General features: G+C 34.2%; 8 protein-coding genes, 1 long non-coding RNA gene and 2 other non-coding genes across 17 annotated transcripts; 4 read left to right on the top strand and 7 right to left on the bottom strand.

The window, feature by feature from the left end:
* Window positions 1-21,128: 21,128 nt before the first annotated feature.
* LOC136271299 (galanin receptor type 1-like) lies at window positions 21,129-22,539 on the bottom strand. The gene has a single exon (XM_066071010.1). The coding sequence runs from the start codon at window positions 22,428-22,430 to the stop codon at window positions 21,351-21,353; it is 1,080 nt and encodes a 359-aa protein (XP_065927082.1). The 5' UTR covers window positions 22,431-22,539; the 3' UTR covers window positions 21,129-21,350.
* Window positions 22,540-23,797: 1,258 nt separating this feature from the next.
* On the top strand, window positions 23,798-28,168 carry LOC136271298 (nucleotidyltransferase MB21D2-like). Its single transcript, XM_066071009.1, has 2 exons — window positions 23,798-24,826; window positions 25,464-28,168. The coding sequence occupies exon 2, from the start codon at window positions 25,484-25,486 to the stop codon at window positions 27,581-27,583; it is 2,100 nt and encodes a 699-aa protein (XP_065927081.1). The 5' UTR covers window positions 23,798-24,826; window positions 25,464-25,483; the 3' UTR covers window positions 27,584-28,168.
* Window positions 28,169-37,701: 9,533 nt separating this feature from the next.
* On the bottom strand, window positions 37,702-62,911 carry LOC105332808 (sestrin-1). Of its 4 annotated transcripts, XM_066070457.1 has the most exons (11): window positions 62,763-62,911; window positions 60,535-60,847; window positions 52,147-52,221; window positions 44,296-44,325; window positions 42,206-42,376; window positions 41,817-41,999; window positions 41,503-41,706; window positions 41,200-41,332; window positions 40,844-41,081; window positions 40,481-40,706; window positions 37,702-39,942 (listed from the first exon to the last, which is right to left on the bottom strand). In XM_066070457.1, the coding sequence occupies exons 2-11, from the start codon at window positions 60,832-60,834 to the stop codon at window positions 39,856-39,858; spliced, it is 1,647 nt and encodes a 548-aa protein (XP_065926529.1). In that variant the 5' UTR covers window positions 60,835-60,847; window positions 62,763-62,911; the 3' UTR covers window positions 37,702-39,855. The 4 variants fall into 4 exon arrangements, with proteins under 4 accessions (XP_065926529.1, XP_065926530.1, XP_065926532.1 ...); XM_066070458.1 differs by lacking the exons at window positions 52,147-52,221; window positions 60,535-60,847; window positions 62,763-62,911 and adding an exon at window positions 45,111-45,435; XM_066070460.1 differs by lacking the exons at window positions 52,147-52,221; window positions 60,535-60,847; window positions 62,763-62,911 and adding an exon at window positions 44,687-44,865.
* Window positions 62,912-64,913: 2,002 nt separating this feature from the next.
* On the bottom strand, window positions 64,914-100,494 carry LOC105332809 (epithelial cell-transforming sequence 2 oncogene-like). Of its 4 annotated transcripts, XM_011435528.4 has the most exons (27): window positions 100,429-100,494; window positions 98,182-98,424; window positions 97,953-97,988; window positions 97,563-97,802; window positions 97,129-97,269; window positions 96,814-96,907; window positions 96,358-96,605; window positions 95,941-96,098; window positions 94,802-94,946; window positions 94,427-94,542; window positions 94,049-94,236; window positions 93,510-93,599; window positions 92,979-93,179; window positions 92,499-92,605; window positions 91,984-92,067; window positions 91,575-91,689; window positions 91,135-91,200; window positions 88,673-88,756; window positions 87,705-87,874; window positions 87,305-87,450; window positions 84,036-84,104; window positions 83,527-83,751; window positions 82,865-83,021; window positions 82,500-82,565; window positions 82,264-82,355; window positions 73,206-73,378; window positions 64,914-66,274 (listed from the first exon to the last, which is right to left on the bottom strand). In XM_011435528.4, exons 2-27 carry the CDS (start codon window positions 98,389-98,391, stop codon window positions 66,144-66,146), a joined length of 3,552 nt encoding a protein of 1,183 aa, XP_011433830.3. In that variant the 5' UTR covers window positions 98,392-98,424; window positions 100,429-100,494; the 3' UTR covers window positions 64,914-66,143. The 4 variants fall into 4 exon arrangements, with proteins under 4 accessions (XP_011433830.3, XP_065928213.1, XP_011433831.3 ...); XM_066072141.1 differs by lacking the exon at window positions 88,673-88,756; XM_011435529.4 differs by lacking the exon at window positions 91,135-91,200.
* On the bottom strand, window positions 93,701-93,795 carry LOC117692337 (Z30 small nucleolar RNA). Its single transcript, XR_004603758.1, has one exon. It is a non-coding gene; the product is annotated as a Z30 small nucleolar RNA (small nucleolar RNA).
* A 1,046-nt stretch (window positions 100,495-101,540) lies between the features above and the next one.
* On the bottom strand, window positions 101,541-108,432 carry LOC105332810 (uncharacterized). The gene is made up of 3 exons (XM_011435531.4): window positions 108,272-108,432; window positions 107,313-107,349; window positions 101,541-104,995 (listed from the first exon to the last, which is right to left on the bottom strand). The coding sequence occupies exons 2-3, from the start codon at window positions 107,318-107,320 to the stop codon at window positions 102,004-102,006; spliced, it is 3,000 nt and encodes a 999-aa protein (XP_011433833.3). The 5' UTR covers window positions 107,321-107,349; window positions 108,272-108,432; the 3' UTR covers window positions 101,541-102,003.
* A 471-nt stretch (window positions 108,433-108,903) lies between these two features.
* Window positions 108,904-108,975, top strand: Trnad-guc (transfer RNA aspartic acid (anticodon GUC)). Its single transcript has one exon. It is a non-coding gene; the product is annotated as a tRNA-Asp (tRNA).
* Window positions 108,976-109,760: 785 nt separating this feature from the next.
* On the bottom strand, window positions 109,761-114,627 carry LOC109619314 (uncharacterized). The gene is made up of 5 exons (XR_010709174.1): window positions 114,521-114,627; window positions 111,935-112,095; window positions 111,714-111,844; window positions 111,546-111,608; window positions 109,761-110,070 (listed from the first exon to the last, which is right to left on the bottom strand). It is a non-coding gene; the product is annotated as an uncharacterized lncRNA (long non-coding RNA).
* Window positions 114,614-121,651, top strand: LOC105332811 (organic cation transporter protein). Its single transcript, XM_011435532.4, has 9 exons — window positions 114,614-115,277; window positions 117,096-117,199; window positions 117,493-117,647; window positions 118,880-119,048; window positions 119,267-119,503; window positions 119,673-119,887; window positions 120,551-120,659; window positions 121,154-121,366; window positions 121,500-121,651. The coding sequence occupies exons 1-9, from the start codon at window positions 114,873-114,875 to the stop codon at window positions 121,561-121,563; spliced, it is 1,671 nt and encodes a 556-aa protein (XP_011433834.3). The 5' UTR covers window positions 114,614-114,872; the 3' UTR covers window positions 121,564-121,651.
* A 3,500-nt stretch (window positions 121,652-125,151) lies between these two features.
* LOC105332812 (cytochrome P450 10) lies at window positions 125,152-133,932 on the top strand. The gene is made up of 10 exons (XM_011435534.4): window positions 125,152-125,360; window positions 127,499-127,698; window positions 128,169-128,385; window positions 128,773-128,951; window positions 129,173-129,374; window positions 130,837-131,017; window positions 131,349-131,512; window positions 131,607-131,688; window positions 132,709-132,918; window positions 133,103-133,932. The coding sequence occupies exons 2-10, from the start codon at window positions 127,506-127,508 to the stop codon at window positions 133,214-133,216; spliced, it is 1,542 nt and encodes a 513-aa protein (XP_011433836.3). The 5' UTR covers window positions 125,152-125,360; window positions 127,499-127,505; the 3' UTR covers window positions 133,217-133,932.
* A 507-nt stretch (window positions 133,933-134,439) lies between these two features.
* On the bottom strand, window positions 134,440-140,910 carry LOC105330105 (vascular endothelial growth factor receptor 2). The gene is made up of 4 exons (XM_066070892.1): window positions 140,589-140,910; window positions 136,236-136,749; window positions 134,715-134,780; window positions 134,440-134,559 (listed from the first exon to the last, which is right to left on the bottom strand). Exons 1-4 carry the CDS (start codon window positions 140,716-140,718, stop codon window positions 134,496-134,498), a joined length of 774 nt encoding a protein of 257 aa, XP_065926964.1. The 5' UTR covers window positions 140,719-140,910; the 3' UTR covers window positions 134,440-134,495.
* Window positions 140,911-144,179: the final 3,269 nt, after the last annotated feature.

Raw genomic sequence — 144,179 nt, 5'->3', positions numbered from 1 at the left:
TAAGGCGATGAAAACTCTATTGAAAATGTTGACTTTGCTATTAATATTTTATCTGAAAAGACATACATTGTTTATAACTGGTCCTTTATTTCTCCACCTGACAAACTAAAGGTCACGTATATGTCTGACGCCGATTGAAATCAATTTTGAGTGCTAAACACGGATTGCCTATTCTGCAATTATTACCTTCAACCATGAACCGAGTGACATTTAGTTGAGCTTACTGATCAATTGTAATTCCCCGTATGAATGCCGTATGAATGAAGCGATAAAACTAAATCATTTATGCTAAATTCATTTATGTAAAAACGAAAAAATCAGTGATTTTCTTTTCTATATATACTCTTACCAGAATTATTGAGTTATTAAGTTTGCAGTGATCTTTTTTAGACCATGTTCCGTTTGATTACTTGTTTATTATCCGTGTTTTTGTTTATTTTCAGCAAGGAACACGTATACATGGTCAATAGTTTTATGTTTATTACCAAATGGTTTTCAGTAAATTTTTAACGTTTCTCGAGAAGAACGTTCCTCTTCTTATTACGTTAAATTTTGTTTGCAGAGGATCAATTTGATTATGAAATTTTCTTAATGAGAACGAAAGACAAAATCGACATTTTAACCATCCAGTTGATTTATATTATGTATATTGATTACATTTTTTCCCATAAAAACAAAACAAAATCAGGGTTATTGTTGCTCTGACAGATTTAGGTTATGATAAAAGTTACACAGAGATTATTTCTATAATATGTGAATGAATATCTCCAGAATTGATCGGTTGTCGCCACACATTAACGCACACAGCTGGGAAGGTGCTCTAACATTGTACTTCGTTACTTGTTTAGCTTCGGTACATACTGCCTTAAGCAGTGCGAACTAAGTGACATTTTTATAGTACGAGAAAATATGTCAATGGAGTAGGAAAATCCTATACAGATGAATTAGACCTAAACCAACTTTGTTGAGGTTTTCTGTAATTGCCCTTTTTAACTTTTGCCGTGGACGTGCTTGTATGTGTAGATAAATCATATTTTTCTAAGCCGAGTACTCTTGTGAAAGGAAGTTTATATACTAGAGAGTAATTATTTAATGATGGCTTTATATCATACCACAATTAATCATACAACATGCATAAATCCTTAAAATGTGCATTCTTTCTTCAAAGTTTAGATAACTTGATAATTTTGGTTATAATATGCAACTTAAGAGTTCATGACACAAACCATTTTCCACTGCTCTCTACAGGGTATGAATCATGTAAATGTATTAATAGAACCATTGACTAATGAAAAAGGCCTTTAAAGGATTTTTCCTTGAAATATACATTCGGTTTGTTATGAGTATATCCGCTATTTTGGTACAATATTTTTGCTTTAAATGAATGTTAACGCCATGATTTTGTTATATGTATATCTGTATTAATTGATTTTAAAACTTCCTTAAGAAATGTTTGAACAATCAGGTTGCGATTTTAAAAAAAACTATTCATATCCGCTACAACTAGGTTAAAAGAAAATGTACATCCTATCATCATTGTAACTCTGTATAAGTAAATCTTTATACAATCGTTTGTTAGGTTTATGTTATCATTTTTGTTATAAATATCCACCAGTATTTACTATTTCAAGTACATGTAAATTAAAATCTATTTCTTTCATGTGGACTCAAAAAATAAGATAGAATCTACTTTTATTTTCACTCATAGCTGGTTATACAAACTAAAATAGATCTGAACCATTAACATTTATTTACATTTCACGTACATTTCAGCAAATACACATGCACCTACGGAAAGGCTAAGGATGTTATTTATTTATCAAGATGTGAGACGAGGTAAACGTAAAATGTGACGTCATTAGGGTATAATATTATATCCTGTTTCCCATCTCTTTATCAGATTACATAATAAAAACCTATACTTGTTCGTGAAGTCAGAATACACTTAACTTGGGCAATGGTAAAATGAAAGAAAACAGCTTACAATGTAAAGATTTGTTGTAAACATAACAGTTTAACAGAAGGCAGCTAAACAAGAATCTCAGATACTTCATTCATAAAGCTAGCAGCTGCTTTGCTTTGTTCTGTTTGATGGCAATGTGTGCAACAGAGGTTCTAACAAATAATTAATGCTAATGTGTTGTCTTGAGACGATTGACATTAGGTTCTTTTTATCTTCAAAGGCCTTACTAAATCCCCTCGCCTTGGACAGTTCTTGTACGGGTCGGGATGAAGCTGCGGGCATCTAACGGGATTAAACAAACGTAAAAATTTCTTGATCATCTGCTGAGGTTAGGATTATTGTCACTTTAATGTAAAACCATGTTTAATGAAAATAGGTGTCTTTCAATTAATCTGTAACATCCATGTAGAACCATATCTTCACGAGGATTAGCCGTTGGTTTTAGGGTGAGTGAATGGGTTATCAGCAACACTGATTTGAATTAGTTCAACTAACACCTTGCGCAGCTTACCTGCGTGTTCGAAAATTGTTTTATAAAGATATTATCAGTTTGTTTAAAATCTTAGCCAAGGATGGATTTGTCTACAGGCCTAGGGGAAATATTGTATTCATTGTTCAATGTAATTGTGTTTTAAATTGTTTTCAAACAAATAAAAAAAGTTTTAAAAACCACTCTTAAAAATTACATTACTCAGTCATGTTATACTGTATTGCATGTTTTCCTGTACATTAAAGTTTTAACTTTATTTGTAATAAACAAATGTTTTATTTGTTTTAGCAATGTTTGTTCACAAGAAATTTAAAAATTATTCTGCATTGTTTGCTTCAATCTCTTTGTTGAAGATTTATTTATAATAAATGATTGTAATTTTAAATATTTATTCCCATTTGCCTTATTTATAATTATTCTATTTTAACAATGGGAAATACATGTTACCGAAATATCTTAATGCATATTACATAAATTTACCCCCCAAAAATCGTTTCAAAACTGCTCGCGACGCGTGTGTGTTTATGTGTTATACAATACATTTGATTCATGTTGGCATCAGATATATAACAATAATAACTTGCTACCTGCTATACTTACATATCTTTAACAGGTTATTAACCCAAGTAATTGACCGAAAATCTTCTGTCCTAAAAACATGTGTCAACAAAAATAGCTGTTAGTCAAGGTTTGTTCTTGCAAAAGGTGACAACAAACTAGATTGTACCAAGAATTTCACATGACATCAACCTTGACCAACGAACAGAGAAACAAAATTTTAACATCCAGTTAGTTGCGTCCGGTAACCAGCTTGATTCAATTAATGATGTTCGCCCAGTAGGGGTTATCATTTGGTATTACTCAGAGACAGCACATTGACATTTCACATCAGAAGTCAATGAAAAATTTTAAATTTCTTAACCTCTTGAAATATGTTTATTTTTTATTTACATGTTTTACCCCAAATAGAGTTATTGCAATATATCATACACTTCTTAGTAATATCAAGACGTTTAAAGTTTTGGAATTAAAAAATTTCGCATTCATTTTTTCCTTTTGTGTATAGAAATTTTATCATTATTTTCTCAACTTCTGTGTTTTGTTGCCTAGATTTGATTGACACTAATGTTAATTTCATCTTTCATGGCAAACAGTTGGAAGACGAATAATGATATTGGGAAATTTCATATTCTGTATGATTTATAAAAGGGAAAAAATATCTTCATAAACACATATAATCCTTTAATTCCCAAATAAATTGGACAAACAAATATTTTAATGAGCAGTAAAAAAAATCATGTACTTGTAATTTCTGATGCAATCAAGTTGCTGGTGTTCTTTTTTTCATTCATGTAACTCATAATTAAAGGATTAGTGGATTCTAATCATAGTCATTTTCCCCTGTTAAACAAGCGTTTCATAAATTAGCCTCTTGCAGTCTCCATATGGAAAACATCAAACATTCGTAAAACAGAAAATCACCTATCTAGAAGAAAAAAAACCAATCGACTTGGGAAAAAGTTGTTAATCTTATAATTATTAAGATTGTTGCATAACCAAAAATTAATTAAATGTGAAGTTTTTAAACCAGTCGCGTCAAATTTGAGCAATGTTGTAATTTGAATGACATCCGGCCATTTATTTTTTTTTGGCATCAATCTACAAAAACGAAATCTTCTACTGAATCTGATTTTTTTAACAGTTTATTTTTGAAAATGGTGAGGTACAAATTACCACAGCCTTTTATATTGTTTCTTCTTTTTTATAACTTAAACTTCTTTTTAACACCTTATTTAGTTAAAACATTTAAATGTTCTCATACATTTTGAAGTGAGTTATCAAATTTTTCATCTTAAGATGCCAAGCATTTAGTTGCTAAAATTGACGCCTTATTGATATTGTTTCCTAGAAACATTTCGGTTTCGGCAATATCGATAGTTGTGATGCTTAATAGTAAAATGATCGATTAGATAAAACAAAGCTTCGTACTTACCACCTGTTTCTGACTGATAAACATCTTGGTGTGATTATATTGATCATGTCGATATAAACTGGGTTTTTTCTTAAAAAATGACACATTCATAGATGTATAAAAGTTAATGAACATGTATTTATACATGGTACATTACATTTAATTGAAGTTTAGCTAAACGTCAAATTGAACCACTTCGTATTCCATCCAATGTCATTTGCAATTATCATTCTACAATATTTCATTTTCATTATTATATGATATTTGGAATTAGGCATATGGACAATGATACGACAGTATCGTATTTGCATCAGTAATAGCGAATCCAGATGCTATTTCTGCCCGCGAACATTTTCTAATATCACTGATTGATATCAAATGCTGATTGAGAGATTAATAATCGGACCTCATAGGCGTCGGAACCGGGGGGGCTAGGGGGGGCTTAGCCCCCCCACTTTTTTTGCAAAGTTATACCTAACCATTAGAAACAAAGCATGATAGAGGGTTCAGCCCCCCCACTTTTTCTCGCAAGAAAGATTATTGTTCCTAAATTTACCTTGAAAGATTGAAAAGTTAGATTCAGAAGCACACTAGCCCCCCCCCCCCCCCCCCCCCACGGATTAGGATTTCCATGATTTTGGGAATTACTTTTTTCTCAATATTTCTGAGGATTAGTCTAGCCCCCCCACTTTCAATTTGCTTCCGACGCCTATGGACCTTATCTTTTGAGAGGGATTTTTCTACGTAAAAAAAAGAAATGGTTGGCTGACACACGTATTCCTTTCCGTTTTAGTTTCCCAAAGAACATTTCTCTGTGCTTTGCTATACCCAATGATATTTCTATAAACAGTACAAAGAGGTAAAATGGGGGAAGGTAGAAATATATACAGAAAGTAGAACAAGTAGCAAGTATACTATCTTGTGTATATCTGGAACTAGGTCAAACTAATTCACACAAGCAGGGAATTCATCAACTCACCTGCCTTTGCACCAGTGTACTTCTTTATTGTTTCTGTGATTAAATGAGAGAAAATCGGGGAGTTGCAATTATCTTTCCACCTATGATGTTTTTATTTGCATTTTGATTTTATAATGAAATGAGAGGGGAGGGGAGGGGGAGATGCAATTATATCATCATTCTGTTTACATATTCCCCTTTCTTTTCTCCTTCTTTCACTGTGAAGGGAAGCCAAAATACAGTCCGCGTCTTCTTTTGTTACCTAGCGAGTTTTCTCCCGAACTTTACTATTCAATACTCTCACAGGTGTTACAACTAAATGGCAGCTCGTGAAAAGATACGTTTTATGCATTTTTGGTGGGAGAAAAAGAAACACGCACTGATTTAGAGTATCACTTTCAGGTCTAAGCCCGGCTTGAACACGTGTCAGGTGGTTAAAGGGAGATAAATATTTGTCTCATTAAGAATTAATAAGTATAAGTTTAATGTTATTTTCTTTGTTTGAAGGAAGTTGCATAAATACTGATATGTATTATATGTGATGTCAAGTGGAATGGGTTTGTTGTATTACTAATATTACATTGCTTCTTGTTTATTCTCTTTTGGGAAGTGTACTGGCATAGCCTACATAGACAATGCCTGTCCACTTATCAAAAGAGAATACTTCTTCTTGTTCAAAACTGATATTATGATAGTTGCATGACAAATTGTGAAATTACATGTATTAGAGGTTCGTGATATATATATATATATATATATATATATATATATATATATATATATATATATATATATATATATATATATATATATATATATATATATATATATATATATATATATATATATATATATAAACTCATATTAATATAAACTCAATTTTAGCTAGGTAACAAATAATTTTTTGATTATTTTTCTTTAGTTCTTTTTTCTTTAGTTCTTGTTTTGATAAGTTCAAGATCATAATATTTATTTTTATGGTAAGGTTAACTAAATAAAAAAAAATAGGAATATCATTTGTTGAAGCACACTTTACTGATAAGGTGAAAAGAAATTTGATGGAAAACAAATATATGTCTTCTTGCAATACAACGAACAACCTACCATATAAAACACAGGTAATAAAATGTCTACAGATTAAATAGATGAAACTATAAAATTCATGATTTGACATGAATATATGCTTTTTTAAAGGAGTTTTCTGAAATCATTCAAAGAGAAACAGTTCTAATGAAAGAACCACAATGATTGGCATGTATTGGAGATTAGAATGATTACATTTATAAAATATTAACCAGATCAGAGGTCCAACGGTACAAAAATAGAAAAGAAGAGTTTTATGGAATAATTTAATTGACAGGATAATTGCTCCACATGAAAGAACTTCGCAAAGACACCAGATGGAAAACTTTCACAGAAAGAAATAACAAATTATTCAACCTGTAAATTACTGCGGAGACTTTTGTCCTTTGTAAAAACAAAATCATTCTCGTTTTGCCTTTTTTTACAGAGATTAATACAGACGTTGAAAGCATGGCACCGTTTTCATAAAATATTCACAAAGTAAGATTATGAAGACGGTGTATAGGAGTTTTTTTTGCAGAAAAAAAGTATCATTAGAAAAAAAAGTCGCGTGAAGTTTAATTTATTATTTATAGATGAAAAATCTAACCGCTCAAAAATCTTTTTTTCAAACAACATTAAAGAGCCTCATTTGTCACTGTGATTAAGGTTTCCGTTTTTTTCTGTGTAATAGTGCCTTCTTAATGAAGACAACAGACATGGATATAAATAATAAACGCGAATTCTTTCTCGGGTTTTGTGAATTGACGACGCTTATCGTCAAATCTTTTATTAAGTCTCTCTGTGCTAAAACTAATAGACAAATAAACAAAAATCAAAACAATTTACTTTAATATATCGTAATTAACAAAAAAAACCTAGTCTAGAAAGAATGCTTGATCTAAGTAAATGCACATGAGCCCTGTACGTAAGTAAGAGATACACAAGTAATTCGAATTTTACCCTTGATTTCAAAAGTACTGAATAACTCATTAATTTATTCAGTAATTAATTTTTTTCATTCATTTTGCCATGGTAATACTCTTTTAAGGGTATATCGTTTTGCTATTTAGAACTATACCTGAATATTTAATCAGTTCGCTATGATCCCCTAAATCCATTGTATCTATTTCAGTATAGAAATGAAGCATTTTTTAAAAAAAAAAACTTTCTTTTATCCCCAGATAACAAGTTTTAGAATGTAAGTTAATACAGATTTATTTTGTTTACGTAAATGTACACGACCCCAGCTCAAGTATTCTGTATCCTTCTAACCATTTTGATCTGTAGCCAAAAATTCCCTGTCATTTCACCATAATTAATTGCCCTACCGATGTCTCAAGGAGGTTTGTGCGAATTCTGGCCTGATGAAATAGATAAGTCATTAGTGAGTGCTTAGTCAGCTATTAGAACCATAAAATAAAAGGGAAGCCCAGCTGCTGTTGGTATATATATTTCTTCATCATATCATATTTTTTTCAAGCAATGTGAAAGTAATTACTTTATTTGTTGTTTTTTGCCAGGAGCTTGAGGTAACGAAATGTATTATTAAAATATATTGTTGGGTAAAATTATTGGATGTAATAATCAATCAATTTAAAGCAAATATAAAGACTGTTATTTCAGGGTCATTTTGACTAAACCAAAGGTGTTCTAGGCTATGTTCAGCTGTTTTAATTTTTTCTTTAACAAAATTTAATGTGTTCCATGTTTAACTGATTTTAAAAAAAGAAGTTGGAAATAGCATTTCCTAATAAGTGCTAAAACCAAGTTTATATCTATGGAAAGATTAAATGTCTAAGTTTTATTTTTATTTTTAATAGTTTTTGTTTTGCTGCTTATAATAATGTCTTTATGAATGGAATAAAATGCTTTATTTATACAGTATCAACAATTTCTTAATTCAGCCTTTAAATACTAGTACTAGTACATTAATTGCCTCTCGTCATACTTTCAGTGAGCAGCATTTTTTGGTTTTTTTTAGATTGATATAATTTCAATAGATTTTATGGATAATCTATACACATCTTAAATTTAATATCTAAGTTAGATACCAGGGCAGTTAGATGTCTTGTTCAACTCATTAAAGGTTTATAAACTTTCATTATTGGTGTTTAAAATCAGTTCAAAAACTCGGTTACCAAAGAAATAACATATATCATGAAATAAACACAAATATTAAAATATATTTAAGGGTATATCTGTCTTCAACTTTTATCAATCTTTCATCTGAAAAGTAACTTACATACGATATTCATATCATTTCTACAACAATGAAATCTGATCTTAAAAAAATGAACGAGTTTCGTCAACTTTAGTGCGTATTCATATGGCGTAAAATAATTCGAGCTATATACATTTAAGAATTCTTTTCAACGTAAATAAAAATCATCTGACAAATGTCAGTCACTTGAAAACAGTACAATACTTATTTTGAATATGAATCATATTATAGGTGCCTTACATAATAGTTATTTTTGGTTTATGTTATGTATTTGCTGTAAAAATAATTTCAAACATTTGCATTTCTTGTCATTCAAAGACGACAGATTTAAATAAAAATGTATATTATTGATTTTACTTCAATAGTTGTATTGCACTGCATTTTCGATAATTTCCATGCATTTGTGCAATCCCAGTTTATAAATTAAAAAAAGAACAACAAATTGGTTTTTTTTTTACTCACATGGAATTCTAAAAACGTAATCAAATTAAAATAAACTGAACTAATGCAATAGGGATTTATAAAAAAAAATTAAAAGCAGAATAAAAATAGAAACACGAAAATCATCAGACGGGAAATTAGGCGTCTAGTTATGGCGATGGCGAGCACAGCCAATGTTGATTCATTCATACCCCAGTAATTTGTGGTATGCCTTGGTATGCCATACTATCACCAGTCCAGTTTCTAGTCATTTCAATTGCTTGTCGATTTCACGGAAATGGTCAATTCATGACACGCTCTTATTTGCATATTTTGTGTTGGCAGCAGTCGGGTGATGGCTAAATCTCGATTACAAGTTGTCATCACAAAATTCTGAGAATGTTGACTGTATAGTAATGTGTTATCGATAGAGAAAATGAATTATTGTTATTGTGATGTTATTATAAAGAAGCACATGCAGCATAAGACTACTCTGTGTGTCCTCTCTCTCTCTCTCTCTCTCTCTTTCTCTCTCTCTCTCTCTCTCTCTCTTTCTCTCTCTCTCTCTCTCTCTGTGTGCGAGTTATTTCTGAAGTTTCAATGGGTATAATAAATAGCTGAAAAAATGTCGTTGAATTCGTTTAGATTAGATTAAATTAGAAAATTTAGGAAAACTAAACAGCTGCAGCACAAGGAAGAAAATGTTTTTAATGTTTTTCTGGGTTGTTTTTTTTTTTCAATGTCGAAATATGGTTACCTGGTTTGTAAGTATTGTTATGTAAGTAGTGTCATTTCACATGCCTCAAAGGTAAGGGGTTGGCACTTTGCCAATTACATGTACAGAAAAAATTCTTTTTCTTGAATTTCGCGGAAAATATATCAATGTGAATTAGGTAGGTTTGCAGTTGAAAATGAAATTAAAAGAATTTTATTTTTAGCTAAGGTTCAAAAGATGGTACATTATACTTAGTAAATTACATTACATGTTATGAATATATATGGTTTTTTAGCAACAAATACTTGATATTGTGCATGAAAGAAGAATTAGAAACACAAGGTTTTAGTCATAGATATTGAATTCTAAAATTATTGAAATAAATATATGTCGAAACAATCGAATAAAGGCCTATGTTTTTAGACAAAATATTTTTTAGATGTATTTAGTTAGTAAGTATACAGAAATAATACGGTCAACAGATTGATTAATCATTGAAACTATTATTAGTATACAATACAATAAGGTCTAAGTTACTCTGTTCACTAAGTATACATCAAACGATTTTTTTTATGTATTTCATATCATCTTGATACGCCCATTTGTTAAAAAAAAAAAAAAAAAAAAAAAAAAAAAGTCTTGAAAGTATGTATTTTAAGAAAAATTATTGTTATGTAAAATCAACTGTATTTAAACCTAAACAGCTGCTATGTATTCAGATTGTCATGGAGTTGTCCAGTACACGCACATACACGTACATGTAAGACTCATTTTTCATATGCAGCAGATGCCAATAACCATGTATTCCCATCGCAAATCATTGGTGTATCTTGAATATATAATTTAAAAGAAAATTTAAAATGTATAAGTATACTTTGTATTACGTATTTTTATTTTTATTTTTTATAATTCCTGTTGAATCTGGTACACTGAAACTGAAACTTACATTGCCACCATTCTGCATTTTCTTGTTCACAGCGTGTCAGTTTCACTGACCGCGTGATCGCGTGACATCTGATTGCTTTGCATTGTGTCAGGAGCATCTGACACTGGTTCTTGTCATTCTCACCTTAAGACAATACCGTCCAATTAAAACCACAGTATATTTTATTTAAAATATATAAATATCCTCCCTGTAACACTGACTATAAAACTATTTGTTTGTTGGTTAGTTTTATAATGTCTGGGGGTAGTTTTTTGTGAGTAATTCTAGTTATAGAAAGTTTAGAAATATATGTACCTGTTATAATATGTATACGAATAGATAATATGAAATGCTGGAATTTTCTAAAGATTTTCCAATGAAATTTGGAATGTTTTTTCTTATCTCTAAAAGTCAAGACGTAAAAATTCTTGGCATCAAACGGACAGGATTTCCAATTTTATCGCAGCAAAAAATGAAAGAACACGATGATATGTTAAAAGATATAAATCTCTATCATCTAAATTTAGAATTCATTGTCATTTTTTGAAAATAAGGGGATTTTTCCCCCAAAATTCTTGCTGTCTGCATGTTTGTTATTTTTGTATACCTTTGTTATTTATGTTTATATGTATAAAAGAACGTATTATACGGATATAATGTGTCTTTTTCCAAGTATTCGTATTCTAGAACTTTATATTCTTCCTGTAAAGCCGATCTGAAGAATGTGAAAGATATTACCTACATTTTGCATGTTTTGTGCACATTACATGTATGTACGAAAGAATCAGATTTCTCTATGTTAAAGAAATCTGATGGATGGACAACAGATGACTTTACATGTTGCAATTTATTTTGCATATCACAGAGATAATTCAAGATATATCTGTCTGCCCTGGATCTTCTTATAAACTATCATGTTATCTCAGAAAGCAACTGAACTCGGACATAACGATGAAATTTGAGGCATCTGACATCATTCAGTCTCGTTTTGACTCCACCTCTTCTTTGACCTCGCGGTATCTTTACACAAAAAAAAGCATAGATGGAAGAAAAAGGGGGTGATACTGTATATTTCATCTAATTCTTCGGCCTTTTGAACTCTTGTTTGTCATCTAAACACGTCTACGCCCAGGCGGACCTTTTACCTCGTTTTCGAAGTCCTTTCTGGCGATCTTCTGTGACGTATGCAATTTGTCAAAGGACACGTGCTTACAATAAATACCGACTTGGTACAATATTGCTCGCGCATTTAGGGATAATTTTGATATATCAATGACCCCTTTGTGTCAAGCATTTGTATTATTGATTTAATCAAATGTCTCTTTTAAATTATTTACAAAATTACTTTATAGTTTATCATAAAGTATAACCTGAAAATTTCAATTAATATGAATGATAAATAAAAATTCTATACCTAATGATTTACTTTTTTATTTCGTGAACCAAAATTTAAGATTTATATTTTTACGGCAAACATAAAATTTTCTATAAACTTTTTATTTGAAAAGGAATATTGTGGATGTTGATTAAGTTGTTCGTAAAGTTCAAATACCTGGCGACCTCTCCTTACCTGTCAAAGGATATTTATCTCGTTTCCTAGTGCCTTTTTCCAGTCTTTTTATGAAGTACAAGTCAATATTCTGCGGTAGATTTAATTAAGTTTGACACTAAAAAAGGTAATATCAATGATTTTGTATACTATATCTAATAAGGTAGAAACTATCGTCTGAGTGCTGAATTTATCATGATGCACAATTAACTGGGAAGATAAATTTAACCATACAAAGGGTTAAATTAAACGTTTATTCATTTTTCTTTGCCTTGCTTGTAAATGTTTTTGTTATGTAAATGCAAAATTTGATTATATTTTCCCTCTAAGTAATATATGTAGTGTTAATTCAGTACTGCTGTTGAAGACAGCAATACATGATTAATATTGTAATTATTGCCGTATTTATTCAAAGAGATATAAATCAATTGCATGGATTTCTTATCAAAAAGATGTCAAGTTTACCTATGAATGCAGGTCAAATCTGTCTGTCTTAAATGTACAGTCGATATGGAGTTTTTGCTACCAAAAAGGAAATTAAATAATACCCCAGACTTTTGGCTGCAGCAAAAAAACTTATTTCTCAAAAGGAAAGTCTTATCATTGTAAACAAATCTGCTTTTCTTTGTCACTAGAGTGCGAACAGGTGCCCGTTTCGGGATCCGAGGAAACTCGATAGTTTTTTTGGCAAAATTATTTATTACTAAGCAGTCCGAGTTAAATGAATTTCTCACGACCCTAGTTATTAAAATTAAGAAAATAAATTGATGACCCAGACCTATTTCGTATAAGCGAGGCATTGAAACGGCTTCGTTACAAACCGGCTGTACCTATATTTGCCGCCATTTGCCGCTTCTTGGGTTAAGTTATTTTTTGAAGATATGACATGTGTGAGTTACCGGTGTATTATTTCATTATATACTTCATAAGAACAATATTAAGATCCGTCACACTTCGCTGAGCGTGGTCATTTCCCAGAACAATAACGGGAGTCTGGAACAACAGGCAGACCTAGTGATTATTAAACAGACTTTCTGTAGCCGCGCTGTTTTTACAAACCGTTTCATCTCCCGAGCACGTGTGTTTGTAAGGAAAACAATGTCACAAACATGTAATAAGTTTTAATAACTTTAACACACTCTTTGATGTTTTCTTTACAAAACATCAACGGTACTAATTTTGACTGCTATGAAAAAGAAAATATTTAAACATTAGGTTAATGCATTTCTAACTGTCAATCATAAAGTGCTGTAATTCAGAATGCTTTGAAGAGGCAAAATACGAGGTGTGCTGTTTGCAAAAGCCTGCATTTCCATTGTGGTATGAAAAATAGTTGTATAGAGATTGTAAATTAAACATATATTTGTTAACAGCACGACCTGGACTAGCACCTGGTTGTGTACCCCATGCAGCGCACCCTGTTCATCAGTTCCCATCAGTGTACCCGGTCATAAAAATGCAATGTTCTGTAGATTTATTTGTGTATTTATATCTATCTGACTGTTTATAACTCTTGGCTATAAGAAAAAAGTTGATTTAGTGCTATCATTATAAGTATGAATACCACCCCAGATACCAAATTGCGGATCGTAGCCAAGAAGACTTCAAAGAAAACTTATACAAGAAGGAATTCAATCGTCCACAAATCGCACAACAAATGTGTAGGTATAATATAAAGGGCCTGTGTTATTCAGACATAGTTTTCCCTTTTTTCTATTACCGGAGTTCTTGATGTCTTATTATACTTGTTAAAATCTTTGTCTCCCCAGTGTATCTACGACCTTTCGGCTCCATCAACAAAACGTACGTATTTCTGAATTTCAAAATGGGAATTCCTTCTTCGTCAGTTTGTTTTGGACGTTTACGGGCAATCTGCGTACACTTTGATTATACCCTAATAGACAACCCCGCTACCGATAATAATTAATGCGTACCCAAGTTAACGGCGACAAGATCATTTATCATCATGGGAAATCGAAACCTTCCGTCTTTTGGATACAAGGATGACGACCAGGCTGATAAGAAGATTAATATTTAAGAGTGTACCATTGCTTTGTAAATCCTCAACGAGGCCTGCGATCGCCGACGCGTTTTTCTGTAGATGAGTAGCGAAAAGAGACATACCATTCTCTTGTAAAATTTCGAATTTACATTGGAGGGTAGTTAAAGCAAAATTTCCTTTTATACAATTTGATTCCGCTTTTTGTTGATTTCATATCATATTTTATATTTCGAATTTACTTGGTGGATGCAAATACAAAATGTTCTTTACAATTTTATGAAAGGTGCATATTGTGATATTGTATTAAAAAGTTTGAATTGAGAGTGCGGGCGTAAAAGCATTTAGTTTGCAACACAATATTTGCCGTATTGAAACTTTTTATACTAATGTTGTACAATTTGAATTCATTGGTTGGGTGTGTACGAAATTTTCAAAGCAATATTGTATTGCTCTTTAAAAGTTTAGATTTAATGGATGGGCGTACGATAAAAAAAAATATGATATGAAAATTATGATACGCCTCTGGCATAACGTAAAGTTAAAAAACAATGCTCAATGATGAGTGCACTTGGAGTTATAAATGTTTTATGTCAAATTCCAAAATTGAAGGAAGTTCAAAATATAGCTAGTTAACCTTTGTTAGAGGTTGGGGTTTATCATGCCACAATCAAGCAAACTGTGTACCAAAATATGTACAAGAAATGGAGGGAACATTTACTGGAAAGAAAATATTTGCTGACCAAATTGTATACCGCTATATTCCGTCAAAATGTTGACAGACTGACAATCTCCTAATGAATCATTAATTCATTAGTATCACAAACACTTCCATCACCCAGAGTGGAGGCTAACTGGTCTACGACGATTGATAAGGACCCAGATCGTCTAATGGATTATCTCTAGTAAAGATAATGTCGTCTGGCCATTCGGAATTAAACCGGAAATAAATAAATACTGAAACCGAGTTAACAATGCTATCATTTCTACAACTGATCCTTCTTTCTTTAGGATTATAGTTTACTATTTTCCAAAGCAATTCAATTCAACCACAAATTCAACATCTTATCACCCCGGGTACTACTTGTTTCCGCGGATGTTTTTAATTTGTGTTTGTCGTGATTCGCGTGCTCTATTACGATGTCCGGAAGCTCTTTATTACCGAGTCGTCAGAAAAAAAGATAAAAACCATTGCTCCTGTAATCATTGGAACCATTTCGTGTTATGAGTATTATCTAATGCTTGCAAGATCGAAATAGCTTTTCTGTGCGTGAAGGTTCTAAGCCACTGTCTTGTGTAAGGTTTCCAATGTGTGGAAGAAATTTTGAATGAGAAAACTAAAACTTTTTCTTTTCACTTTTTTAAAGATGCTTCATGTCCTTCGCCTTGCAATCAACAATGAATTGTTTGCACGTCCACCGCGCACAGCGGGTGATGAATGGCTGTTAGATATCACAGATAACGGTTTCCCCCTGTTACTCTATAACTTCAATGTCCTGAGATATGCACACGAAAAATACGATGTTGTGCCAACTTTCTTTTGAAACATGTTCATATTTCAGTCTGTCTTTTATGCCCATCTTTTGGTAAGGAGAAATGTTCTGGTGTGGATACAATGTCGCGTTTATTCTGCAAAACCACATCAAAAAGAACAAACTGCGCTGTTTTAACGCTAAACTCATTAAACTTTGTGAGTTTCTTTTTAAATATATTTAGGAGACGAAACCACTTTATTGTTTAACCGACTTTTATCCAGGAATGCACTTCGTGCATGTGCAAACTACACACCGGACATAATTGAATTGAATATCTTCCTCTGTTTTAATGAAGATAAGAGCATCCCCTTTTACAGACATTGACTTTATACTACAAGTGCTCGACATGTTATAAGCACCCTGAGGTATTGTTAACATCCTATATCTGTCTAAAAATACGTCGCAAAAATATTATGAAAGCTTTTCACATGACACAGACTATTCAAGTTGCAAATTTATATTTTTAAATTGTAAAATTTTTACTTTATTTTCTCGCATATATACATGTATATCATGTGTATCTGAGGGTATTAAACAAGTTTTTTGATGTTCTACATAGTCCGACATTTAATCAGCAGTGTGCAATTTTTTAAATCTGTAATTAATCTAATGTTGCAATTTGATAGCCAAATTGTGTTCTATCAGATAATTCATTAATTGAAAGATGGTCCTGGGAAAAGGTGAAATGTTAAAGACGGGATAAAGGGTCTCATTTTCCAAGCGCCCATTCGTTCCTCGTGGAGCGGTCCCTAATGTATCAGAATTAGGGGGGTTCAAGGATGGCAGATAAAAAGAAAACTCTCTGTCATTATCCCCAATCGCCAAACAGAATTAGTTCCGTTTCGTTTGATTTAACCCGTTATGTAGAGAACAAAGAGAGACTTCACACACATCAAATAATCCGTTCGGGGATAGGATCCCCGGTCATAGCTGGTCGGGATCGGGGTTTACATATGGTTTTCATTAGAGACAGAAAACGGACAGAATGTTTTGCAACTTTGACTTCATGTCAGAACTGACTTTAGAAATGATTTTTTTTTTACCAAACAATATTTTCTATAAGCAGTGCAAAGAGCCGTAGCAGGTGTTGCGATGAGAGACGTCCAAAGCAAATTTGACCCTCGCCCATTGCTGCATAAGCCATAAGTTTGTGTTGTCAAACAATTCCTTCTTTTCTGAGATACCGTAGTACAATATGGTGCTTGTCAGCTGGGTTTCTCTCAGCGCAGTAATAATCAAGTAAATTGTTTCTGCAGAGATCAGTTCGCTCTTATCCATGTGCATCTTGTCAGCTAAACGATAATTTGTTTCAGTCTGCAGTGAAAAACCATATTGCAAACATGGTCTTACTTTACTAAAATGTATATGATGCAAACAGTGGACTTGAAGGGGGTAATTAAGTCCTTCAATTAGACACGCGTAGGTAAATGTATCTAGACTCTGTCTTATCGTGCTAAACATAGTGTCAGAGTCTGCATAATGACCTGTAAATGTCGAAGCATGTCTTCATTAAACGTATTTGCATGCCAAAGTCGTGGCAAAATCTATGCTTTATCAAACAGATTTCAAAGCAAATTAGCTTGGATTAGCTTTATAAATTCTTAACGACCAGTTAACACTGAATGAAGCATTAAACTCTCGGTCGTTAATTCTCTTCGCTTGAGACTCGTGCGTGCCAACCTCGCGTCCATATTGCACAGAACCTTCGTTTTACGTAAACGCGATCGCGATGCTTCATGGCAGCGCCTTATCTCTCATACTTCAACCCGCGCTAACGACTCTTCTAATTAACCAGACAAAATGACATGCATCATGTAGAACCTCCAAATTCCCTTGATCGAACGTCCCAGCGATTTCGCGTAAGTTATTTTAGCAGCTTCTATTTAAAAGGTTAAAAATCGTACCACACCTGAGACTTCTTTGCTGATGGACTGGGGAACTAATTGACCATAAATTCGCATGAAAGGACCCTCTTTATTGATATTGTATTTTATGGAATTATTTTCTAACGATGTTCTAATAGCAGCGATTTTATATTAAAACGAAGCAAAGAACGGCTTCTATTATTGCTAGATGCCGATAAGATTTTTAACATCTTAATTTGAAAACTCAGTAAATTGAATGTCTCGGTCTGCTTTGCTCTTTGAAAGGGAAAGATGGCATATCTTGAAGTTATTCAAATAATTCATGGCAATCTAAATAAAACACTCGCCGGAATCTACCATACCGTGAATAATTCAGTGATTTTATGGGTCTACACTAAGAAAGCTTGATCGAGTTTACTTGTTTTCGTTTTTGATGTATATTTTTATCCCTGTTTCAAAATGTAATTTCCGAGGAGTCCAAGTCTTGTTAGGAAATTGAAAAGTTTATTACATTTCGCAGATGTGTTGGGTAGAGGATAAAAACTCCGGCTCGGATGATCTTGTCTAACTGCGTAGGGTCAGAAAAAAGACAGGGAGTTGATGAGGCAGAAACTAAAACACGTGAAAGCCCCTCTCCAAATGTTTAATTTCGGCTTGTATACACTGGAGGGTTTTTTTTTCTAGTCGCAGATCAATTTCACTCTAGCATCTAGATTTCCAATTAGAAAGGTTTTTTAGGCATTTAATGTGTAAAATGTTTAGCTGATTAGCACTACATGTGGTCTGCACGTGCATTGTACAACACACGTGCACATCTCCACTATCTTCTTTGACACAAGTCATTCTAATTATCCTTGCCTTCATTCACGAACCCTTGAACCTGGGATGCAGAAGTCGAGATTTCTTTCCCACAAGTTGGAGGAAAAAATACACAAACAAAAATCTCCGCAATTTTCCAGAAATCGCTCGTGCCATTTCCCTTCCTTTTGGGTGTTGGCAGAAGGAAGTTCAACAAGTTAATTAGTTTGTTTAATGGATTATGTTAACAAGTTAGATTTCTTTGCTGCATGCATGCATTTTTGGTTAAACATGCACAATGTTTATATCAGGCAATGTTTTATGACATTAGTTACATTAAAATGTGTTACAGTTAGCAAACCTTTACTAAATTGATCCTCAGTATAAGACTTGCATACCTGGTATACATCATGTAGTTCAAATTTAGAAAATTAATTTTAATAATTACTTATGCTATATAATAAAGTTGATTTTTTTTAAATGCTTTACATTTCATCGAATGTATCAAATTATTCATTTATTTATCATTCGTGGGTTTTTTTTTCCGAAATATGCTAAACTCATAAGTATATTTTGTTTATAATTAAATATCATATTTCATTAAATGTATATTTCCATTTATTTATTAAACATACGTAGCTGTACTTATTCTCTGGAAAATGGGGAATGTCCATTCTGACCTGTAAAAGCAAACATGACTGGAGCGTTATATGACATACTCAGATAAATATTTCCATATTTCATTTCTGGATTTTCGGCGTTAGGGTGACCGGCTCACGTCGCCTTATCCCCCTGACACATAGCATTACTGGCCAGACTGTAGGTATTTCTGTGGCGGTGGGGTCAGGCCGAACTTCCTCTTCGTGTCAGTAGCATTCTACCCCCTGACCCCGACACTGTGATAAAACGATATCATCAACCGACCCAGGTGCACCAATAACTCATCGAAAAGTAAGCCTATAACTCATTGAAAAGTAGATACATAAAATGTATATACACTGACTTTAGCAGAAACAAAAAATATTTGCCATTTTCGGGAGGGAGTGGTACGTTGAACTTTTATCTTTCCATAATATTCATTTGTAAATATTTACTGAGTTGGGACATGAATATTTTTCTTCCAATGCTTGAAAAGAGTTTTTAACACTGAATAAAATATAATGATAGATTTTTAAAAACATATTTCAAACAAAGGTACATAACTGCAGTAATACTTGTCGATACCACGGGAAGAGTTGTGTGGCCATGCTATTAAATAATTCATTGAATAATAACTAAGCAAATCTCAGAGTGATGCGCAGCAAACTAATCAATGAAGACAACTGTTAAACAAGTGTCGTATGGTTATTTTTAAATTCCAAATTGCCTAAAACATCCCATCAGCTGTCACAATATGTTTTGACACGTGTTGGAATGCATAAAAAAATGTTCCAGAATTAATAATTCAAAAGCTCTCTTTTTTAAACCACAATTGTTAAAAACAGTTCTGGATTTTTTGAAGTCCCTAAATTCTATATAACAAATACAAATACACTGTAAATTAACTATTCTGTGGCTAAAAAAGTTCTAATTTTTGGGGTGTAGTTTGGAAAAATTCCGAATTGCACTCAGATATGCACGAAAACACGATACCTCTGCATTCTTGAGTTCTCGATAAAAAAATTTAATGTAGATGCTTGATTTAATCAAACTTTAATTCCAAGGAGTAAATCTAGAACAATTTTATCAAGACAGGGGTGTTTTCATTTAGTTGTCCGATATTGCAGTTAATTTTCCCATCAGCAGAAAACAAGACTATCACATTTACTTTCATCTCTGTGAAGTCTGCTGTAGCTGTCGTCTGCATAGGAGGCGCTATCGTTAATATCGGAGTTCGACTTTCTTTGACGATATTATCAGAAATCGATTAGGACCCGTAGCGAGCCTATCAAACGCCGTGCACCCGGTGCGCGGCGTCATTTTCTACTGACACATAGATGGGAGGGGTGATTTACCCCTTAATCGCGACGCCATGCCTTGTTCTTTCGGTCAAAAATCAAAGAATGACTCCATCGAATCTTTGAAAATTTTGCTGATTATCTTGATGAAATATACGTCCGTTTGAACATCAAATACAATACGTTGACCGCTTTGCGGTTATCAACAATGCTCGCTTTTCATCATCTGTATACACGTCCGTAATTAATGTAAAGGAATGTATCGCATTAGATATCAACATGTAATCCATACATGTACAGTATATCTATTTCGACGAAAAAGTAAAAACTCGAGATGAATTACAAAGGCGGCGTGACCGGGGGATCTACGTGTATATATATATATATATATATATATCTATACAACAAGCAGGAATTCAGTTCCCATGACACATATCCGAAGTCAGCGCGAAGCGGCGTCCAAAGGAAATGATGATTTCTCAGAAACGGGGGTATTTTATTACAGAGATCAAAATACACCGCAGATCTATATCAGGGTTATGCAATATATATAATTGACATCGTGGGAAATCAAATCTAATTGTTGATTTTATTTGTTTATCAAGCGGCAAGTACATTTACCCCGTGGATTTTTGGCAGAAATCGTAATTTTTAGAGAGAGTAGAGCTTGGGTAGATAATTAACTTAAAGACTAAATCATATCGTAACTGTAAAACTAAAGCTTTTGAGTTTTTATTTTCGATAGTTTTCAGGCTTACAAGTATTGGAGCAATGATAAGGCTTAATTTTTATCATCGTACTGAAATTTTATTTATTGCATGCTTGTATCTCCCGCACGCAAAGAAGAATGATCGCTTTTGAATGGGTTTGGTCCTCCCTTTTAACCAGTTCTCATTTACAAAGTGTGGCACCAGATATTAGACCAGAATTTACATATTCTATATTACGTTGTTTGAGGACGTTCCATCGGTTGTTTCCTGGTTGTTCACATTGAACTGTTGTCTCTTGAACAACAACAAAAATCTCCTCTTGAACCTTTTGTCCGTGAACCCGTAAATTACGCTGTTCAAAACGGTGTTCAGCAAAAAGAAATACATCGCCGTATTGTAAGCTACTCCTTCAGCGAAGCTCAAACGACAGAAGAAACTCCCCACCGAGTAATCAACCAGGGCTAACAGAGTATGAGGGAATACAGTCAGCACGAATACAACGGTTACCGCCAACAACGTCACCGTCGTTTTGACCAACTTCCGGTTTATTTTTTTCTCCCAATTACTTCCGCTGTGTTGCAGTTTTGGAACGCTGGGATGAAGCGTCCTCTCGTTTTCTTGAAACTGTTTTCTGATCTTTCGAATGACTTGAAAATAAAGCACAGAAATTAGCAGAGTAACCATGGCCCCTACAACGTTGATGACGATGTAGTAAATGAGATGCGCGGGAGAATCCTTGTATTTATCCGCCGTGAAACACCGAGTGGCCTTTAATCCCGGAATCCCTATATCCAGACTACTGTTCCCATACAGAATAACCGCGGGAATGGAAAGAATTAATGAGAAAATCAACATTCCCAAACAACAGCGTGATGTCTGCGACTGCGCAATTTGAAAAGAATGTGGCTTACAAATTTTACGATACCTGTCCACCGCAATAACGACCAGAATAAAATGTGACGTCATCATGATGACGTAGGATAAAAATCTTCCCACTTTACAGACGACCTCGTTGTCCATGGATACTGGGGTCACGATATTGACCAAGAGGTACGGCATTACTAGAAGACACCCGGCGAGATCTAACACTGCGAGCCACAGGACAAACGTTCTATACGCTGACTTCTTGAACTCCCTGTAAAAAATCGCCATCACCAGAGAGTTTCCCAGAATGCCAGGCAAAATGATGACACTGATGAGAACTAGGGCACCCATATTCCAGTCCCTGAATGCCAAATTCACATCCGACATCGTGGAATTCGCGTTCAAGCCGTATTTAGTTTTAATCCACGAAAAGCACTCCGACATAATTCTTTTTAATTTTTTTTAAAATATGAATCAAAGAAAAATTTGATCGTGTGATGTCGCTGAACGGGATCTCTGACGATGAGGATTCACCACCGGAACTTTCTTTATTAAGGAGCAAGCGTGAGCCAGCTTCACGCGTTCAGAAAACCATCTCCGGAAACTGAAGGACTTTAATATTTACTTAACATTACGCAAGTTACATTTTTCCTTAACATATACTGATGCATTGACACGATTTTTGAATGCTTCGCAGTCAAGTGGAGGCGAACAATTATAATGATTATTATACTAAGTGCTATTAGGTCATTCCTGTGCTTTGGACCTTCGTTGCATAGTCCCTATTCTGTGGCTGTGTGCTTTCTTTGCGCATGAACTCTTCCTGTTATTTTTGTGTGTCCAGCTATTTGGGATCGATTTCAATTCAATATTCGTTATTCAAATATAATACATTGACATTATGTGATAATCTATGTACGGTTATCTTGAAGAAAGTAATCATGATCACTCATTGCTAAAAGTACTCTAAACTTTTAAAATCGCACGATAACTATAGTACCGTACATGAAAGTGAACACACTGTTACATCATTATAACGGAACTCGTCTCTCAATGTGTCGGTAACTGAATTTATATCAAGTACACGGCTAATTTAGTGGTACACCAGATGTATAAAGATATATCTGTTGAATATCAAAATCATTTCACGAGTTCATATATACATGTATATCTGCCCACTTGATGACCATTTATTATTGACACTAGGATATGATTCAGTGTTATTGCAAAGCACGAGCGAAATTTTTTTTAAACAGAGAAATCAATACCATACTTTGTTAAAAAAAAAAAAAATACGTTGAATTTTCTGTTATTATCATTTTCTACAAAAGAGGAAGACAATATTCAAAATTTCAAAGGTAGAAGTAAATTTACTCGTGTGCCAAAATTATGTCCCCCTCCCCCCTTTTTTTTTTCAAAGTAAATCAGCAATTTTTATTGAATATTGTCCGAAAGTATTTTCTCGACTGGTTTTTAAAAGATATATATTGATAAATACGGAGTTGTTATATTTATTTTTGGAAATAAATTGAATAAAGAAAATATTTTCCCAACCCTCTATATCTGAAATGTAATGCAAAAAAATCCAAAGCAAGATTTTCTGCCTAGCAAACTGCAAAGGATAATCTATTGCGTGAAATTTTTCAAATGAGTTTACAGAAAATGATCTAAAAATATGATGAAAATGACATCAGAACATCTTTAAAATATCAGATTTGTTTTCATTGAATATATCATAAAAACTATTGGCATGAGAGTGCAGGTATCGTCAAGCAAGGAAAGATAACTCTAATTAATTTTATGTGAATTATTGCACAATGGCTCGAAATTGGTGTACCGCATTTTCCGTTCGTTGTGAAATCAAAGAATAGCCTTTAAAAAGCGAGATTGTAACAGAATAGGTCACAAAACGGCAGAGTAGCCGTAGACAAATCATCACCCAGTTAATTATTAGTATAAACTCATATATTTTATTGAGACAGAATGGAAATTTCGCCGTCTGAACTTCCCCTCGGCACAGCTCTGCGTTTGTGCAAAGAAACTACGGATATAGACGTCATAATTGAACTGACGAAGCACGAAAACGCGCGTGTTCGTAAGACAGCTCTTGTAGAAATGTGCCCGTGTCGTGTGAAGAAAGACTTGAGCGACTTCTGGGCGCGAGTGATAGAAATGGCGGACGATGAAGACGTTTTGGTCAGGAAGCAGGTGCTTCATACCTTGTGTGACGGGTCCCCGGCTCATCTGGAGTTCCAGGTCGTGGAAATGCTTGAGATCTTTAACAGGGATAAGGACGCGCAGATCCGAAGGACGGCCCATAAGGTACTCGGACATTACTGGAAATCTGGAAAGTGGAACATTCTTTGAGAGACAGGGAAACAACCATTTGCGTGTACCCAGTGTAACACTGAGAGAAACATGTCGCGTCGCAAGTTTGGGTGTTACTCGAGCAGGTCTCCAAAAGACCATTTCAGTGGATACCTACATGAACATAGTATACACCTGACCACAAGAAGGGATCATGAAAGAAGACCCGTTGAACCGCGTTGATTCTAATGAAAAACTGAATTTCGGTTGTTTTATTCTTTTATTTTGTACATCAGTCTTCTGAAAGTTGTTAATTTAGTTGTTGTTATTATTTTTTAAATTTATAAATTTAAATAAAAACACTTTTTCAATTTTTGATTTTTTCCCCCAGACATATAGAAGAGTTTAAAAAGAGGGATAACTGTGATTGTGCATTTTTATAATAATCGTTTATCAAGTTTTTTTTCCGGTCTCTCACATCTGGATGTAAAGTAGAATTTTTTCTTTAACCCGGATAGGTTTTCCAAGAATCGGTAAGTAAATTTTATCTCTCATATCAGTTACAAACTGATCAATGTATTTTCTTATACAATACACTGTATAACAAAAAAAACTAAAGTGAAAGTAGAAAAATGATGGTTAATTTACGCAACATTAAAGGTTTTCTTAATTATACATTGGCCATTATATAGGTCTATGTATTGAAAGTACAACGTTCAAGGGTGTATGATTGACGTTTTAGAAATCAAATGTCTATCAACTTTGTAAACATGTATACGAATATACATCGTATTAACCCATGAATTAACTTAAAATCAACTCTTTGTTATATTTGGCCTACACCTCTCTGTGTACCGGTATATTAAATCTTAGTAATTTACATGTTAATTAGTGTAACAGTGTCTGGTGTGTATTGACAAACATGTATCATTAATAATTATCATGGATATCAAGCTGTGTATATTGGCTATGATTCGACATATAAAGTTCAGATTTTGTTACTCAATACAAATAAATAAGATAAGATATGGTAAATATTTAAAAGAGAGAAATATAGAGATTCAAAGAATTCAAAAAACTGAAATGGACAAAGACAAGCAAGAAAAATCTGTTTTGAATTATGCTTAATGGGTATTTACACCAAATGGGACATTCCATTTTATGTTATAGAAATCTTGCGCTGGTAGACAATGGATATCAAATTATGCAGTGCCACAACAACGCATTATTTCCAGAAAATAATTACATCAAGAATAAATAAAGTTCTTTTAGAAGATTTATCAAACCTTGCAGTACCACCTGCAAAATTCGAAAGATTAAAAGGGCACATTAAAACTGTAGTAACACAATCAAAGGGTTGGATGTTCTACGACTTTCCATTTAAAGTACAGGTCCATCCCTGCTTTTCGGAATTACATGTTGAATTCATAGGAAGCACCAGCGAGGGTCTCTCAATAAGTGAAGTTACAGAAGGCAATGAAAACGAAGAATTTGATCTTACAGCCATTTTGCAGACGACAATAGCAACGGAAGCTAAGAATTCTGACGAAAATAGAACTTGGTTAGAAATACAGCACTGCGCCGGAAACCCTGGGTTCGTCTTGTTAAAAGTCCACATGAAAGACAACAGTGAGCATTGGTGTGGATTAAGTAACATCGTTTCCAACCAAGATGGCTCCATTAACGAGTTCTTCCTGTCACCAGTTGCCTTCACTGATGAGTTCTTTCTGATGCTTTGTTTACGATGTAGCGTGGAGAATCTTCATTATACAGCTTACTGCAAAGACGTGGATAAACTCTTTGATAACGAATTGGACGAAGAAGATGATTTCGACAAGGATGATGCCCTCCACGAATTTTTCATCGTTACACAAGAGGGACCCGCTGTGAAGACAACCGTGCTTTTTGCAGACAAAGAGATGTCCATACAGTATGATTGTTCTTTGGCTGTACAGTGCTTTGAATGGCCTTCTATAGCAGACGAGTTTCTACACAGAAATCGTGTGTCCGGTTTCCCGTCGTTAGAGTTTGTGAAACAGTTAACAACAATGGGCTGCCTTCTTGTTCCAAAATATCCACAAGACTCAAAGACCCAACTGGAATGGAGGCTGTCATTTTGTCTTGTCGAACGCGAACTGATGCTTAATTTGACGGAAGCTCAGAGAAAATGTTACCTTTTATTTAAGGCAATCTGGAGACAGTTTTTCTGTCCTCCAATAGGGAAAGCTCTGCAGTCGTATCATCTTAAAAACGTGTTTCTTTGGGAATGCGAGAATGTGCCATTACAGGAATGGACAGACGAGAAAATGGTAGCAAGGGTTACAGGTCTTTTGCAAAGATTACAGTATAACCTTTTCACAAGGAATTGTCCCCATTACATTCTACCTCAGAACAATTTATTCAAAGACATTGACCAATCGTTACTTTTCTACGCTGGCATGAGGGTCCAGACGGCCATTTTCAAATCCGAGGTGGTGTGGATAGAGAACGATGTATTGCTGTTCCTACCACCACATAAAAGTCGGACATCTCTCGGAAGGAAGCTCAGGAAAACTTGTATCATGGCTTTAAAGTACGTGATTGAGGCTATGGTTTCAGGTTGTGTGAAAAAGCAAAACGAGAACGAGGAGTCGACAAAATATGGGCTTAGCACGGAAGCAGTGAATTCTTTGAGGTCGGAGCTCGAACAATCCTTCACCAAAGATATGACAGAAATTATATTGCAGTATATAAATGCTTCATTAAAGCATCGGCCGGATAATATAACAAGGCATTACATCTGCAGCAGGGCAGACCCCAAACAACTTCTGATTGCCTCGAAGACTCAACTTCTGGACGGTCTAGCTTCTTTGGCGAACACTGTGATGAACTGGGGAAACATGGTGGAAATCATAACCAGCCTTGAAGTGCTGGAAACGGAAAACTTGAAGGAGTATGGATATAACGATGAATACAAATTGACGGAAAGACTCAATCTTCTGTTTCGTATGGGGATGGACGATTTCGGCGAGTTCAGGTCTAGCTGTGGTGATGAAAATGCGGATACGGACTTGGGTGATGATTTGTTTGGAGATTTTGTATGCGATGAATGTGAGAGTGGGATTTGGGGACAAAGATATCATTGTAAAACCTGCCCAGATTTTGATCTTTGTAAATCTTGTTATTCAACAACAACCCATCCACACGAGTTTGAGTTTATAGAAGAAGAAAATGATGATGATGATGATGATGATGATGATGATGATATTGATGATGATTCTGAGCATGAAATGGACTGTAAACAAAGTTGAAAGAAGTAATTTTGCGTGTTTCAACTTTGAACGAAACGGAAAAAACATGACGTGCAGTTATACGCAGGGACTGACACGGAATGGGCCCATCAAGAGAAAAAAATTAGTGTAATATTGAAATACATGTATTTGAGCGCATCTGTGTAGATAACTCTGGGAGAGCACGTAACAGGGTGAAAATAAAACATGATAGCCTTTCATGATATTTCCTACATGTTTATATATAGCTCCAATTTTTGTAACGTTGATAAGAGTTATCTCACTTTGATTACTAATTTTCTATCAGTAAGCATGTCAGATAATAGTGCATTAATTGATAAGTTGACCGACAGTTCCACAATCTTGTTTTTCGATCATTTGATGTTAAATTTAAAAAAATCAGTGTTCCAGTAACCTTTGTTTGTTTTTTGGTTTATTTTTGGGTTTTTTTTAATTAATTGGAATTCGAATAAATTTCACAAATCAAAATATATAATCCTGTAAGTTTCTGTTTTAACCAAGCAATGGTTTAAGCTTAAATTATTAGATGTGAAATTCAGATTTGATATTTTAAAAAGGACCTATTAAGAATATTTTGGATGTATATACTAAACATAGACCATTTCACTATTTTATTTGGCTTTTTTTTAAATATCAGTAATAAAGTCACCAATAAAATTTATCAAGTTTTTGCATTTTATTTTGAAAAGCTGGATTTTTTTTATGTAAACAAATGCAGAACATTGCATTTAGACTTATTTACTTTTCTAAATTATGTTCAGGTAATACAGTAGTTTCATTAAAAGAATTGAAGGCAATTATTTTTGTGTTATACAATTTGTCTCTATATTCCTTATTAATTTAGACCTTATACTCTGTTCAAGAAATTGTGAAGTAAATGTTTTACAAATTGAGGTTTCAGTTATAACTTTGTCGCATGCTTTACTATAAGTACTGTACATCAGTAATCTTACATTTGTCAACAACAGTCACTCTGCCTCATTTACATATCGCCTGTTCGGGCCACACACCAAACCAGCCCTAACCTAATACCTGCAACTAAAGTGCGACTCTTTTGCCAAAAAAAGAGATTAATATTCATAATATTTATGTCTCGGTGTTGACAAACACAACAGGTCGGATTACGTGCGATCAGGTGATTAAGGCGGCCAGTCGGATCACTGAATCCGCGGGGCGTCACCGATCAGCTCTACATCCGGGCGTTGGCACCTGAGTGGAGTGACAAGGCGTTATGGCTGTATTGGTTGGTCCTATATACGGGGATTATCCCGTGTCCTGCTGAGAAATACTTTATAAATCAAGTGAGTTTATTCATTCCCAACAGAACTTCCAAAGTTGATCTGACACGCAGCGGAGACGATGAACAGGTAGTTATGACGACCCATGGCGGCTGACTTTCTGACGTCATAAAACCTCAAAGTATCTGCTGTGATTTGCATGTATCATCTTCTTACTTTCCGTTTCAAGGTTGTGAAAATAAAGATATCCTCAAAATGTTACCCTAGTTACGGCTTCAAATATAAAAAGAGAAAGAGAAATTTTCCTTGTTGGCTCTTCGCATTTGTTTGTTTCTTATTTGAAAAACAACGTGTGTCTAAACCCTTTTACATGTCATTACAAATTTCACTGACTACCAAAATGTTTTTACTTCTTCGCTCGTATGAACTCATAAACAGATAAACCTGAAAGGTATTCACATCGCTTTTTCATGGAATGTCCGGTATTTTGATCGAACACTCCCATGTATCAGCAGGTGCCCCCGTGTCCTGTCTGTCCGTTATAACTGATATGTGAAAAATAATATTAATGACTTTCAATATCTACAATAATTATGTATAGAACTTCAAAGAAAAATACATTACACGAGTGTAAACCTAGATAATTGGATCGGCCTGCAGGATTGTTTATCCGTATAAAGGGGTTTGGGATTGTTGTATTTAAAGTTACCAAAGAACAAATAACAACTTTTGGCTTAGTTGAAGACGTCGCTTTGCAGTGTTGGATGGAGACCTGTAATATCATTATACGATAGTGCTCTATGCAATACCATGCAGCTATGTTTTAAAGCTAAGTTGATAGACAATTCATTGCCCAAGTACTATTCCCATTTGGTTGTTATCTTCCCTTAGCCAGTCGATACGTGATGTTGGGCGGAGGAAGGGGGGGGGGGGGGGGTAGGCAGCGTAGAGCGACCTATCCCGTGACCTTGTCCGAATTCCCCAGAGCGATCAAAATATTTACATGTACTTTTCCCTCAACTGACCACTAGATCATCCCGGGACGAATACCAGGCAGGATTATCGTGTGCACTAATGCGGAAAATCCTGTTTCTTCTCTGCCCAGTCAAAGATAAGCGGCCATCCCCTTCTCTGTGTCCACTGAGTTATTTGTGTTGCTTATGAAATTGAGTGTACATATATTAACAAACCCCGGGGTCGGTGTATTGTATTGTCAATATCATTCTGTTTATAGATATTGTCCACTGTGAACCTGAATGAAATTTGTTTAAATACACGTGGATGTAAAAATGAGAAATGCTTGCGACGTTAGGGCAAGATAATTTGATAGAATTCAGATGACATATATATTTATAGACGATCTTCTTATCAATTTTTTTATTTTTTAAAAGCAGTTCAAATACGTAAGCTTCACAAATAATGCACACTGTTTGTTGTTTATTATCATACGCCGAGTAATGCATTGTACAATCTGGTGTTACAGAAAAACAAGACTTACAATCGATCGGTTTGTAAAGTTTTGGACGTAGGTCCTGACCGAATTCTGGATTGACCTAGATCACGTTTTGTGGCCGCTGGTCAGTGCGACCACAGATTGTAAACATCAACAAAGAACGAGTTTAAAATCAGTGAAAAGAACGGGAAAGTCAGGAAAATATATCCTAACAGTGGAAAACAAATGCAAACTAATTAAAGTTAGCAACCAATTTTCATTTCCTTCTTTAATATCCTTCTTGTACATCCTGATTCATTGGAACATAACAGAACACAACATATAGATTTTTCCTTCCAGAGCTGACAAATACGGGCTTACAATATTAAGCCAAATATACAATAAATTATATTATAATGCATATATACAAAACATTGATCACATTACAATTTTATTTCGGGCACATGCAAGCAAACGATCCTTATCGGGATATTGTTAAATCTTTCCACTTCGAAAATCAACATGTAATACTCGGATGATCACAAACCGCTTCATCTTATTTCCTATTTTCTAGTTTAGTGACTATCAAAGTAAGCTTATTGATTATACATGTAAGTTAATTTGATAATTAATTTAGTTTAAGAAGATAATTAAAATAAGGTATATAAAGTTAATGGAATTCTTATACTACATGTCGCGAGACTTGAGGTAATACTTTGGTGGACAGAAGATAGACATGTACTTGATTATAATCGCCTAATTGTCAGATTATTATTGGTCTATATATTGTACTACCACAGTAATGAAATCTCATACATGTATTTCATAATTCGACAAAGTTTTCATTGTCCTTCTGAACTTAAAATACGCAGGTGAATAGTACAATTTCTGAACGATTCTTAAGCAATATTAAGTGAGGTAGCTTCTGAGGGTGCGTGTTTATGGGGATTAGGGGGTAAACAAATACCAGCGTGTTGTAAGGTCATTTTAAGGTGTGGATGTATGACCTTCACCGATTAACACGAAGTCGAGCACGTTGTCCAGTGAGTTTGGGTGTGCATAGGACGGTTGCTTGTTAATGTGCGTCGGTATTTTTCCCCCTCTTTTTCGAAAAGCCTTAAGGGGTAGGGGTGAGGGTGGAGCTGAATGGGAGGATTAAGGTACCTCTCTTTTAATGCTGAGGGAAGAGAGATCGTCGGTCAAGAACAACATCTACATTATACATTCTCTCTCTCTCTCTCTCTCTCTCTCTCTCTCTCTCTCTCTTGGAAAAGAAACCAGACAATGACATCAATGATATATATATTTTATCTTGGGCCCAACTTTAGATAAGTCACTAATTAATGAATGCCTACACCTATACATGTAAACACATTCTTGAACTCCGCCAAATTCACGCAGTTCCCGGCTTAGATAAGTTTAAATGGCTGTTGAATATTTTGCACACGTTTATCTGTTATATATGACCTACTTCGGAGTTGTGAATGTTACACTGTGTTGTTTACATTTGTGAAATTGCGCTGTTTCTTATGAAAACTGCGAAAAAAATAACGTGTTTCCTTACACTATAGGTATAAATGTCATAACAAAGTGTGTTTTTTTTTGTTGAACTGTGATGCTATCTACAAATACAAAAGTCATAGGAAGCAAACTAAACGTTTGTAATACAATAAATGATACATGCTTAATTGTATTCAAACGAATATGTAAAAGACTTTTTTTTAATGTTTTTATTTTCCCAGCTTTTTAAAGAAACATTGTATATAAGTTGTTTGTTTGTCATGTTAATACCTATATCCAGAGAAGTCTTTATAGCCACGCATTCTTCTTCTTCTTTTTTTTTTGAGGGGTGGGGGGGGGGGGGTTACATTTGTTTTATTTGATGTTAACCACATTTCAATTAACGCATCTCTATTAATATTGGGAGGGGGGTGTCAAACGATGTAGCCAGATAAAATACATGAACCGATATCGTCCAAAATTTTTTCTTTCAAAAAAACCCCTGAAAACTGAACAATTAAATTTTCTTCTTTGACCAAGATGCAAATGCAGAGCGACGTGAAAAATACAACGGCTCGATTGCTGAGATTTTGCAAAAATGTTGTTATAATTTGTTTTTATGAAAAAATAGTATGTATACATTCTATAACTTCGGTAACAAAATCGTGATTTTTAAACATCTTGTCTTAATATGCCATAAATAAATCTTGAATAACTTCTCAAAATATTAATAAGGGCCAGTTATAATGCACTGAAGATTGCTCAACACATGTAATGACAATTAATTTCTACTGGTCCGACAATTCATGCCCGTCGGTAGAAAAAATAGCCACCACGAGTATGGCACTATGCAGTTTAATTCGCATTAATATTTAACTTTTTTAGATTCATACCTACAGCTTTCATTCCCTGATGCACTGTTGAAATGAAGTAAGATGACATGTAAATGGATGTTTTTGTTTTGAGGAAGTTTCTATTTTGAGGTTTTACTTTCGCGGCGGACACGACTTTATTTGAAGCGGCTGTTATGGAGGTCGACTTTCACCATACAGATAGACATTGTTATTATAAAATAGAGCCACTTGTTATAGTATTTCTGTCATTTTAAGATATTTCATTTGTGTCTCGTTTTGTATATATTTTAATACTTTCATACCGTTTCTTCGAATATAAATCACTATAGTATGTTTTTTTCGCCCTGATATTATAAAAAAAAACCCACTGATTTTATTTTTATGGTATGGAAAATATTTACAAATAACAATATATTTGTTTTTTTTAAGCACTTGTGCGCATGCCAGTTTTATTTCAACGATCAAACCATGAATTCTTTTTCAGGGTTAAGTGCACCTGAACTACGAGTAAGCCGTTTGGACGTTCAGGTTTAATATGTGAATTGCAAAGTAAATCTAACAGATTGAAGCCTCACAAAACTTGTAAAATACTTTTCTTAATTTTATTTAGTCACGTACAATGGCTTTGTACTATGTGTACGTGAGGAAAATCTCGCTTGGTATTTATCTACTTTTGATTATTCATCATCTTTTATATCAATCGTCCTACATATGCCGAGATCACCGGGCACCTGCTGTTTCACAGGAGTGTTCGATCAAAATACCGGACATTCCATCATAAAGCGGTGAGCACCTTTCAGGTTTATCTTAAGGTTCCCGAAGGCAAAGAGTGGAGGTCATTTGATAAGATGTAATCATAATATCATTTATTGAAATTTTTGTACAATATAACATATATTGAAAGCCAGTGAAATCGCACCAATACATGAATACCGAAAAAAGTAAAAATGTATAACAATGAATACAAACAGCAAGAAAAAACAACTTTTACCCCAAAGATAAAACAACTAGGACAATAACCGAATGTTATCTTCATTTTTATGAGCGTTTAACGCTGAGCTTATAAAGATGCTGTGCACTATGTAAATCACAGTAGATACATCGAGGATTTATGACGTCAGAAGTCAGCGGCCGTCGGTCGCCTTAATAACTACCGGTTCATCTCCTCCCCCGCGTGTCAGATCAACTTTGGAAGTTCTGTCGGTGATGAATAAACCCATTGATGTATTAATTATTTCCTAGCAGGACAACGGATAATCCCCGTATGTAGGACTAACCAATACAGCCATAACGCCTTGTCACTCCACTCAGGTGCCAACGCCCGGATGTAGAGCTGATCGGCGGGCGACCCGGATTCAGTGATCCGACTGGCCGCCTTAATCATATGATTGCTTATAATCCGATCAAGTTCGGTGTTCTGTCAAAATTCTATGTTTCACAACAAACAACTTTACTTTGTAGGTGATTTCAATAAGAACTTTTGTCAAAAGGCGCAGAGGGTAATATATGTATTATGTTGGAATTGGTAGGGTACTTGTGAAAAAGCCTGATTTATTAATTGTATGATATATTACATATGGGTAGTGCATATATTCATACAAAAATTACAACCGAATCACTAAATTAACATTGTTCTATCAAATACAATCCTTCATAAAAAATATGTTATATTATTTGAATTCATTAATGTTTTAACTTAAAACAAATAAATCTCAGTCTTCATTTTTTTCGCAAAATAACGGAGAAATTTTGCAAAAATTGTTAATGACATGTTGCATGCGCTTAAAACAGATTTGGCAGACGACAAAAGAATCTGTGACGTAACCTTCTATATGCAATGTTGAGTGCCAGCCAACATGGAAATGGTTATCTGACACACAAGCACGTGCAGCTTAAAATTTCGTTCATTGCTATACCATTGTATATGTTATCAATAAGGTTAATAATTTTAAAGCCAGGAATAGCTGTGTTTGTGAAAAGCACATAAAATTTACTTTTGTTGTACCTTTTACTCTTGTTAATTTTGAAGAAAGACAACTACTGCATGTGATTACGAAGAATTTAGGAGAACCGCAAATGATGTTGCTAAAAAGTTTGGAATTAAGTTATTATTTAAAAGATATTTTATTAAAGTATATTTACATGAAGTTGCGCGGAGATTTATTATACTGTATATAATAACCTAAAATAATATCAATGGTTTTTATTAAAGGCTTGTCTAGATGCCAGATATTCATACTTGTTTATTTTGATGTTATTTTTCATTTTTCAAAAGAAGCGTTAAACGGAATTAACGTTATCCACTTATTAATTTGTTTTTTCGCATGGACATTTAGAATTCATATAGAAAAAGTCCATTTTTTCCTACATTTTGATTCAAATCGATCATGGGAGCACACGAAATATGACAAAATCCCCGATGTTTACGTGGTATGTATATGCCGTGCTTGTGTGCTGATCATGTAACTGGGTCATACAAAGTGGAACAGCCGAAACCAAAGTGCATACACACCGAAACAGCGGTGAGCACATTTCAGGCCGACACTGGTCTATAAATAGAATTGCTGACGATTTGTGCACAACTCGGTAAGCAGGTCTCGGGACTTGCATTCAACACGCAAGAGCTGCACTTGTTGAATAAACACTATTTATAAAGAACTAGACTTTGACCCGTGCGTGCACGGGTTGACATAGCATATGATATCGGACATTTACGAAATAGATACATCGACACACCGTATATTGTTGACATTTGCATTACCAAGCTTTAAGCTTACAATAATGCTATTAATTTTACTACATTCTGCTGAGTTGGAATAATATAATCTGTGTCTGCCTCCCATATACCCGTAATGTAGCAGAAAATCGCATAATCGCTCCAAAACGATTTTGGAGAAAATTAATGAAGTTGCATTGAAAATAACAGTCAAATTGTTCATAACAAACCATGTTGAAGCTGTAAATACCTTTCTTCGAAAAGTTTAATTTTATAATTGCAGAATTCAACATTTCTTCAACAACGTTTTTTACACACCATGTTGACAATCAAAACTCCCGGGATTCTTTTTATAGTAAATGCACTGTGTTTGAGTTGTCACCCGTATTTTCTTTGATGAACAGAAAAAAAAATTCTAATGAAAATTTATACGCATTTGTTTTATCGTCTCTGAGTTTATCTATGCAAATGTGATATTGTGGAAACATAAAAGAAAGAGCCTTCCGTGATTTACCGTGAATGTAATGCGCATGCGCAAAATTGTAAAATCCAAAAAATTCAGATGATTTCCGGAATTTTTTGAGGAATTTTCGTTGATTATTAATTAGCGAAGCTTGATTGAGAAAAAATAAAAACAAATTGGTAATCTTCAAGTACCAATGATGTTTAGAATATATAAAACAAAAGACAGTACTCTTCCGATTAATTGGTATTAAAGCTAAAAAATTCGAGTCTATTATTTTAATATAGTAGTATAGATTATGCATAATTTGATTAAACATTAAAATTTAAACAGAGATGACATTGTTTCTCAATCAACTGTCTATTGTAGTACGACATATATTGTAGAGCTACACTACTGCCAAGAGTCTTATCTTACTTAGTGCGAACGGTCGATACTCTTTTTTGAAATAAAAAAAGAAAAACATTAAAAAGTGCCAAAGCTATATATACTTCGTTTGGTCGCTTACACGGTTTGCAAAATGATGCCATGCCAACCAAGCAAGAAGGGATGGTAGCAATCAAGGACTGACCACGAAATGGCGATTTCTGGTGTCAGGTCTGTATCAAGAATGCCCAGGTCCAGTGTGTTTTGTGTTAACCCAGACCGAGCTATGGACAGGTCATCGACGAGACTTGCTTGTCCCAGATTTGACATCAGTAGCACTGTTAGAAAGGGAATCATTAGTAGATGAAGTGCAGGCAGTGCATAACTAATTAACGTTGATTGAACATATCTTTCTGCCATTTACTCTGTAGAATAAAGATAGGACTGATATTCCTTGAAAATAGCCACAAGTATGCGTGCATCATTGAACTTGTAGCAATGAGTCCTATTCACAAATCACCCTTCCATGACGTTATTAATTTCAAATGTTATAATTAACATGTTTTATTATGTGGAATTAAAATGTCATAATGACACCAGTTTTTTCATATTATGGCATGCACTCTATCCAGCAAATTACCTTTTTACCTGGTGCTCAGCAAAAAACAATTTCACCTGATTATATACAATTATACATAGCTTTACCTATATGGCTAAAGGCGAAAAATTCTTAAAGTATGACCCAAAGTTGTACATGGAAACTTTACAGCCTTTACGGGTGAAGCTCTTGTCGCCATGCCAAAAAACCCTGCCTTGCCAAAGTCACGGCTAAACCTGGTTCCCAAATCTCTCGTCAATAATGATTTATTTCATTAAGTGTCGATACAGGCTAGATTTTTTTCTCCCAACTCTATAAATGAAACGAAATAAAAAACGGTCCTGACGTCGATACGCGTTGTTTATACTTGGACCAATGACTCAAACACCATGGTGCTTTACTTTGCGACGCCCTGCTTTTATGCTAATCTGTATATTTCACATGAAAAGAACTGTGCGGCAAAATAGGACCCTGGGTCTTTATTACTGTAGATTTTCTATAGGCTTTTGATCAAAGGTCCTATTCCAAACCCTCCTTTATTCCTACTGCTGACGTCATGGTAAATAATTTATCTATTCACACATAGAGGTGCTCGCGATTCGGGACAAATTTGGTTCCATTTAAATTTTTAACGTTTTCAACACATTATAAAGTGAAGAAAATTTCTGCCCTTCTTATTGTTGCAAATTAAACTTGTTTTGTCATCCTTGCAAATCACACTCAATACAACATTTAGAACTTTACAAAATACATGTAAACGGGGCAGCGATGTGGTTCAATGGGAGATAAAAGACGCACCGCATATAAATTGCATTTAATTTTTTTTATTGACAAGTTCCATGGTAGTTTTTTTTGCAGTATTTTGTTGGTTTTTTTTAAGCGGATAAGTGAACGTCTTAATTTCCACAACTGGAAAAAAAATTCCACGGATAAACAAGAAAAAAGATGAGATTGAGTTTCATTGAATTTATTTTGCAACATTTTTATCACAATGTAAGAAATGAGTCAATAAATAAAACACTTCTGCTATGAACTTCTCCAATGACAGAACAAAACATGGTACAATTGTAATACTTCTTCTTCATTCTACACAAATCAACGGTGGCCATTTCATTTGGTTAATTACAAAACAAAAGCATTAGTAGTAGCATTGATCTATTAGATTCAATGTTTTCTCTCTGTACAAAATGTTTGAGATCTTCGCATTTCTTTCAAACTTTATTTTGTGCACAGGTCATAGAGATAGTGGAAAAAAAATCAACAACACCGGATTTCTCAATACCCAGGGATGGAAATGGGCAAAAATGTGAAAAAATGTCTACAAATCACATCACATACAATTCTGGAATTGCACATAGCCAGTGACATATAAAAAAACATTTTGAAGAGTCAACAATTTTTTTTCAGATCTAACAAAAACACAACATAAAAACAATACACTTTCCCCATTAATTTAAAAGAAAAATCCCCCCCCTCTTTCCTTCCCCATAAACAAGCAATGCTTGGAATTGATTTCTAAATCTCAATCGCCTCTTTAACCAAAGAGTAAATGGCGATGAGAATCTACCTAATGCTGGACAACAACATGTAAGTATTATCTAAGCACAGTACTGCTTATAGAGACTGAATTGACTATATAACTTTGACTGAACAATAATAACAGGGTTTGTGATTGTAACAGTAAACAGTGCCATTCATCAATTCAACAATAATACAGGGACTGTCACTCACCACACAGGCTTGTTTTTATCTTGTTCCTTACAGCACTTAATCATTTTTCATAAGAACAATCTGAAAGATGACACATCTGGATTTGTTGTTTTTATAATAACTTTTGATTTGGTTGACCTAGAAAGTAATCTTAGCACTAAAATCAATGGAATTTTTTTTTTATGCTGAAACATGGTAAACATATTGTTCAAGTAAAATAAAAAATGGCCAACAGTTCTAATAAAATTGGTAGCTTTTGAGCATTTCTACCAAAATGGTTAAAGATACTGGCACAAGCATTTGAACTTCATTCAAATTTCATTCAACAGCAAATTTGAAATAAAAATAATGGATTTGATCATATGTTGGATGATAAAGATGAGGGTGGGGTTTGAACAGAATAATTTGTTCACGTCCTAGAGATAAGTTCACAATGCCCATCTATTTGTGTAGGTACTTTTGACTAGTTTGTTCTCTGTGACAAGGTTTACATGTAGATCTTCCGTTCATCAACAGGTTACATACAATCGAAATATATGCATGTACAGAAATAGTTTTCAAATACTTAATACATAAACTTTTCAATAAATAAATCTATTTCTTAATTTTTATATCTTTATACAGTCAAAAAATATAGGAATAGAAGATACGCTTTACACTATTCACCAAAAAAATGTTCTCTTAAATAAAAAATATCAACAGAAAGAAGAAATAATGTCAAACATTCTTTCTCGGAAAAAAATCCACATGCAAGTCACCAGAGTGGAATGCAGGAAAAGAAGAAGTTAGTCAACATATCTATCTATATCTACACAACATACTTTGGTTTTTGAACGAAAAAAAAAAAAAAAAAAAACTCACAAAAATCAAACCATCATGACAAGTGGAGAAACAGAAGCGTACATATCATAAGATAAGTTCCAGCACCACAGAATGCTGTACAAATGAAAGACTTTGATAGTGCCCCATAAAACTGAGGCTCATACGGGGTTCAGGCAGGCCGCCCCCAGGGGTCAGCCTGTCCGCTTTGTGTTCGCTACAACAAGGCTGCAAGTGGACAACATGCAAGTTGCCTTGGCTAACTAATCTCATGGCAATTCTCTTTGTACATAGCTTGATTTTTCTCTCCAACACTTCTCTCTCTCTTTCTCATCGCGTCAGCTCATGGGGTAACAGGGGATAAAATATCACAGTCAAGAGTTCACAAAGGGTTAAAATTTGTTCTGTTTTGACGTATTATTTCTTTGCTTGCACCGCCCTGCCTTCTAGTCGTGCACCACTTTGTGCGGCTCTCAGAGAACCACGGAGAACTATAGGTATAAAGACTCCAATTTAACGTCATGGAAGACCGGAGAGTAGGATTCGTACACACAGGAAGTGCTTTGCGTGGCGACGCTATGTCATGTAATGCATGACGCCACGCAAAGCATAGAGAAGCTCCCCCTGCAGCCGGGCCTCCAGTAGCATGAGGTTAACATGCACCTATAAAATCAAATACATACAGATATAAATAGACAACTACATGTGCAGAAGAAAAGCATATTAAACTAATACCTTTTTAATAGATTTAAGTTGTACTGAGTTAATAACATGAATGATATTACAGCATAAGTCATCATTTAATATCTATAGAGAAACTGCCATGTCGACAGAATTACACAACATCTTGATCACATCTCTTTAAACCATGATGTTTTCATAATCCAACACTCCCCAGTACACTAACATAGCCTAGTTTTTTCTTTGAGAAGTGAAAAAGAAGTTTTGTAGGTCTCTTCAGTAGATCATTCATCCATGACAACTTGCCCTTTTGATCAAAATGTTAAAATAGGCAACCTACAGGGCAAAACATAAACAAGTAGAATCTGGGCCAAGTCTTCACTAATCCTACACTAATGCCCTAGTACACTCCTTGTAATGAAGTATTAAAAAGATCTTTAACTAGTGCACTAATGCCCCAGTACACTACTTCGATGACGTATCAAGAAACACCTTAAAGATCTAGCTAACTCTAGCGTACCTTTTCTGAATGCTTGAACTCTTTCATCACATTGTCATAGTCCTTTTTGGTTAAGCGCTCTGGATAACAGGTGACGGTTTTGATGTACTGTTTCAGGTTCCTCTCCAACAGCTGGTTGACCTGACCATAGTCGTAGTCGTCATGCATGATTCCGTACAGACAATGGATGTAGTACCAGATCGCCCTCCTGAAGGCCGAGGTATCCACATCTATAACCTCTCCCATCCTGTCAAAACAAACAAGTTTGAAAAATTAGTACATGTATTGGTCAATACCACACACCTTAGCATTGTAAGAATCACAAATGATACCATTGCAAGCAATTCAAAAACACCTCATTTGGTTTTTAAGGTAATAACTTACGTGTAATAGGTAAGGTTATAGGCCATGGAGAACTTCTCATCCAACAGGTTGCCAATTTCAGAATAAAGCCTATTGGCTATTGAAAAGCCATGGTCATCCCAGGAATATTCATTTGCTCGAAATGTAGGTGCTTCCTCCGTGCAGCCACGTTTCGTAAAGTCTATGTAACAGAATTCTTCATCCTGCACGTATTTAATAATCTCAGCTTTCGGGGATGGTTTCTTCCCTGGCTTTGTCACTGAAATTTAAGGCGAACAATGTTACATTTTCTGACACTTGCTAATTCTTACACCAATCCTACAGGAAATTTAAGGTGGGTGGGTTGTTAATTATTTTGTTTTGAAGCTCAAACCTACATTCAGCACTTTGGAACTCCACTTTCTCGAATCGTTTCCTCCTCTCCTCTTCAGTTGGCTCCTCCTCTTGGCTTTCTTTTAATTTTTTCATTCGCTCCATCAAAATTTCAATTCCGACCTCTGGTTCAGAATTCTGTAAATACAGGAAAAGAATGTTCATAAAATGTCACTTCAAAATTGCACAAAAGAAATTTCACTCTCAATTTATCGTTATGTATTTTTAAAACTCTAAACAATTATATCTCATGAGATTTTCTCCCTTCGGCTTTATTTTACTGAAATTGTAGCGAGTAGATTACATACGCTATCGGAAGAGCTGTCACTGGTATAGTCCGAGTCGTTGGAGTTTTCGGTCGGGGAGTGAGGTCTGTACGTGAATCCCCCGTGATGGTCTGGCTCATTCTTAATGCCACAGCCAAAGACGAAGGAAGAGAGAGCATGGAAGTGGGCCATGATAACGATGGCTTGTACGAGCTCAGACACTGACCAGGCCTCTTTACGCAATCCCTGAAATATCAAAATCACACAATAAACGCATCTGTCTTAAAAAGTTTAGGTTTGTAGGGTTTACACATAAATTTTTAACATGAAATGAAAACATGGAGCATTGATTCTACCTCAATGTGTGATTTATTAAACAGCCACGGTCGATGTGCCAGGATTTTGTTGACTTCGTGGAGCTTTCTGAGTTTTGTAGGGATGAAGGCTGGTCCTTTGAGCCAGTCTTGGTCCCCTCCTTGAAGGATAAACTCCTGCTCGTGAAGGTGGATGAGATACGCACACTGATGCCGACTGGCAGCCTGCAAGAACCAATCATAAAACACTGCAATCAACTTGTCAAGGCTCCCAGAGAAAGAAAAAATCAATGTTTACACTGCTATTCGTATATAAAACATCATTTTTCATGAATGGAAAATTTTCTGAGTCATCCTTTTTTCCTCCATTGTTACTAACAAACATAATGTGTGATTTTCAGAAGAAAAATCAGAATTCATGTGTGGCTTACCATAATGGCAATGTAGTGTCTGTAGTGGAAGGGGAGGGGCCCGTCCCCCCTCAGAAGGTACTGCTGGGTCCTCAGGAACATTTCCAAGTAGTTGGGGTGGTACCCCATGAGCTGGGTGACATGGTCTAGCCGGTTATTCTGGAGGAATGCGTCCACAAACAACATCTGCGTCTGTAAGACAATGAAATGTTCCTTGAATATTATATATTCCATTCCAAGTGAAATAAATCAGAATGGCCAGTGAAGTGTCAAATTAATTTAAGCCTATGGTACACATGCATGATAATTATGCAAATTAATTCCAGCTCCCATTGTCTTCAAGTATTTACAGACAACCTGTCTAATAATGATTTTGTTTATAAGATAAAAAAAAAATGATCTAAGTTTCAGACAAAAAGCAAACCACACTACAGGTGAAAATAAACCTTATGTAATCCAAGCAAGTTTTTACATGTTTAAAAACATACTCAAATTGCCTAATTACTAGTAGTACAGTTTTCGCTGGTTATTTCTGGTCAAATTTGAAAAGATAATCCTTTCACTGCCTGATTATCATTAAAATGCACCATTGAGTAATCCAGTAAGGATTAAGTGCCAGCTTTAATCCTCTATATGTCATTTCAAATGTTACCTGTCCAGATTCTGGGGGAATTTACAGGTAAAACTCAGGTAAAACAGGTACAATAGGTCAACAAAATACATGTGAGATGAAGTGCTCTGAATATCATTTTGTGGTTAATTTAAAGAAAATGAATTCTTGATGATCCCATCTCAGTATCATTAATCTCAAAAAAACATTGACACCTTGTAAAGTTTTCTGGTGAGTTACAGCTAGGTTTTTATTTTGCTATTTTATATTTGGCTTTTATTTGTTCAACTCCAGACAGGGCTAGGGCAGAAGTGGTCAGTTACCCAACCCTGACAATAACCACTGGTCAGACTTTATGGTCTTCCAGGCAGAGATTGTAAAAATATTTTATCTTTGTGATGTAATACCTAGCTGCCTTCCAGCAAAATAATAGAGCACGAAAGCTTAGTAAGCTTTTGCAAGAACAGCAGTTTGCATTAGATCAAGTTTCAAAGGCAAAAAATTACATTCAAAAATTCTCTTGGTTATGTTAAAAAAAAGGTCCCCCCCCCCAATAAAGTATTCAATCCCAGTACAGTTTATGGGTTTAGTAATATTTGTATATTAAAAAAAAAAAATTAAGTATCAATTTTGAAAATTTTCAGAAAACTGAAAACCCCCAGATTTTCTGAAATAAAATACTCATATTAAAATTCATGTATTTCAGAGAGATAATATATTTATCTCTTGCATTTAGTAATAGTCTAGCTTGACCACTGAGGATTTAGTCATCAAAAATACCTGGGACAAACTAAGGTAGCCAACAGGTGTTATCGGTCATTTTTGTCGGTCAAATTTATCATACCTCTGAAAGCATGTCCCTCAGACATTCCAACAGTGATAAACCGTCGCTACTGGGATCATCGAGTTCACTCTCCATTTTCACTTGGATTTTTTTATCAAATGATATTCCTACACCTATCCTCATCTCTAGATTATCTGGCAAGAAATGCCTCCCCAAAGCTCAGTAAAGCTTCATATAGCAGAACAGAGGGTTGCATCATCACACTATAGCTGGGAGTGGGATTGCATCAGCACGTTTCTTTACACTACAGTGAGCCTGTATAAGCTATGGGTATTTTAAATTGAATGGGGCATATCCTGAATGGAGTAATATGAATAACTTGATTATTTGCTGACCTGAGTATTTAAGGCTTATTTAGTAGGTTAATCTTGAGGATTTATCCTTTTAGAATATTAGCATGTAACTGTAGAATAATGTTTTTATATTATGTTACAAAAACTCCAGGTCGTGTATAAGTTGAATCTCAAATTCCAACCTTACATGTACTATCTACATAACATCCAAAGCATTTTGGGAGACAATGTTTCAAACTATGCTGAATAATTCAATGAATGTTGAATGCATCATGAGAATCAAATGTGTGCAATTTATTTTGCTAATGCAATGAAGATGTATAAGTGCATTAATATTTTTGGTAACAATAAATTAAATACATACCTGATCTTCGGATGTAGAAACTGGGACAATCTGGGGATTAAAAAAAATAATCAGTGAAAATTTACAAAGAAAAAATTCCTGTTAAAATTGAACAACATCCGATTATAGCAGGATTAACAGCTGATTAAAATAAAGGAAAAAATCTGGCAATATCCACATTTGCTAATCTTTAATGTTAGGCCTATCTGGCTTAGAAAATATATATAATACTATTTGGCAATTCAATTGTAAATAAATACCAACACTAAATTTGAATTTTCAAAATTCATCGAAAATTTTTCAACCATTCTTTTCGACAGATGTTCAGACCGATTGACAAACCGAAACAAAGGAGCATTATACATTTCACGGTTCTCGTTAAAAAGACACATAATTTGCACAGAAAACTTACTCCATGATAGACTTTATAACTCCCCGAAGCAACGAATTCCAAGCGTACCATAATACATATGCAATATTAATTTGATAAATTCAAATATAGCTATGAAATGTTTTCAGATGTCGTCTGTCTTTTTCCAAACTCAAAGAACAGCTGAGCAAAGCAAATGAACCAGAACGAGGTCATATGAATAATTAGGGAACTTCTCAAGAGTAAACAAAATATGCTGATCTCGGTTTAAATGGGAAAACGTGATGAATCAATGCATTAAAAACTATGATGTTAATTGTTTTAACACACTTTAAATAATAGTATAACCGCTTATGCACTCTTAATCATTAAACCTTCAGTCGATATCGTAAATATAAATCAAAATTCTCGCACCCTGGGCCTTGGAGTTTTAAGAGAAAAAAATAATCAAATAAGCTACATGTACCTTTTCGTTGTCATTATGATTTAGGTTTCGATGCAATCCTGTTTGTGGGTCAGGCGCTTTTTTAACACATTTCTTATACACACATGTTTCCTTTAGCGATTCCGTTTCGAGTGGTGATTCTAAAACACAGTTTCTGTTAAGATCCAACGATTGCAGATTTGTATAATTCCACATTGATTCAATATATAATAATAATGAGAAACTGTCCTTTAATTAATTCTGTTGCCGATAGTTTGCAATTGCTTTAATTTGATTTTTCTCTCATATTATCCGTTCTACGCTGTCTCGCACTACTTCGGTGAATACATAAATAAGTATGAAACGTCAGGTAACATGCGATGGCCCTTATTATGGTAATTTATGCAAGTGACCCCTTAGCATAAAGTTCGTCCAATCAAAAACGGTGTTGCAAACGTCTTACGGAGATAGGAAAAAATTCCACTGATGGGGAAATGTGCTGTGTTTCGGTTATATTGGTCTGATTCTTAATTAAACATTATCATGACTAGTAACATAGTAAGTTTCAAAGATTATCAAAATAAATTACATTAAAAATAAATATATAACGTATGCATAGCTAACGTTATCAGGTTACTGTATCGGGATACTGTATGGAATAACTGTCGAAGGGCCTATAGGGGATGTCTTATAACCTATTAAATTAAAATTTAAAAGGTACATATATCATTACGTAAGGAATATTGTAAATGTATTAGTATCTAAAATAAATAAAGGCTGACGCTATCAAGAATTAAATTTGAGACGTATATGATTTAAAAAAATATGTTTTTCTTCTCTTGGGGGGCTTGGCCGAATAACGTTTTCTGATTGGTCAAAAAGAAGGTGTGTTTTGTCAAATTCGACCTTCACATTAAAATTAGACGGCATTTTGGCAATTAGAGATACCGGTAAATTACATCAAGATAGCAACACCACTTGATCTAATATTTCAAACAACAAATATTCCCCGGCGTACAGAAACCACTGTCTATAAGCTCAGTGGATAGACTGAAAAGACACACATAGTCATTATGACAAAGCTGCAACCATTCTAATGCGACAAGCTAATACACTACCCTATTGATTAAATTAAAGTTTTTCTATATAATCTAATAAAACAAAACCTGAGCAAGAAATCTCGCATCAGAATAGAAAACACAACCTGCTGCGGGCCATAGTATTGTGACCCAGTAATTTAAAGTATCAAACCTGAAAATTTTGCAAAATGAATTCCTATTGATGCTTTTTTAAAAATTGCACTACATATGTCGAAGACAGTTGTTATCAGTTTTTCTAAAAAACCATAACCTTGTACAAAAATAATTGAATTTTCAGCCACAAAAATTAATCTCTTAGTGAAAAAGGGTCACTGCTTTGTGTTTAATAAAATATCAGCTTATATATCGGCAACACGATACATCATCAATCAGTTGTACTTCGGGGACTTAGTCTATATGACAATAAAATTTTTACTATAATACAGCCATCAGAGCCAACACTATTCCCATGATTGTAAGCCTCAATCATGAAATTTTTTGATACAAATTGAGAATCTATTCTCTCCAGAGGTGGCTACCTGAGGAAGAAAAAGCTGTGTGGAGGACAGTAGTCTGATCAAGTGTGTGGTAAGGGTTATAAAAATACTGAGATAATCACCTTTGTCCGTTCACACCAAAGTAACCCAAAGTCCATCGCCCCAATGCTCCTGTCACTAAACCTTGACCAAATTCCCCACACAATCAGCTGTGATGCAGCATATACAATTAATTACAATTATTTCTCCCCATCTAAAATAACAACCTTGCCAAAATTAAGATCTAGCAAAAAATAATCATTCATCTGTACCTACAGCATAGTATGTCTGTTTTCAAATCAAGCAACAAAGCCCTTTTTTGGGCTGTCATTTCATCCATAATGTAATGCTGTCCGAATTCCCTGGGTCTTTGTTTGTTGTTTCTGTGGGTACAGTCAGCTTGAGTATCCAAGGCTACTGACCTTGTAAATGTCCCACTAATTTTCCCCTACGCTAGCTAAATTTTTACGAATTACCCATGCAAACGACAGCATTCGGGAAGCTGAATATCTTTTTTATTATATGACAGTGTTGCTTACAGCCCATCATGAGAAAGAGCGTGAGCCATCAAAAACCTTTATAATGGCCAGTAAGCATAATACATGTATTGTCCTTTCCATTGTTGTTGCGAAATGCTGCCGTGAGCTTCATATTTCTGGCATTTGCTCTTTACGTCTTGGATGGCACCTTTGCAAAATATAGCTTGGCCGTGACTGATTATTTTCCTCCAGAAATATCGGTGGCGGTACACGGATGTTGGGAATGATGCAGGAGCTTGCACATGCATGCGCCTGCTTTGTTTATATTGTGCGTCAACAGCATCCTCTTGTTCCCATAATTTCCTTCCTCAGATGATGCACAGATCCCATTCACAAAAACAAACTCCTGGAAGGTGACCAAATCATGCCCCCCAAACAATAGAGCCTTGCACATGTTTATCATCAGTAACACCTCTTTTTAGAATGTTGTGTGTATATTTGGAACTTTGATTACGTAGAATTCAATACCAATAAATACATGGAGATCATAAATATTTAAGGTATTCGGTGAACATTTTAAATATAATGAATACATTGTATTGTGACATCCAAGAGGAATTCTTATGGAAAATAAATACAAAGTATTCCCCCCCCCCCATGTCATGAATAAACAATCTACCGGTAATTAAAATTACACCTCTATAACATATTGTCGGGAAGCAGTTTTACAAGTCTAGTTTTTAAAAGATTGATTAATACAACATATGGAACTGATGAAACAGTAAAATTCCATGAAAGGAGATACATTTACATGTTAACATTATGACAATGTTACCATGTCCTCTAGCTGTTATTTCAAGTAACGGAATTATATCAGCCCAAGTAAAATACACTTGTTCAATTGTATCTGATTTTACAGAAAAATTTCCATGAAAGGAAATGTGTCTACATATTTTCCTGTGCCTCCCGTTATTTCTTACAGTTAATCACTACCATTATAACAGTAAATCTTCAGACCCCTATATTTAGAACATAATCTTTCCTTGACACTATTATGAGTTGTCCCCCCTGCTGTGCTGTTTCTGATTACAATTGCCTCCCCTGGCCAGATTAACTCTTACATCTTTTAAAACAGCATAATGCCCTAATGCATGAAAAGAATCATAGCTATTGGCATGAGTTTATATAGGCCAATGCTTTACACCATCAAGTCTCTCTTCAATAACATTAATGTCTCTTTCTCTCCACCATGTTCCAGCCGCTAATGTACAAATAACAGTACAGATAGGAAATCCTGCCATTATGTAATTCGATGAAATACCTAAGAGGGATGTACAATTTACTGATACAATCCATATTTAAGACCCAGTCTAATTTTGCGCCACAATTTCCATCCAATATAACATGTGTAATGGAATTACAGAAATTAAGGGTGATGGGAATAAACATCACAGCTATTGATTTTCATGGAACATCAAATCAGTCTGGTCGTTGGCAGTGTTAGATAATAAATATACCACATCCAGGGGAATTGGAATCCTACCAAGTTCCCAATGGGCCAGCCACAGGAACCTGATATAGGGTCCACAAAGGAGAAGAATTATATCTCTTTACAAACTTTTCGAGAGAGAGAAAAGTTCCATAACTTGGTAAATGTACATGCATTCTGAATTTTGCAACATCAATACCTGTATTTAAGAAAGTGTATTTAACTAGCAAGCATTATGAAGAAAAGTTTAAACATGCATAAAATATAATGCTCAGACGCTTATATATATATATGTGTGTTAAGACAAAGTCGCGATCCGGGAAATATCATAAAAGTTCTCAAGCGTGTAAGATCACATGGATTTTTCACGTTTATAAATACAAGGCTAAATCTAAAATTTTCATCTCGTGCCCTGAGGTTTTTTCGACTGAATAGACCTGCTAATTTATACGGTTTATTTATAGACACAGTTTGACCATGATGCAAATGAAAGGAAGCAGTTGAAAGAAATCTACGTGTAAGAAGCAAAATAGACTGGAGGGCCAGGATTCCTTATTAAAGATGATAAAGTGGGACTGCTAAAGCAGACACTCCCATCAAGCTATAGGCCAATTTATTTCATTTTCCAATGAAAGTTTCAGTACCCTGGTACCTTTTGCAAACCTCATCTAAATCAACACACAACTTTACAGACTTTTTTATTTCATTTTCCAATGAAAGTTTCAGTACCCTGGTACCTTTTGCAAACCTCATCCAAATCCATACACAACTTTACAGACTTTTTTCTCGGTCAACAACATGACTAGTACATGTGCTACATTGGTCAGTCATGGAGGTTAACCTAAATTAGCACGCTTGACTGACCAATGTAGTGGAAAATGACATCAGCTCTCATAAACCACAAACCACCAAACCGGTACATCCCACAAATCGCCCCCATAACTCACTCAAGAGCTGGACATCCCACAAATTGCCTAGCTGGGGTAACAAGTACAGAATTTACACCTGAAAGGTGAGCTTGTACCTTGATGTTCACAGGTTTGCTCGTTAACAGAATTACAGTATTATGCAAGATACCTCACCTTTCCTTTACTATTAAAACCTGCCGAACACGTGCATCTGTCAGCGTTATAAAATCTTATAAAAAAGCTTATGTACTTTGTACAAGACCTATCACTGTCGTTTAGTTTCTGCTGGGGATGCATGTATGACCTTTCATTAAAACTCGGAATAACAAAAGTATAATTACTGCAGTGTTCCTAATATAGACACATAGAGAGACAAGGACATCAACAGATAATGAGGGACTGTGTGGGCTGATTATAAAGCCTAGTGTCCGATCTATATTGCTGGTAATTAACAGGACTATAACCTGCTGATTAAGCAAAAAATTTCATGCTTAAGGAAAATAGGGAGAATCAGAGAGAACATCACCTTGTACAAATCTATTGAACGAGAATAATGGTCTTAGATATCACTGGTTATTTGGTTTTTTTGCTGAGTAATCTTCTCAAGTGTTATCATAAACAAAGGTTTTATGGAAAAAGCAAAGCTGTTCAAATCTTTCTGCTTTAGTGCATTTTGTTGGAAAACAAAGTGATTTTATTGAAGCTGTCAGGAGACATACATAATATTATCAAAGGTCACTTCATAGCAATCCTGTCAGATGGTGAGCTGACATTCTGAAATGGCTGAACTAATCATGAAGATGTTTTCACGTACAAAACACCACTTTCCAATTTACACCATAAAAAAAGGAACTTTCCTGCAATTACAAAAGTTATGAACCCACGAAACTCTTAAATTATTTCGTCAAATGATATAAATGGAGTTGGCCCTAAGCCTCGGGTTCACCTTCCGAGCCATTAAGATCCCTGGATGATAGAGAGGCTCTTGGCCATTAGCTGTGTTCCTGTCCGTACCTGGTCCAAGGACTAAGCAAGCCTTACACAAAGAGGAGCCAGGAGTCAACCTCTGGTCAAGGACAGTCTAAAAGACAAATCTTCCGGGATCTCCCATCCATCGGGCACGCTCGAATGGAGGCTCCGATGGCATCTTGTCATTTATTACTCCCCCTCTTTGTGCAAAAAAAAAAAAAAAAAAAAAAAAAAAACTGGAGAAAAAACACTAAAGCGCCTTTGGAAGAATAATTTACAAAGCATTAAATGTCAGCACTGTAAAAAGTTGCATGTAACTGTGTAACTTGCTAACACAGCAAAATAAAAATACTTTTTTTCTTTCGTAAGCAGATAATTTTGTTCTCATTTACTAGTACTTTTTTGGCATGATTGTTTAATAAATTCAAAACTTGACATACAAAACCTATATTGAGACCCATCGCACAATACCCTAATTTTCCTAGTCACTGAGTCGTGCATTATATTACAATGGCCGAAAAAATATGTGACCTCGTTTGACAGCAGGCGCTATTTCTATACCCCATTAAATCTGTCTTGGCGATATGTACTTTTGGCAAAAAGAGATTCAATAGACTCAATACATTCAATAGATTCCTGAATAACTGTCAGCAAACAATAGAACCAGACTAGAGTATTATTCAATATTCAAAGGCATTAGCTTTATACCTATCTTAATTTTCCTTTAATAGGTAATTAACAACTCCATCTCTGCTTTTTTATTTGCATTTTCTCCGATCTCTTTTAACAAGCATGTCCAAACACTGCTTTCTGCATGTTGCACCCCATCTTTAGAACAGCAAACATTGTCATGTCTGAGCAACGGTAATACATGTAATTACAACTCTACAGACAACTTTATCAGGAAACCATCTACAAAATCGACAGCTGTGCTCCTCATTTTTCGACAGCCTACTCCAGAAATTGCTAGAATATCAGAATAAAATACTTGCAAACATACAATTGCTACAAGTATAGGGCAAGAAAATGTCAAAGGATGTCTGTTAACACAGATGCACTGCCATGTTGTAAACAACAATTTCTGTCAGACAAAATGACTGGTTTTAAGAATGGTCACTTTCTAGTAGTGGTACTGACAGCTTCCATTAAAAGGCTTGGCTTTGAAAGGACATTCAGAAAAAAGAGATACCGGTATATGCTTTGACATATCCTAGAGCTTTCCAAAAGGTTTTCCATAATTTTGGCCAAGAAAGATTAAAGGAGCCTGCATGGGTTCTACATCAGTTTTCCTCTTTATTGTGTGTTACAAAAATAAGTCACATTCCAAAGTAGGTATTAGGCCTATTTAAATAAAAATCTCTGCCTCATGTCAACTAGTGCACATGTACATTATATTAAGATAATGACCAATACAAACAAACAAAAGAATATCTGTTCTGTTTATCCTTGTGATTTGAACAGGAGTTATTGAACTATTTTATACTCCCACTTTCATTTCATGATGCTATGCTTTTAGTTTGTTGCCTTTTGTGGTGGAAGATGTTTATCTTTTTACGGTCTCTTTCTTTTACTACTGGTATATTTAATTAGTTACAAGACTAGAAAATATTGAACGTACCTCTGACTCTGGAATATATTTACTTGGTCCTTTTCCATGTGCCCTTCTTGGTATTTTGATACCACTGCAATTCTCCTACAAAAATACAGGGATCATAAATACAAAAGTCGTTTGTTATTCACATATTAGATATTTCAGTTAGATGATGATGATGATGATTTAATAATTCACTCTGTGACAGAGCATGATAAATAATATTAATCAAATCTATTATCTATATCAATATACATGTGTAAGCATAATTTTTACATATCAGCTAAGTTTATGACACTGACATTATTAAATAGAATCTCTAATGCATGAAACCAGAGACTCTGGTGTGAGACAGACTGTAGTTGGATAGATAAGTTCACATCTGAATATCAAATGTGATGGTAATATATTGTTACATCATAGGGATGTTATATAACAGGTGGTGATAATTGAAATGGATAATTAATAAGAGAGAGAGAGAGAGAGAGAGAGAGAGAGAGAGAGAGAGAGAGAGAGAGAGAGAGAGAGAGCGCTATTTTTGGAGTGTGATTCAGCCAAGAGTGAAATCAGCTGATTTTTGATTTTTGTTGGGGACCAGCTGATCTAATCCCAGCTGACATATACCTTAGAGTTTACCTGTGTAACTTACGATGACAAATCTCATAAGGATGACTAGTTTTATGAAACCACTGGAAGGGATCAATTTATCATATTTGAAATCAAGTGTATTTATGTATTTTATAGTCGGAAGAATGCTCATTAAATTAAAGCAACTCTGAACTAGCAAAAAAAAAATGCTACATTTAAAATTTAGAATGTTCATTGTGTATATATGAAACAGAGTGTTTAAACTTTGCAAAAAAAAAAAACCTCTTATTTTTCTAAACCAGAGATGCTAGTGTTGGCAACTTTTTTGTATTAATGTCAAGATGTGGATTTGTGTATGGAATTTATGGTAAATAAATGATTTTTCTCATTGTAAAAATGGTATGAGGGCACCACAAGTTTCCTACACAAATAAACGACCTATATTTGTGTAAGACATACTTGTACACATGAAAAAAAAAATATACACAAAAGCAAAAAAAAAAATCTACAAAATTGCGCTCATCAAGGTTATGTACTGCAACACACAGAGACCTTTAAGTTAGTGAGTTTTCTACAAAAATATAGACACTCAAACAAAAAAATATACAAAAGCCAATATCTACGATATTGCGATGGACTCTGGCGCTATGAGTAAGTGTGTCTCCTTTACAATTATAGGTATACATAAAGAAAAATAGATTACAAAAGCAAAAATCTACGATTGCGATTGCGTTCATATGGACTGCGACAAGGTGTCTGGATCAGCTGATTCGTTGGCTCCTTGGGAGGTCACAACAGGCCCCACCAAATCTTGATGTATTGATGCGAATTACATCTTTTTACATTGACATTTACATTTTGCTTCGAGCAAAAAAGTGGCGGTACATAGAGGTGACCTGTATAGGGTGAGCCACTTCTTTACAATTTTTAAGTAGGGCCCTGAAAGGATAATGGTATAAAACAAGCAATGACAGTCATTAACCAGGTCAAAGTGCCCCAGTTTTTACAAAAAAAGAAGACCTTTAAACCCCTTTATTCCTACCTTCAATTTTATTTAAACTAGAATTCGTTTGTAAATTTTAGACAATTTACAAGTGGATTCTCACTGAAAATTTTTTTTTACTGCACATTCTCTTTCTTTCTCTCTCTCTCTCTGGTAGATGATTGTCCATTTTATAACCCCTTTAACAAAATATTTGTTATTTTTTCATACTGTTGATGGAGACATTCATCTAATGCGCCTCAAGTATACAATAATAATATCAATGTTGTTCATAGCAATTTACATACCTTGAGTTTCTATTTAAAGATGAATGAAGTCAATACTTGATAAAAACATTTTCTATTTTTGTACAGACCTTGTAAAGTTTATTCAAGATATGCGACATGCTGTTGATAAACCCTTAAAAAATTGATAAATTGAGCTTTTAATCATGACGGTAAAAATTTTGTCAGATTAGTCTAGTAACTTGAAATATAAACAATTCTTCACAGTTTGAATATGCATGTTACTAATAAAAAGCAGTTTAACAAAAAAATAAATTAATGCTGTACCAATTTATTTTTTGTTTTATAATATCACTCAAAAGAAAATTATTTACTTTCAGAAAAGTTAATGTGCTGGCCATGTTTTGTTGTAATTCTTTTGCCAATCTTATGCCAAATTTACGAGCAAAAACATCCAATTAACTTGATGTATCTATATATATATGCATGCAAGAATAAACCTAACCCCAAATTGTTTATATTAATTAATCAATATTCTCCCCTATACTCTACGGGGTTCATTAGCTGGTGAAAACATTAGCACTCTTGACTGTCAACATTAAAGCTGAATCAATAATGTTTTCTAGAACCAGGTGTGCCCCCTACTAACCCAGTAAGGGGGGAAGAGATGATCCCCCCTTACCCCCTTTAGGTAACCTTTCAATATTTTTCTACATGCAGGTTAGGTGCATGTCACTGTTGTGGCAATGGTTTTGACATAATAAAGTGATGCAAGAATAGGCATCTTTTGACACTCTGTAATCACGATTGTTTATTTTTCTATGGGATATAGGATTGACATTGTCATTTCAAGTGTACATGTAGTGCAAAATTAAATGTCAAAGGACTAGTATTTCAGTAAGAGAAAACAGTACTTGCAACTGATAATTGTTGGTTATATCTGTCAAGTAAACCACCACCATTTTCAATATCTGTTCAATGTTTACCAGTATATACTTGTAATCAAAAACTTAAAACTTTAAAAACACACTGTCTAGGCTTGTGTAAATTTCTATAACGAATCTATTATGTGGGGTCAAGAATTTGAACTAGACCACTTGGTCAGGAATTGATCCTCTTAGGCAAAAAAAAAGTTCATAAAACCTGTGTACAAGACTAATTCACCCATTCATTCATAAAATAAGGAATTACCACTGATCCAAGAATGGTCATTCAGCTTTAAATATGATTAAAACAATCTTCTAGGAGCCAAACCCACTAACTGTTTATAAATATAAGGTACAGGTGGACGGAAGATGTTACTGGTACTTTGTAATATGCTTTGCATTTTTTACCTTAATTAATTGAATGCCTGTTCTTGAACATCAGAAAATTTTGCTATGCATTTTTTTTTTGAAGCCCTCTCTCAAACACTTGATTTGTAATCCAAGGGTTCTCTGTTTCGGCAGCCTCTTATTAACCTTGCTCACGACTCCCGCAGACACCAAGTAATATACAAAATGTACCTCTCCTGATCTTGTAATATTTCCATGGCAGACCTTAGGCTATAGCATACTATTCTCCATCAGAGCTAATGAGATTTAATGCCTATAAACTCTACTACTGAGTTTCTTGGGTCTTCTTCACCCATTAAAACTGCCACATTCCTCTTTATTTCCTCATCCCCTGATAACAGGAGATACTTAGATAAGTTGACATTGAGATTTAGTCTTGTCTATATTACAGTGTGAGGGGTGATAACATCACAGATATTGCACCCACTGCACTGCGTAACACAGCTGCAAGGGTACCATGTACCACAGAGTACAGAGGATTTAACAAACCTTTAACAAAGCAAAGCATTTAATTGAAATTTATCTGGTAATTGTTAAGGTTTTAGGTAATTTATTACAAAAGAGTATCAAAGCAGTAAATAAAAAAAACCCAGTCAACAATTTGAAAAAAAAAAAAAGCAATATCTTTTTGAAATGGATGACAAAGGAAATCTTTATATACCATTGCAAGCTCTTATAGGCTTTTGGATGATGGATAAATTGATACAATATATCTTTGTTTGGGGTGTGTGTTCATACTGTTGTTGTTGCATGTTTCAGACACTTAAAAAGATCTGAGATCATTAATTATATTAAACGTATTTATTCAATGCAGAACGCCAAGCTTTTTTTATAATCTAAGAAGAAATGGCTTCACCAGTTTACAGGTCAAATTGAAAAAAAACTTATGAGAATAAACAGGTGAGATTGCCGCAGTATGAATGTATATCTGGAATTTTTGTGAGGCCAACCCATCTACGAGGATATTTTTAACTCTTGCTATTTTCTTTTCTTCAGAAACTGTGATTTTTGTGTAGTACAATAATGGTACCTGGGCATGTATGAAAAATAACATTATTAAACTTTAACTTCAATCATCATTTCAACAGCTGTATACACGTAAGTAACTGGCATACTAACAATTTAAGTTAATTATAGCCATCAAAATGGTATTCTAAAAAAATAACAATTATTTGAACAGTTACAACACAAGGAAGAAATTTCTAAAATAACATACTACTTGAAATATACTTCTAAAACACCACTGTTCAACAGATTTGCATATATCTTTTTTGAAAACAATCCCCCCAAAAAACCTCCTCTGGCCTATGGATCTCTGTATAAATCTCTCGGTGACCTGGTTGAATCAGAGCGTAAAATGTTAACGACTATAAATTGTGTGTTAACTATCAAGAGAAGATAATGTAGGTTAACCAACCAATTATAGCCTTAACTCCCAAACAGATCCCCTTTATACCTAAATTTTTTTTTCAAATCAAAATTGTTATAAATATTTCCTCCTCAATCTGTCAACATCATTCAAAGATTCATCTTCGTGTCCTCAAATCAAAAGTTAAGTAAAGCTTTTATCGTAAAATGAATGAAATAATTCATAATCTCTACCAGATTGATGACGAAATGTATATTTAAACTATGCGGGGTTAAAGATAGAAAAATTCCACGGAAATTTATGTGAACAGACAGACTTACAGACAAATCCTTGATAGAGAAGAAAGATATGTTTTCTTATATATGAACTGATTCAAGTACAGGAAAATTGCCAGCAGTATACAGAAAATAAGGACATTAAAATTCCAATGCATTTCTTGACATTTGAAATGGGCATGGAGTCATAACCATGTACAGATAACCATTTACTACAGAACTTTACTTTTTAGAAGGACATATTCGCCCTCGTTTTATTTTTAACCCCTTTCATCTAGAGGGACATATTTGCCCTTGTTTTATTTTCACCCCCTTTCGCCTTGTCAGCAAGTGAATTCCAATGTCCTAAATCACAGCTGTGTATGGGTGAATTCAAGATGGGATGAAATTGTTTCCAAGTGTAGCGGGGCGAAAATTATGCGGGGCAAAAATAACCCTGTATATACAATACTTTGTGACAGTAAAAGTCTACTATAAATTGACTGTGGTTTGATCCATTGTACATATGCTTTTTTATTTTTAAGAAAATTGAGATATTTTGAAAAGTTTTTAGTTATGATAATCTTAATCTGATGTTCTTGTGCACCTTCCACCCTTTCAACAAAATTCTTAGCTATATAAACTGACTATTATTTATATGACAAAGAATTTACTATGCCAGTAATTTGGGTATATAGTTCTATAATATTATTACAAATACATGTAGAAGGTTTCCATGTAGATCTTTTTGTAAAACCACAAACTCAGCGATTTTTAACTCTGATATTCTACTATATTTATACAAAGGCACAGCTAACAAGATCCAGTTATGCTTTATATCCACTCAGAACTGGACTAATCTAGCTAATATCAAGCTTTGGGTCTATAAAAAGCATAGATTCTGCAGTACCAAAATGGAATGTCAATATTTAGTTTTCAGCAAAAAGGCGTCCACTCAAACACTTCAGCTAATAGTGTTACATTTACCGGTATTCAGCCTCCTTTTAAAAAAAATTCATTCAAGACTTCGGTTAGCAGAAAAATCAATAAAAATATGTAACAAATAGTTAACTGCTGCAGTTTTTTTTTTCTCTCTCCTCCCGACCCATTGAGAAAATGTGTGGGAGATCCTCCATTAATATTTGAACATAGATCATGTAGAAGGACCCTGATATTGAACATGGCCAGTGTTACTGTTCACAAGTTCTTTCCAGGAACTTGATTACCATTCAAACATAATTCACACCCGCTCCTGGCAGCTCAATGAATTTTAAATATGTAATTTCAGCAAACGGTCCTAAATGTTATGAAACCATTTATATTGATCCATAGGGTGCTTTTATTAATAAAAATATTCTGTCATTCCCTCAAGAGTTTGGCCTCAAAGCTAATAACCTACTTCATAAGTGATTCTTCTAAATCTAATCTAGATAACAAAGAACATAAAAAGTCTCTTGGTATCCATTTATTTTTCTTTCTGAAGCCTTACATCATATCCTATGGTTTATAGAACATTTACAGAAAAATCCTAAAAATGTTTCAATTGATTCTTGCAAAAGCATTTCAACTGTATCATTTTTAAAAATATCTAACACAAAGATCCAAGGAAGCAGTTAAGTTGATGTGAGGAAAAGGTTTCTTTTTAAGAATTCATCACCATTTTATGTGAATGAATTACCATATATCCGTTAATTTTCATGATTATCTATTTTTCGTTTCCACTATCTCTTTTAAATCACAAAATATTGAATATGCAGAAATAATATCCTCGTATTATTTTCTATAAAAAACTTTTAAAATCGCTAAAAATGACTGACGCAAATAAAAATTACTACACATTTTTCACGTTTATGCAAATTTTGTGACACACAAAAAAGTGGATATATGATATGTATATATCAATTTGCTGTGGAAAAGTCTCAAATACTGAACAGTATTGAATATGAATGAGTGCAATACACTTAACCGACTAAACTGACCACAAATATTATGTACTTAATTCTCCGTCATGTACCGCAGTATCCTTAAATCACACTGCCCAGCTAGCTTGCTGACAATCTACGTTTCTTTATTCAGGAAAAATGTGGGTTAGTTGTTGTACAGAAGCCTAATTCATGAGAAAAATTCATCCTGGTTGCAAATGACGATGAGACTATAACAAATAGGGATTGACAAGAGTAGTCATTGAAACTGAGTAGCAAATATAGAATCTGACACCTTCATGCATTTCTTGGATTGTGCAAAACATCATTTTTATCTGCTTTTAATTGAGACTCCATCACATGCTCTTTAAACGGTAGAATTTTCGCTTTCATGTTTCTCTTATATTAAGTATATTTTTTCTAATTCTACCAGAACAGGAGTTTACAGGACACACCTTGTATTTGGCTTATGAGATTTAACAGCTAAGGATCAAACCCTTTAAACATTAATTACAAAACATTTACATAATTAGGTTTGATTTTCTGATGCAATCCCCGGACAACAATAATCCAGTCTGACGTACCAACACAATTGACCTGCGTAACTTTTAGACTGCTGGGTACACAGCTGATTTAAATTTTTCTTGTTGTTATTTTAAAGGATTGGTCAGAAATCTTCACAAACAATTTAGTCTTGTCTCCTCTTTGATCTCGATTCACTCAGCTATTCTCTGTTCTGAAGTACATTTTTCTCTAACCAATCTTAAATTTGTTATATGTCATAACATAACTTATCATGCTTATGGAACAGATCTTGTAGTAAGATGAAACAAAAAATTGGATCTATTGGACTATTGAACAGCAAACAGAGAAAATGTGTGCAGACACCTGTTTCTAATGCATGTAATTCATAAAAATTCGAAATCAATTTTTAGTAATTGAAACCATGGACTCTGAACTGTTTCATTTATACAGCTTAACAGTCAATATAATCTTTGACTTGAAACATCAATAAATATTTTTTAGAAAAATAATGAGAGAGAGAGAGAGAGAGAGAGAGCATGTCCTATCCTAACAGGAAAGGGACAGGGATTGTTTAGAGAATCTGATTCTGACAAGGAAGCTAGGTTGAACAATTTGAGTTACAAAGATCTATTCATTTTTTTTCCAAACTTTCTATTTTTTGTGTTATAAGGATCTTTAAACTTTATTTTTGAAACCTATCTAGTCCTTCATAACTGAATAATGCAGTGCAAATATTGACAATAAAAGATACCTCACTAAATCAAACACTGGAATAGTAAAACAATGTGTCATCATATGGATGTAAGTGTTATCATCCAGTGACAGTAGCTAGCATGTAGTGCTTAAAAGTCATCTATTGCCAATTAATCAAGATAGTAAAAAATACTGTTCCTTCATTGACCTTACTGCACTCAGCCATACAAAGGTTGCATGTGTTTTCTATGAATCTGATGCGTATATTAAATATCAGTGTTATCAATTACCTTTAGTATCTTTCCTTGTTTTATTTTTTGTATAAATGTTTTTGCTGAAACTTTGAAAAATAATACTTGTATCCTTCTTAAGATAGAGTCAATTCAACAAGGTTATGAGGAAAATGAAATGCGAGCCAAATGACACGTTTCCTTGTAAGATTTGGACAAATGCCCATGAAACGAAAAACCATGTAAGACAATCAAGTCAACACAAAAACTTACCTGTATATCTGCTAAAAGGTTTGAACACCATTCTCTCACATCCTCAAAAGGACAGTTGGTGGACAGACGGAGAATGTCGGGCAAATGCTCCTCCACCAAGGGGTTGATGGGAAGGGGGTTCCCGTTTCCTACGAGGATTTGGTCTTTCGGGCTGCCGTAACCGTTTGCCCAGGCATCTAACGTCATTCTTATCATGTCAAAGCTGTGCTTCCTGGTATTGGGGTCTCTACTAGAGAGAACGTGGAAGAATCGCAGTGAATCTTCATCTCGAACTCCATTCTGGTTCAGAGTGGTTGCCATTACTGATCCAATCCTGAATATAAAGTGGTATTTTTTATACTAAGTCTTTGTTTTTTATATAATTAGATTAACCTTCAAAAACCTCTATTCCTTGATACTCATTTTTATTACAAATACATGTATTGGTAACTGAAGAAAATTGGATTTTAGAACATCAGTGATTAATTTCCTCTGTTTTGCCAAGATAATGGCTATTTCTACGAAAAATCAATTCAAAACATCGCAATAGTGACCCGGGTAAAACTACTACGACACAGATACATCATCTGTTAACTTATAAGATGATTAATCCTCTGGAATGTTTAATTGACATTTCTTCAAATTGCAGAAATTATTTGTTCCTTTCCAATACATCTGGGTTTAATGTTGAATGTATTTGTTACAAGGTAAAAAATTAAAGAATGTTATCCTTCAAATCTCCAAGTTATAACCTCTTTACCACCCTATCTTTTTACAGTTGAGCCCAAAAATAACTTCTGTGATCCACATATAAATAAATTTCATCAGGATCATATGGTGACAGCTAGATCATATATTTTACAATCAATAAGAATAGTTATTATAACTAACATTTCTGATCTGAGCTTTCTATTCAATAGAGTATGCTAAATTGGGATAAAAAATACATCTGCCTGAAGTGAAAGAGAGGAAAAGTTTGTATACTGCATCATAAAAAGACATACTATATAAATGTCAATAAAATAAATTATAAAAAGTATCATATAACATGAAAATATAATTATATAATTACTTAATGGAAATTTTCAAAGGCAAAAATAGAAAATAATAGAAGATAGGTTGCAACTGACCTTAATGCATATTTTCAGTCTTCCATTATCTAGGCTTATCATACATCACATCAATAAAGAATCAATCATATCTTGCTACATGCTACATGAAGAAACTTGATGAATAATTTAACACCTGTTACACATGGTCCTATTTCTAATTCACAAAAGATAAGCTTGCATTCAGAACACAATGACTTTATTTTTCATAATTAATTCTTTTTTATATTGATTTGATATAATTTAGGGAAAGGAGATATTTGCATGGTTCAGTCTGTGGTCACCCCCCCCCCCCCCCCCCCCCCCCACACACACACCAGCCCTATGTACAATCATTTTCATATTTGCTTCAAATTCCAAATTCAAATTAATGAATTATCTTCATCATAGATTCACATACATGTACAATTGTTTAATACATGTATGTAAATATATAAATGTTGGACATGTACCCATGGCACCCAATACAGATGACATTTAGAAAGCCTTGTTAATTAACACCAATAATATGTTCAGGTGTACAGTTTATAGAAGTCACACCACCATGATTTTAATTACATACTCTCTTTTTGAGAAGTGGCTAGGCATAGCAATCATGAAGGCTATGCCCCAGTCAAGACAGAAGAGAATATACAGTAGGCCTAATAATGAGTACTGATCCAAATTCATTTCGAGAAAATTCGAATGCCAATATGCCTATATGTCTACAATATTAACACTATCTTGAATGAAAAGTTATTTCAATTAACTTATCTACAAGAGAGCGGTATTTTTGCTGACACAGGCAGTTTAAATTCAACCATGATTCTGCGTTCGCCACCACGATGATGCAACATTCCATGGCTTAACGTTGGAAGTTCGTGCCAAACACGACACATGTTCAACATCACGTTGGCAACTTCCGATACCCGGCACAAATATTGGTGACTGACATGATCTTGTTGACAGGTACACTTCAGTGGGGTGTATTGCATGCTATCTTTTTATAGCTTGTCAAGATATCAGCTGATTTGAAGCTAAAGGTACACCTTTATAGCCTAATCATGTGCGATACCTAACGGTTTTTCAGCCATTTCCTTATGTAAACCTTTCACACGTTTTCCCGCAAAATTTAAAGAGAGGCCTTTGTTAAAATCTTACCTGGCAATCTCTGGTCCGTTTTGAAGATTTTTTTGTGTTCAGAACATTGAAAATATGACTTGATTCGAACAGCGAGATGACTGTCGGCTCTCCACTACTCCATAAAAATGACCTTGGCATTGAGGAAGGAGGAGTTACCCTTCTTTTGGACCAATCAGATCAAATATTGAAAGTAATTTATTTTTAGCAAGTCAAGTTTTCCAATATACGCGTGGCTGATCACAATCACGGAAAGTTTTCGCTATTAATAGATAGAACTATATTATGTTAATTTCGATGCATTTCACACAACATTAGATAATCTACACAATAGGCAATACACAATACATTCTAACTAAACACGAGAAACAGAGAGAGAGAGAGAGAGAGAGAGAGAGAGAGAGAGAGAGAGAGAGAGAGAGAGAGAGAGAGAGAGAGAGAGAGAATCTCTATCTGCAATATATTTAGTGCCAGTTTGGTGAGATTTTTAATTTTTTTTTTTTTACATATCTACTACACCTCTGGCACATGGACTACAAACTTACAGGTTGCAACTTGCTTAATACTACTAGCTGTTCCATCAGTATCTTCTGGAAGGATCTCGAAGTTTAAAATCTGACCTACTTTTTAAATTTTCAACACTTTATCTGCCTTCAATGAATCAATTGTCCATTGTAAATACATGTATATGCGTACTTCCATCCTCACAATGTCAGGGGTCCTGAGTCCACTCGTGGCCGTCCCACGGCCACAAGTGGACTCAGGACCCCTGACATTGTGAGGATGGGGTACTTCACCAATAGTAGTTTTCTGCCATCCAATTTACAAAGCAGATATTAATCGAGTTTTTTCTTCATGTCCATCTGATAAGCAAATTTTTTTCTTGTGTGTATTCAATACCAGAGCAGATTACAGCAAGCCGCAACAAAAAAAAATCATGTTTCATCCTTCAGTAATTGGTTGACAATCCTTATAATTCCGATCCCATTCACAAATCCCATTTTAATTTCCTTCAAGTTGCACATGAGAATATGAACAATTTTATGTTCATATATAAACTGTAAATCTTATCATAAAATTAATACAAAAACTCATTTGTAAAAATAAAAGTAAACTTTATTGAAATCTACATAATTAGATTCTGATTTAAGTGCTTTTATATTACCAACTATTCGATCAGCATACAAGTTTCACATGTACTAATACAGCAATAGAAGTCCACACATCCAATAAATACACAATCACAAATACAAAGTGTGAGGAGTAAATTATTTCTGGTTCTCAAATTACATGTATATATTTATAACATCAAGTGTTTTGAAGAAATATATCTAGATATCATATTAAACGCTGAGGAATAAAGGAGTGAGGGAATAGCTATTAGTTTTGATATCACAAACTACTGTACATATCGGTGTGCTTAGCAGCTAAACTAGATATCACTTTGGACCTCGTCACAAAGATTTTATCAAATTTACATGTAGCTCATTCTAAATCAAGACTGGAACAGCATGCACATGTTTATCAGTTTTCCTTGTGTCAGAGAGGAGCTATACTGTTATGTTTACCATTCAAAGACAGTTTTAAATCATGCACAAATATTAGCAGAATACAAAATTTAAAAAAAAATTTCAAATCTGTATAACAGCATGTATCAACCAGATTCACACTGGGAAGTACACCCTTATACACAAAAGCTTTCCAGATATAAATCTGGTTTATAAAAGACAATGTTAAGTGCATATATATATATATATACTCTAGATATTTTCCTATAGCAATGATCAAAATAGCATTGTAATAAACAATAGCACACATTTTACACAAGTACTTAATTCCACGATCCTGCTGTCTTGTATCAAATCGCTAGAATATGAAATTGCAAACTCGGAAGTTTTATCCTAATTCCTTAGTCTCAACTCTTATAAATAGCAAGGTTTTAAAATCCACCAGGAATGCTCGATTTTTTTTCAGATATTAATTCTTCATGTTTAATTAGGAATAAACAGAGAGCATTAAGGTCTTTAAGGATTATTTTACTAATTAAATACTTAACATTATAAAATCATATAGCACGACTGGAAAATGTGAGGATTTCTGTTTCCAAATGCCAGACAAATGAAACCAAATTCTGGTAATTATCTGTCAAACTAAAGCAACAACAAGTGATAATTATGCAATATTTGATTTAATATCTACTTTAAAAGTATAGTCAACAATAAAAGCCAAACAGGAAAATATCCAAATGGATGGATTTATGCTTACCATGACAAAAAACCCATAACTGTCACTATTCTATAAAACTGCTCTTAACAAGTGAACAGGGCAGATTTGCACTTTATGGCTAACGTAAAAATGGACGAACAACATTGGGATGGTCCCAAATCAACACACCAACAAGTGTATACATAATTTGTATGTCTAAAAAAAGTTCCATAATAACACATAATTAACAGTATCTCTCAAACATGGCCAAAGAAAAAAAATCCTGGCACACAACTTTAACAATTAAAGGACGGAGGGGGTAGCTGCTATAATGTAGCCCTCTCCCGATTAATTATTTCTTTTAGGGCTCCTCTCCAGAAAACGTCAAATAAAAAAATCAGAGAGGGCTACATTGAAACATCAAGGTGGGGGGTTACTGTGGCAAAAACACAGCTGGTAACAACAGTAGAAAGACAATTTTGTTTTATGAGGTAAAACTACAAACGAAAAAGAAACAAAGAAATCTAAAAAACAAAAAAAAAAACACCCATGGATTTACAAACATTTTACATTTTATCACAATAACTGTGCAAATATTTAGTAACTGAAACATCTGAGAGTATTCTTGATAACAAATCAGAATAAAAGACCTATCTCCCTTTTGATATTGTTTTCTCTCTGAAAAATGGGGCATTTCTCCACTCTCTACAAAAACAGATCAAATCAATTTTAAGCTTTCAAATGATAGCACTGAATTCATATGTTCTTAGTCATAAACTTCAGCCAGATTTCTGCAAATATTTCTTGACGTCCAGCATTTTCTTTTATCAGCATATGAACTGATTCACGAAATGTGATGAGTACACGCAAGATATTCATTGAGACTGGCATACTACCATCATAAGCAAAAGTAAAAGAAAAGAAAGAAAAAAAAATTATGTCCTATATATCACAGATGGATGTAAATACATATATATTTTTCAATGATCATACATTAAACAATATAAAGATGAAAATAAAAAATATGGTAAAAAAATGTAAAAAGAAAACTCTATTACAACATGTATAAATTATATGTGTGTAAAACAATGCTTATTAATATAATTTAAAGCTATAGCTAGGAGTTTTTCTAAATATAAGTTCATTGATTGGGGCAGTGCTTCAAGGACACTGGGTGTTTTAAGTCAAATGATGACATCACTGTATATCTATGGCGGAACGAATGGCCTGCTCCAGGAGGCTGATCCAATTGAACTTTTCTTCCTCCGATTCCACCGAACAGTGAAGAGCTCTCTTTGGAGTTTCCAGCTTAAATCCGTAGCGTATATCTGCAAACAGAGGGAAATAAATGTAGATTCTGAAATAAAATGTCTTCACTCCATGCAGACATTTTTTAAGCAAGCTTCATTCATCTTGCATATCATTAAGTTTCTTCTTTTCACAGAACCTCATTCAATAAAACATGTAGTACATGTACATGGTCATTCCCAAAATTAACTCAACATACATGTATAAAGACTCTTTTGATTTCAACAGTTTTAACAGAGCAGACCAATTTTAACAGCCACATTGTCACTCGTCTGTATATGATACCAGTCACTCGTCTGTAGATGATACCAGGGACTAGCCTTACATCAAACAAGTCCTTATACCCTTTTGTAAGTTTATAAATCTATAAAATAAGTTATCCAAATTTCAAAAACAGCCACAAATCAAATATTAACCCAATACATGTATACACAATTACAGTCAGCAAAATGGGACCTATTCCAAAAGAGTGTGATTGGAGTAAATGTTTTTATGGTCAAAAACAGTAAAACTATAAGCTCTGGTCATATTCTATGACACTGGGCATTAAAAGGGTCACAGCAATGTCTAATTAACCTCCACGCTCAGGGCAAGACCACAAATCTTTGTTACAAGTAATTAGCTTACTGGTACACCCAGCGCCATGTAGCAGTACTAGATATTCTCTCAACTCTGCACAGAAATGACAAACACATTGTCCACTGTCATATAATTGCATCAAGAAATTGGTTTGTTGGAAGATTTAATCATTCTGCATAAGACAATAGTGAAATTTGATACTATACAATTTAAATTGCAGCAGAAGATCTATAAACTCCAACTCAGACCCACTAAACTCTATTGCTCAACTTAAATTGAGGATTAAATCCATGGATCAGCCATTTTTAAAGTAAATTAAGTCATAAGAAAAATCTAAACTGGGTTAAATGTCAATGAAAAAACCCCCACAAAACAGGAGTTCACATTGAAGTACAGTTGTACCGGTACCTTAAAATACACCTACTCATCTATTGGTCCACACACCAAGGGACCAAAGGCATATCGTATATTGCTAAATCTACTGTATGAGCACTTGTTATAGAGATACCATAGCTGATCACAGGTATTCAATATTTTGAGCTATCCAAAATATAATTAAGAGGCCCATGAACTGAGTTTAATGTAACTGTTTCCATATTTTTCACAACTCTATACATGTATTAATTGTTCTTTCATAAAACTTCAAATTCTAATTGTCCTGAGATACTGGGTCTTGTAGATCATGAATCAGTATATTTGAATTGTTATCCTTTTAGAACAGCATTCCAAAGTATTTATTTAATAATGATAAAAGTTTTTGAGATGATGAAATCCCATTTTGTAACTTTGAATTATTCAAATGGGCCCATTATAGGTTTAAGAATCTGAGCACAAACTATATCAGGATGTTTGCATACATCTAGTAAAAGAACAAATTATAGCAAACAGCTGAATTTTGCACCGCCTACTTTGGGCACCACATCATGCATGCACCATTTTGAATCTGCATTACATCAGGACACATTTCATTATGATGTCAAAAACTGTATCCTTGATAAAAATTGTTACGTTTGAGATTTATTTTCAAAGCTTTTCCCTAATATATCTAAATGTTAAAATTTGCGTGCCTCCATTTAGGGCCCCAATATTTGACTTGAACTAATGCTTTCAATACTTTCAATCTCCAATATATACCGTAACTAATGGCTTTCATCCTAATATTGACATTGATGGTGCAATGGTTCTTGGGAAGGAGATTTTTTAAACAGAACCACCGACCATGTAATATTTAGGTTTAAAAAAAATAATCTTCCCTTCAATTTACCCCCCCCCCCCCCCCCCTATAAAATTTACTCTCCGTTGCTTTACACAAGTGGTTCTAAAGAGAAGACGAATATGTCACAACTATTCAATACTGATGACGAGACATTTTCATCAGAGAATCTCTGACAATATAAGCCTTCAGATCAGGTGAGCTGAAAAACTGCTGAGTTGACGTGTAAAACTTTGATTTGTACACTTAGTCATTCATTTAATCCTATGACACATTCACAACATAGAATTGTATTGGTGTCTGAATTCAGCTGTGGTAATCCCCTGTATGATTACATGTATCTTCTTAATAGTGTGTAAAATTACAAGTTCTTCAATGCAGAACCATGCAAATAAAAGTGAATAAGAAAATGACTGATGTATTGAATCACATAATTTTACTACTAAACTGAAAACTAAGCATTTTAAAGCTCCACTTTATCTCACTACACCAAGCATTTCTCTGTATATTGAATACCAGATATTTTCTTCCCATTTTTGATCCACAACAAAGACAAGCACCTTTGCAGATTTATGATCGTTTTCAAGAGTTTTAACCGTTCACCCAACTCGCACACTCTCAACTCCACTTGCGGGGGACCCCTGGTTCCGACATTTTCACCTGTGTGATTCATCAACCCTCTATCAATCGCAGCTCTTTGCTGCTCTCTTCATGGTGATTTTTTTTATTAGTTTGTTCAAACAATCATTTAGGGAAATGTCCCTGACCGGGGGTTTACATCTCTGTAAATTAAAATTACAGGTAACCTCCAGGTAAGAATGCCAACTCAGCTCTTTGTCTAACAGCCCAGGTTTACACCTGCATGTCCTTATCTCTGTTATTCATACCCTACATGCAGACAGGCATACATGTACATAGGAATTATAGCCACTATTACATCAGATCTATAGAAGAAAGCAGATTTTCTTTTGTCCCTACATTGGATTCATATAATCTGTGCTCTCAGCTGATTCTACAATCAGCTGATCTAGTATGAGCAGTCGCTGACTCACATCTAAATGCTGGTTTTCACTAAATTTCCCTCTGGTGCTATAGTAAGCAAATGAAAAATCTCAGCACTCTTAATATGAAAAATTCCTGTCTTGTGTAAATGATGGTAATGAAACAACAAAATTTGGCTGCAATAAATAAAGGTCATCTGTGGATGAATATTTTTAAAAAGCCCTCAGAATTTTAAACTACATTTGCCATTCTAAATGTGAAGTGTCAACACTCTTTAAAAGATATTCTCCATATAATGCCTAACCTGCTATAACATTACGCTGTCCTTAATAACCAATGATTAATGAGGGGTGTTCGAGTTTTGGGAAATGCGATTTTTCATACATGTTGTTCATACAATATCTACATTAGCCATTAGGGGAGAGGTTTACTTTGGGGTCAATTTGAAGTCACTCGGAGAGGTTGCCAACAAACTAAAAAGGGCAATTTTTTTCCCTCCTCCAACCATGCTATGGAGTACAAATAAATCTGAATGATAACATTTCTATTTAAAATCTTAATACAATGGCTGTCAAAGCAGTAAATTGAAGAAAGATTAGAAGCACTAGCTGGGTGCAAACCATTTTGTTAACTGTAGCCTTGGTATTTTTTTTTTGGCCGGGGCTTTATTGTCTGCACCGCATTGTGTTCAAGGCTGACACCAAAACGTTGTTACATAACATGTTGGAGCATGATTTTTGGAGAAGGGTGAGTGTTAATTTGATGTAAGCATCCCTTGGATTCAGAGAATATATAAACACACTCTCCAAATATGCTCTGTTCTCCTCATAGAACTTTTCTATGCCAAGAACTTCAAAGTGTGCAAAACAAAAAAAACGAATTACTTGACTCCCAAAAATTCAAGGCCAGTAGATTCCACATTGTTATAATTGAAAAACCTTGAATCTGCAACCTTGAGGCAGCACAGTTGATAAAAAAAAATGCTATTAAAGAGTAAATAATTAACTATAAAGTTAGCATTTAAAGGCTGGCATTTTTATGGGCTGACCTTTATTAGGGTAAACCGGGAAAAAAATGGACACAATTTTTTCTTCACTTGCAAACTACCCACTTCTCAACATCTATCAAACTGAAGCTCTTCATTGGATAACCTCGAGATTAGACAAACAAATTCAGGTCCTCATCAAAGCTGCCCATTGTTTGTACAGACCACGAGAGGCCAGGGCTATCTCAGTATTGGGGTGTTTAACCATGTTGACCATGTTCACATAATACCGCTGACCAGATAACAAACTTCCACCAACCAGAGCCCACCTCTAAATAAAAACTCGGCCTTTAAAACTCGGGCATTGCCTTGGACAGCCGATAACAAGAAAAGTTGGTGAAGGTCAGTTATCATATCAATCAAGTGCTTCAACCAAACGGTATCCTTCTGACGCACTGTTAAAAATATCAAACATGTTTTCCTTGCCTAGCTTTCTCCTAGAACTTGAAATGGATAAAATCTATTGTTCACTCTGGCAATATACCAGTCTGGGAGGAGATATGGGACCACAGAGACAATCTGACTACCAAATTCCTCTTTCTTTTTCAATTTAAGATGCATTTGATAAGATTTTTCCTTGATATACTCTGTCAAACCAGGCAATGAGTCAACACTTAGAAACTAATCAAATTTTCTTACTTCAAAAATATTGCAGAGTAGACAATTTGACACTGCCAATTATTATTTGTATGATGTCAAGAACATATTACAAACCCCCTCCCCCAAAAACCCCAAACATATTGTTACATAACCATACAAACAAAATGTTCATCCTGCTTATGTAATCCTTTTAGCTTTCATGAAAGAAATGATCTTCAAGTTGCCAAAACAGATAAGATGTGTCTGCAAGAAAATTTGTCAGGCGATGGTGTTGAGATGTCGCAGAATTTACAGATTGGAAAAATACTGCAATACCACACAACCCAAGCTCTGAACCATTATTGTAATGTAAATGTTGGTTCATTAAAACAAGGTGACATATGACATGGAAGCAAGTACACCCACCTGTTTCATCAGGTGGTGGCAGAATCAAATAAATAGGTCAGGGTCAGGCCTAAACCCCCCAAAGAGTTCCAAATGACAGGGAATGTATTATGTCAAAGGTTATACTGGGGTAATTTTGTGCAGCTGATTGCGGTCTCTCTACACAAGGTCATTTCTAAGTAAACAACAGATATGTTGACCAGTACATGTACACAATGTCAGATAAATGGATCCTGTGTATTACACAGTAAATGATAGATCTACATTCACAGCAATATATATCTTTAAGGAGATCTTAAGAGTTTTGGCCTCCAAATAACTTCATAAGTGGAATTGCCTGCAATTTATAGGAGTTTTTCGCTAAAAATAGATTTAGTTAATTATATATATGTAAACGTTTGCTGGGCAGATTATAACTTTCTAACAAAGAGGTCACACAGTTCACCCTCCCTCAACCCCCCCCCCCTCCCCAAAGTTTACCACCCACTTATCTGGAACAAAAATTGTGTATTGCCACCAACTTATTATCTGATTACTTTAATGAACCATACCCATGTGGATAGATATACCCTGTCAGTAGATAATTAAACAGTACCTGCAGACCTACAGCAATTATTAACAATGCAGAATATTCTTCTCAGCCATCTAATTACAGAGTATTCATATTGTGTGTATTGTTTCTGACAGTAAACAAGTTGTATTGCATACCTCTAAATGTCAAGAGTTTTTTGTAAAACAAAAGCAACAAATTGTTTACATGCATATAATTGCTCTGCCGTTATTCTGGGGGAACATCTTGTACTCTTATTCAGCAGAAAAACAACAAAATCTCTAATCCCAGGAAAGGCTGGAGTTGTGTACATCTTTACCAAAAGATATATATACCAAACTTAAATGTCGCACAGATTTAATAATTTGGTTTGTTTTAAGTTGTTAAGCACTTGGGTAAGTGTCTGAAACATCCTCCATCTCTCTTACTAAACAAACACCTGACAGAAAGCTCAAGTGTTTACCAAGAACATGGAATCCACTTCTACAAACCACAATCTCCATCTCAATAGTCAACAGATAAAAAAAAGAAGTAGGGAAGTTTTTAATGCTATAACAGCTATGCAAAGAATCTGGCTGGCTGAGCTTGTTATCAGGTGATTTGAGAGATACTATCTATCACTTACACCTGGCTCTTTCTATCACTGTTATATATAAAATGTTAATTGTTGCTTTCTCTCGGGAGCACATTTTTTTGACTGTCTCTCATCAGTTGATATATATGTATAAAGTTTTTGTGTAAATTATTGTGATGAGATACCTCAGTAACAAACAGTTGCCTTCCTGACACAGATTTTCTTCACATGTTTTTAAATGAATACACCTTGTGGCTCCTTGACATAGAAATACTTCAAGTCTCTTCAACACATTGTCTATTTGATCCAATGGTAACATGTATGATGTACCTCATGTCTATTTGACTCATATGTACCTCATGTCTATTTGACTCATTATATCATTATAACGTACCTCATGTCTATTTGACTCATTATATCATTATAACGTACCTCATGTCTATTTGACTCATTATATCATTATAACGTACCTCATGTCTATTTAACATGTATGTACCTCATGTCTATTTGACACACCTACCTCATGTCTAACTGACTCATTATAATGTATCTCATGTCTAATTAACCCATATGTACCTCATTTTTCACCTCATTTCTATTTGACACATATTGTTCTACATAGTTCAGTTTCACATATGAACCTCATGTATCTTCCACCCACATTTACATCTCTGTATGTACCTCAAGCTTCTTCAACTAACTTGTGCATCCTATTGACAAATGCATATTCTTTGCTTCAAAATCATCATGAATTAACAAAAATAAAGCTGAAACTCAAATCAAATTGCTTCGGATAACTGCATTTCATTTACACTGTACAGTGTCAAAGTTGACTGGAAAATTGGAATTTTGCATAATGGGTCCCTTCATGAGAATTGACAGCCCTGGGACTTCAATGACTTCAACATGCATGTACTTCATGCAATCTTACAGATCTGTAACATCAGAACTTCTTAACCAACATGTACCTCAGTAAACCCACTAAGCCTGAGTTGATGACTTACATTTGGACTCGGGGATGTCCCTCACCCTCAGCCTGGAGAGGGCGAGGCTGCTCTCGAACCTGTAGGTGTGTTCCCGGGCGCGTGTGAACGGGAAGTTCCTGTCGGTCCTCCGTGTGACGACCAGCGCATCATTGAACAGGAACAGACCAAGCATTTCAATGTGCTGGTACACCCTACAATGATACAATAGTCACATGTATTTCACTGAATAAAATTCTTCAAATCACATAAAATACAGATTTTATCATTTGTAAATGCATTTTTTGCAATAAATTGGTTTTATGTTAAGAATTTACATTGCAAACAGAAGTAATATGACATAGGGCCTGTTGTCTGATGACTACCTTTAAAACAGACCTGTTGTAAAATAAAAATCGCTTAGTTTTCATTTTATAACATTACAAAAGGTTTGATAGCTACTGAATTTCCTTGTTACAGATGATCTGGTAATATCATCAGAGAGACAAAAAGCTCCAGGCAAATCTTATCTGCCTGTAAATAGGTAACTAAACAAAGACACATAAACAGATCATCTTACACATTAACATATCCCTGTCTTAAACCTAGTCTTAGCCTCTTAGGTACAGTTATTTTCCCCACCCTTTGTTAGTCTTATAGATGTCATTTCAAAGTTAATGTTAAAAATCCCTCCATGCGTGTTAAATGTCCATTATCTCATTTTACAATTCATGTCTCAATTAGACTGTACATTATGAATAACAATGCTTTTGATTAAAAGCACATATTACATAATCACTGTGTACATAGGTACCAGCAATAAGAAGCTGGCTATTACAGGGACTCATCAAACTGCTACATTTATTTTTGTTACTATGAACTAGAACCCCATCAATTCAAGTCTATTTAATGAAGGCTTAGTTAGTTAATGCACCACTAGCCCAAGTCTTGTGCTAAATGTTCTGAGCCCTGTGAAAGAGAAAATCAAAAACTTTCTTCCTGACTAATGAGACATCAAGGATTATGTAACTTGGTACTTTCCCTTTCATGGTTGATTGACACATTTTGGCATTTTCCCCATAGGGGGGCGTGTTTCATCTTAAAGGGTTACCTCATCTTGATTAGTGACTTGTTTGCCCCACTGTGATAATTGCTATTAGTTGACACCCCCTTATAACAGAATTCCTTTGCCCCACTTTATTTTTCCTGCAGAGAGAAAGCAGAGGAGGCTGGGGTCTCTCATTTGACCTGCAGTTAATGAGCTTCTTAATTATAGATGAATCCACTGATTCTTAAAACCTGTTACCATAGCATACAACATTATATAATGCTTTGATAAAGCATACATGTCTGGCATATCTACCGGTACTTGCCTACAAATGAATTCATAAAATCAAAACAGCATGTTTTCTTCCAACTTCAGATGCAATTCAACACATCTATAACATACCCCATGGGACAAACTCAGTCGAGAGCCAAAATCATTTTTTTCATTTAAAACCTGAAATGTTTTTCCATTATGCAAGATAGCTCCCAGCCGGCTGGTAATGTTTTTCTTTCATTACTGTCTTAATCTAACCCCAAAGCTGATTGTCATCAATTTCATTTTTTTGCTGAGACATGGTTTTTTTTCTGGGTTTGGTGACAGAATCTTGTTAAACACAAGCTCTTTACCCAACCATACATTGAACCAATGTCTAATTCTTCAATGTGACATTCTCTGGTTGAACATTAAGGGTCTATAACCAAGCAGCCACTGCACCAGCAGACAGGGAAATAAAATCCCAGTCCAACACTTTGTGTGGTCTCCAACCACATAGCCACTGAGGACCCAGGTTAATTGAACAGAATGTCTTCAGGGTCCAAGAGCTGAATCCACATCCACCGTGTTTGAGATGAGACATCTGGACACACAACTAAATATTTATGGAAATAATACATCTAAAGGTCTCCTCAGACTGTCTCTAAATGACAACTTTAATATTGTTTTGACAGCTTGGTGAATTATAACCAACAAATCAAAGCCTACTTTTAGCAAATTATAATTCACGGCTGAACTTTTAGAAAGTTGAAGATGGAGAATGAAGACACTGAGTGGAGAGACATGAGCCTATGAACTACAGTACATGTTTAAATATTGCAGTCAAGATACGAATTCATGAGAGAGAGAGAGAGAGAGAGAGAGAGAGAGAGAGAGAGAGAGAGAACACTGGCTCTGCTGGGCTGAGGTCAAAGTAAAATGGCTTCATGAAAAAAAAAATCCATACTGTACTCTGAAAGGTCTCAAGATTGAATTTTTAACTAAATAGAAACAGCGAGAGCATTCCCCTTTTTGTTTGTTGTACAACTTCTTCCCCCGCCCTGGTAACTGTATCCCCCTGTCACTGTGAGGACATTTGAACAGTGACCTACGGAGACAGACATCTGTATTCAGCACCCTCAGGTCTTGTGGCTGCTCACCTTATTAGTTACAGGTAAATTGCAGGTAACCAAGGTATTGACCCCAGGTCTGTTGTTTTTTTCTAACAGTTCTACAGTGAGACCAGCGACAGAATGCTGATACAAGGAGACAGTACAGAAAGGACAATGTCCAGACAAGAACTTTTACCATGTACCTGTGTAATGGATCTTTCTTATTGAATAAATGATGAAGGGCCGTTTACAAAACCATTCATGTAAATCAGAGATTTCTTTTGCAGGATTCATTATTTATGTTCAAGACTCTCTTTATGTTGAGACCCCCCCCCCCCTCAATAATTTGTCCAATTACTACTGCAAGCAGAAATGTACATATTGTGATTTCCTTTGTCTAATCATTTTAAATAGTTATTTGGGTTTGTTTGGTTTTTTTTTTTTGGGGGGGGGGGGGGGGAACGTTTACATACTGATGCATCTACAGTATTAAAATTTAGTTTCTAGGCGATCAAATCAAAAATGACTATTTCAGATTCAGGCCTTTCATACAAAATCTTATTTAACAAAAACTCCCCCTCCACTTAGTGTCGTCTAAACTACTAAATAACATTAAATGCACTTTTACAGAACTCAAGGTCAGAGTTATAGACGAATCTGACAGACGCGCTGACACTTGTCTTGAGTGACAAATAGCTGAGAAAACGTCCACTCACGTCACCACCAGGCGCTGACATCCTACATCATGTCATAGCATTGATTACAGATCAGTCTGCATGCCAACAGGATCACCGCTGAAGCTATTTTAGAATGAATTTTATTCTACAAAACTAGCAAATCGCCTTTGCAATATTTAAAGTTGATTTGTTCACTCTTTTCATTTATTGCAGAATCCATATGAACAGAATATTAAGGATTTTTCATCAGAGAACATCTGATGTTAAATAATGTATCAATACAAACCAGACCTTGTAATCTTTCTTGCATGCACATGCAACATTTATTTCTATTTTTTAATGCCAGTTTTTCAAGTAATTGTAAGTGAAAAAGCTTACTATATTTCTTCAATTTCGAATCATATTGATCATGCAATATTAAAGTCTGAAGATGAAAAAATTTTGAAATGATTGTTTTTCAAAAAGATAAGAAAATCCCTTCTTTTTTCCAAATCAAAATTGCTTTTATCAATTAATAATCAAAATATAAATCTTACAAAGTGAAATCAATCTATTTTGGTTGCAGTATTAATAATCCTTGGACTAGACATCAGAATATCGAAACATGGAGTGACTATCATTCAAACAGGACAACTTCTGGTCTTGCAAGGAAGTGAAATGGTTATGACATCAGAAAAAAAATCTCTGTGGTATTAAAAATAGAGTAGCAAAAAATCTGAGATTCACAAACACATAAAAAAATAGAGTAGCATCACTGTCCATTATAACAGCCCTATGTGTCTTTCTAGCAGGCTGATATATATATACTGTTCAAAATAACCCTATACATAATCTTTGACAGCAGATTGAAAAATACTATACAGAGTAGCCCTATAGTCTTTGGTATCAGACTGGTATACACTATTCAGTCAAGGAGAACCATTTGAGGAGATTCTCGTGTTGCTATGGCCCAGTGGACCTTCAGGTGGCCTCATGATTAATCCAGGGAGGGAGGGAGGCAGCTGATGTCGGGCTCGATACGAAATCAATAAGGCAGCGTGACTCACACAGATAGAAATAGACATTTCTGCTAGCAATACACATTATACCTACAAAAAAATATCCCTAACAACAAAGAAAGCTAGGTTCTCTATAACTGCATTGAAAATATTGACCTTAATTTCAATGTTTATGTGTTGGCTAGGAACTTTCCCAGAAAGAGTTAATTAAATTTATCTGTGATAATGTGAAGTTTTTCAATGGTAAAACATCAAGTTACCGCCATTTATTTGCCGGCAAAAGTTTTGTCATTTTTATGAACAACTCAGCAATTTACATGATGGCTCCGAGTAAGGTCTTATCTGTCAAACATCCCATCAAGTAATAAAACTCATATAAAAATTGCAATGAAAATAAAATTAATTTAAAACTATAAATTAATTTGAATTTGTAATTTGTTCAACTGTATTAAATCTAGGAACAAAGAAAACTTGCAAAGTGCTGTGTCTCCTTGAGAAAAGACTCGTAAGCACGTTATGTAATAAGCACTTAGATCTCATGCTTTTGCAATTGTATACATGGAGGTCAAGACTGAACAGAATAAAAGATGTTCTCAAGTCTCTTTTTTTTCACTTTCCCTACACTTAAAACAGACGGTTCATTAATTTTCAAAAGTGCACAATAACAACAGATGCTCATCTATAAAAAATTATGCATATAAAGGTAAAAAAGTGCTTTTTCCATGCAGACAAAATTTTACCCCTTTCTGTTTTTTTTTTTTTTTTTTTAAACTCCTTATCTTTGTTCTACAGTGTGGTCTATGGGCAGATAACTCTCGACTGACACACAACCCAAACAGATCTTTCTCACTCCAAAAAACAATATCCGATAAATGAAAAGAGGTGTCTTTATCAGCGTCAGACAGTTTCATAATGAGCCCAGTCATCCTGTCTATGTGCAGGGATACTGCACATCAGCATAAGAAGCATTATCAAACAATTGCGTAACTTGTCACTTCAAGCTTTATTTGAAGTTTCATGGCAATTACTTTGATCGAGAGCTGCTAAGTTCTGTTTTTAACTCTTCATTTATTCTCCATGGCATTATATCAGGATTGCATCATTTCCTCGTAGAGCCAAATGATACATTATGCAATGTAGACTGTTGAAAAAACCTGATATTAAAATTGACAATATAAAATTACTGGTACGGTGGTAAGCTTAATAAGATACTATAGTAAAAAGAGATTTTGAATTATTACAGGTGCAAAAAATTAGAAGTAACGGTAATTAAAAACAAATCCTTTGTAGTGATGAAATGGGGTTGGAAATAAGAGTTGGTCCTTGTTCCGAACAAGGAAATGTAAGCTAGACAGAAATCCAAAATTAGACGAGCATATTGTCAAGTGTTTATACACACAAATTACTTGACAATGTTATCAGTCATTCAATTCAAGATTATAAGCTTAACATTAAAAAGCTTAAATTAATAAAACAAACACAATAAAAAAAACTTGGGTGTTCATGTGAAAGGAATTTCATATCAGGCATTGCCTTCTTTGACACTCATCAATAGTGATTTTAATCCCATTCATACACTGGGGGGAAAAACACAACTTGTTCCATGACATCTTAAAAATCGTTTGAAGCATGTACTTGTATTTCCCAGAAATCAATAGTTCTTAGTCATCATTTATCATCCTCATTTACAGACAAATCTATATCAATGCAGTAAGCTATGCAGAAAACAAATCTTGCATGTTTCAAGTATTTTGCATGTATTAAAATGTATCATTATTAGATTTGTTGCAGACATCATAACTTTGTAAATCAAATGATTTTTTTTTTTACAAGAATGTTTTCACATTCATACAAGTTTAGGGAGTATGAAGATGATGTATAAATGGAACGTCAAAATCCGATGACAGCAAGGCAAATAAAATCACACCGAGATATCAAGAGTCCATGTGACCTTTGTAGATCGTGTTATGACAGAAAGAAGAGGACATTTCATGCCAGCGTCTCCTGACAACCAGACATAACAGTACATGCCACCTCCCCCGGGAATTCTCATTCATTTATAGACACATCCATTCACACTTTTTGTTATTACATGTGTAGTGTACCGGTATTTAGAAGATGCTTCATAATCCGATAACATATACAGGATATATCCACACTTCTTTGACATAATATTTACTAGTGAATATTCCATGAAATTTCACAGACTTACTGGGTATTTAAGTTACAATTTTTGTTTGGTTGTAAAAGTACATGCCCATGTTATCTTTATCAAACTATATCTATAAGTAACACATTTTGTTTGGGTGTATAAAGATAACACTGACAAAAAGAATATTTTTTTTTCTATTGTAGAACACTGAATGTTTATAACTTATGAATTGATATTTTTTAATAACTTTTGATATTGTAAAAAACTGAATTAAGGAAAAAGAAGTAAATCTACATTTAAAATGACATATAGATTGATTTCATTTTGACTGTATGCCAACATGGTGATGTCAATAAACCATTGAATTGAAAAAAAAGAAGACATATAATTAAATATGTTGCTTTTGTGCGGGTCAGTATAGTTCCCTGTGTGTCTGGGGTTCTAGATTATGAAGAACCCATGTTGTTTAAAAAGACATATTAGGGAAAAAAAAAGATTCCATCTGACCTCCATTGCTCATGTTCTAACAGAAAGGACAAGATACAATGGAAATTAAAGAGCCTATCTCAGACACAAATGATGATGTAGTGTAATGTTGAAAAGTTATGACAATGAAATAATAAAACGAACAGGGTTTAATATTTACACGAATTGTTAGGCAATGTCCATGGATTTGCATGCATTTTATTATGTTATCAAATGCAGCTACATCCCAACTGTTTCACATGTAAATATTAGGGATGTTATTCAATATAAGTACATGTAACATCTTTTCCCATTGACGTACATAACTAAGGTACTGTGTATAATTCTATGATATAACAAAAGGTCCTGTGTAGTACAAGGGGAGATAATCAACATTGGCAATATTGTTTTGATGCACTGTCAGATGTGTGACACATAATTTTTAGAAAATTCTACTGCAAGTTTTTTCAAAGTGGATTAAAATCTATATAGAATGTATACTATTTGTAAATAGCTTATCAACAAAAAGGATGGATTTTTTAAAAAGTTTCATTGAAAACTTCATATTACAAGTAATCAGTAGTTTGTTGTAATTCTTAGAAAAACAAAATACTTTCTAAATATTACATAATTAAGAGCCATCCCAGTAGTTCATGGTTCTGAGCTTTGCGAAAGAAATATGCCCACAAGACATGCTATTTTAGGCCTTCTGAAGCACGCCAGACTCATTATAAGAAGATTAGTAGTATTTTTTAGTCAATAAAACATATTTCACACGTCTACTGAAAATTCTTTCATCATAAGGTTTTTTTTTTGGCTGCAAAAAATAAAAATAACCCCAGTGATTACTCTTTTAAAAAATCCTGAAGTATTTTAAAAGGATCAAAAGTAGAAAAATCTCATGGCACTAGAAAACAGCTAATGATCTAAAGAAGCTAGGGGAAAAACCCCAGATAGCCTAACATGTTTTGTCCTTTCTCCTTGACTGAATAATTTCTTATGTACTTTTTAGTGTATGGAAGTCTTGAACACATCAACTCGCATTCTACATCAATGACAAATTATGTAATATGTTTATGCAATTGTTTATCACCAGATTCAAGGAAATGTACTATAAAACCCAAATGAAGGAAATGGATTCAGATATATATTTCCTGACCTTTCGGTGCTTTCTTTCCTTGCTGTCTGTCTGTCTGTCTGTGACTATTTTCCCCTTAATTATTGTGATGTTATGAGAGAAAAGGGGTTTTAAATAAATGTAAATACATTCTTAAAGTTTTCTCTCATTTCAAAATTTAATGATAGAGAGAAAGAATCCAAGGATAATATCCCATTTCCCATCATTTTTCTGTATTTCTTCCTAATCTGATGGGTGTTGTCTTTACATCATTTGTGACATGGTGCAGGAAAGAGACATCTCATTCAAGAGGAAGTCAGTACTTCCAACTGAATAAACGTGATGCTCTCCTCATACATTATAACTACTTAATTGCTATTAAAACTATGCAATTAACCATTTGCAATTAGTGATTCAAGTAAACAGGAAGTTTGTAACCTTATACCCTCATTAGATACGAAAGATTTTGGAAGAGGAAGATAAATATGATGATCGATGGACAGACATAATCATTCATTTTAAGGAAATACAAAAATTCACTATTGCTCATATCAAAATGATGAAATATATTGGAATCATGCCACACAGATCAGATTGATGGCTTCAAAATGTTATTTACCTTATATATGCAAGAACTTTTTAGCACATTATATGTGTAATTTACAACTTTTAAAATTGCTAAAATAAATGGTTCTGCAGGAACTCTGAAACAAATTGTTCTTTACTTTTTTTTCACCATGCTGGAATGTGGTCCATTGCAAAGAGAAGCAACAGGGACATAAAAAAGAAATGTGGGAAAATTACATTTGTGACAAAATTTTGCGATTTTCAAGATATCAAAACACTATGTCTCTTTTTGATTTGTTGTGTTTTTAAAAATTGCTTATACAGTTTGTAATTCTTTTATCAGAAATATCTTAGAGGCATACCGAAAGTTTGAAGAATTTATGCACTTTTTAGCTAGATGTTGAAAACAAGCAAGGGATTTTCATTTTGTAGTTTGGGATCAGAACCTGGACTGAATTTAAATTTCTGCCCAAATTTAGCCTCCCTCTAACACTTGCACGCCCCCAGGTATTATGAACACATCCCGAGCTCTCCAAATAGTCCAATAACACAGAAAAATCTGGGTTCTGGCACCAGACATTCCCTCACATAAATACCTGGTGATAAATTGTGGGGGATTTTTTTATTGAGCTATGAAAAAAGGACAAATGATTGAAAGTAAGAACTATAGCCTAACATATTGAGGACAGAATTAGTCCCTGCCTTGACTGACCTGAGTTCTGGTATTGATGATTGAGTGGAGGGGGGTCTGAGATTGGCAGCGTCCTGTTGTTTGATGAGGTATCTATTGGACTCCAGTAAACTCTGTCAATAATAACAAAGTTCATGAGTGAAGGTCTTAAAAGTCATTTGTTGAATCCCTAGAGTATTTCAATTTAGCTGAATGGGATAATCGAAGTATCATAATAGTCTTAAGCAGATTGCTTTGAGATGTGAGATCAGACTTACAGGACAGTTGAGTATAGTCTTTTGCAGTTTTATCATCTTTCTGTCTCTGTCCATCCTGGTCTTGCTCTACCAAAGAAAAAAAAACAAATGACTGAACAGAGGTCAAAATAACTGAGGTCTGGAACCAATCATTTTTACATTTGGACAAGTGCTTAGTGAAGAGTGCTTGATCTCTGAAACAGCTATTTCTAAGTTTTCCACATATATAGGTCCAGTGTGACAGTCATTGTTCTGTACTGACCAGTGAAATCTCTTGTTGAAAAATTCCCAATGTCCAGTCAAATATTATTTCTAACCCTATAAAAATTCAAATCCGTTGCCAATTTATACCACTGTGAAAAGGGGCATAACTCTGATGACCCTACCTCTTGCACATGCCTATTGACGACCTTCAGTGTTTCTATGGCGTCGGCCAGGTCCCCTCTGTCTTGGTGAGTGCTGGGAGTGTGAAGTTCAAACCAGCTCAGGAGGGTCACATACTCGTTGATCCGTCGTCCTGGCAACAACAACAGCTCGGGCAACCTACACATTTGTTAAAAATGTTGATCCTTGTAAAATAATGTCTGAATAAAATGGGAGCTTTTAAATATGAGCCATTTGGATTGAAGTAGCACAAGATGTTGAAATGCATTTCTTGCACATATGGTGCAAGTTAAATATGTTGAGAAAACCTTTAATTAAATACAACGCAAATTAAATGAAACGCATGAGAATTTATCGTTATAAAAAATAGAGAGGGAGAGATATTACATATCAAATTCACAATACAATGAAATTTTAATTGGGAAAAATCATTTTATCCAAAGAAGTTTATTTGTTAATAAATTGGCCCCTTCATGATAATGACTGTTGCACAGTAAATCAATGCAGTTTGGCAAATTTTAGTCTGTAGAAAATTAAATGATGTTTTCAAAACAATTGCTGTTACATCATATCACAAAACTATAACAATTTGCCATGCAGAAAAGCAGTTCCACAGTTAATGTAAAACAATCTAACTGTTCCCACGAAGTGCTCAAGATCTTACGTCATCATCCTCAAAGCAGGAATCCTCTCGTGTCGCTTCAGGAAGGCTCTGAAGGCTGGCGTCTGCTCCTTAGTGCGTTCTATACATTGTAGGATGACGTCGTAATTGTTGACATAATTAGTGTACAGCTTCAGGTGGGTACAGAATCTTACAAAAATATCTCCTAGACAGGAATTGGTGGCATCCCATTCAGCAACTCGATTCTTCAGATCAGCCAACATCTCGCTGAAATCAATTGCATGCTGTAGCCTTTATGTTATAAATAATAATAATTTTCTTTTGTCTGTCATTTTGACTGTATGCCAACATGGTGATGTCAATAATATAAGTTGAAATCAATTCAAACTCACAATACTGAATATTTTATTTTTAACCTTTTATTTGTCTACTCGTTTTTTTGTTTCGTTTTTTTGTTTTAAGTTAAAATGTAAAAGAACATGAGAGAGAGAGGGATTGAAATTAATAATGTTTTAGGAGGGATATGGCTGTACTGATTGTCCATTCAATACCTGCTGGCATCTAACAGTTGTAGAAGATCAGTGAAGATAATCTGGACATTCTGGAAGCTAGCTATTGCCCTGAAATAATAACAAATTTCTTCAAATAAAAATCAATTTCAATATTACAAAGTAACATAATAGTATGAGATAATTCACTTAAGAAATAAATAGCAAGTTAAAAAGTTCACCGGGACATGAACTTGGTAAGTTGGAAGGGCTTCTCAGTAGACCTGATCACATACCAACCAAGTTCATATCCTGGTGAACTTTTTAACATTGCTGTTTATTACTGATATTTACATTTGTGAATGGCAAATCGTTCAGAATCGTTAATATTACAATGTTTTTACATTTACATTATTGCAATTGTCAAACAATAAAAGCATGCAGTCATCATTGTGACGTCATTAAAAAGAACGTTTCCACTACTCTATAGGTTCATATAAGGAAGCATATTTGCAAATGTAAATATATGTGTATAAGCTATCTCAAATAGATTGTGAAAGAGCAATCTGTTGTGTGTAACAAGGAAATTTCATATTACTCAATTATACATGTACTTCCCCCTAGTTAATATACTTGTATGTGCTTCAAATGAACTTCATATTTTTGATAAAAAAATTCCACAAGTACCGGGATCCTTGGCAAGAATGCATGTGACCATAAAGTATTTAAACTCTTTTTAAAGTGAAAAAATTGAGTGAATAAAGACTTGATGTAGAAAAATTGATAGTGTGAAAAAAATATAGAAGCGTTGATTATAGATATCAAAATGGAACTTTTGTGGGTTGATTAAACATCAAAGAGAACAGGAATTTTAACACACAACATATGATGGATTCCTTCACTTTATCAGCAGAGGAGCTGAAAAAATCATTGCTTGAGTTGCAGGATAAAAATGAACAGGGAATTTTACACTACGAAGCAGGTATTGACAAATTGAAGACAGACCTTCAAACAAATGGGCAGAAAGAGATCACTGCGATTATACTGAGGATGGACAGAAATAAAAAAAGACTTGAGGAAATAGAAAATGTCGAACTTGGTCCTAGTAAAGAGTTACAAAAAAATCTTCGATCAAATTTGGAGGTTGCTCAAAGTTTGATTGAAATCACTGAACAAACGAAATGTTTTTCCACCACAAAGGAAAAAGAAATACAGAAAAGTATTGATGATTTGAAATCCTTCCTGAGTGATATTGATAAAGAAGAACTAATAGAGTGGACACAAGAAAGAGAATCTATGATCAAACAACGTCTTGGCATCCGCAATGTTCACGTTCCTTTAGTTCAGGCTCAGGTCTCTGTCAACCAAAACCCGCCTGTCTCTTTGGAAATCCCAAGTCCAAGTCTTGAATCCATTAAAGTCCTCAAGGAAATCAAAATTCCTTCCTCTAGCAATATGGACATTGTCTTGGGTGAAAATGATAGTATTTGGGTTTCTAAAAACAAAGGCCAGGTTGTACAATTAAGCAAGCATGGAGATATTTTGGCTAAATTTTTCACTAGGAAAGTTCACGATTGGTTGGAAATCAACGAGATGCAGGGCCTGGCCATCAACAAAAGCGGCCATCTTCTGACAACAGATAAAAGCAGGAAGTTGGTGTGTCAATTCAACCCTCAGCAGAAGAAATCCATGGATTTGATTCACTGTGGGGAATGGTATCCAACCGGTGGAATCTGCTTGACGGATTACAGGATCTACATCAGCCTTGCCAACAACAATGGAGGAAAGATTGGCTGCTATACTGTAACAGGGGACCTAACACACAGCATAGAGAAAACTTCCACAGGAAAAGCACTGTTCACACACCCATGGTACATTGCAATGCACAGTGAGTCAAGTCTCTGCGTCTCAGACAAATCAAAGAAATGCGTTTCAGTCGTGAGTTTTACTGGACTTCAAGAGGGCACATATTACTCTCGCAAAGACCCCTTCATACCTTATGGCATTACTACAGACAAATTCAATCGAATACTTGTTGCCGATGCTGAAAACAGCAAGATTCATATTTTGTCTGAAAACTGTGAACTGCTCCTGCTTTTCAAATGTAAGGAGGAGGGTCTCTCAAAGCCAATATCATTATGTCTGGACAGTGAGGGACACCTGTGGGTGGGAAATGGTGAGAAAGAGGTCCTCAAACTGCTTCAGTACTATGGATGACAATGTGAAAGGGCAAATTTTTGTTATCTGTATTGTAATGTAATAAAAATTCAATTTTAAAAGTACAAAAAACTGGTCCTTTTATGCTTTCAATGTCCACAGCATTATCATACAGAGGATGACATTTTTGCAGAGGTTTTTCCTTAAGGTATTCGATGTATAACGACCACATTTTGTACCTAATAAATGAATGGTATGACATTCTTAATCATGATATCATTTTGAAGGTGATATCAAATAAAAATACTCCACCAAAGAAATTTTCAAAATTTTGATTATGGTTCAACTAATTACACCTTGAATTTTGCATTGAGGTCTATGGGCAACGTATGTTTTATTAAGATATTTTAAAAAGTAACTTGAAATTCGTAAAACTCTCTTGGTTAATACATGCATAAACTTTCTCTTTATTAAAATATAAAATAAAATTAATCATTTACCGCAGATATTTTGAAGAAATTAAAATTTTCTTTTTTTCATCAAGGGGAAATAACTCTTTCAAAAATTTTAAGGTGCAAAATGACCGGTTTTTTATATGTTGTCAATCATGTGAATTTGGTTTATTTCACTTTCATTGTTATCTAGCAATACAAAGTTAAATAGTTTAAAATGATTCAAAATTGTTCAATATCCCCTCATTATACATCGAATACCTTAAATCAAGAATAATATGATTGTGTGATATTACACTTATTAAAGTTGACTGTAGTTTCATAGTGTTGACAGGTCAACAAGCCACTTCTTTTGCATACTAATTACACATTATTGCTGTTGAGCTTTTACTTGTTGAATTTGATTGGGTGTATACTAAGGTTTAAAGATGTACAGAATGGCAATTCTTTTATTCTTGTTTGATTCAATATAAGGATTTTAGCTGATAAAGCTGTGGATTCAATTTAGCTGATGAAGCCAACTACATCTTCTTTTATAGCAAGTCTGAGTTAGTAAGAGTTTAGTACCTATCAAAGGGAATGAATTAAAATATTATATTTTTGATATATCTGCTGTAGTTGATGGGAGTTTTAACCCTATTGAGGGTAATGTAACCTTATAAAATACCTGTTGGATTTGATAGGAGTTTTACCTACTAATGGTAATGTAACTTTAGAACATACCTGTTGGAGTTGAGGGCAGCCCTGAGAGGTTTGACGTAGACATCTTTCACAGCCTGTAAGATTCGATTGTACTCCACCTCGCTGCTCAGAATCTCCATGGCGATGGGCGTTCTCTTCTCTGGGTGGTCATGGAACTGTTTTGCTGTCTGCAATGCAAAATACCATAAATATGTCTGATTTTCTGATGAAACAAAACTTTTTACAATTTCATGTTTTACATCCTTTGCTTCAACAATTTACTTATCTTTATGTTTATCTTATTAAAAAAAAAATTATATTTTGAGAAACCTCAAGCAAACCAGCAACATGTTATCATTGTTTCATAAAAAGCATAGTACTAAGGTAGCCAATTGCTAATTTCTGAATCAATTTGTTTATCATTTAGAAGCAAGCTTCTTACCAAGCGCTCATATTTGCCAGTTAGTCTCATGGACCCAAATGTGACCCGCAGATTCTCTGCTTCTTGAACCAGTTTCTGTCGCTTCTGTCGTTGCTGTCGGCGGTTTTCTTCCTTTTCACTCTGTTCCATTTGGGCTTTCTCTGGCATATCGGCTGGTGGTCGAAGTGTCTCTGTAAAACAATTCAACAATATTTCATCTCCATATAAGAGGAAGAGCTTTATTTTTCAATACAGTATTTTATTGAAGCCAAAACTGAGGTGAACCTTAATTTCCCAGTTTGAACTGGGTTTTTTTCCCTATCAACAAAGAGAAGTTTTAAAAATATTCAATAGTGAATAGCATGTTAAGTTGGTATATGAGAACACGTACCATTTAAATGAATAATTTCTTCACATTTTTTAACGCATACATATATTTAACATACTACATATTTGTAAAAGATTTTAGTTTTATTTTTTGCCATATCTTCATTGAAACTAGAAACAAAAGTATAAAATATTAAAAGAAATTAAAAAGATGTCATATAATCAAAGTACTGAGACAAACCTTGAAAGAAAATAAGGTGAAAACTAAAGCTTTTAAGACTGTCAAAAATTCTCAAGTCATATGCTATACTTTATGACTCAAATAAAAAACCAAAACAGGTTTTTTTAAGTAAAAAGGCAGATAATTTACAGTGTTAGTTGTATTCACATAAAGCACAACAGAAGCAAAAGTAATTCATAATTACATGAATGATAAAAACTTCGAAACCAGCAAAGTTTAGAAATAAAAGTTCTTTCCAACCAGACAGGATAAGTATATGCAAGAAATCATTATAAAACAATCTAAATACCATCTAAACTAAGAGAACACATAAACAAAGAAATCGGTCATAAAACAAGGCATCGCAGTGTTAAATCTATAAAAGCCTTGTGCAGTAACTACTATTGATGACTACAACATAAGGTATTGCGCAATGATATACCGCTCAGACTGGCATTCTTGGGGACCTCCTCTCCCTCCTGGTCGGCGTGTAACTGATGCTCTGTGTTCTCCAGTGGGGGAGGTTCTACAGACATTGTTTTAATATGTATGTACATATACATTTATAAGTGACAACCACCAAACATATTGATACATGCATGTATATACATATATAACGTACTGATACCTAGACACTGCATATAGAATTATATTAAATAATACTTGACTGTGTGATTTTTTGATATTGATAAATTAGTGCAATGTGAAACAGTTTTTTTTACCAAGTTGTTTCTAATGAGAAAAAAAAATCCAAGAGAAAATTGAATATGGTTTGCATTGGAAATTTTGAAGTTGTCCAGGCTGTGGCAAACCTTATATAAAATTTTCTTGCATGCAAATTAAAGTAAACTAACAGCACAAATTGTGATGCATGGATATTTCTTCATAAATGAAACACGTTTATACATCGAATAAAAATAACCACTTGAAACCTTTTTCTATTAGATTTAATATAGGAACAAAAACTTAACTTGTGTATGCCAAAATAACTATCTTTTCTTTTTAAATACTGAAGACACTTCTCTAAATAGCACAATAAGTATACTGTCAAATAAGGTTATAATGTACAATATAACAAATGTGTTTGTTTGATTCAAGGAAATTCATTACATGTAATTTCTTTCTCTGATGGGACAATATTCAATGAATGAATATTTTGAGTTATTGTCTTATACAACACAAAAATTCAAGAAAATAGCAACATGCAATTTGAAACAAAAATAACTAGAAAACTGACCAGTCAGGAAGGGCCCCGCTATGACAATTAATATAGAGAAGTGAAAAAAACTTTGAATTCCATCCTCTTTATATTAACAATGATGAAAAATAAATGCCCGGCAGAAGATGTAAAGAACTGGAATATATAGGATCTCGTGATTTGTAGTTGGATATGATTTTCATCCAACAATTAAAGTGTTTTTTTCTTGAGCCTTAGTGAGGGGATAAAACACACAAGTTGGATAAAAATCATATTATACTACAAATCATGAGATTCTATTTATCCCATATTTTATACACCGCAATCAATGTTTACACTGTTTATAAAACTCTACATTATTTTTACTTCATTATGCCTAGGCAAATCCCATTGTAAAGTCACAACTCTGGAATATCAAAAAAATATCCAATGAGTCATATCCACGGGATAAAGTGGGTTAACATGGGATGAAATAAAATTTGTTAAAAAAACAAAGAATTGATACCAATGCAATGATACCTAGGCTTTGCCTCTATTCAATAAAACTATCATAAATCATTGTGTACGGTATTTTAACCCCAAAAAATATGAATATTATATTTCAAATCCATATTTCAAAGAATGTACACAATACTACACATCATTCAAAATTGACCTTAACTTCAAAACAAAGTTTATTTGCAGACACAGGCAGTGCAGTAATTAATCTCAATGTGACAGATAAAGATAAAGCTTAGGATTTTCTTCCTGTGGAAGGTTAATTAATCCCAAAGGACAAATATTGCACAGCCTTCCATGTATACAATGGTAACATTCTCAGCAGTTATCTCTCTTTGCCCATTCATTCTCAGCAGTTATCTCTCTTTGCCCATTCTTCTTATGCATAGTTAGGAATCTACCCCACCACCCCAGCTCCAAACCAGAAGACATAGAGAACCAAACTTAGCATCAAAATATGTATTTCTGCCTACTGAACTACCATACCAAATTTGAACTTGATTGGGCAACCATAAAAAAAGTTATTAGAAAAAAACAGGAAATTTGTGGACGGAAGAGTGACAGACGGACGGACGGACAGAAGGACGGACGGACAGAGTGATTACTATAGGGCACCCGCAAATCCTTGCGGGGCCCTAATGATAAATCCTATCTGGTCTATGCATGTACAATGCATGATTATATAAAACCTATGCCTGTATCATGCATGAAATGAATTAAAAAGCAAATCAATTATTATTCACATGTTGAAGACCTTGGATATACCGGTACATGCAGATATGATAAATTACAATGATGAAATCTAACAAATCATAAGAATATTCAGCTAGGTAAGTGAAGACTATATACAAGAAGTACAGAGTATAATGTATTAAGATAGGCTACATTATAAGTTATATATAACCTTTATATAACTTATCTATAAAGCATATACACGAATAAATAGAGGAAGTGTATGATTCACATGTGAATACTGAAATAAATATTGGAACTGTATCAAATGTAGAATCCCAATTTTTATGCAAATAAAAATTGGAATTGAATTAAATATGGAATCTGTATATTTTTAATTTTTTTTCTCTTCAATTTTTATAAACAATTTCTGTCTGTCCATCTGTGAAGGGTACTTTAAATTCAGAAGTCTGAAAGTGTTTTTGAAAATGAAGTATTTTGATACAGTCCCTCTAGAGGATGATGGGCAATTTTACCATTCCTATCATGATCATGGTGCTGTGTGTAGTAATGCTCTATTTCTTGATCCTCGGGTTCAATGTCTGCATCAAGCAAGCACAGAGAGATATAGAATGTGGATTGAATCAAAACTCAATAGCATCTCTCGTGACATTCAATGGATACAAAAAGAAATAGCTATGGCATGCTTTCAATGATATAATTTTCTGTATGGGATTCTTAAATTTTCTAAGTACAAGAATTTCAAGCAGGAAAAAAGTATGCAACAAAACAAGCGATCCCTTCATGATTAAGACTTCCAACAATTTCTGAACATGTCATGCTCAATGCTCAGATTATTCCATCGAGTAAAACTATGATTCTCAAGACAGTACATAATATCAAGTTGAAACCAGCTGATGCACTAGAATCTGTCTGTAACCAGTGTAAGCATTATCTGATATAATCCCTCCCTTACCTCCCCACTCAGGCTTGTCCTCCCCTTCCTCTTCCTGACCTTCAGTCTGACCTTGACCATTGATCCTCGTGACCTCTTCATCTTCGTCCTCATAGTCCTCGGCCGGTACTAGGGACTGCCAACAAAGGTGACATTAAAACAGTGTTTTACAAAACAGAGGTAAAAGATATTGAAAGATTTTACACATAATCAAATTATTTTTTAGCTACATGACTACTTCTCGACTTATATTCCCTGTCATATTTACTTGACTCCGATTTCATCAGGTATTTCAGAACTCAATATTTGTTTTAAAATGTGCAACAATAACATCTTCCTCTGCAAAAACACCATTTTGAAATGATGAACTTTATTTAAAATACATGTGAAAATTTAGTAAATTTCAGCTGAATATCAAATGAATTCCTACCTTCTCCAGTGAGCTTGTGAATGCCAAGTCATCCACACCAGATTTCTCTAAAAGGTATTGTCCCAAAAACTCTAGGGGATTCACCTACAACGCCATGAAATACTCGACTTATTTTAATATATTTCTTATAAATGTGTTTTTGTGTAATTTTTGTCATGATATGACTGATTAAAGCTGGTGAATAGGAATTGGTTTTCTGAATGCTTATTCTTTTATCCTTTCAGAAGAGGTAGTACTAATAATAATTTGTTTATAATCTTTACAAAGATCACTTTATAGTAAATTTTAAAAATATGCCATGATTAACACATTTAATTTTCAAATTGCTATTATTCTCTCTATTATTGAGAAAAATGGTAGGAAATCAGATCATATTTTTTCACAAACACAATATTATATCGGCATAGAATATAGAATAAGGAAAATATAAGGCACCATAGACAAGTTCCCTTCTCATCAATCACCCCCCCCCCCCCCCCCAATATCAATATTTCCCTTTGTACTCGAAGTCTTACATCTTTGTCCTGTTTGCCCAGCTGTACCAGGGCCTCTGACAGGGAGTTAGTGACATTCTTCACCCCATGGATCTCAGTCTGTCCCAGAATATCAAAGACCAGCTGACCTGTACCCAGAGAAACGAGGCATGAATCATTCACTGTACGTAAATAATTACCTGCTATATGTTGTATTCTAGTATAAAGCAATTACATGAAGCGAAAGTTTTCAGTGTTTCAATGACTTCTCCAAACTCAGTAGTAGATTGTGATATATACATAACAGCATATTCAAACAGCACAGTAAATAAATGCACAACTGAGGTATGATCTTGGAAACAAAACTTTAAATATCATCCCTAAAGTAATCAATATAAATTGCAAATAAAAAAAATTCCCATTTAGAATCAAAACTCATAAATTTGCATAACAGATTTATGACAAAATTGATTTTTTCATTTTTTTAAACGAACAGAGAAAAATAAAATGTCTGTTGCATACCTGTGAGCTGGGAGACAATATCCCTGTGTGTATTCTCCAGGAACTGTCCCAGGTGTTGTTTACAGGAAGCCAGCGCCTCAATGGCCTGATCAGCCACGTGTGACCACACATCCAACTTGCTCTGACAGAAATACACCTCTGGGGGCTGAGTGACTGCCCCTGGCCTGCCCTCTTTGTAGGGAATTAGCCAATCAGAGTTCACTAAAAATGTATCAAGGTTTGATAATTCCCTCCCAATAGAATTTTGTGTTAAATTAATTATAATCTGCTGTTAAATACAATTTGGTACTTGCATGAAAATCATAGATTGAAACAATTGTGGTTCTTAAATTTTTTAAAAAGAATGTCACTTGTGAAATAAACTAGTGTTAAAATTTCGTTAAATAAAAAAAAAGAAACACAAATATTTCAAATATCTGCTATTTTAATAAACTAGCCTCTTGATTAGTATGAAAGACATCTACTAACAATTTTAGTTAGAGAATTTCTCCATACATTTACATATGTTTATCTGTTTTATATTAATCTCACCGTGATTAAAGTTTCCGATAATACCAGTGGGAGAAGAGAACTGCCTCTCTGTCCTAATGCTCAACTGTACAACAATCTCCAAGCCAGGTTCTGTAAAAATAGTCAGGTTTCATGAACATATCTAAAGTCAATGAGCCATTATTTTAAAAGATATGCAGAAGTTATTAAGTATACTTGGAATCTTAGAGTCTGATTTCAGAGAGAAGATTAATTAGTCATATCTTGATCAACACCATTTAGCATTATGGTGATATCAAGTCAGGCATTGATCTAATCATCATTAAACAGACTCCACGGGAGTAAAAATCTCCAACAGATTGGTGTGAATCCAACTTTAGTTATTTCATTTCAATGACAGCAGTTTAAGAATATCAATACATTAAATCAGGGTTCAATAATCAATCAATTGTTGTACCCAGTGGCTAGTCCTAGAATGCTGGCACAGTACACCTGTGACCATAGGTTTTGAGTTTCAAGTTTGTGATTTAATTTTCATCAAATGTATTAATGTTAAATCATCTAATAAGTTATAAACTAACCACAAGCAGCCAAAGGTACAAAAATATCAAACTGGCCGCCTTGATCCGTGGGGAGAAGGTGTCTCCTGCAGACTTTGGAGAAGAAGTCTAGAACATCAGCTCGGTATAACGTATCCATGGTAACAGTACAACCATGGGCCAATCGTAGCTCACCGGGTTCCTCCGAGTGACAGAACAATCCTACACTCCTAAAGTGAATAAATAAAAAGCCATTTTATATTTATTTCACCCCAAAGTTCTGTCTTGGTTATTACTTAAAATTTGTTTCACCATATAGTTCTGAATCAGTAATACATGAAGGAAGCAAGAGGTCAGCAGAAAATCAGTAACTGATAATTGAACTACAAAACCAAGGGGATTTTTTTTGGAAAATCGTACCTTGCTGTTCGGCCAGCGAGAGTTTTTTCCAGCTTCATCATCAGGGCCTCAGATGTTGTTCCCTCGTATTCATACACAATAGGAATCACACCAAACAACACAGCGTCAACCAACAACTGAAAACAGAGTTTAGAATTCATAAGACAATCACAAAAGAACTCTAGAGACATTAGGAAATGATGGTGTAAAACTAATTTTTCAGCTTTTCCTCAACCTAAGCCCCCCAAACTCTTTTTAAAGATTTGTTTATATCAATAATGAAGATGTATATAAACAATCCACCCAAAGTTTTTATCTTTTTGAAATACTTACTTATAACAAAGTTACAGAAATATTTGTACACAATGGGTGGTCAGAATAAGGCCTTGTACTCACATCAGCAGCAGGTACCCTGGAGGAGATAAACACAACTCGGGGGTGGTCAATCTCGTCCACCCCGGTCAGGGGGAGGGTTCGACTCAGGGTCCGGAATTCTGTGGACGTGGGGTAGGCCTCATAACCTGACATCATAGTGTCATTTCTAAAATGGATGCAAGATTAATCAAAGTACTGAAGAACTGGCGGGAGTTGATTTTGTCGATGTTTATTTATTTTAAAATCAATGATATGTTATTTTGCATGACAAGTACATGTATACGTAGTTTCTAATTTGAATTACGCATATTTTTATAGTATGAATTTTTGAACTTTTTCGACTAGAATGTCGAGAAACCTCCATATGAATCATGTTAAATAATATTTAAAGATAAAATTAATTCAATCAAACTATGTATCAGTGGTAGAAATATTTCTCGAGGAAAATTGTATGGATCCAAGCAATATTGAACTCTATATAGTCTCGTTCAACCAATTGCAAACGCTCGGCTGACACCGTAAATCTCCGACAAGGGTTTACGGAGACAGCCGAGCGTCGAGTTGAACGAGACTATATTGAACTCTGGCGTAGGAATACATACGACTACAAAAAATATTTAAATTGTTCGTCCCATTCAAAATCTTACTATTTTTAAGGTATTTGTAAATAAGTTTCCTTGAAAAACAATGCTTTAGCATACATTACATCGAATTCATCAATTATTTTCAAGAACTAAGTCTTGTCAGGAGCAATGATTTGTGCTGAGGTCCAAACACTGTTTCACTTTCGGTTTGTCCGCGTGACTGCATAGGAGAGTTGATTTAAAATCAACTCCCAATAAAAAAAATACAACAAAGATTTGTTGAAGAATTAATTAAAACATTTGTCATTCATATAAATATATAATAAGTAAAATATTTCAATTGAAAGATTGTTGGAGATTTATAGGATTTCTTCACTACTGGTTAAGTACAAATTGCCATGGATTTCCTTATAAAGAAGATATTACTTTATGCATTCCTGTAACTTTGCATTAAACATTAAACCGATGTCAATCAAATATCAGTGAACCACAGGTATTTATTTGAAAAAGAAAATAAATATAAGAATATTGTGGGAAAAATACAAAATATCAGTTACACTATAGCCCTGTTCTTACCCAAACCACTGGAGCTTGGTTTTGTTGCCCACTACTGGGGGGTTCCAGGGGGAGTCGACCAGCTGTTTCCTGCGCCTCTCTTCTAGGTTTATCATGTCCATCACCTCGGACAGTGACTTTCTCTGGGCAGTCTTACTGAGGTCATGGTCCTCTCCTGACTACAACATAGGTAACGCCAACACATCAAGAAGTGGAGCAAAGATTATAAAGGATACACATCATTTCTCAATATTCGCTGAGCACCAATTTTTGCTGAGCTTATTGTTTGGTCAATCAATATAATCAAAATGTTCATAAAAACATAAACAAGCATTAAACTTGAAACTGTATATTTCAACAATTCTAATAAATTCATGCTAATAATAGATTAAACACAGTATTCATATTTTGATCAGACGTTTTTGTGATTGTACCCACTGTCATGAGTCTGTGTCCCTCCTTTCTGTGGGCAGATCCAAGGCCTAAATCAAAATCATGGGACTTGCTCAAGGCCATTTCATGGTTTTTCCTGACAATGCCCCACTTATTGTGATAGACCAGCGCGGACTTGGGTAGTTTAGGGTCATTGGGGTTAGCTCCGTGGAGAAAGGCATAGAAGGACTTATCAAGGTCATTTGGCTTTAAAGAAGCAGACACCCATGGGGGTCGAATCTTCATTGCTGTACCTGAATAATAGCAAAATTTCGGCGTTTGATTGACCTTTCTAGGATTTCAATACAAAATTTTTCATCAGATATTTTTTAATTGATCAAACTAAAACAGTAAAAAATGATGAATTGAAAAGTTTAGCTGTCTATTGTATTATGGGAGAGAGGTTATTTCTGACAATGACTTTTTCGGTATAAAAGTACGAGTCACACAAGAATTACTGACTACTGCTGGTGGGAGACATCCTCCCTGAGCCCCGGGCAGACTTGGGCTGCTTCTTCTTTCTGGGTGGGGACTGACTTCGGACTGGCTTGGATTCCTACAACACATTTATTTAACTGTTGAACTAAATTTTACTTTTGTTCTTAGTTTCATAGGTTCATTAGCAGAGAACAACAGCTGGCACTGTATCTGCTTATGAATTTAACCCATTGAACATATTAGCAGTAAAATGTTATATTTATTGCCTTAGATTCGAGCATGTATGTAAAAAGTCAAAGCTATTCACAACTGATTGTAAATCTGACCAAGGATTTTTACCTGGAAGTCAAGAGCAGGTTTGTAGTCTGGGGTCTGAACACACCCCAGATAATACTTCTTCCAGGCCCCAAACTCATTGTCTGGTGCCTTGTAAGGGAGGAACCAGCCATAGTTTAAACACTTTGGCATCCATACTACATCCTGTACAATGAAAACATTGATTAATATGAAACAGTCCTCTTAGGCAAGCTTTATATACTATTTGTTTGATTAATGTGGTACAAGGTTTTCATCAATGACCAATAATTTTTTTAAAATAATTCCTCTGTCATTCAGTTAATTAGAATTTCCAATCATCTACATACAAAGAGTTTAAATCAAAGGAAAAATATTAAGTATTGGTACATGCTAAAACTTGCTAAATACCAGTAGATAATTGGGAAATTAGAAAAACTCAATTGACTGAAAAGATTTCCTTTTAAATGGAAAATCACCTGTTCGGATAGAAATTTCCAGTGCCAAGAAACTTGGGCACAGCGACAGAGAGACTTGGGGTCCAGAAAGGAGAAGATGTACAGGGACAGGAACTTTGGGAGCACGGTAGTGAAATCGAGGTGCTGTAGGGGGACGTTATCCTGGAACCAGTTCTGTATGAATTTGTACTGAGTACGCTTACACTGCTGGAAGACCGTGGCAAAGAATCGCTTCCTCTGCGAGTCCGTCCACAAGTCAAACTGAAATACAACAGGTATTCAGTTTAGTTATAATTGCCAAAATTCTACGTAAAATTTATTTGATATTTTTTTTGCTCAAAACTATAATTTCTCATTTCTAAGCGAAGAATCTTAGATGCATGTTACTGATGTTGAAAACTTGCCACATACCCAATGGGAAATGAGATCTCTTCTTTCATTGAATATCTGCAACATACAAACAAGTATTCTATGAGTAAAGCACATGCAGTACATATCAGTATATGTCTTCCACAAGGATGAAACCCTGATGTTAATTTTGATTTGGAGTACCATGAAAACCAAAAAGATAAAATACAAAAAGAAAGTGGTACAGACTAATAAACAGGTATGGTCAATTAACATTAATTCATGGAACTACCTGCTCATTGGCTGGCTTGTTGACCACTGGTGTCCAAGCACTGGCGTAGGTTCTCATTTTGTTGGTGTGGAATTTTTGGTTTTCTGCCACCACTTCTTGTTTCCGAAGCGTGTTCTGACCCAGAATCTTCTCATTGTTCTGAGTCAGTAGGCGGGTTGACGTTTTCATTCTCTTCGCCTTCTCTTCCGTTCGTTTATCCAATTCCTCCATGATTTTGGGTAGTGTTAGTTGTCAGAGCAGTCACTACAATCAATACTAAGTTTTTAATATAAATGAGTTGGATAAAACATTTTCATTGTATCAAACTTGGGATGTATGCATATATACATGTACTAAACAAGGCTCAACATTAAGTTAACCGTCCACCTAATGTTCACATGCAATAGAAGATTTTTTCACTGTTTGGCTGAATCTGCATGCAGTGTCAAGGAATGTAAAAAAAACCGCTTTACACAATCAAATTTGTATATTGTTTTCTAGACACATATTTGTTTATTACAAAAATGATTTTAACTCTTTATCATTTGCTTACATTTTCTTCATTGAAATATTGGTTTGTTTAAAGTTGTAAAATTCCTTAATCAAAAATTTGTATTGATAAGACATAATGCTACAGTCGTCCATAGTCAAATATATTTCACAACCAATACATGTACATGTATTTTGAAGGTTAGAGACATTGATAGTGATAGCCCCAGTCTATATTTCCTGTGTTTCTATTGACCGTGTGTACAGGTTATGTATTGGGGTAATTATTGACTTCATAATAGTTAAACTGAATATACATACTAAATTAAAAGTTTCTTTATTTTTTGAGACTGTAGGGAAATAAAACGAATTTAATAATCATTTGTAATATTACTTCTGTTGGAAATTTTTTTCCCATTTTGAAGTCGCTATGTCAAACTGAAAGATATAGAATTTTTTGTGATGTGGATCTGAATACTGACAAAATATTCTTTTGTTTTTTTGTACTTACTAGGGATGGGACGATCCACCGATGCATCGCGGTATTTATTTTGACGATATTTGGACCGATACATTTACCATTAATACAACGATACCTTAGCGAACTTTTTTTTTATTTTCCAAAAATATCTGAGCTATATATATCGGCTGTTTTTAGTCTGCGCGCCTAATATGAAAGTACAAAGATGGCGGAAAACCTCGTAAAGTTGTCAAAACTGTTATGAAGCTAAATCTGGAGTGTGGAAAACTTTTGGATTACTTGTTTATGAAAAAGTAGTGAAAACAAGACTAATGTAATTTGTAAATTGTGCAACGCTCATTTTAAAAATATGAAATCACTTTGGACATGCGGTAATACATTGAAAGATTCAATAAATTTTAAGCCCTTATTCATGTTTTCATTAAGTTGCAATGTATCATATCGCATCTTATGTATCGTGATATGTACCGAATCGGCTAAGTACAGTATCGTCCCAGCCCTAGTACTTACCAATATAAACATGATATTTACATACAGGCATTATTATTTTGCGATTTGAAAAGAAATTTGGTATATACCCAATTGATCAATCTGCAAAACAGTAAATTTCCAACAACAAACAAAAAAAACGTTTTCTGAAATTGCTGCTTTTTATGTATTTGATGGCAGATTTAAAATATGTTTTGGAATAGGTTTATTCAGTTAATTAATCTGTCAACTGTCATTAGTTGATTGGAAATTTAACTATCAACCTTTAAAAATTCAACTTGTCACCTTTTAACAAGCTTCTATTGAGTTAACACCCATGTAAATAATAACAATGGGATCAAGAGCTCTATGTATGTGACTTATGATTTTTTTAATAATCCGGGCAAAGTTTAAACCCCCAGATGACAAGGATAATACACGCTGCATGAACACCCACCCAACCCTCATTTAAAGTCTCTCTCTCAATGCATGTTTCTAATTGACAATATATATCTATTCGCATTTCTTTAATGCAAACTTGTATAGCAATAACATGGCTTCTGAATAAGGCATTATATATGATAAACTTTACAATTCAGTCTTGCAACTTCGACAAGTTTCAGTGACCATGACGTACTGTACGTTGATCATGCATCAACTCATTCCAGCGAATGTACCATTCCAGCTACCCTTTTTTCATCAGTACATAGACAGGTGCTAAAGATACTTTGAATATTGCATAACTATTAGAAAAATTTATATGGAAAACGGACTATTTGTCTACGGTTGCACTATCAATATGCAAATCCAACGTAAAATACTTTGTTTACCTTTAAACCTTGGTCAACCCGCCATTTTTCCAGACATGTTTCTTCAACGCATGCGCAAGCAACACGTTACTAAGCTGAAAAGATGGGGCACCTTAGGGGGTGATTTTATGTTTTCAATAAAGATTACATTGCATATTGACTGACTGTTTAGTGTCTTTCAATTGTAAAACAGGTTATGTTTGATGATTTCTAACGTGTCTTTTCATTATATTTGATATCAAAAGGCACATAACGTTTCAGCATATTTGGATCTATAATAATTCATTCCTACATGATTCAACTACTGACACAGGGAACGGATCTTAAAACTTTCCAGACAGGAAATAGGGATAAGTAAAATAAAGTCAAGAGGCATCATGTTTAGACTGAAACAACATGATATGGTCTGAGCTTTTAATCAACATATTGCAGTATGAAATGAAGTTTTGTTCTACGATATTCTCCATCATTCAAAGACATTCGTTTTAACGTGTGTGAAAAAAAAGTATTTTGTTTGATAAAATCAAACTTCATTAAATCATACCTTTGAAGATTCCTGATTAATCAGTGGTCTAGCTCAAGTTCCCAAGGCCGGGACTACAGTCACTTAACGCCTATAATGTGTGGGTTTTTTTTTTTTTTTTTTTTTTTACGAAGAATGCCTAGAACTACATATGGCCCATAGCTGCACAACTGTAGCTACTGTAAATTAGGGTTTATAGACCGTATTTCCGTCATTCCGAATTTACAGCTGAGCTAAGACTGCAGCTAGACCTGTCAATTAACCCGAATTTACCGTGGAACTACAATTCTGCAGCTATACCAAATTCAGTCAATTGGTTACCGGACATGCACTCTTTGATCCAGACAGGACAGTTAAGATTGTTTTTATTCGAAATACATGTAGGATAACACTACATGTTATCAGTTATATATCAATGGAAACCGAACATGTTTTGGAAAATATTGAACTTTTTAACAATAATTCTTTAAACTTTAAAATCGATGTTGAATATTTCAATTAAATAACACCACAAAATTACGATGATAGAAACTTTTAAACACCCCCCCCCCCCAACACGCAGGTGGCTGAAATTTAATTTGCTCAAATCTGCAGCGTCAAAAATCATAACTTTTTTAAAACATTAAAACACTTTAATAAACACATTCATCATTAAAGAGTAAAAATTGTAAAATCGATCTGTATAGCACTTGCAGCATCAGAAATGTGTGTACTGACTACTTACAGAGTAAATTATATATATACGTTCCTGTTTTCAAGTACAACATACATTTACACTTTTCATCAAAACTAAACAAATTAACAACACCCAATGATGCCCCATACACAGAAAGACAACACGCATTCATCATACATGTATTACGCTTGACAGAAACTAAAAAGTCCCTCAGTGAGATCAAAGTTAAATGGCAATTCTATCTGAAAAAATAGACAAATTCTACAAAACATAGCAGTTTTTCTCCAAGTTTTCTACATCTAAAATTTATGAACTAAAAGGACAAAATGAAAATTACAATTTTCTAAAAATGGGGAAAATGTGATAAAGTGTCTTTTCTAAATATTATGCACAAACGTCATTTATCCACTTGTCGTAAATATTCCTCCAGTTTCCGCTGATTTTCGTGTAACTTTTCTCTGAGCTGTTTTATTCTTTCTGCACTCATTTCCGATTTCGATAGCTGCTCTATGTCAGTTTCATTGGTAACCTTAACAATATCGTCCAGTATCTTACTCGTGTCATTTTCACCGTTGTGAGATTTTAGCTTTTTGTTATCCCCATTGTCAGAGGAGTCACTTCCAGGAGATCGTGGTCTCTTGTGTTTTTTGTGCTTTTTCTGTTTCTTTTCTTTTTCATCGCCATACCCTGAAGTCTTGGGTTCGTATTTGATTTTAATTCCACCAGGAATGAAGTAATATTTTATTCCCTTGTTTACTTTTGACTTTGCAACGCCCGAAACTGGCTCATCAACGGCGGCTGACGCGACACTTGACGTTGCTGTGGTAAGTGTGGTGGTAGCTGTCGTCTGCAACGTGCTGCTTCTTTGCGCAAGTGTTGTGGACTGCGCGCGCACTAAAGTATTATTCGCTGACGTCATTCGCGGTGTCTGCGTGGAAAATGAAGTCAGCTGACTCTGCATTAGTGGCCTCGAGGCTGGCAACTGGCCGATTCTCCGTACTGTCATAGCACAAGTTGCTCGTACACTTGGATTCACAGCTCGGAGTGCGACAGGATACGGCCCATTATGGCTCATTGCCCCTACCTGGCCCAAAGTGAGCGTATTGGGAACCGACGAAGGGACTGATAGTCTCATGACTGGTTGCTGCGTACGAAGCATTGCTTGCAGGTTGCTGTTGGCGAGATTCCTACTACCAGTTAGCACACTGTTACTTGTAATTCCTGCAGCTGGCGTAGTTGGTCGTGCTACATTGCTAATGGACGTTCCCGGGAGACTAGTGTTGATGATACTCGACGAACCGAGCTGAGGCAGAGACATCACCGAGTGTAAAGTGGACGCAGGCAAATTAGGACGAAGTGGATTCATGACACTTGTTGGTTGCAGGTTAAGTCGTGCTCCTAACAGAGTTCTGGGATTGTTCATTGAACTAGCTTGTACTGCTGGAGCAGTGCCGGGAACAACACTTGGAATGCTGCTGATGCTTGAACTAGGAAAAAGGACATTCTGTCCATTCATTCGCACCAACAAATACCTGCTTTGGGGAAGATTTGGTACACTATTGTTAGTTTTCATAGTGGCAGCGTAAACCTGCGATGCTGCCTGCAGATTCAAAGTTGGTGTGTTATTTTGCAGTAGATCACGTGACACTGGGGTGTTCGAATTTTGAACCTTCAGTTGTTCTGACGTTTTACCCAACTCACTTTTTTCTTTTTTCCTTATTTCAAGAGACAGTGATGAATAAAGCTTTCGCCTTTTCATTTTTAAAAGTTTCTTTCTCGTAAGATCCTTCATTAGCGCCTTGATGAATAATTTTCGGCAAGCAACATTACACTGTGTATCTTTAAACCGACACCCTCTTAATTTTTGAGGCCGATGCGAGGTCGTACGGTTCAAAACGACAGAACAACCCTTCCGAACACGCTTATCTTTTAAAACTTTGGTGTCTATTTTCAAATTAATCGCCTCTGTCCAGAAATCGACCTCAGAAAGTGGCATGTTCTTCCCATTATTGAGCCAAGGCTTGATTGGATCAACTGGGGCAAGAGAAAACACAGAGTTTATCATTATTGTAGGTTGCTGTTGGGGGTTAAAGGCCGTTGCATTGGCAGTTGTTGAAGCGGTGAGCGTAACGTTGGCTGTTCCTTGAGTCTTTGCAGTCGCCAAAGACACATTACTAGGTACAGTCATTGCTGGAATAGCCAATCCTGGAACACCCAAAACAGAAACTTGTGAGAAAGGCAACCTTGTTGCACTCTGTACTGAAAGGGGTAAACTATTACGATTAAGCGAGTTCAAAGATGCTTTGGTACTGACAGAGCCATTAATACCTTGAATTTGTGTCGTAGACAGATTATTTAAACTCATAGGTTTGATATTTCCAGCACTGTTTAACGACAGGAATTTTACCTTGACGGCGTTATTTTGAACAACATGCAGTTGTTGTTGTACAAGAGACATCGATGCCGTATTTTGTGTGATCAGATCTTGTTTTTGTCCTAAAGTAACAGCCACCGAGCTTGGTGCAGCATGGGACTTGGCTCCATTCGGAGCGGCGGTCTTAATTTGAGGATCACGTATGTCTGTCATTATTTTTCGTGTTACGTCTCCGGTAGAGCCTGTCCCCTTGACTACAAGAGCATTTGGCGCTGCAGAATTGGAATTCGTATCAGCAGTTGCAGTTGTTGTAGATTTGGCTGTGACAATGGTTTGAGTTGGGTTACTGTTTACAGCAGACGATACAGGCTTTGCAGCATTGGGGACAGTTGCAGACGACAAAGGCCTTGTAGAATTTGGGACACTTGCAGACGATATCGGCTTTGTTGTAATGGGAACGCTTGCGCACATTCTCGAACTTGGTTCTAAATGGGAGTTGGAGGTTGTCCACTGAGTTGGTGGATGAACCACTGAACGTGGATTTAATTTCGATGCACTGTCCTTTGTAAACAACATCACTGGTGTAGGTTCAGAGCTTTGACTTGTCTTAGAACCTTCCGTTTTGGGGTTTTCTTGAAGCGAATTAACGTCTGAGTCATCACATAGATCTATAACCTCTGGTTTACTCGGCAACGGTTTTTTAGAGTAGGAGTGAACGTTGGGATTGACAATCCTTGTATCACCCATTTGTTTAAACACAGGCCGAAGGTAGGAACTTTCTCCGGACACGACACGCTCCCACCCAACACCTTCTGTTCCACCTGGCCCATTCGGCAGGACAGCAAACATCTTTCCTTTGTTTACTCCTTCCTCAGGAATCATGAACACCCCCATGGATCCATCGGGCTTTACCTTTGCAAGAAGACGATGCTTCAGCTGATATTCACCCAGAATTTTGGAGTCACCCTTCAGCTGAATGGTGCCATCGTTACGAATAAGAAGAATGCCGCTATCACTGAAATGGAAATATAAAAGATGGACTCATTTACGTATTAAAATCAAAGTACTGATGTGCCGAGAATTTATCAGCTAGATTCGTAACTATTTTCCGTATCTTGTCATGGAGAATCTTTCATACAATGTAACAAGTAAAGGGTGAATCGTTAAGATATTATATTTTAAGATGGTAATTTTTTTACATTCACTGTGAATTAATTAATAAAATTAATTAGGAACGATAGATATGTTTTACATGAAATGTTCATGCAGGTTTAATGGACTATTGATACAAATAGGTACTTAGTATTAGTTTGCAAAAGCGCATTCCCAATTAATGCACATGTTTTTGGTACTGATGCTGAAATATAATGCAAAAATCTAATTGTAGCATTGCATTGTATAAAATGATAAAGTAAATTTGTCATTTACTTTAAAACTTTTAAGAAAGTATGGGACTGACACCAAAGTAATGAAAAAATTATATAACTTGGTTAAACGGATAGCACTTATTTCTTTAAACAGAATACTGTATATTCCTTATTTTACGCAGGTAATTAATCCCACGATTCCATCGGTTTGCTTCAAATCACGAGAATATAAAATCACGAACGCCCAATTGTTAGCATAGTTTCATTTAGTTTATTTATGTCCGGTTAATGTGTTTGTTTCCATGGTAATTTGGTACCGGTCAACAAACATACCCAAAATTGTTGGAAATACTTCAGCTCATAAAAATACACCCCTTGCAACAGGAGTTGGGCAATGCTACAGAGATTGTAATTATGAGATTTCATTTTTCTGAAATACTATTCATGACACATTGACGGAATAGAGAAAGGTAAAAATATATTTTGTGAAATTAAACTCCTCAGTTTTTTACATCATACAACCGAATTGCTTCTGTATGGTTCAAATTTGCTTTTTGTGTTGACCTTCAATGCAAAATGGCCAGAAAATATGTTTTGATTTAATCAAAAGTCCTACACTTTACTGAAATGAAATGTCCAAATCATAAAAAAAAAATCATATGCCAAAGAATCAGGATAATAGATATACACACCAATCTGAATTTTTTGGTGTTTTTTTTTTTCAATTTCGCACATTTTCCACTTGAACGCTATTCTAATCTAGATAAATAAATCAATACTTTTTCTATTCAATAAACATTCAGTCAATAATCTCTCTATTGCAATGCTAGTATTTAATAAAATACACAAAAAAAGTCTAAAACTATAAATAAAACTCCCAAATTTCCTCTGTTTATTCAGCTGTTATTAGCATAACTGCGATAAGAGAGCGCCCGCGTTTACACTACACCATCTTTTTCTGGGTTTTAGCAACCTTTATTTAGTGTTGGGCCTTTTAGCAGATTCAAATGCACTTGGGATTTCCTTTGACTTGGGAAGATGTTGGCTTATTTGCGGAATTTATTTCTCCATTAATAATTCAAACACTTTCTGATTAGCTTAATTGCACTTTTGATAAAAGATCTTGTAATTCTTGGTATTACTGGAGAGCGAGGCTACCCATTGGTGCTTTAGATGTTTCGAGTGTTTTTGGTTTGATTAAAATTGCCGTCCTATTTTATCCTTTAGGTTTTCCTTGTGTTGTATTGAGCCTGCCTTGCACATTGATTTTTTACGTACATAAGACAGTGAATTAGGAACCCTTATGCCAAACACACACTATAAGAAGAAACTTCTCTTTCATCTGAAATATTCTTAATTAAATATCATAAGCATTTTAAAAAATCGAACTCAATGCATTTAAGATACCGGTATTTTGTTATATAAATATATTTGTATATATAAATAGTTTATAAATATCGCCACGCGATTCTGCTTTTTAATTATAACAGTTGCAATATTGTAGCCCTATCCGATTTTTTTCTGACTGAGAACTCTGAATGCAACAATTCTAGACTATCTCCGTTTACAACTTTATGAGACTTCAGTCAAAAAAGTTGCTTTTAAGTAAGTCTCTTCAGAAAAAAGCGTTTTCATAATTCATGACGATCAAAACAAACCAATATATTATTTAATAAAATACACCCAAAAAAAAGTATAAAACTATAAATAAAACTCCCAAATTTCCTCTGTTAATTATCTGTAATTCTTTTTAGTCCGTGTAGCTACTAGCTACGTTTTTGTATTTGCTCTTGATCTCTTATTCTTGATAACAAAAACAAGTCCTTTGGGGGTTATAGATTGCTTCTTCCGTCGAAAGCAAATGCCAAAAGGATTTTCGCAAGTCATAATATGAAAAAAACAATAATTATGAAATATAAATTCAGGTCATTTACATCAAATAAATTCATTAAAATGTGTCCATACCCACTCATGTTGCTGATAGAAAATGTGCTTCAGCGACCTTGAAAAAAAATGAAGAAAAAAATTAATATGACATGAAATTATGTTTTATAGTATGTTTTATAGCGTACTTGTAAACACTTAATAACAGTTAATAACAATAACTTGATACTTATTACACCATAATTTTAGTAGGTGCACAAGTAAAATTATGGTTAAAAATCATGACGTCGTTTGTTTGAAAATGATGTTATTTTTATTTCGAATGACGTCATTTTATTTTAAAAATGTCGTCATTTAAATCTTTTAAAGACAGATAAAATAATTTTATTTTTTGTTTGTTTAATATTACTATAATAGGAGTGTAACGTTAAATAAAAAAAAATATAAAAAAAAATTAATTGTGATAACTTCATTAACTAGATAATTTTTATATTTATTTTTAAATTAAAAAGCATGTAGTCAAGCAACCATTACCATTTACATTCATATAAAATACAGTTTGTTACTTAAACAGAGAAAAATCATGTGCGTTAGTGACAACATTTAGAGAATATGATCATTAACGACATCTTAATAAATTAAATGAAAAGGAGATTATTTAAATATCATTTTAAATTTAATAAAATACATGATATACTTATAAAATAAAATCAATGAATGAAATAACCACCTCTATGAAGCCTATAATGAATAAGGTAAAAGATAATAAAAAAAACGACATTACGTAAGATTTGGTTTTACCAACATATCAATCATAATTATTAATTTTTTTATGAGAATACAATTAAACATCTACTAACTACATATAAATATTACAATTATAACCAAGTTTTAAAAATCAAACCTTCAAAAACTTTCAGCCAATCAAAATCAAGATAGTTTTCACCTCATGTCATGAATTGAGCGCCCGGATGTGTGCTTTGTTGTGTTTAATATCACGCATATACCATGAATACCGTTCGAAGCACATTGGTACTTACTAGTTTGTTAAGAAATATGCATCCTTTCAATTGTTCAATGGTGAAATCGTTGATCAACTACCATTTCATCGACAAAAATTCAACATTTTCACTCGTCTGGTCTTATTATCTCCTCTTGGAAAACAACAACTGCGTGCGCAACTCATTACCCATGAATCCTTCATGTCACGTGATCGAGTTATTTTTAATCGTAAAGGGTTCACGGAAGTTCAATGCATTATACGTACGAGTTGATGTGCGAACTCAAAGGAAGTAAAACTGCGTCTGATCATTATTCTTTCAATATTTAATGCTATTTGACATATTGATTTCAAATATTTAAGATTTTTTGTAAGCATTTTATTTGCAAAGCTCTACACATTGTAAATGCCACGGCACACCGCATCTGTTTATCACTTACAAGTGTTGGGGTCCACGAAGGGGCAACAGAGTAAATGCCATGTTTATATTACGAGTGGTATGACAGCGCCGACAACTCACCTCGGCCCTTTTAAACATTAAACACAGCGAAATGAAACCACATACGTAGTTTATTAACTAAGTACGTTGTGTAAACTGAATATACTAATTGTCCTTTGTAATTCATAAAGATAAACTATATGTTTTGTTTCTTTCCACCAATGTGTATCCACTCCTCGGTAGTATAGTGGTAAGTATCCCCGCCTGTCACGCGGGAGACCGGGGTTCGATTCCCCGCCGGGGAGGAAACAATTTTTGTTCCGCTTTGTACAAACATGATAAGAATGGCACTATTCGACTATTTTTTTTTATTTTACTTTCAGGTCTACATTTCATCAGATAAACAAAATTAAAAGAGCGTTAGTTAACAGTCGATATATCGAAAACTAAAATAATTATTGTAAGCACTCTATCATTTGGTTCACAAGTAGTATATCGCACAAATAAAGATAATATTATAAATATTATTTTGATTAAAAAAAAAACAACATATGGTTATCATAAGGGATGGCATCACAAGCAAGTGAAATTTACTCAGCATGTGGGCGTTTTCCCCTTGTTGGTTTGTTTTTTGTTCGCCTCTAATTAAATCTAGACAAAATAGAAGACAAATTATTAAAATTCATGGCATGCGACGCTACCCAACATTACAACACAACAAAACAAAGACTCAAAATTCGTAAAATTCATTCATTAATTCTTTTGGATGATCATTTTTGTCTGATGTCGAAAATGTCAAAATACTAAACGCAATTTATGCTCTTTAATACGAGAAGGCCTATAAATATAAGATATTGAAAATATCTAATATAATTAGAATTTTCATATTTGTATTTTTTGTTAGACTGTATGCTACGTATAAAAAAAATTATAACAGACATTCTAAATAAGCCTATATTTCTGAAAGTCACTAACACTAAAACTGTTATAAATTTATATTTGTATGACAGTAAGTATAACATATGTATAAGGATGGCAGTTTAAAAAAAAAATAAGTCTTTAATATTACACAAAACGTTTAAAAGCCTTTTCATGCAGTGCACATGCACAGCGTTTTGAACTACTTTGCTCTGCTGGCACATCATATACATGTATTCATATCCAGTAATATGCGATAGCAGCGTATCATAGTTACTGATCAAACAGACGAAAAAAATTTGTAGATAAAATAAACTGTTTAATACGTGAATATATTTAGACAATAAAATGCTTTTTTGGGTTGATTCATGCGGGATATGATGCAGTCCGTGATTTTTATTAGGTCGCTGTAGGTTTCGACCAATCGATAAACGGGGCGTGTAGATTTGACTCCTGTCGGTTTCCACCGCTGTTCGATAGATCTTTAAGTTTCCATAAGAAAAAGAGGGAATTAAAAAATAAAACAATGACATTCGATAAGAATTTTATTCATCTAAAACAATATCATCTTTTAATGCTTTGATATTGTACGATAGTTTATTATATAAAATAAAACTCCTATTATTTTAAAGACAGTTGGATACGTTACATGTAGGTGTTCAGTGATTTGAAAGGCAATGGTAATCCATAAGTAAAAATAATAATTAAGAAATAAACTATGGTGTTCCGATGGGGCCACTTCGACCTTCGCACTTTCGCCTTTAGGTCGAAGATGCGAGAGTGCGAAGTTGCGAAGGCGAAAGTGCGACGGCGAAGGAGCGAAAGTGCGAAGATGCGACGGCGAAGCGCGAAGATGCGATGGCGAAAGTGCGAATGTGCGAAGGCGAAGGAGCGATACTACTATCGCTCCTTCGCCTTCGCAACTTCGCACTCTCGCCTTCGCAACTTCGCACTTTCGCCTTCGCCTTTTTTGATAGCATTCAGAAAGTCTCGGTCGATTACATAGAATTTGATGCAGGCACCGTACTCGCCAAGGTTTTCCGATTAATCCATGATATCATTGGTATGCAAGCGCTAGGCCATTGTGCTTACTTTATAAATATTTTAATGTGATTATGTGACATATATGTTTACCAGTGCTGGCTATGTCTAGTCATTATATACTCCATATAAAATGTTGTGTCCGCCATAATGTATACATATGCACTTCCAGACTCCTGTCACTTACCAGCTGTCTGTTTACCGTGGATCAAACACAGTAACATTCTAATTTCATTATGCGACACTCCTTGCTGATGTATGGATCTAGAGGGGGAGAGGGGGTCCGCCCCCCCCCCCCCCCCCCCCCCGGAAAATTCAATATTAAAACTTCACACATGCAGTAAAGGGAGAGAGAGGGTCCGGATCTCATCCCCCCCGGAAAATTTAATTGTATTAATTATATTTAATAAAATCTCCAAAATATGTCTCGGAACCCTCCCCCACACCCGACAAATATAATTATCCATCCATTACCCCCCCCCCCCCCCCCTTCCGAAAAAGTTATGGATCTGCGCAGGCTGTTGAAAATAGTTCTAAAAAGTTAATTGTTTGCCTCAGATGTCCTTTTATACAGCTAAAATTGTCTTTAAACGATAGAGAGCTCAACAATTATAAAAAGGCGAAGGCGAAAATGCGAAGATGCGAAGGCGAGAGTGCGAAGTTGCGATGGCGAAGGTGCGATAGTAATATCGCTTCTTCGCCTTCGCAACTTCGCACTTTCGCCTTCGCATCTTCGCGCTTCGCCGTCGCATCTTCGCACTTTCGCTCCTTCGCACTTTCGCTCCTTCGCAGTCGCACCTTTGCACTTTCGTCTTCGCAACTTCGCACTCTCGCACCTCGATCTAAAGGCGAAAGTGCGAAGGTCGAAGTGGCCCCATCGGAACACCATAATAAACAGCATTTTAAAAAAGTTTACCGTGATACTTTTCATGACGTGATACTTGGTTGGTCATGTGATCAAATCCTATGAAGCCAAAAGCTGAAAAAACAAGACAAATGCATTTGTCAAACAGCAACATTTTTAAAAAATTAATGTATGGCAGGAATGTAGATCATCAAAATGGCTGAGATAAAATCAACACACATCATAATTCTCCACTGAAACTCCTGAATCACAAAGTTATCTGTAATTGTATACCACAACGTAACTGTCTTTGGAAGACTTTCCTGCTCATTGTAAAATTTCAACATGTGACTCACCAACTTGCCAAGCATCTGAAAAACAAGAACAGCTTATTATGTCTTTCTAGTCTAGAATGTATATATATCACCTTTATATTCAACTTCAAGATAAAAACCATCTACCCTCTCAAACGTTTCCTCTTCTTCTTCTTGGATGACAGCTTTTTCTTCACCAGTCACTCTTTTTATTTACATTCAAGTTTTGTTTCAAATAGCATACACGCTCTCAGGCTCTTATCTATAGAATACCACGTAGAACGTCAGCATTACACGTAGCAGCCGTCCTGTATCAAACATCCATGCATTTGTTCCGAGTATAAATAAAAATTTCATATTCACCATGTTCCAGTGGTAAAGTGAACAAATATATTAATTTTCGAAGGTATTTAGTATACAAGTTATTAAACTGTTGAATTTTCCGGGAATTAGCCATGCAGTAAGTGAGCAATAGATCAGTTAAAAGAGTGTTTCTTCTAAAAGAGTAGACACGTTCGTGTTCAGATATTCACTTAGCGAATGATTCGCACAATGTCTCATAAAATGAAAACTATATTATATGTATACTTATAATCATCATATTTTAAACCAACGAACTTCCCCAATTTGCTCGGAAAAAATGATTTGTACGGTTCAAATATCCCTCTGTTAAAAAGGAAACAAATCTCAATTTCTAAGCAATTAAGGTGTGCATTTCAAAATTTATATTTAATAGCAATACCATAAACATTAAAAAAGACTTTACAGGAAGTAGAAAAGGGTGAATACCGCGGGGAATACTGGCAAAAATACTTATCAATGAATCTGTTGGTCGAAACTGGTCGTGCAGATAGTTAAATACTGATAAATCATGGGAAGTTCATTTGACAGAAATCAATTTCAACAATATTGACACTGTTTACGAGGCTTTTCGTACCTTTCTTTTGTGTTTTCTTTTATAAATATGATATTATTTAGTTTGTCACATATTCAGTGTGTGTGTGTGTATGTATATATATATATATATATATATATATATATATATATATATATATATATATATATATATATATATATATATATATATATATATATGATACAACATACATGTATATATTATACACAATACATATACTGAAAAAATATAAACCTTAGTTGAGGTAATGTTAACTATATACTGTTACAAAATATGATAATTATTTGTTTAGATAAGAAAACTAAACATTTGATCATTTGAAATTCCACATTTTTCAAAGGCAAATCAATTACATGTACTTGGTCCTATCTACACAGGCTTTCCAACACTGTTCTATCCTCTATATCTGCATACAGGTCATTGAGTAATCATATCTTGTTTGTTTTTTTTTTTGTTCATTAAGACTTTCTACATGTCTTGTAATCTTTTATAATTTTGTTTTCGGACCCCAAATTGGAGTAACACATATCATCTTTTCCTATCCTCTCTTCTAGTTGATCCATATTTTATTAATGACTTCAGGAAACTCAATTCCATGAAACCAATTATGCATAGAGAATAGTAAATGGGCTTTAATATGAACTGGATAACATTTGAGGCTATTACACATATGCATGTCATTAATTTTTTTCTCGTATCTTTGGATTACAATATGGGTTCAAAATTATATTGATTATGGATAGTAAGTAATAATAAGGACAGTTTTTTCCCCAAAGAATGACAAATACAAAAGAAACCATGCCAACTTTAATCTTTATCATTTCCATGGAAATCCATGTGGAATTTCCAACTTTAAAGTTAATTGGTCCAATTCTATTCATGGAATTTTCAACTTTAAGTTGATTTTCCCAACAAATGAAATTAATGTTTTGAAGATGACACTGAACTCTAATTAATGCTATTAATCTTAATATCCATACATTTTATAGTTCGACCTTGTTTGTATTCTTTTATCGTCACCTCCTTTGTTTTAAAAGGACTGAGAAGGAGGCATCAGGTTTTTTTTAGAGTCTCTTATTATTCCAAAGCAGGGTTCGACAATACATGTATTATGATAAAAAAAATGCTTACGTGCTTTTAAAAACATCAGGAAGACATATGCAACATGTGTGGATCAGAATTATTTTCAGGGAGGTCTTCAAAGAATAATCTTTTTTTGTCAGGAGAAGGGGGTCTGAGCCTTATTTTCTGAAAATTACTAGGTAAATTGAATAATTTTATTTTATCCACACGATCTGGGCCCCGCCTCCCTAGATCCGCGCATAGGTCAGAATGCCATCTGATAATGTGTACACGTCAGTTGCTGTATGCAGTTGTATTTCTTTCCGCATGTGCATTGTGGGGAGGAAGGAATACTATCAAATACCGGAAGAAAATTTACACTCATGTAATATAAGGCATGTATCGACTAAATCAAAATTTCTCTTTATTTTCCATCTTAATGCACTGACAATATCAACTCTACAATGTTAATAGTAAATACCGACGTTAATTTTCAGTCACTCGAAATCATTCATTGTTGAGTGTTAAACGTAAAATATACAATATAAACTTCGCTACATCTGGAACAGGATATTATGCTTGATATAATCACGCGCATATTGTAAAATTAAATTTGAAAAAAAAACTTGTTCATCGAATATTAGGTTAAACGTCACGAAAATTAAAAGCTTAAAAGGAATGGATGCAAACATAACTAGACAGCGCAAGTTTTTTATAGTGTCTTTTAAAATTAATGAAAAAACCATTCTCCATACTTGCGTAGTCAGGCAAGACATATCGACCAATGCACTGTGGCGAATAATCGTCCGATATTAAGACTGCTGTGACAACCCCGCTTAACGATAGTTTGAGTTAACACGCGAGTTCGCTTCTTGTGAGTTAATATTATTTATTTCCGGATCTCCACACAAAAATTGATCTACCTATCTTGGGACATTTGAGTTGTATTATGAATACATGTGCGACCCTTATAGTGTTCCGATAGCAAGTGACTGATTTCGACGCACGCGGATTTTAAATATGATAATCCGGTTGACTGCAGTAGAACTCAATCTTTAACTTCATTTGAAACCTGGCTAAGTAACTGGCCGGCTAGGATTACATACCATGCACTTCGACGAACTTTTGAAAACTTTAGGGGAGCTTGGACATTACCAAAGAACCCGTTTGTTTTTAATATGTCTCGTGTCCATCGTTTGCGCCTTTCATGCCATGAATATGGTATTCGTTGGCGCCAATCCGAAAAAGAAATGTCAAGTTCCATATGTTAATCTGTCTTCTGCCCCCGGTGCCAAAAATGTCACGTTAGACCACTGGGCTTCCTATCTCAGAAGAGCAGACGAAGATGCGTGTAAAATTTACAACCCGGATGAAGTTTACAACTCTGTTAGCAATGGGAGTTATACATTCCAAGAACTGTCGTCTGGAGAAACCAATGTATCATTTAGTAAAGTGTCATGTTCGAATTGGGAATTCTCTCGTGAGGTTTACGGAGATACTATCGTTACGCAGGTACCAAATAACTGGCAATTTAATTAACTTTAATAATAATTGACATCTTCTTATTGCTCAAAAAAGTATGAGTAGGCTAATACATGTACATTAAACGATTCTATGTATAATACATGCTCGTATTATACACTGCAATTTTTAAAGACACATCTGTCACAAGCAGAGAAAACGCATTAATTATTTACATGATTTTATCCCAAACACGAACTAAAGATTTGCAGAGACATGAACACAGAGTACGGTATATTTATCAGCAAGCCTCGCTGAATTTGAAAAAAAAATCGAATAAGTAATATAGCAAGTGAAACAAAATAGAAAAAGAAATCGTTTAAGCATATGTGTGTATATGTTGCATTCAAAACCTAACCGAAACTGGTTATGTGAAAGTGCATTGACCTATAAGAAAGTCAATGTCACATTAATGTAGGTCATAGCGATTAGACAAGGATATAAAGATGACATCAAACGATGGACTTAGTTTTGAAATAGTTAATTATGCTGTTACATTAAATTCATGTTTCCTACTTAATTAGCATGATAAAAGAATATAATCATTTAATTTTGTGACATCTGATATATGTCAGGTTATTCGGTTACATGTCAGAGCAAACACTACCGCAAAGGTTTTATTTGTATACTGTGTAATTTTGTAATTTAATCTCAGTCACACGAGAACAGTCGTATGTAAAACATTAAATCTATAGAAGATGTGCCTAATAAAGGAAAAAAAAGATGTGCCTTATAAAGGAAAAAAAGGAAGAAAGAATGATAATCAAAAAAATTAACAAGAAAAAGGGTACTGAAACAGTGACTGGAAAGCGGGTGCCTTTAAATCGATGGAAAATACATGACAAAATCAAACCATTGACCTTAAGGTGACAAAGTTCATTGGTGATTGCTGAGTGGATTTTATGATTTTCTCTCGGGATAAAGCAATATCATCGATCGCACATCTGCAAAAAATCGATATTGATGAAAATAAACAAAACCACGGAAGGATTAACGAAATCTAATATCCAAAAAGAGTCTGTCAGTTTTAAAGAAATCCATCATTATTCTGACTACTACTATGGTTGCCTATGCAAAGATCTACAACAAAACAATTTCACGTGCCAGACAGACGAGTATATTATTTGTTCAGATTATTAAGTAAACCCATAATATATCGAAACCTTTCTTGTTTGTTCTGTGACAAAACACCTGTAACTTATAAGAATGAACTTTTTGATCTAAAATACACACACGTTCTCGGGCGATCTTCTGATGAGTTTGTTTATGAACTATATTTAAATCGCAAGGTATTTGGAAATTTTTTCTTTGATTGAAAGCGCGTTCATTTCTTCGAGACTATAACATTAACGGGACATTGATTATTAGCATTCAATGCACCAGGCATTTAAACATTTTTCATTATAGGAAATTAAAGGAGATTTTATAGAATGTTCTTGGAGTGTCCGAACATTACTGTCAGAAATGATAATATAAGAAACATGAATACATGCATTTCATGATAAAAATAAACATTAGTAATTGAATAGCACCAAGGACATCTCATTTATTTTCATGCTTTGACATGAACTTTTTGAGAGACGATACTATTGAAATATTTTTCCTTTAATACCCCGTGGAGATAATATAGTCTTTAATCCACGCAGAATAAAAAAAAACAACCCCGTTAATTTAATATTAACAAAACATATATATATTAATAGTTGGAAAAGGAAACGCCTTCTTATTTTAAACGATTCTGTGGTTGTTTGAAATTGTAAAGGAAAATTGATATTTATATTAATACACATGTATGTATGATTTCGATAGTTTTACCTAGTGTGTGATTCAGCATGGCTGCGCAGCACCTCCAAAACACTCTACTTCTTTGGCCGTCTCCTCGGTGCTGTGGTGTTTGGTCAGCTCTCAGACATGTGAGTAAAATTCAGTTTATTTACGAAAGACAATTTACACAATGCAAGACCTAATATCGGTCAACCCACTTGTTTTTATGACCTTTTTTTCATTTGCTTCTTCAGATTTGTTCTTCATAGATTTTGCTGCGCTTGACATATTCTTACGATTTTCTTCTTTAGTTTTGGTCGCCATCTAATGTTCTTTGTGCTTGACATAATTTTAAAAAAAAATTCTGACATTTTTTGTAAATGTGGTCGCCGTCTAATGTTCTTTGCTGGACACATTCAAAAAACTTCATTTTTTTCTTCAGATTTGGTCGCCGTCCAATGTTCTTCGCCGGGTTGCTGATGTTGCTCATTGTTGGATGTGTTGCGGCCGCCTCACCGTCTATGTTTGTCTTTATTCCGTTCTACATACTCCAAGGAGCCGCTCAAACGGGGCTATTTCTGGTCGCTTACACAATGTGTATGTAATTTGCCCTCCTTTGGAAAAAAACCCAAAACATTTGATGCATATTTTAAATTAGTAGAAAGCCCGTTTCATACAGTGAAAGATACTTTGACCGTTAGAAATTAGGCGATATTGTATTTTGCAAAGTACATGTACATGGTTAGTTGATTCTAATCATTCAACAAAGAGTTGCAATGCAGAAAACATGTACGTGTACATAGAAAAAAAACCCCAAAGTTAACAAGGGGAACATTTCAGGGATAATTATTATATTAAAAGCAATTAGGAAGACTAGAGCTTTTTCTAGTCAAAACATTCTGGATTTACCGACACAGTTCAGTTCAGTTCAGATGATAAACTGGATTATTATGGCCATACAATACATATACACATGATATACGTTCAAAGTCAATTAAAGCGTTGCAGAGAAATACCAATTAAACTGAAAAAAAAATATCATTTCAAAATTAAGGACACTTTGAAAAGAAAATTTTAACTTTAACTAATTTTATGAATGACCCCGTGATCCATTTTCAAGGGTATTTCTATATGAAGTCTTCCTAGAGTACCTTGAAGAGTCTTGTTGTTCGATAAGGCTGCCCTTATGATAAACGAGAAACTATCTATTTCCCATTGCTGACCTTATGCTTCTTTAGATGATCTCACAGCGTGGTGATCTTACTGCGATTAGAAATCGCTTAGGTTTGGATTTTTGTTTCAACCAATTGTTTGAAATGTCTGCTGGATTTATCAGTATGGGCGGATTTGGTTCAAGGACTTTGTTCCAAGATATAAAACAAAAGGACACGAAATATAAAGTAGTTCATTTCTTCCCATTTCCCAGCGTCCAAGGATGGGAAAATAAGCGTAACTCAACGTTCACAATTAGTAAATAACGTGGGAATTAACGAATTCCTCACCAAAAGCACTGCTCAAATAAGCATAAAATGATAATCAAAGAGCAAATGTATTGTTTGTCTTGTATTGAAAATCTACTACATAACTGTAAAATAAATTGGCGGAGGATCTTTTCAAACTTTATATAAAAAAAATTGTTGTTGGAACAGAACTAAATGTAATTAATTTTTAAAAAAATAATTAAAAATGTAATCAAGTGCATTGGCAATATAACACAGTGGCTCTCCATCTATAAAATAACATAATTAGAAAAAAGACAAAATTACAAAACTCAATACAATGAAAAATCAAATCAAAAGAAAATACGAAAACCATCATGTCTTTTCTAGGTACTGAGTTGGTGGGCCCGAGTTACCGGGTCCTGGCCGGGTTCCTCATACAGGGTTTCTACAGTATTGGTTACATGGCCCTGTCCGGGGTCGCTTACCTCATTTACGACTGGCGGTACATCGAAGTGGCCATCACTCTACCCGTTGTCCTGTTTGCTGCCTATCTATGGTAAATATTGCCAAAAAAAGTTATTAATAGAGCGAATAGATAGACTTAGGAGAAGTCAATCTTTCTTTATTGACGTTTTATCTAGCTACTCCTCGTATTTTCTCTTCTATCATTCTTTTTTTCTTTCGAGTGTAGAAAATAGCAAACATTCTCATACTAAAACAATGTTCTGAGTAATAAAAAAAAAATTGCAGAATTTTAAATTTTGTGTATAATAGCATACTCCCAGAATCAATTCGGTGGTTGCTCTCCAAAGGGAGAGAGGAAGAGGCCAAAGAGATCATCAAGAAGGTAGCAGAAACCAACAAGGTGTCAATTACAGAGGACATGTTGGAGGATCTCAGGTCTCCGAGTGAGAAGCAGAAGGAGGCAGCAGACGACAGGAAGTACACGTTTGTGGACTTGTTCCGGCCGTTTCGCATGCTCATACTGTCTCTGAACGTCTGGTTCAATTGGTAAGTATATCAAAAAAGATCTAAGATATATATACAAGAATATATACAAAAACCACCCTCTGTCACCTAATATTTAAAAAGCACCAATAATCATGCTAAGACCAAGTATGTCTATAGTAATATTTAGTATTCATTTTCGTAATAAAGAAGTAATTACTTGTAACTTTAGGTTGGTGAATGCAATGGTGTACTATGGCCTAGCCCTAGGGACAGACAACTTGGGAGGGGATCCATACATCAACTTTATGATCGCGGGTGCCGTGGAGATCCCCGCTTACATCATGTGTGTACTGTGCCTTAACCGGGTGGGACGCAAAAAGCCGCTCACAATCACCATGATTTTCGGCGGAGTCAGCTGTATCGCGTCAGCTTTTGTGCCGAGCGGTAAGTCTTCCTTCATCAGATTTATAACTTTATTAAAGTTGAATGATATCAATTTTTTTGGCAAATGAGTACTGGATATTGGCAATTATTTTGAAAAAAAAATCCATCAAAACGATAAAAAAAACCCTCATAATATTTTCACTTGAATGCATTGTATTTAAACTCTTGTTTTTTTATTTTGGTTTTTGGTAAATGTGATTATTTTTTAAATAATCATTTGGCGATGTTCTTTTAAGAAGACAATTGTTGCGGATGTAAATATTGGCGCTTTCTATATTTCGCGTTGTTAATTTTGTTAGTGATTACTTGTTGTAGCGTTCTAAAAAAGATTTTTTTTTACTAATATTGAATTTGGCGTATATAATCTCATGTTTGCAAGCAGTTTGCTAATGTCTTGATCGATCATTTATGAAAAACACATGAAGTTTTAATAAAAGTGTATTTAATATTTGTCCGGATAGGTGGTTAGTAATAAATGACGCAATGTTTAAAAAGCCCTAATTAACTGTTGTGTTTCCCTTTTTTTTTTTTTACAAAAAAGAAAGAAATCTTATCCTTAAAAAATGCAAGACATAGTAAACAAATACCTTTTTTTTTTTTTTTTATTAAACTACCCTCAGAAAAATTTATTTCATATTGATAAAAAAAATTTTTTCAATTCAGATTTGGTGGCATTGAAAGTGACGTTAGCGATGCTTGGAAAGTTTGGTATTACAGCATCGTACGCCATTATCTACCTCATGGCAGCTGAGGTTTTCCCAACGGTCGTCAGGTAAGGACTACATTGTTTGAATTGCTTCATGTTTCTGTACAACGACGGTATTTAACTGTGCCATGAACCTCACATTCTTTTGTTTAGAAGTCATCGGGGTTTTTTTTTCGAGCTAAAAGATAGGGAAACTTTTAAAGACATGTTTCCGCCAAAATTAATATCTTATATTGGATAAGGTTACATTTCTACATCACATGTCAAATGACTTCACAGAATCGATTACAATGGATGACTGTGTAAATTTAAAATTTGATACAAACCTTTAAGCAAAAAGTCTTCCATCAAACTATCCATGGCGTAAGTGAGTTTTATTTTCTAATGCTTGAAAGGGGGGGGGGGGCAATCGAGTATAGATTCTTAATTTTAGATTCATTAAAAATAAACCACAGACATTTCCCTATAACATAGGAATTAGTCAGTATAACTAATAGATATATAGAATTGTATAATAAATACATAAGATGATACAAATATCGGCGTTATAAATGTTGCAGAAACATAGGAATGGGCATATCCTCAATGTCCGCCCGTATTGGCGGCATGTTGGCTCCTCAGATCCTGGATCTCGGGGCTGTCTGGGGCCCACTTCCGCTTCTTCTGTTTGGTGTTTTGTCTGCTGTTGCTGGGAGTCTAGCTCTTCTACTTCCGGAAACGAACGGAAGGCCCCTTCCTCAAACCATTGAAGACGTCACACATCCGGAGAAACTGTAAGTCACGTGATCTTTTACTTACCAAGGTATTTTTTTCATTACCTTGTTTTTACATTCCAGTAATTTTGTTAATGATTTACATGATGTTCTTGTCATATTCTAAAATTATTATTTTATTTTTATTTTTCAGAAAACATCGTGATGATATGACCTTGGACATTCGGTTAAATGAAAAAGAAAAACAAAATATATAGAACTGTTTATTTAAGCTGTATCATTTTATAAATGATCAACTCATTGTCTTACATCCATACTAGCTTCATTAAATAAATAAAAAAATGTCATCCTGTTGCTTTTTTTTAGTTACTCTACATATACATGTACTGATATGGTAATATTTTTTTTCGTTTTATGTTTTTTTTTTATATGTTATTATTAGTTGATTGCAAGTAATTTTTATTTATGGATATGAATTATAAAATCGAACTTTATTGCACAACTACATGCATACGGTGTTTAATTCAAGGTTGCTCAAATTTGAAATATCATATGGTATACATATATTGTGTTGTGACTCTTTGTGTTTAAGCATACCTTATTATTGGTATTATTACTATTACATGTGTGTATTGCGGTTTGTATCTTACACTGCCAATAAAATCTATTTATTATTCTACAGTATGTTCCATACATGACCGATTCTAATAAAAATGTATTTCGTATACAACATTCCTTTAAATTACCAATTTCTGTAATACTTTAAACGAGAGAAACATCCTTTACTTTTATTTTCTCATCGTAAATCTTGTATTACTATTACATGTGTGTATTGCGGTTTGTATCTTACACTGCCAATAAAATCTATTTATTATTCTACAGTATGTTCCATACATGACCGATTCTAATAAAAATGTATTTCGTATACAACATTCCTTTAAATTACCAATTTCTGTAATACTTTAAACGAGAGAAACATCCTTTACTTTTATTTTCTCATCGTAAATCTTGAAAACCAAAAGATTCGTTAAAGGAAGTACTATTTACTTTTTTAAAAAAGTCTATGAAAATTCCTATGCTCCAGCTTATTATGGATTTTTTCAATAACAACAATATTGAATAATTTTTAGATTTTTGAACTCCTAAATATATGTAGCACTTGTAGCCTACTTGTAATATAATAGTATTACTATATATTACTCTTGCTTTAAATTTATGCGCCATCATGCTTAACGAATGCACATATGAATATCTTAAAAACGAACAACTTGGTGAAAAAGGACAAAAATGCTTTCTGATGGGGATCGCATAAACCTAGTTAGAGAATGCAAAATGACATACTCTAGAATTACGAGTGAACAATACAATGACACAACTAGACAACCATAAAAATATTGCCGAGTAAATCAAGATTATATCAAGATTTATAACAGGTATCATATATATCTCTGATTTCTATGCAGTCGAAGGGGTGGGGGTGTCGAAAAATAAAAGAGAGACAACTCTTCTAACCAAATATATGAATCACATAAATGGACATGTAGTTATTTCACTTAATGCAGGGTATGCAAAATATCAGCGAGTAACTAACGATATTTCAGTGTGTTTCATCCCCTACGCGGACAGGATCTTGCGACTCTTTGGACAGTTTCATGTACTAGTTATTGACTGTGCTATTGCAAATGATTACACCACATCAGCCATAGAATATGTGTTCACATACTTACATATATAATTTTTTCTATCTCTTAAGAGCAATGATTGTGAGTCATCATTCTATAGAAACTGACATATTAAAATCCACATAATTCAGTTCTAACCAGTTTATCGATCGGTCGAAACCCTCAGCAACCTTAGAAAAATCATTGACTGCACGAAATAATCATGATGCTGTCAGACTTAACTTTTCATATAAATGACTTTGGCTATTTCTTTTAACTAACGTATAGATGTACGTTACCAATAATTTAGTTACCATTGCTTTCTTTTTACGACCAAATCATTAATTTGTTAAAAGAAAAATGCAAATGTAGACAATAAAATGTTTTCTTAAATGATTAATGCGTGATATAAAGATAGCGATCATAAATTAACATAACGAAATGCAGATTTTGTAATTTTTTCTACAATGCCACTACCTTCATTCCCGCATGAATCAACAAACAGAGCATTTTACTCTGTAACTAAAAACAAACATTCTTAAAGTATTGCATGAGCTAAGTACATGTATGTCCGGCCAACCCAATTTTAAAATGAATGCCGTTTTATGCGCTAAAATGATCGAGGTTTCAAAATTAATTCTGATTTTTTTTTCGACCCCCCCCCCCCCCCCCCATTATTCTTACATGTATGTGTTCGTAAGACGCTAAAATCAAAAGATCTCAATCTTTATTATGAATAAGACTACATTGGTATAGGGTCTCATCTTTTTTTATTTAGCAATGAGTTACGCTAGTGAATTGTCTTTTACCAACCTAGTTTACCGTTTTCAGGTAAATCAATCAAGCATGCGCATTAACCCGCTTCAACCTACATAATTTTCGGCAGTAACCTTCATGAAGACTCGGCTGACTTTTAAAGACTTAAAAAAAATTCAACTTTTTATTTAAGTTTTAGCATGGCATTTTTCTGGTGTCATTTGCTTGCAAAAAAGAAAAAGAAAAACTTAATGCTCCGATTTGACTTCAATTTTTTATTGAATTTCTTCTGCAGGCCTAACTTTGTTTATCTCAATTGTTAACAAAGAGTTTACCATATTTCAAATTATTTTAGTCATTGAAATATAATGAAATTTAATCATATAAAAGTATCTTTAAACTTGTAACTATTCTCAATTTATAAGTTTGTCAGTATGATCCATTTTACGTTGCACGACCTATAGATTGCATCCCATCAATCACTTGTCCGAAAATAGATTTCCTATTGCACTGAACCAGTTATCAAATGCATATTTACTAGTATGTGCTACTTTGAAGACAACGGTATATAATTGGCATTATATTCAAACTATGTAAATGACATTAACAATTTGATTTCTCATGCTGAAAAAAAAATGAACTTAATTTTTTTAACAGCTCTAAATAAATATTTTGTATTCAAGGAATGACATGTCATAATACAAATGAGTATTCAGTTTGTCTGCCAAAGAGAGCATTTTTTTTTGGAATAATTACAGATCCATGTATTTAGACTCATCGGCATGCGAAACAGTCGGTTGATATGTGGATATATTCAATCCCACTGTGTATCTTTTCCTCTATTTTTTTTTTAAAATATGAAATCTATTGTAATTCATGCAGAAACTGACAAGATTCTATAAATCTAAGCTACCCAGTAAAAAAAAAAACCCGACCCTGTCCCCATAATTATGATGTATGCACAATTTAATCGATCTTTATGGGATGAGAAAATAAAATGACAAGAAATTATATTGTATAGATCACACCATGCTTTCCAAAACTCTTAAACAAATAAGGAGAAAACACCATAATTGATATACCTGTATTTATTGCATTTATTTCTTTGTCACTAATTACCAGTATATCACGTTTACAATTCGACCACTCGGTTTGTACATACAGAACATGGATGAAATTCAAGTTCAGGATGCTACATAATTTACAATTCCCTCTTCAAAATCAATATTATACGGTGAACCGCCTAAGCTACGTGAATACACAATGATATATCACGTATAAATCTGTGTTTCTCCCTACCGGCGTATGATGGGTCATTGATCTACAAAACGTTCATTCATACCTCGCTACATTCGGAACTAATCATCATTTAAAAAATATTAACATAAATTGTTTATTTTTAAATTGTCCTAATGTTCCTTCGAATCAGTTCTGACGCCAACTTTAAAAATACTCCATGCAATATATGCATTGTATCGCATCAGGGGGGACTATTTTATGGCTACGTAATCATAAGTAAACGAAAGCAACCTCGATGTGTATTGAAGACATGCAAGATTTTATGCTAGTGTGATATGACCTATATTCATCGAACCTCCTCTCACACGAATAGTTGGCCGCAGAGCTTTCATTTCAAGGTATGTCATTTTTTTAAGACTTGGCTTTTATCAAAATACAATGTAATAAACATTGTTCCGCAAGTCTGCCCATTAAACATGGCTAACATTGTTTAAATTCGTTGTACAGAATGCTAATGTAATAATGTAAACAAGAGTGTGTAATGTTTACCTGAAGCAGAATGTATAAAACTGTGTAACGTCTCTTGTTAATGATTTTATTTATCTATTACGATGCTAACCATAAAGCACCAAGCGATAGAGAGATAGGTTTAGAGAGTGAGAGAAAAAAAAGAGAAAATAAAGGAAGAGAGTGTAAAAATGTGTAAATTCCTATCCTTCCTATAGAATAGAATGGCGTTCTGTCAATTATTTTTAGAATTCTGTTTGTTATTAGTTTGTGAAGGTCGTTTTTTTTCCAGAATATCTGGACCACTAACCGTCAATTGAAGCATGAGTGTGCTTTCGTGTGTGTCGACTGCATATTTAACTATTGAATGCATGCATGTTCTTTATAAATGAATAAAAAGGCCTTCTCTGGCTCTTGATTCCTTAGATTACACTACATGACTTCACATCGGCCAAGGATATTTATGGCGAATAGCTAATGCTATGTTTAATGCTGTTATTCATTGCCTCTTCATCGAAAATTCAACTTGTTGTGAGCACATGATATCATTCAAACTCAATGAAATTAAAGTAGATAGTATATTTTTTTACAGAGTTGAATAATGTTTAAATGTAGTTATAAGCTATATCATATCATGCATATACATGTACATCAGTGGCGTCGGAAGCATATTAAAATTGGGGGGGGGGGGGAGCTACACTTATCAAAAATCTTGACAGGCAAAAACAATTCTTCTGGTTATGGTTATGTATAACTTTGCAAAAGAAGGGGGGGGGGACTAGTCGAAAACTTTCACATTTTTTGAATTTTGGCAAATTGATTTTTAGGATATAATTGTCTTATGGACTCGCGATACGTTTTCGGACCCTTCAATATGACCATATGGACAAATAAGGGACCTAGTAGGACTTACGCTAAACCTGTAAAATAACCATCAATGAAATGGTTATGCTGTAATTTCCATTTCGTCTTTATCAATAATTTAACCTTAGTGTAAAACATATATGGCAAGAGGTGGAAAATTTCTTTAATTTTGGAATATCATGGAAGATAATAGTATTAGGGTTCCATTATGAAAATAATGTCAAAACTAGAAGGTTGAATAATATTTTGTCATTTATCTGCTTTTTAATTTATAAATACAAAATGTCTTGTAGAATAAATCAAGAAAGAATGTCAAAAGAAAATTTAAAATATTTTGTGAAAAATAACTTAATTGTGGAAAATTGTGTTCTTAAAAAAGCTGGAAGTATTACATGTTCTGATGATATGTACTATACTTTAAGTAATTATATTATGTAACTTGTGTGTGAATCCCTTGTCTCTTGTCTTTGTGGAAAAGATTGTATATATATATTATATCTTGTAATACTAATGTTTAAGCTATATTTGATATTGTATTTCTGTTGAAATTTGAAATAAATTATGGAAAATTTAAAAAAAAAAAAACAAAAACAAAACCTTAGTGTCTCCAAGTGTTACGAATAATTAAGTTTGATTGACTGTTTCAAATCGATAATCTGGTAGGTAAGTATGTAAATAATTTCTCTGGGAGGATGCATAATTCAAGCTTTATTCAAGGCCGAAGACGCTTGTGTTTAAACCTATATAGTATTATACATGTACCATGAAATATTTTGAACAACACTTGAAATTATCATATTACGAATATAATGTCATTTCATGTATGAAGATCAAAAGAATTGCCAACTGTATATATGTCATGAAAGAATTGAGAGTGCATTTATGATTAATCACGTTAAAACAATCCAGAAGTAAGTCGTACTATAAACCCTTTAATTATTCCACTTGACACTTATATTTTCACATGACATTCATATTTTCTCATGACATTCATATAAGTTAATGTTGGTTCTGTTTTCTGCAAGAAGCCACTTAAAAGTATTTGTAAAATTTGTAAAGTAATTTGAAATTTTTGATGCGGTGAATGAAGCTCGCCCAGTGTAACGCTTGCCATTGCTCTGTGATGGAACAAATAGTAGAATAAGCATTAACATGTATCTTTCAGCAAAAATATGAGAAAACTTCTCTCAATACCGAGGCATGGGGTGGTTGTCTCTTTCAAACAATCCACGGCCACGGCACAGCGTAAGGAGAACCTGCCAGATGACACACCCACACAGCCTAAACCGTTCACAGATATACCAGGACCAACGGGGATGTACAATTTGCCTGTACTTGGGAATGCCTTTCATTTTGCTCCTTATCGTAAGTTTACTATTTATTTTTGTTGCCGGGAGATATTCTTGTATTAAAATTAAAAAAATAAGAAATGCAACCCCCCCCCCAAAAAAAAAACAAACCAAAAAACAACAACAAAAACAAAACAAAACAAAACAAAACAAACAAAAAATCCCTCCAAAGAGAAAACTATGCTAATTATTGACTTGTACTTGAAAACTCCTATCAATTTGCTCCTTATTTCAAGTTTATTCTTTGTCTTAAGTTTTCATTGTTTTTTTAAACACAAGTAATTAAAGGGTTTTAATTAATTTTAAAATGCATGATTGACAAATAAAATTATCAGTATATAATTGATATGGTTGTACAGAATGATACATTGTTTGAAAAATATGATCTATATATATTTGATAATTTTAGATTAAACGTCTTCATTAATTTAAAAGATTCAGAAATGATATTTAATTGTTATAAAATGATGAAATTTGATTTTTTAGTGAAAAGTGGGGACTCCCACTTATATTTCCGGGAACTACACAAGCAGTATGGTAAGATTGTGCGAGTTCGTCTGGGACCTAACCAAACCGTGATGTTATTCGATCCCGAACTAATCAGTCAAACCATAGCGAACGAGGGTGCCTATCCAGTTCGTCGTTCAGTCCCCATCATGGAAACATACGTAAAACGAACAAAGAGAAACATGCTTAGTGTACAGTACGTCCATTCTATACATAATCTATTACCGTAATTTAACTGGTTATTGCCTCGATAATCTAATTTTTGGTGGGTTTTCTTGCGATCACTTAAACGTCGAGAAATGCCTACGTAGGAAACATATTCGGTACTTTTTGTTATTAAAGACTTTTTAATCGCACAAAAAAACTTTAGCAAATAAAGAAAGAGTGTCATATTTTTCTTATTTCGCATTTTTGCGACACGCAAAAAAAAAACCAAACCAAAAACAAAAACAAAATACCAAAAAAAAAAACCCCCAACAAAAACAAACCAAACAAACCACAAAACAAAACACAAGCGATTGTACGGCAATTTGTTTCATTGAAATACATATCTGATTTTATTAATAATGTTTGATTTTACGAGGAACGGACCGGACTGGCAGAGTTACCGTAGTGCAGCACAACAGAGTGTCAAACCAACCATCATAAAGAACTACATAGAACCACAGGCTCAGTGTGCAGACGACCTTGTCACGTGGATAGAACAATATGGCAACAACAATCCCGAGGTCAAATTCGCATTTATGTGCTATTCTGCTGATGGTAATGCAAGTGATTCTTAACATGTGCAATTGTTTAATTTAAAGCATGCTTTAATTTTACGTATGTTACACGATGTGGCATATACCTTGGGACAGTTTGTTATATCATACGATATAAATAAAACTTGGATAGCCAATCAAATGAGGCAGTACAATCAAAATCACATTATAAGATTAGAATTTAACCATAGAAATTACCAAAGATGATCTTTATTTTCTTAGCAAATGCCGTATTGACGTTTGACAAAAAGATTGGATTTTTAAAGAATAGTGAAAATCTCGACCCTGAACTTGAACTTTTCTTGAACAGCATCAGGCAGTTTATGGCACTGATAGGCCAAAGTATCTTTTCCTTGCCATGGTATAGACTTTGGCGGACAAAACTCTACATGGATTTCGAGAACGCCACCAATAATGTCTATAGGTACGTAATGTGTGTAGTCAGTAACTTAAGGTCAGACGCGACCTATCTTCCTTTTTTTTTTTGCATTTTCTCCACAATGTGAAGATTTTCACTTAGTAATTTTATAATTATATTTTTATGTTATATGATATTATTTAGATAAAAAGAGTTCAATTGAAAATGTATAGTATGGCTTTATCAATAAGCACTCAAGTGCATTTAGCGTGCTATTTTAAGAAAAATTCGAAATATTCTAGCTCCGAAAAGAGCCTGGTAATGTACCCTGAATTTTTGGGAATTAACAGGTTTAAATATTAATAAATAAGGAATAAAATATCAAGGAAAATTATATAATATTGAGGAACGCCTCGTGTTTTCTTAATGACAGTTTCAGTTCTTTGAATTTTCTGTTATCCTACCATACTCATCGGGAAACTGATCGTCGGCGTCATATAACGTTTACCATTTTGTAAAAAGTATGTTCTCTCAAGAACTACAATGCTACAACTTGTGATGTCCTATAGTAAAATATCTAAATTGTTCAAACTGTGACCGCTAGACCAACACATATACTAGGGGCATATGAGGAGGGTCAAAATTAAACCAAGTAAAAATATAAGGAAAACTCTTTTCAAGAGCTACAATTTGTGATACAGTAAATATGTACATTTTGTATAATAGCACGGTTTCAAGCTGGGTAAATGTAGTAAAGCAGATTGATGACCAACATGTAGCATCAGAATATCTACACTATATGTCCTATATTTTTGTTAATGATAATATAACAAATGAAAGAAAAATATGTGTGATGGTGATATACTGTGTTATTGTAAGAAAATATATTTGATGTAACCATCCATACAGATTTTGAGCGATATATGTTTGAATTCAGTCATAATTTCCTCATTACTTTTTCGAAATTTTACTCATTTAAATTTCATTTAACTTAAAACTGACTTATATGAACGCTTAACCAGTGATAGACTGATACTCAAATTTTGGTTGACTATTAGAAATGCCTTTATTAAGAGGACATGTGGTGATCACGAACAGTAGTCCAAAATAAAAATAAAAATAGGTGCAGGGCCAACACAGACCTCTAAAAAATTGGAGGTAGGATCAGGTGCCATGTCGGAATAAGCATCCTAATTTAAGCATACAATTGAAGCATTTTACATATTAAAAACGGAATAATAAATTTTGACCAAAATTGTGACCAGGCTTCTCAAAGTAGCTCAGTCTACTTTGCCACTATGGCCATGTAATGCATTGCATTAAATATTTCATTCTCCGGCGAAGGATATCCCAGTAAAATTGATATTCATTCCTAAATGTTTTATAATAATGTAACACAATGAAAAAAGTTACGCTCTTATAAAGGTTACAAAAACAAAGATGGTGACTTCCTAGGACTTTCCGACAAACGGAAATCAAGCAATAAATGTGACAGGAGCTATCATTAAATTTTTTTATTAAATTTTAGAATAAGTGAAAAGTTTATAGGGGAAGCAAGAATTGAATTACTTCAGAAAAGTAAAAATGGCGAATTTGACATAGCCGAAAGTGACCTGACCGTGTTGAAATGCCTTCTTCAAGATAATCGATTAACCAATCAAACCATAACGGATGTAATGGCAGCGTTCCTGTTTGCAGGTGTAGAACAGGTAAACTAACTCTCTCTCTCTCTCTCTCTCTCTCTCGATCGATCGATCGAAATTCGCGCGCATATTCCTGTTGGATCTTAACATCATTCCAGATTTGGGTGTAAGTTATTTTTTAGAAATACATGTACTGCAATGATTTTTGTTCATAAATATATACTATTAACTATCTGTGTGCGTTCTACTATCGTCCGAATTCATGTCAATTTAATCAGAAATTTTAAGAAAAAGTGAAAGAGTTTTACTTCAAAATGTAAAATTTTTAGTACATGGTGTATTTTATTACTTAATAGCATTAATGTAACAAACTGCAGTGATTATATTCCCCCTAAAGGTATCCCAGGCTTTGATATGGATGTTTTGGTTGCTTGGAAAGTCTCCCGAGAAGCAAGCAAAGCTTTATGAAGAAATTTCTTCTAACATAGGCTCATCCCCAGTCACTGCCGCAAACCTCGGATACTTACCTTATCTAAAGGCCTGCGTCAAGGAATCATTCAGGTTTAGAACTCTAACATTAATAGTTCATCTTATTTTTTTAAATGAAGTTGAATACGCATTGCAAATGAATGAAATAAAAATTTTTTTCTCATAGATGTGTTCCACCGGTGGCTTCCGGTACAGCAAGAGTTCTTCAACTTGATACGGAAATAGGAGGGTATTTGATTCCCAAAGGGGTGAGTAGCATTCAGTTAGAGAATTACTGTGGAATCATTTTCATTCGAGGGTGCTAATTTTCGTGGATTTTAGGGAATTTTGCTCATTCATGAAGATATATTTGCGTCAGTTTTCAGTTTCAGTAAGAAAACTAACACTTTTCAGGGTTTTTTCAGTCGAGGATGTAATTTCGTGGGGCAGGGGTGGAGTGGGTACCCTCAAACACCAAAACAAATTCAAATGATTCCACAGTATTTAATTTTAGAAACAGTACAGACAATTATATCCTCGCCAGGCTGATGTTTACTCATTGTGATTGTTACAATATTTTCTTTAAGGAGGCTAGATGGCCAATAAATGACCCATCAGATATGCCTTAAAATTTTACATATGCTAGTTTTGGCCATAAACGATTTATAGAAGAAGAAATATTCCAAATAATTTGGATTTTTAAAAAATTGAATTTGAGTATTTTATATATCTAGAGTGTGCAGACCCTCGTCTACATGAGATTAATTTAGTCTTCGAATGACCGATAAATGAATAAAATCTGTATATATACGGTAAAAAAATTATAAAACGTACAAAATGATATAGAAGTTTCTAAATTAACCATTCTAGCTACTGTAGGTTATTTTTACTTTATTGAATTATGTAATCTTTGCTTTGCTGTAAGTGTGGCTTTATTAATGTACATTTTTGCATAAAAATATCGCAAACGTTTAGGATCGGCCAAAATAATCATTGAACAAGTTCCAAATTGTGTTGTTTACAAATTCTATAGTGATCATGTAGGATTTAGTAATGACTCTGTTGCTAAGAAAATATAAGTAAAAATTTCCATTTTCAATAAGTAATGGATTTCTTGTGTTCTTATTTAAATCAGTGTATACAAAATGTGTCACCTCTGCCTGTTAAGAGTTAGCTACAATTGTGAAGAATTCAAAGTATTTTAGACATTACATTATAACCAGCTATTATATATTTTGCACGGCCTCAGTTTGAAATTGTAAAAGTGGCTGGTTTGCTTTTATCTCCAGACAACTGTAATGTTTGGCAACAACACATTATCGATGTCAGAAGAACAGTTTGCAAACCCTGAAGAGTTTCTACCTGAGCGCTGGTTAGACTCAAACGACCCCCAGAAACAGAGACAAATGGGTATGTGTGTTTTGCCATTCGGGATAGGAAAAAGAAACTGTATGGGGAGGCGATTCGCCGAACAGGAAATCCATTTGGCAACAATTAAGGTAATTTGCATATTATTTTTTCAATGAAAAGATGTGATTTCTAATGCATGTATACTGTAAATTTTGAATATTATTTATATACAATATACATAACACTTTAAAAATGTTAGCCTTTGTTTAAACTACGATACCTAATATTTAAAATATCTTTCTTCCGCTGTTTCGAATGATTAATATTTTCCAGATTTTGCAAAATTTCCATGTTGAAGTGACAGATGACTGCCGTTATGCTAAGCCTACTTACACAACATTTGCTGAGCCAGACCGACCAATCAAATTCATTTTCGATAAAAGATGAAATCAAAGGAATTGTTATTTATTTAATAATGAACTGTACATATCTTCTTTTTTTTAAAGAAAAATGATTTACAAATTGCTCTTGTTTATGATGCACATTAAAGAACATAAAAATGAGACAATGATTGGAGAAAAGATGGTTGTTACATGTAATGAACAATTTATAAAATTACAAACATTTGATAATAATGCTAGATGCAAACATATGACCATTTTAACAAATAAGTCACCTTATTAAAAATACTATTACTAAATTTAGTATTTTATTGTACATCGATTACACATGAATTTTATGTTTGCCTAAAACCGAATATTCGTGCAAGTGCTAAAATGACATTCTTGCACAAGTTCAAAGTGCTATCCCTCACAAAGAAACCGTAAATGCCATATTATATGTATTGGCTGTATTTATTGAGATATGTTAATTAAAACAACCCCTAATGGCAATTTGAACTCCTTTATGGTTTGAACAAAAATCCTTTTGAATTTCAAAGTAAGAAATGCATGTTCTAAATCAAACTCCTGTAAGAAATATCTTCAAAACTACGGAAGGATTTACAGATTTAAAGGATCTTCTGTAGTTCATATAGGAAAACATTTATCCTTTTGGTTTAATTATCATATCCAAGTACATGATTTTGAAGGTAAATACTCAACCAGTGAAGGGAGAAAATTGGTTAAATTCTCTTTGGGCAATGGTCTATGATATGAAATAAATAGTGTTTTTTTTTTATAGAAACCACACCTTAACCGGATGCCAGAAAACAATGTACCACTAACAAAATTAAATGTGCTAAAAATGAGATGAGAATAAATAAAATTATTTTAATCAAATATATTAGAAAATCAATGTTAAAACAATTTTATTCTAAGATTAAACTATATAGGAAGTACAATGCAACAAAAAGCAAAACACATCATCATATTTGCTAAATATTCAAGCATTCAGTTTCCTCTTAAAATATTCCAGTTTTGAACTTTAACTTTTTTATCTTAAAATTATTGATCTTAATATTTCTAATGTAGATTATTGGAAATTTGAATTTGAGTTCCATTATTTCCTTAGCCATGGTTTGCACCTACTTCTCAACCGTATGTTCATATTCATTTTTAGTTGCAAGGTTCAGGGAAAGTCTGTTAGAAACAAAAAGCATGTATATTCACAATGATCGGTCAAAATATGAAGTTAAGTGTAAAGGATGATGATGATGATATAATATATTCTGGTATTCAAGATACGGTGTTTAGATTTCTTTAACTTTTGAACTCCTCTCGAATTTCTATAGGCGCGAGTATGCAGCACCTTTTCCTTCCTGTGTTACAGTAGCTGGAAGAGTCCCAAATCTACCAAACAAAAACAATTCGCCAGAATATCAATCAATCAATCAATCAATCAATCAATCAATCAATCAGCAAATATAATCAATCAAGCAAAAGGACAATTGAAAATGATTTAAATCTACTCCACTAAATGGGTGAACAACATTTTACAGACTTACTCTAAATCTGCAGGTGAGATGTACCCTCCATGTACTTCACCAGGTGTAGCATCAGGTGGAGGAGACCTACAATTTTTTTTTTAAATAAATAGACAAAAAATAATAACCTTTTAATCCACCACATTTTTTTTACCTGTCTTTTTTTTAATGTAGAATGTAAGAGAAAGAAGTGCGGAAGCCATGATATATATGAAGCGGTGCATGTAATGTTAATAGTGATCCCCCCCCCAAAAAAAACCCCCCAAAAAACCCAATAAAGAAACAAACTATAATTGTTTTTTTTTTACCACATCTTAATCTATTTTTTGTGGGGATTTAGAATGGTCCGAAAATTGTGATGAATATGATGTTAATAGTGACATATTTATACAAATCTTGTTCCATAGCACACAATATGCATGAAACAACTGTAAAAATTGATCGAGGTCTGATAAAGGGTGTACGACAAGTATTGAATAGTGTAAATTTTAACTATAAACAATGTGTGAAAGCTTATATGTATGTCTTTTGTAAAACACAATAATTTAATTCTGGGTGTAACGCGCTTTCTGATTGGCTAAAAAATTATTTTATATCGTATAAAAAATGTTGCCTACGTCATAGTAAGACTAACGTCAAAAACGTATCAATACGCCTGACGTTACGTTTGAATTTTGTATAATTTTACGTCATTTTAAAGGTCAAATGACCGTATTTATCTACAATGAAGAGAAAAAAAATTAAATTATAAGCAATGAATTAAATATTTATTAGTTTTATACGATATAAAATGGTTTGAAACAGTTTACGCTTTTTTATAAACCGCTTCGCGGTTTATAAAGCGTAAACTGCCTCAAACCATTTTATATCGTATAAAACAAATAAATATTGAATTCATTCCTTAAATACAAATAAAAAAAAAATGGGGTATTATAATCAAATATTGTTTGAAAACTACTCCCAAAACACCGAAGCGGCAAAAGTTAGATCAGATTTACAACGAGTATATATAGAATTAACGTATTTGGATGCTTTCTGACGAAAGGCAAAGTTGTAATGAGATCGGTCTTAATGAGATACTATAACGTACTATTTTCAGTTCAATTCAAAAAAGCTATTTGGTGTACATGCAGTTTGTCTAAAGGATTATTATAACAGCGACTCCGGCTTCTTAGAATAGATGATCAGAAAATGAACAGTTATTTCCAAAATTTCATAATAGTTAATTGGCCGGAGGCGGGAGGACACAAACATCGTAATCAAAGGATGATCCCTCCGAATGTCTCCGATCTAAATTGTATGTAGTATATGTGATCACTGTCTCGTTTAAGAAATTAAATACATAGCAAAATGCATAGCAATAGAAATTAATCAGGTTGGGTTGAGACGAAGCTGCTCTACTATAATCAGTATTATACTTAAATAATGACAACATACTAATTGAACTTTACATAGCAGTCGATTTAATGCGAACCAAATATAACAGACTTTAGTAAAATACATCTTTGCAAGTTCAAGGGAGGACAGAGTAAAGTTAAATACCTGTTTTCAATTAATATATCGTTAGTTGCAGTGCTTTCTTGTGTTCTCTTTCTCTGCCTGATCATAACAAAAGACGACACAGCGAATGCTGTACTTAACAGTATACAGACCACTGCGACGGGCATCCAAATATTGACAGCACAAACCGTTTTTTCATCACTCTGCTGACATATTTCGATATACCCACACTGATCGCAGCCAGTGAATATTCTCTCCGTATTTTTAACATAGATGGAGACAAAAGAGGTCATGTTTGGATAATTTGGTCTTGCCGTGTTGATAACGGTACAGGTATAGGTCCCTGCATTTTTTGTTTGAATCCTTTCGAACAAAAGCTTAGTTTTATTAGAGTGTTCGATTTTTGGCATTTCTTCGGATTTGTTGTCTGGCCGAAAGCTCCAAGTGAAGACAGGTGGTGGATTACTAGCTGTAGTGCACTCTATTTTGAGGGGGTCCCCGATAGAATATACTGACTTGTAAGGTATCAGAGTGATTTTAGGCTTGTCTGGTCCATCTGTTATGAAATTACAAAATCATGTTTTCCATAAAAATTTTATGCACATATAATTTTCTCTTATATATCAAGGCAATAACATGTTTTTAAAATTTACTTGAAAAATTTAAAGTGAATATGCTAGCAATTTCAATAACCTTCATACATATAATTATTAACGCGGGTCTGTTTTATTTTTCCTCTAACATATAAAGATCATCTAACTAGAGCAAAGTTTTAAAAATTAGTCCAAAATTGGAAAATTATTTTATTTAACCCAAAATATGCGTACATGTATCAATAAAAATTGCTTTGCTTGTTGTCATTTCACTGAGTTTTGTTTTGTTCATAAAAATATCTTATAAAGTACGATATTTTTAACGATGAAATATTAAAAATATGATAATTGGTCTGATACTTTTCAGTAAGAATAAATTAAAATGACATCATCTGAATTATTTCAAAATGAATTAAATCTAAGAGAAATTCAATGAAATAAATAAATTTGTTTTTCTAAGCAGTAGAATTTACTTTTGTTTGTAATCCTTAGTTCTTTTTAAATAAAAACGAAAAAGATTTTATCGGTTTAAAACAATAGAATTGGAAACCATTTGAATTCATGAATTTGAAAGGATTGGGCTCTAATCGTTCAAAAATAATGAGGCATGGTTTTCGCCCACATAATTCTATCTAGTTTTGAAAAAAAAATATGCCAATATGCAACTAAAGTATCCTATAGAAAAAAAAGCTAGCAAATATATGTGAGCAAATAAACATCGAAAGAATATGGCATGATTGTATGAACATCGGTCACTTTCGGCAGAATGTTAATTTTTTTATCAAGTGAAACATCTAGTAAAAGTAATCGTATGATATGTCCAGCGAGTTCACGGCAGGTAAACAACAAGCGTATATAAAGAAAAAATGGCACTTGGGTTTGAGCATATTTAAAGAAAATACTATAATTTGACAGCAAGGTACATTTTCACCTATTTACTTATCTGTAAAGATACAGTGACCTGTCGGAATTAATTGTACCAATAGTGCTCGTAAATGTTCTCCCCTGCGAATGTGTTCGGAATGATTTCTTTATCGTTGCTAAGTATGTAATAAATCCAGAGGTGCTCGAATGGAAGTTCACGGGATTTTCCAGAGATTTGCTCAGTTCCCGTAAAATTTCGAGCGGAAGTATAAGTGTTCGGATAATATTCTCAAAATACGTAAGTACTGGTCGTTTTTCATATCATATCCTACTTTGATTTATGTTAAAATATATAAATCTATTAAGATATATGTCTTATTTCACCATCTCGCAGTTATTTAAACTAAACGATGATATTCAGAGCAGAGTTATCGTTCGTGTTCAACCACTCCACACGTGGTTTAAAATATAAACTTTGGGTTGCTTTATAAAATCATAGCTATGTTTGATGCATCTGGTGTGCAATACCATGCTTTTTATAAAAAATGTGTGTCTATTGTGTATAAAAACTTAGTATATTAAGTCATTTTCAAGGAACATTCTGCATAAAATGGTACAGTCGGTTTCACTTTAATGCTATTTCTAGGCCAGGCACGAATAGAAAATTCATGCTTAGGGGAATTGCTACTAAGCAGTTAAATGTTGCAACAACAGGAAAAAACCTATATATTCTTTTGTCACATTTATGTCTAGAACTCATCTTTATCTACCTATTAATGAAGATAACATCTAAAATCAATAATTAAAACGTCTTGATTTTATATTTCACTACAAGTACCTAGATTCTAGGAAATATACTATAAACACGAGGCACGATTTTTACTGCGAAACTAAAAGGGTCAAATAAAACCACGTGGTCTAAATTTAAATGACAATAACATTTGCAGGGATGTGTAACTGCGTATTCATTGTGGATAAATACAAAATCAGCTTTTAATTTATTCATTCATTTCCTGTAGATTTACTAAAGATTATTTTACATATATCACAGATCATCCTATCTGATCTTTCTGTGTTCTATTTGCAGACATCAAGTGTCCAACTATAATTTGAATAAATATTCTTAAAGAAGCTTCCTTTACACTGCCTTTATATTAAGCTGATGCCTAGTGTTGGAACTCTATCCTTCCTTTAAAATAACAAATTTACTGTAATTGAGTTTTTTGCTTGTGAAAACGATTTCATGAGAGCTATATGCAATTGAACAATGCTTTCTGTTCTTCTGTCACGACCAGTTGTCGTCGTTTATTGATACTTAAACACAAACGTCAAATGCACAGTTGCTTGAGGACAGGACCCCCCCCCCCCCCCCCCCCCCCCCCCAGTATATAGACCCCCGAGAATTTATTCATTTTTTTTTTTATTAAATTATCCTTTTAGGACATATTTCTAATCTAATTTATTCAGTCACTGCCCAAAATTACCTAAAACAAACATTTTTGAAAAATCAGACCCTCTGTGTATATAATACAAGAAGGTTGCTAACTTCGTCCATCTAGAATCAACGGAAGTAAGGGTTTATCGCAAGAAAGATAACTCGTGACATTAATTTTTTTATTTTCTCTCTTTGTCTTCCATTGTAATCAGTATGAGTGCCTTCTTTTTGATTTTCCAGTACCCAAGACGATAAAAAAGTGTTCATGTCTTCGCGGCTTGATTAAAATTCATACTTCTAATGAATTGTATTTTTTTCGAGTATGAGTGCAATTGCTCTGTTTACGAGCGGAGTTATCTTCCTTGCGATAAACCCTCACTTCCGTTGGTTCTAGATGGATGGTTCAAAACTTGCAACTTGTCAGTGAAAATTGTCCTAATTCACCAAATAAATGTATTAACACGGGCATGGCATGCAGATATTCAGTGAAGGGAATTATCGGGCTACGACATAAAGTCACCGTTTTTACTGGTAGATGTAGTTTGATAGTACATTTCAACAAATATTCATCGGCAGTGCCTCTCGGCTGGCAGACGAAGTTAGCAACCTTATACATGTACATTTATACTCTGTCCCGATTTTTTGCTTCCACCACTTTTTGCTTGATATTTCAATAACAGTAAATACCTTTGTGCTCAAACCACGTTCATCCACTAATATGAAAAATGTCCAGATTATCTATTTTGAAACGCCCCCTCTACCGCTTCAGGTTTCAATACACAATCCAAAAATTGAAAGTCTACGGAAATTTTGCATTGCATCAGCCATTAATAAGCCCAGATGATAATGTTAAAAAATTGCGCGATGTATTCCGAGTGTATTTCGAATGGAGAAAAGATGTAAACATTTCCCATTACAAATCTCCGTAAAAAAATTGTTTTCGTTCCTGTGAAATTTTATGAGTGAAAAGGGATAATTGTTCAATGAAGATATCTTGGATATATTCTCTTTCATCGATTTCAATTGTATTTCTTTCACAGGTATGTGTATTTTTATTAAAAATCATCAAAAATTGATGGAAGCAATAACTTGGGACGGACTATAGAGGGTCTGATTTTTTAAAAAATGTTTGTTATAGGTAATTTTATGCAATGAATGTATAAAGTAGATTAGAAATATGTTCTAAAAGGATAATTTAATATAAAAAAAATGAATAAAGTCCTGAGGGTCTATATACTTTGGTGGTGGTGGGTGGGGGGGGGGGGGGGGGGGGGGTTGGTCCTGTCCTCAAGCACCTGTGGTCAAATGCAGGAATCTGACGTTGGATTTACTACGAATACGATCCATCATCACCCATATATATGCATATGTATTAGACTGTGAATTACCGTATTTCATACGATCTTCAGTCAGGTCTATGTCTCAACACTGTTAGATAATGCATTTAAAACATAATTCAAGTTAATAAATATACGCTGCAAAATAAAATAAATCTATACATACACAACACAGTAATTTTTGGCAACACTTTGCTCGGTCCTGGATTTTTGGTAAAGTTGTTTTGTGATGAACATCGGAATACGGCTCCATTGTCTTCTCTTGTTACAGTGAACGTAACATTTACATATTCCATACAGTCTTCTGATTTAATGTTCGTATAGTTTGATGTGTAAATCAGCTCAGATGAATTGGTTTGAAAACTTTTAGAAATTTGAATATTTCCCCGTGGTCTTCCGACGTCGGCATTGCATGTCAAAGAAATTGATTGCGTCTCTTCTAGCTCTTCTGGATGCACCAAAAACTCTGTAGGCTCTCTTGCTTCTGCAGTTCCTAGAAAGTTATATAGAAATATAAATATATATATTGATCTCATACGTGTGGTGTATACTACCCGTGTGATAAACCTTTGCTTTATCAAATTGGTGATGCTTTATCATATACTTCCGGTCCAAACTATTTTTGACACAACCCCTCGCTTCTACGCTTCAGTGGCTTATTTTCAAAGATTTGCTAGTACTTTCAATATAACTATATCTTAGTCTAACTACCAAAAATTGACATAAAATGTCAATTTTTGGTAATAGATATAGTTATTGGTAGTAGATATTGTTAATTTTTGAATTTTGTCAAAGATTTAATTGTATCATGGATGCGGCATTTTCTCTTTGAAGTTGTGAACTTAATAAATCCAGTTAAAGGAAGTGAACATGAAAAAATTATCAAGGGCTAAAATTTGTCTGTTTGATGTGTATAATGATATCTGAAAACCGTTTAGACAGAGCTTTCCTCAGTAAAAAGATATACCACTTAGAATAACTAATTCTTGCAATCCATGTGCGCTGCCATATTGTTAAAATCATTACCTCCCTGCTGGGTTATCTCTAAGCATCTAAGAGAGGGCAGCACTGATGCTGCCGTCAGTGAGACACATTGCATTTTTACACACGTTTAGTAACAGAGATAAAATACCATCATCAAAATGTGAATGGAAACTTGAAAGGAACGTAAAGAGTTGTCATTTTAAACAGTGTTTATGGAGGAAGATTTTGGATCTCAGAATGATGCATTCCCACCAGCAGTTAATGTGACATGTAACTACCGTGGTAGAATGGAATGTCCGTGGGTCAGTGTTATTGTGACCTATTTTTTCTTGCACTCGGGAATTTCTTGTTTATGAGTTTGAACATTATGTGTGCTACATAAATGGGCACACAAGGTGCATTGCACAGCATCCTGACTTTTAAAAAGTGTCTTAGTCCTGTTATTCTTCTGACAGCATAAATAGAACCGGCGTACATATCATCAAGATCTTATGTATAATAAAAGACAAATCAGAAAAATTTCCAGGGCATTTAAATAAAAAGTAACGGTAAGAAACCCCACAAAGAAAATGAAATTACAATTTTATATTAATTTAAATTGAAATCTAAAAACAGCATTTTATTTATGTAAACACCGACTGCCACATCTCCGTACAAACATCTGGAATGTGATGGTCTTATATTTCACAAATTAATTTATCTATTCATTTTTTGTACAAATCATTAATAGTTATCTGAGCTTCATTTATAGAAATGTACTAAATCCTTGTCTTCTCATGACAGAACACAAAATTTTTCTTCATATCAAGACATATTTTTTCTTCGTAACTTTTATCAACTCTGTACATAAACACTGGCCTAGTTCCAACATTGACCCAGTCACCAGCAGCAATGTGGCTTATCTACGTCAGAGAACAGATGCACGCTGGGGAATAATGGATTACCTCCATAAACCTTTCACTGAGAGTGTTAAATTGATAAAATCTCTTGATAGAAATAAACAAAAAGGTAACAGACCTCATTTTTAAGTTTTAAAAGGCTTTTAAAATTTATTAAGCAACAATTATTTTTTTCATGTTCACTTCCTTTAAAATGAAAGGGGGTGGAGCTTAAGTGTGCGTAAACTTCCATTGCATTAACTTGTTATCGCACATTCCAAAATAAAATCAGAAAACAACTACAAATTTATTTAAACAAATATAAAGCAAAATATTATACATATTTCTGCATGTTCAGAATCCAATATGACTTTAATGTTCAATCTTAAAAAATGATCATACAAATCATGCGTTGAGACATCCATGCGCAGAAGTTCGGGTACGGCAAATTTAAGTAATACACTCTTGTTTTTCTCTTGGTGCCAGTTTTCGAAAACACCAAATGCCCAACGAGTGTTTCTATTTGTATTTTGATTTTCTTGACTATAGTCTGTCCCAAGATATTTTTGCTGCATATTTGAACGATTTTTAATAAAAATACACATACCTGTGACTGAAGTGCAATTAAAATCGATGGGAGGGAAAATTCCCAAGATAACTTCATTCGCACATTATCATTTTTCCCTCGTAAAAATTCACAGGAACTAAAACAGATTTCCTACGGAGATTTATAATGGGGAATGTTGACATCTTTTCTCCATTCGGAAATACTATGGACCCCTCGCGCAATTTTTCAACGTTATCATCCGGGCGTCTTCATCTCCTTGGCAATGGAAAAACCTCGTAGACTTTTTATTTTTAGCCGTGTACTGATACCCGACAAGCTAGAGGGGGCGTTTCAAAGGGGAAATCTTGGGATTTTTTCATACTATTGAATGAACATCGTCTGAACCAAGAGGTATTTATAAATATTGAATAATTTAAGAAAATATGCGGCAAAAATATCTTGGGACAGACTATAGAAATCAACTTCTCAACTTTGAAATCCGAAATTCCTCCAAAACGCGACTTTGATTCATGGCTGTTTTCTTCAAAATCATTAGTGGCAGTAGATCTATCTCCGTCCAAATCAAAAATATTTCAACATCAACATTCTGTAATTCGGCACGTGGCGACACTGGGATATCAATGTTCATATCAAACTCGTTTCCAAAACTGATTTCAAGAATACCGTCATGCAATGAGTTCCTCTTCTTTTTCAATTGCATCATTAATCTGTGAAAGAGTTATGTCGTCCTCGGTAAATTGCAAAAAGTCAAGTTTATCAAACTTGTTGGTTTCAAAGATGTCGTCCATCTTGCGTTGTCCTGCAGAAAATGTCGTCTGCTTGCCAGTTGCGCTATACCACAGTGCTTTGCGATAGTGGGCGGGATGGTCGAACGAAATTTCCGGACTTTTCTAGAGTTTATCAAATACACTATAGTACTTTACCGAGGCATTCCAAGCACAATCGGAAGGCCTCGATAATCAAGCTAGTCTAACACAAGGTAGGCGGGGTTAACCACGATACAAGTTATTTATAGAACAGTTACTCGTGATAACTGTATTTATCTTACATCCCCTTTGGGCGTCACTCGTTGCTGCGCAACTCGTCCCACCCCAATGGGGATGTTAAATAAATACAGTTATCACTCGTAAACTGTTCTCTAAATATTACATAACATATATGAAGGAAAATAACCATGTAGCATAGGCGTTGGAACCGGGAGGAGGGTGTTAAGGGTTTACCCCCCCCCCCACCCCCCCCCCCCCACTTTTTTGCAAAGTTATACATTACCGTAATCAAAGACATTTTTTGTCGCTTGGCAGGGTTTTTGATAAGTTTAGCCCCCCCC

This window comes from Magallana gigas, chromosome 9 (genome assembly GCF_963853765.1).
Source record: "Magallana gigas chromosome 9, xbMagGiga1.1, whole genome shotgun sequence".
Taxonomy (NCBI): Eukaryota; Metazoa; Mollusca; class Bivalvia; order Ostreida; family Ostreidae; genus Magallana; species Magallana gigas.
The sequence above is the reverse complement of the archived record's forward strand: the minus strand, read 5'-3'. Positions and strand labels throughout refer to the sequence as shown.

What these genes read in the sequence shown, in the direction of transcription:
- LOC105332811 (XM_011435532.4), top strand. Translation starts at nt 114,873, where the DNA reads ATGCACTTCGACGAACTTTTGAAAACTTTAGGGGAGCTTGGACATTAC. An exon ending in GAGATACTATCGTTACGCAG is followed by an intron (nt 115,278 to 117,095) that starts GTACCAAATAAC and finishes TGATTTCGATAG; the next exon opens with TTTTACCTAGTGTGTGATTC. An exon ending in TCTGGTCGCTTACACAATGT is followed by an intron (nt 117,648 to 118,879) that starts GTATGTAATTTG and finishes TGTCTTTTCTAG; the next exon opens with GTACTGAGTTGGTGGGCCCG.
- LOC136271299 (XM_066071010.1), bottom strand. Translation starts at nt 22,430, where the DNA reads ATGTCGGAGTGCTTTTCGTGGATTAAAACTAAATACGGCTTGAACGCG.
- LOC105330105 (XM_066070892.1), bottom strand. Translation starts at nt 140,718, where the DNA reads ATGGAATATGTAAATGTTACGTTCACTGTAACAAGAGAAGACAATGGA. An exon ending in GATATATTAATTGAAAACAG is followed by an intron (nt 134,781 to 136,235) that starts GTATTTAACTTT and finishes AAAAAATTGTAG; the next exon opens with GTCTCCTCCACCTGATGCTA. An exon ending in ATCTCACCTGCAGATTTAGA is followed by an intron (nt 134,560 to 134,714) that starts GTAAGTCTGTAA and finishes TTTGTTTGGTAG; the next exon opens with ATTTGGGACTCTTCCAGCTA.
- LOC105332809 (XM_011435528.4), bottom strand. Translation starts at nt 98,391, where the DNA reads ATGGAGGAATTGGATAAACGAACGGAAGAGAAGGCGAAGAGAATGAAA. An exon ending in ACAAGCCAGCCAATGAGCAG is followed by an intron (nt 97,989 to 98,181) that starts GTAGTTCCATGA and finishes TGTATGTTGCAG; the next exon opens with ATATTCAATGAAAGAAGAGA. An exon ending in GATGTCTCCCACCAGCAGTA is followed by an intron (nt 96,606 to 96,813) that starts GTCAGTAATTCT and finishes GCTATTATTCAG; the next exon opens with GTACAGCAATGAAGATTCGA.
- LOC105332808 (XM_066070457.1), bottom strand. Translation starts at nt 60,834, where the DNA reads ATGGCAACCACTCTGAACCAGAATGGAGTTCGAGATGAAGATTCACTG. An exon ending in TATAACCTTACCTATTACAC is followed by an intron (nt 40,707 to 40,843) that starts GTAAGTTATTAC and finishes TTGTTTTGACAG; the next exon opens with GATGGGAGAGGTTATAGATG. An exon ending in AGTTCAAGCATTCAGAAAAG is followed by an intron (nt 39,943 to 40,480) that starts GTACGCTAGAGT and finishes TTGATTTTATAG; the next exon opens with GTGCATGTTAACCTCATGCT.
- LOC105332812 (XM_011435534.4), top strand. Translation starts at nt 127,506, where the DNA reads ATGAGAAAACTTCTCTCAATACCGAGGCATGGGGTGGTTGTCTCTTTC. An exon ending in CTTTCATTTTGCTCCTTATC is followed by an intron (nt 127,699 to 128,168) that starts GTAAGTTTACTA and finishes TTGATTTTTTAG; the next exon opens with TGAAAAGTGGGGACTCCCAC. An exon ending in GGTATTTGATTCCCAAAGGG is followed by an intron (nt 131,689 to 132,708) that starts GTGAGTAGCATT and finishes TTTTATCTCCAG; the next exon opens with ACAACTGTAATGTTTGGCAA.
- LOC136271298 (XM_066071009.1), top strand. Translation starts at nt 25,484, where the DNA reads ATGGATATCAAATTATGCAGTGCCACAACAACGCATTATTTCCAGAAA.